The sequence below is a fragment of the Diadema antillarum genome, unplaced genomic scaffold, assembly GCF_040938485.1.
Source record: "Diadema antillarum isolate AM-2024a unplaced genomic scaffold, OU_Dant_1.0 seq00000467_RagTag, whole genome shotgun sequence".
Classification (NCBI taxonomy): domain Eukaryota; kingdom Metazoa; phylum Echinodermata; class Echinoidea; order Diadematoida; family Diadematidae; genus Diadema; species Diadema antillarum.
In genome coordinates this window covers 1,086,114-1,188,609 of record NW_027271437.1, presented here as the reverse complement: position 1 = coordinate 1,188,609, position 102,496 = coordinate 1,086,114, and the positions used below count along the sequence as shown (strand labels likewise).

General features: G+C 40.6%; 3 protein-coding genes and 1 pseudogene across 3 annotated transcripts; 3 read left to right on the top strand and 1 right to left on the bottom strand.

The window, feature by feature from the left end:
• The first annotated feature begins 23,900 nt into the window (after nucleotides 1–23,900).
• On the top strand, nucleotides 23,901–47,030 carry LOC139733304 (low-density lipoprotein receptor-related protein 6-like). The gene is made up of 14 exons (XM_071644141.1): nucleotides 23,901–23,958; nucleotides 25,390–25,473; nucleotides 26,389–26,556; nucleotides 27,352–27,505; nucleotides 29,450–29,584; nucleotides 30,540–30,657; nucleotides 31,152–31,320; nucleotides 32,405–32,521; nucleotides 33,103–33,387; nucleotides 34,700–34,862; nucleotides 43,400–43,527; nucleotides 44,224–44,502; nucleotides 45,522–45,684; nucleotides 46,565–47,030. Exons 1-14 carry the CDS (start codon nucleotides 23,901–23,903, stop codon nucleotides 47,028–47,030), a joined length of 2,487 nt encoding a protein of 828 aa, XP_071500242.1.
• On the top strand, nucleotides 37,037–38,314 carry LOC139733308 (E3 ubiquitin-protein ligase TRIM71-like). Its single transcript, XM_071644144.1, has one exon. The coding sequence runs from the start codon at nucleotides 37,037–37,039 to the stop codon at nucleotides 38,312–38,314; it is 1,278 nt and encodes a 425-aa protein (XP_071500245.1).
• Nucleotides 47,031–52,960: 5,930 nt separating the features above from the next.
• LOC139733303 (uncharacterized) lies at nucleotides 52,961–74,569 on the bottom strand. The gene is made up of 16 exons (XM_071644140.1): nucleotides 74,564–74,569; nucleotides 73,875–73,937; nucleotides 72,007–72,123; nucleotides 71,030–71,204; nucleotides 66,407–66,540; nucleotides 65,471–65,654; nucleotides 64,381–64,461; nucleotides 63,566–63,832; nucleotides 59,775–63,451; nucleotides 58,967–59,122; nucleotides 57,241–57,330; nucleotides 56,427–56,535; nucleotides 55,833–55,958; nucleotides 55,018–55,095; nucleotides 54,450–54,527; nucleotides 52,961–53,466 (listed from the first exon to the last, which is right to left on the bottom strand). The coding sequence occupies exons 1-16, from the start codon at nucleotides 74,567–74,569 to the stop codon at nucleotides 52,961–52,963; spliced, it is 5,847 nt and encodes a 1,948-aa protein (XP_071500241.1).
• A 259-nt stretch (nucleotides 74,570–74,828) lies between these two features.
• Nucleotides 74,829–91,579, top strand: LOC139733302 (uncharacterized; annotated as a pseudogene).
• Nucleotides 91,580–102,496: the final 10,917 nt, after the last annotated feature.

Sequence of the window (102,496 nt, the reverse complement as noted above, 5' to 3'; positions counted from 1 at the left end):
GATATTAAAGAGTAATTCCAGTCCAGTTAAATACAAAGTTAGACTGATAAGAAAGACTAAAATCTCATTAAGTATACAGTGTAACACTAAAAATCTAATCAACTTAATCAAAACTTAGGGATAGTTATAAAATTGTGAAGCTTTGATAATTTCTGCAGAACAGTTCTTGTACAGTTGAATGAGTGAGCTGACATTATCACCTCACAATTTTTCATTGTGTAAAAAAAGACAAATATTCAATGTTTTTGTTATCAATGTATTTATAAAACATGTTATTTTGTGTGACATAACTTCAGAATAATTATCAATTCTATATCAGGATTTAAAGGGATGGTACATGTACAGTATTGGTAGAGATGAGAATTGGGCTTTTAACGTTTTGCGAGATACCAAGAAAACACTTATTAAACAGTACAGAGCATACCATTTTAAGAGGAATTCAAAGTTTATTTGATGGAAATCGGGTTTGAAATGACTGAAACATCCAAAAACAAAGTAAAACAAAGCAATCATAATAAAGTGTGGGTCCCACACTTATTAGAATTGCTCTGTTTTGGATATCTCAGCCATTTCAAAACCAGTTTTCATCAAATAAAAGTTTACACATGTAATTCCTCAGGGAATTACATGCTTTTTCATATTTCATAAGAGGTTTCTCATTATCTCACAAAAAAATTTTAGAAACCTGAAATTAGGTCTCAACCAAAACTATACGATCCCTTTAAGACTGAATGGATGAATACAAATTGTAATATTTTAAGTTCAAACTAGATCTACTGTATACTACACTGTACACATGTATGGTATGTTGTGAGAGGATGACATTCACTTCTCTATTTGGATACAATTCATATTGACTGTGCAAGAGCTGTTTCAAAACAAATTTAGCAAAATTATACAAAGTCAAAACTTCCTTATTTTTCATCAGATTTGATCAAATTTTTGTTGTGCTATTAAAGAAAATTTTATTACTTCTTTTCAGATTAACTTTCAACTGTGTAATAGAATTCCCCTTTGAATGAATTTGCTAAAACTGTGGACAAGAAAAGAACATATAGCCTCCAATCCTGCATACAATGGTTGCCTACAAATTGTACAGTAGCTGTAATCCTAATTTTACATCTATGGTTGAGCAGAAGGAGTTTCCATCCATGGATCAGTATGAAAAAGAACAGCCAGCACAGCCATGTCATAAAAAGGCAATCTTTCATGCAAAGTCTTTACAGGGCTACAACCTTGCTTTGTGACAGACAACAATGATGACAGAACTACAGTAGTATGAAAGACTCTGCATAGACTTTCATCATCAAACAATCAGGCTCCACATGAGCCTACACATCGAGTTCCCTCTCCGTTGAAACCGAGAACTACAAAACTGAAGTTAGTCAAAACCTCAACACCTACGCGCTCTAAAATTTAAGGAAATAGCTGCCCAATGATACTACAGTGTATGCACAATGCTTCCTTTTTCAAACTGCAAGCATACAAGTTGAAAAGAGAAATTATATTATAAATGTGGATTGAGCATTAGGCAACAAAATGGCACTTTGACCTTCATTTTTATAATGATATTCTTTCTTTGATGCTGACAAATTTCAATTACAGCAGACCCATACATGTACAAATATTTTGTATTTCTATGGGTACGTACAAAGTGTACATACAACTGTAATGCTCTTTGTTTTCGAGAGTATATAATCATATTACAATTTACATACAATGTAAAAATATGGAATTTGTATCTATAACAAAAGAAAAAGTTTTTCTCAATGAATACTAAATGTGTAAATGTTCAGCACAAGCAAGTACTTTCAAAAAATTAAACTCAATATTGAAATTGTAGACTACAATGTGCTGAAATGTGGAAAAAGTTTGACATTTCACTCCGACTGCTACAATCTACACAGGGGCGGATCCAGGAATTCTGGCGCAAACAATATTTCTGGTGCTACAATTGTACTTCCGGGTTTCATCTCATTTTTTTCTTTTTATTTCTTTTGTTTTTATCACAAATAAGGAGGGGGCGTGTGCCTGGTGCACCCCCTCTGGATCCGCCACTGCTACTATGTACAATGTACCTTCTAAACATTTGCACTTGTATGTCCAGTTTGCATCCTGTGAACACTCCTATGGGCGATCATACACATTGCCACTGTTCTATGTGTGCAAAATGTATCTTTGTAATAATGCATTGTAGGTAGTCAGTTTGCTCTGTCAACACACCGCTGAGAGAGGTTGGTTGATATGTAATCCGGTCCAACAGAAAACACTGAAGCAAGCCGCAACGTACACTTCGTATTAAACAGCAGCATTCAATTCGATTGATGAGCAATAACTTAAATGTCTTTCAGTTTCAGGTCCCTCAGGGGGGCAAATATTTGCTCTGGTCACATAAGTCATTAATCCCTCTTCTGTATGAAGCAGCAATTTTCAAACACTTCTCACAAGGCACATAATCAGTGCCTGGTGTTCAAATCTAAGTTAAAACTTCAAAATGAGGGTGGAGTTTGACAATTCCAAAGTCAAACAAGTGTGCCGATCACCAACAATATTAAAATGTGCATGTGTTGATAGAATGTCTTCAAGTTTGACAGAACAGGCCCCTGACTATTGGCAAAGAGACTTTTTCTTTGTGCAAACACATTAAATGTGACAGAAGAAAAAAAAACCCATGATGGTTTTAAAAAAGACTCAAATGCAGTCAAACCACTCACATTGGCAGGCTTGCTTTGAACAATGCAAAAGTTGCATTACTCTGGAAGAGTGGAAGTTATGGTCACAAATTCCTGGTCTCACTTTAATATTAAGTAGTGCCAAATTAAGAAATTTGAACAAATATATGGACAATATTCTACTATTCAGATGTACATTGTACATACAGAAGACAACAAGATCATAAACAAGTGATGTTCATTAAAATTGGCCACATGTGTAATTTTAATTAATTACGTATACAGTATGAATGCCATAATTTCAAATATGAATGACATTAGTCCACTACGATACACATGGAGTACAGATTGTATACATGTGCACATCATCTCACATCAAATCTACACAGATTGCAGATACCATACTGCACATTTTGTATTTATAACAATAGCTGTAGACTTTTAAAAAAAAAAAATTATTTAGAACTAAGAATCAATTTTTTTTTTTTCACGGTATGAAAATTACCTGAAATTTGAGGTGAAACAGAATTTTTCATACACATAAAGCCACACAATTGTACATTCCATAATCACGTACATATTGTATCCTGTTTACAAGTCAGTCAAGGGACACTCTTTGTTCTGGTTTTGTTTTGTTTTGTTTTTCCATAATTTCAAATGATATTTAAGTTTGAGTTTTTAGTTGGTCTGTTTCATAAATGATTATATTTTAATAATAACCTGTATACTCAGCAGAAAGCCGATTGTAATCAAGACCCTTAAAAATATTAATCACAGCTACTGTACGCATACACACACACACACATTGTAAGTGCACAAAAAATAATAATTGAAAAAAATACACTATAACATAAAAAAGTAGTACAAGTTAGAAAAATTAGCAAAGCAACCAGATTTTAGAGATCAATGATACAACACCTGTACATGTGTACTTCCCGATGCAAAAGAAAACCATTTGATAGTATCATCACTTCCTTGATTATTTGCGTTAGTTTATATACAAACCTTTTTCTTGTTGGTTTTGATTCCTCAGATATCATAAACAAGGGCTCTTTTGAACGTCCCATGATACAAGACTGTCAATGATACAACCTATATATCTACTGTACGTGTATAATATTGTATACTGGGTGAGAATTGAGAGAATTTTCAATACAGGGTGGATGATTAAATTGATCTATGCAATTCTGGTAAAAATGCATGGATATAAACCTATTTCAATACCGCATTCAGTCTCTCTACATTCTGGCTTCAGATAATCAGCAAGTTGGGAGCTAGAGGGCATAAAATTACAGCAGAGTTTTGAGATCTACAATGTAGCATAGTCACAAAATAAATGACTTTCAATTGGAGAATTTTAGATTACGGTATATGTGTACTGGCTAGATCTACTAGATGGGCACTGGAATATATTGACTTGCCACCACAGCTAACAAGCAGAGTTTGACATTAGCAGTGGCCCAGTGGCCCGGGACCACTAAAAATTGATGTCCGGCCACCAGATTTCCCAAAGGGCCATCCCTTGGTGGCTCAATCTGTCACTTACAATGGTTCAGACTGGATTGTTGCATTTCCACTTACTGTATTTCCAGCCACCAAAATTGGTGGTCCCTCTGGTGGTCCCTCTAGTGATCTGGTGGCCCAAAACAGCCACCAGAGGGAGTGTTGAGACATAGAAAGAGAGGGACTTGACCCTTAGGCCCGAATTCACGAAGGTGGTAAAAATGAAACCATGGTTTAGACCATCTGGACAAAAACCATGGAGCGCCAAGTGTCGCATGGAATATTTCATTACGAAATCAGTCATTTCGTCGATGAAATGATTACTTTGTAACAAAATGACAACAGTTTGTAATTAAATGAACATTTCGTCCACGAAATGTTCAACGAAACGGTCATTTTGTCAATGAAATGATCAATTTTGAAACATCGAAATATTCCGCGCGACACTTGGCGTTCCATGGTTTTTGTCCATGGTTTAAACCATGGTTTAAACCATGGTTTCATTTGTACCACCTTCGTGAATTCAGGCCTTAGAGTACAGTGTAGGCCCTACATAAATTCAGCTATTTCTATGATTTTGATCAAGATACCACAGAGTATAATTTATAATACTTGCTCTGTTATTTTCGCAAGGGTTTAATTTTCGCGAATTTTGCGAATCACAGTTGGATCGCGAATTTAACAACACAAGAAATTGTCTCCATGCGCTTTGTTAATAGAGCATTAATGTAAGCACCGGCGTCGATTCGCGAAAACAACATCTTGCGAAAATGTCTAGGACCTCATCAATCGCGAAAATATCTGTACTGGTACACGAAAATAACAGCGTACCATGTATATACAGTACCGGTACATGGTTGTATAGACCCATGAATGTCAATTCAAATCCTATTGTACATCTAGTGTGTACAACATTCAGCAAAATAGATGAGTAGCTTATAAGTGGTGGTATTATCAGGGCTGCCAACTCTCACGCATTGAACGTGAGTCTCACTCATTTTGGTCCTTTCTCACTCTAAAACTCTATTTCATTTGCATGCATAAACCTTCTATTGATCTCACTCATTTTGACTCCTAAATTATAGCATTGGCCTATGGCCCACCTAGTATGGGAGTCTCACTCTCAACTTCAAATTGTAGTTTCCAGTGTTGGCAGCCCTGTATTATTGTTGTTGAATAGGGTGTACATTTGTACATATAGACACTTTTTTAAGGCAAGGTAAATGAGTATCGACATGAGCATCTTGATTGCCTCAACACAGTGCACATGAGAATCAATGGCTGTACACACACACACACACATACACACACACACAAACAGATGAACCACTATAACTATAAGCAGGCTGCAGTGATAAAAGAGATGCATCCCATGGCAATTTTAACACCGCTATTCATTGGTAGACGCACACATCTCAACTACATTGCCAGTTACTATCTAGAATCTTTTAGCACTTTCAGACAGGTGTTTCTCGTGTTATTTTGTAGTCTGCTGGGCAAAGTAGTAAGTATAGACTCTAGATTTGCTTGCTATAACAAAACAACAGTCTCAAATTTTTGACAAGTTGTATCCATTCCCATATGATCTAACATGGCAATTGTAACAAGACGCTTAGACCCCTCAAGACAAATGTGACTATTGTGAGGATTGTCTGGTTAAATGGTAGTGTGTATTGATATTATTAGCACTAACCGTTAGATATACAACATATGACTTACACCACCTGTCTAACTTAGACCTCTCCTATAATTAGTTACATAGAAGTATATGCTCTGTCTGAGTGTTGAAGTCTTGCAATAGAAAGGCGGCTGTAAACCCAAAATCCGTCGCCGACTGTATCATTATCAATTCAAGGATCACAGCTGCAGGTGTCCCGACTTTGTGTCTAAAAAAAATATCAACGTCAACAGAAGAATACAAGCTGCGCTACTAACGCTACTACGAATAGTTTATATGATCAAAATCGCCTGATAGACAGATGAATGCCGTCTACGGTTTACTTACGTTCAGATATCATCATTCATACCGAGGGATGCGTCTCCATTCATTGATTTGATTGCCATTTAAACGCCCTAACGCCCAGATAATGATTTTTCCTCCGTGTAGCAGTGACAACAAAAACGCGTGCAGTGATGTGTGACTTCCAAAAATAAAATCCATCCATCCTCCCTCGCCTCATCCTCTCGGCTCGCTTCTAGGCGCTTGTATTATACCTCGCTCTATTTTGTCGTTATATTTGACATAGTAACGTACACAGCGAGTCGGAGTCGATCATCTGCGGCCTATGGAGAAAACACGTTGTTGAGGTACAGACTTCCGACTTCTACGATTCCCTGAGCGCTTCGGTGACGTACGTACACAGTTTGCCCATCCATGACAACTGTACACTCACCACAGGAAAAGATCGGGGAGAGACGGAGAGAGAGGGAAAATCGCTACGGATTTGTTGTCATTCCTTATACGTTGGTTGTACAATACCAACAGAAGCGATATGTGGGTCAGCAAAATGAAATGCTACCTTGGATTCTTAAATCCTTCGGTGCATTGGGAGTTTTGTGCGGGCGAGTGTAGTAGTGCAACAAGGTATGGGTACGCTTGTAAGGAGTCTATCTCGGGGCTTACTACAATAATAATAATTGAAGAGTTTGTTTGCAGAAACCGATAAGTCCATTGAAGATTTTGAAGTACGGTGTCTGTCATAAAGTATTATATAATGCCTTTTAGATGATATATTAGTCACCACATATAAAGGCACATTTTTGAAGTTATGGTCAAATGAAGCAAAAATTTTCTTATTATTCTCTTTATTTTTCTTGACCTTTAATCGCAAATATCATATTCTCCATTTGGCAAATATGGACATATCGGTTTTTGTGAACAAACTCTTCAATTATACTTTAGTTATGATCTATACACAGTTTACCTTTCAGAGATTTTTTTTTTTTTTTTGGAAAATGGAAGAACTGTTGGAATGTATAGCGTGAAAGGTACCAAATACAATCATAATGTTTATTTTATCTTCCCATAAGTTTTCGAACTCAAGTGATTCGTTATTAGGCACCTATATTACAGCTTCTTCAAAAATTGCAGGAGTCTTTTGAACAAACTTTTCTGTGGTTGTATGTATGTGTGTGTGTGTGTGTGTGTTCGAGTGTTTTAGAAATGATATCCACCATCTTTATATTTAAAGACAATCAAAACCTTGAATGGCCCTCATTACATTGCTTTGTTTTTTAATTGTGAATTTTTTTTAAAGGTATTGAACATGTAAGATTCCTTGAGCCAAAACCGACTGAAGCTAATTTTTTAGGTATTAAAGGACAAGTCCACCTTCATAGACAGAAGGATTGACAGAATGCAGCAATATTAGTAGAACACATCAGTGAAAGTTTGAGGAAAATTGGACAATCCGTTCAAAAGTTACGAATATTTTAAGTATCTGCGCAGTCACTGCTGGAAGAGAAGACTACTACAGTGTATGATGTCACATGCGTACAACTATATAAGGAAAATAAAAAGAGAATTTCACAAAACTTTACTTTTTAAATAAAGTGCACATTTCTTCGACTTGCTACTGACGTATATCAAGGGTAACATAATTCCCCCTGCCTTCTGAAAGAGAGAAGTCGAGTGTTCTTTTGTTATGGGAGAAAAATGGAAATATGTTGAATTTTCTTTACTCTTTCTTTATATCGTTGTACTCATGTGACATCACAAGCTACAGTAGTCTTTTCATCCAGCCGTGACTGAGCAGAAAAATTCAAAAATTCATAACTTTTTAACGGTTTGTCCGATTTTGCCTAAACTCTCACTGATGTGTTCTACTAATATTGCTGCATTCACTCAACCCACATGTCTATGAAGGTGAACTTGTCCTTTAAACATGAAAGATTCCTTGAGCCAAAACCCACTGAAGCTAACTTCAGTGGGTTTTGGCTCAAGGAAGAGGTCAGTCTCGCGGCCCAGCAGTTTCTAGAGAGTGTAGCCAAAAAAAAAAAGTTGCTAAAAACAGTTACTGCTTATCTAATAATGGCGACGGTCAATGGAGTGAAATGAAGTCAAGGGGCCTGAGCTTTCGATGATCTTAGCAGAATCTTCGTCAGAGACAAAATGACAAACAGGCAGGGATCACTCGAAGATTTTGGAGTGATCCCTGACGTCACTCTAAAACGAGTGAAAATGAACATTTTCACTCAAAATTCACTCCAATTTCACTCTAAATTCACTCTTTTTTGTATTCACTCCTTTAAGAGTGAATATTTTTACTCGATTTTTTTAGAGAGTAGTATACTAGTAGCCTAAACAAAAAGAAAAAGTAGACCACCCTTGGCGACGCACCTCCAGCTAGAACTCCATCAGAAGTATACTTTCAAAGGGAAGCTACCACCGTGTACCAAGTAGGCCCTACAGCTAAAAACCATCCAATGTTGGAGATTTAGGTGCTTTTAATTATAGTTGTTGTTGTTGTTGTTTTTGTGCAGCAAATAATATGTGCAGCAATATGTGCAGCAAAATGGATATGATAGACAATACCTCGATGATCAAGTTAGATTGTGTATTTTTTTAATCATGAGCAGCGCTAATGGAAATAATAAGTCCATCTACGAGGCATAAATTGAATTTCTTTAACTTTTATATAGCAAAAGAGTTGTTTTTTTTAAACTATATTTAAAGCCCTGATCTTGTTGAAAATAAATACACCTAGTTTCAGTGCCATTAGTTTACTTAATCAGTGTCTGATGTGCAATAAGATTGCCAAGGGCAACTCTCATATATAACCCCTCCCCCAAGAAATAAAGTAAACTTTACGAAGATTATTATATTATAACATAATACCCATCTGCGTCACACGAAAACGGTTCAACGAACTTGAAGAACAAGTCGCTCTTCCATAATCAGATTCAATTTTGGTTTAACGAATACTTAACGACATTCATATTATTAACTCTTCTAGGGGCATTCTGTAATAAGAAGCGTTGATGATATGAAAATCGATTTAGGCTTTCAATAAGTTTGTAGAACGTGATGTAATTGAAAGAGTAGACGTGTGTACGCGATAGCAGCCTGTGGCATATCCATGCTTTGGGCCAGAGGCAATAATTTCTCCAGCACCATGCCGTTTTAGTTCTAATTTCATAATACACATACAACTTTTTTCGTTGTTGTTTTGACAGTAGACAGCAAATTAGTTCAAATTTCCAACTGTAAAAGAAAAAAAAAAGCAAAACAAAATAGAAACCCCACAAAAAAGGTAGAGTCAGGTAGGGCACACTTCAGGAGTAAGGACGGTATGCTGCGTTCGAATGGAGCCGACGATTTCCACAATATACATTTTCAGAGGCAGAGAAAGATAAATGACTTTTTGTTTTCGGAAAATGAAGATGAAAATAATGAATTGAAATGAAATGAAATACGATTGAATGGAAATAAATGAAATGAAATGAAATTAAGAGGATGGTGAGGAAAATAGGCTAATGGTACAAAATGATGACTGCTTATAATGGAAGCGATGGGGAGGCGGGCAAGTTTTGCTTGCAGGTAGGCCTACACAGTGTATATGATGATGATGATGATGAAACAGCATTTGTATGGCGCCATTTATCTGTTAGAAACATTCAAAGGCGCCCAGCTCCCAAAAAGTGTCACACATCATTCACAAAGTTGCCGGAAAAGATGAGTCTTCAGTGCAGACTTGAATGTATTGAGGCTGCTGCAATTCCGAAGCTGAACTGGCAGGGGCGGATCCAGGAATTCTGTAAAGGGGGGGGGGGGGGGGGGGGTGCGCCCCCCTCTGGATCCGACACCGTATATGTACGTATTATGAATATGCAACAAGAAATAGATGGGGCGTGGGTGATGAGCATAGTGTTTGTGTAAATTGTACTGCCTTAAGATATCATGTAACGCAACTGAGACCAAACCTAAACAAAAATATGGTCGCCATGTAAATAGGTTCGGTGTGACAAACACGCTGTTATAAATCTGCTGAAAGAAGCAATTATCTATAACAATAATGGCAGAACACACTGCAAACAATATTTCATTCTGACCGGATAATTACACTCCATAAAGTTTTGTATTATGGATAGGAGAAGGCTATGATCTCACCAAATTTTATCAGGTCCCACTATTGTATCATTCTGGTTGAATTTCATCACCAAAAATCTTCAGGCCTATACCTATCAAAATCAGTTTCAATTTCACAGAGGATACGTAGGTATGATTATGTTTTCACATACAGCAACATGGGAGACACTATGCTAGACTTGCGGGCAGCATAGAACAACATGCCGGCGGGGCTTCCAACAGTCAGCAATAAGAATAAAACAACCAAAAGCAAAAATCGCACTGATACATAAACAAAACAAAACAGATTTGATTTTGTAAAATAGCGGCATGAGAGTTCATTGACTTTCTTCTTCTCCTGCTTTTTATTTCATCATGCACGTCGATCGGACTGGGACGAGAATTTGAAACAAAACAAAACAAAACAAAACAAATAGAACCTAACCGAATCAGCAGAAATTGTACCAAACAACACCAAACTAAATTACAACAAACCAAGTCATAACCTGGCACAATTGCATCAATTTCAACTATTCAAATGTAGGTTGGCTTGCACAACATACGATTTCATCAACAGCTCTGTACAGACTTTCCTCTCCATTTGTCATATGCTATTAGATGCATTAAACTTTTTTTTCATAAGAGTATAGTGATAACTTAGATAGGTTGTATCATCACCATTTCAATAGGTAGCAGGGTCTGCTGTAGCACTTGATTGAGTTTAATAGTGACAAATAAAAGGTTCCATATATAATCACAATGTTTCTAACATTTTGGGAAACTATATCATCATCCATAAACATTCTATTTGTGTTTTTTACACGATACTTCTTCTTCGTAAAAACACGTAAACTTCTTTAACAACACAAAAACAAGTACGAGGAAAAAAATACAAGTTGAATGAAACGTGAAATTTCAAACTATTTTAATTCTTTAAAAATAAATTGATGTAAAGTGTATTTTCAATAGGTAACGGGGTGGAGGAGGGGTGTGCATTACTTGGTAGTTTCTGATAGCAACCTGTTAAAAACGTGGAGCATTGGTGTAATGTGTGGGGTATAAAGACATAAATTTGATTGCATCTGAAAACGATGAGTATCATCTGGTGTGCTATCAATTGTAGGTGCTTATAATCCAATACGGATTGCCGTATCAGCAATATCAAACTCCTTTGCTTGGCAAAGTTGACTGATTCCTTTATAGCCTGATGTTTTAAGAGTGTAGGATTTGCGGAAATAATTGTATCATAATAGGGTATTTGATATTTTGCAATGAAAAAAAAAAAAACATCAGAAGGTATAGATGGACCCGGAAGGATATCTATCAGTTCTAGGAGATAACAGTTACGTCGTGTTATTTGGATCCTATGTGGTGTGTTTATAGGCAAAATATACGAAAATTTACCTATCAATGGACCTCACATGGTTTTGTTTTATCAATCATCCACTCACCGCTTTATTGAAACTTGGTCACTTTCATCCCCTGTGGATGTCAATTATGTGTGAATATACATACACACACACACACACACACATATATATATATATATATATATATATATATATATATATATATTTATTTATTTATTTAATTCATTTTCATTTCAACAAAGAATATGAGAGTACAAAACATACTCATGTATAGAAAAAAGCAATGTAGGCCTACATATTTTACATGTTATAATTATAGAAATACAATATAAACATACAATAAATTGTGAAGCCAAGATGTATTATATTTACTATGTAACAAAATTCTATTCTGAGTATGATGGCTTTCTTCCCCCCCCCCCCCCTTTCTCTCTCTCTCTCTCACTAACATACACATAATAAATGATATGTGGAGAGATGTACAGATCTTGAGATGGACGAATGAAGGGGGAAAAGTATGGACCTAAACTGATGTGTGAAACCATAAAGTGGCTGAGAAATCTCAGAAGTTGGGAACGGAGCCGACGGTCAGTTGGCGACAAGAAAACTTTTCTTGAAGTCTTTTTTATCTAAAGAAAACACTTGAGAAATATCTGTATAATATTTCAGTGCAATCACCGCAGCAGACATAATAGAAAGCCTCTGTAGCGAAAGATTTATTAAAGAATATTAGGCAGGCTTGCGCAATAAAATAACCGCCATTTGACTAGACGATAGTCGATCGTTGGCAAAAACAAAAAAACCCGTGTGTTTGTTTTTTAAAGTCACATTCGTGTTGGGCGAATGCAGCTTATCGATGGTGGCTTCAAAATGTAAACTACAGGAGACTAAAAGGTTAGCTCTTTACCAGTAATAAACCCAGCTAATACATGTAATTCAATATACATAGCAACAGCTTCAGGAGCTAACCGACTGGAGCTCGCCGAAGCTTCAATAACAAACTGTAATACTTGTCACATTGTAATAAATTGACGCCACTCACTATTCACATTTACCATTGTCAGGCCTCAGTTAATTCTTATTTTTCCTTGTCTCATTCTTGTTTTTCTTTTTCTTCCTCGTTTCTTTCTTCCGTTTTCGTTTTCTTTTCCTTTTCTTTTTTACTTCTATTCTTTTCTTTTCATTTTCTTCTTGTTAGGACGATGATCTGGTAAGGGATGGCATAGTTTGGTGGAGATGGAAATTTTGGGAGATACCAAAAAAAATACGAGTTATGAAATAGTACAGAGCATACCATTCTAAGAGGAATTCAAAGTGTATTTGATGAAAATCGCTTTTGGAATAGCTGAGACATCAAAAAAAAAAAAATACTAGGTGGTCCCACCTTTTATTAGGTCACTCTGTTTGGGATATCTCAGCCATTTTAAAACCAATTTTCATCAAATAACCGTTGAAATCCTCTTGGAATTACATGCTCTTTCCCATTACATAAGAGGTCTCTCATTATCTCATCAAAACTGTTAGAAACCTGAAGTTAGGTCTCAACCAAAACTATACGATCCATTTAAGGTCTAACTCCTCGCACGCTGGCCATTACATGGACCATTTGTGAAGGTTTTAGCAAAAGAAAACAAACGAGACAATGATTTATTGTTTAATTGGAATCTGAAAAAAAAAGAAAATCATGAGATTTGAAATTTAGCATGCCATGTTTCGTTTGTTTTCGTTTTTGTGTTTGTTGTCGTTTTGCTTTCTTTCTTTTCATATGTGTCCATCAGTAATCACCTCATCTAATCTATATTTCATGACTGTCATAAACAGGAATAGTGACATAGGCCTACTTTTAATAATACATACCAGCTGTTTCATTTTTTGTTTTCAGTCCGATTATATCATAAAACATTGATCATTTCGTTGCGGTTGATTTCACTCTTTATCACAGTCTGTAATATTGGAGTTAAGCCGACACACACACACACACACACACACACACACACACACACATACACACACACACACACACACACACATACACACACACACATACACACACACACACACACACATACACACACACACACACACATATATATATATATATATATATATATATATGTATATGTATTATTGTAAATATACTTTATTGTATCTGTTTATTGTATTGTATATATGATTCAGTGCTTGTATTTTATAAGAAAATACATTATATAGACATACACAGGATATGTTGTTCACCTTAACGCTTGTGAGCACCAGACATAATGGACCCTATAATGGGGACATAAAGGTAGTATTGGAAGTTTGCTGGAACTCAGATAGGTCTATACCATGAGGACTACAAAATAGATCCATCATAACAGTCTCAAGTTGATTTTGTTTCTCCCTAAGTGTGCATTTTCGCTCGTATTTCATTGATATTCCCATGCTTGTTTTCGTATTAACAGTCAGGGCAAAGGCCATTTAAAATGGCAGGATCTCAACTCCCTGATATTATACGCATTTCGAAAGACATTTAGGAAATAATCGGGAGATTGTGTTAGATCTTAATGATTAGAGGGGTGGTACATTTTTGGTTGAGATGGGGCTTCAGACTTCGAACTTTTGAGCTTTTAAACTTTTTTTTTGTGTGTGAAATAATGAGAAACCACTTTCTATGAAATAGAGAGCATATCATGCTAAGAAGAATTTAAAGTTTATTCGCTGAAAATCGACTTGAAACGGCTGAGATATGCAGAAAATAGAAGTCCTCATAAAAAGTGGGACTCACTCTTTATGAGGACCGCTTTGATTTACTTTGTTTTTGGATACTTCAAAACCAATTTTTATCAAAATAAACTATGAAGACATCTTAAATTGTATGCTCTTTAATATTGCATTATTATTATTATTATTATTATTATTACTATTATTTATAGTGCGCTTTTCCCACAAGGCCCAAAGCGCTTACAATCAATTCAAAACATGTACGACAGTATATGTATAATTGGATAAATGTTATATATACAGCTACGAACTAGTTGCTACTGAAAAGATGTGTTTTCAAGGCTTTTTTGAACACACTGACTGATGGAGACTGTCTAACGGTAAGTGGTAAATTGTTCCAGTGCTTTGAAGCAGACACAGTAAATGTCCTATCACCGGCTAAGGTGCGAGTAACAGAGTATGTGAGACGAAGCGGATCACTAGATGACCTCAAATTTCTAGTAGGTGTATATAAAGTCAAACAGGCGTCTAAATATTTCGGAGCTTGATCGTTAAGGATTTTATAAACAAACAAAACTAATTTGAAAATTATCCGTTGCTTCAATTGCATAAGTGGTTTCAGACGACTTTCTCATTATCTCACAAAAGGGAAAAATCTGAATCCCCCATCTCAACCAAAATCATACCAACCCTTTAAACATATTGTTATAATGTATAGAATATATCATATCTCAACACCTCGGCTACATCTGCTGACTGCTCCCTCAATACTCTCACTCACCCGTCTCTCTCTTCCTTTATCTCGCTGTCTCTAGCCCCCCCCCCCCCCTCTGAACCCTTCTATTTTCGCTCCGCATCACCTCTCTCCTCCTACCAGTCCTGTACGCCTCACATCTCTCCACCCCGTTGCAGCTCTTAAAAGAGTCGTGAGATGCGTGCATGGTGAGTTTTAATGCCTAAGTGAGAATGGCTAGTCATCAAGGTGTCAGCAATGACAGTATGGGACTACACACCCCATCGATCACACATTGCACGCCTCACACCTCCGCGTACAAAGGACTCAGAGGCACGTGAGCGCGAAGTGCATGCTTGTGGAGCTGATGTGCTGTCTCGACTTGACTATATGCAAGTACATGTATTGTAAACCCATTTTGTGAGTGGGTGAATTCTACTCAGGACATCAGCATCCGCCGGGCGTGTTTAGAATCTTGCAGCAGGAAGGCTGATCTTCAAGAGTGCAATTCAACACCATGCCGATTGACTTCTATGAAATGATTGAGGAGAAGTACTGGCAGAAATTTCATCAAAATCCGACCGAAAGTGCAATTCTGTATCTAACACGATCCAGTTGACTTTCATTATGATACAATGTGATATCTCATGAACAGAATGGAAATATTTTCGTCAACTCGCGTGACGTAATAAATCGAATGAAAGACCTTTGACGTCGATGGCATCAACTACGCTCATAATCATGCATCATAATGTAACCGTTTTGGGAAACGTGAAACTATAATCATGATTAGCTTTAAAACTTGTTCTATTTTACGCGCAAATTTGATAAAACTGACATCATTCTGTAGGTCGGATTTCACTATTACAAGTCAGCTTTAACATGGCATAAAGATATCATTTTACAGTCAAAGAACAACGTCACATGATCTTCTTCTTCCAACACCTCCATTGCAACATATCAAACTATATACTGCTTTTAACCGTCAAGTGTCCCCATAATGTTTCCACCATCTGTGCCTGTGGTACTAGGTGACTCCACCATGGATAATACCCCTGTGGTATCAGGTGCCCCCCCCCCCCCCCCCACACACACACACACCATCTACCCTGGTATCAGGTGACCCCACCATTTACCCCTGTGGTATCAGGTGCCCTCCCCACCATCTACACCTGTAGTATCAGGTAACCCACCATTTACCCCCTGTATTGTCAGTCACCTCCACCATCTCTCCCTGTGGTATCAGGTGCCTCCACCATCTCCCCCCCCCCCCTGCGGCATTAGGTGCCCCCACCATTTCACCCCGGTGGTATCAGCTGTATCAATCATCTTCCCCTGTGGTATCAGGTGCCCCCACCATCTACCCGTGTGGTATCAAGGTGCCCACACCAATTACCCCTGTATAGCATCATGTGCCTTCACCAACTACCCCTGTGGTATCAGGTGTCCACCACCAATTACCCCTGCATCAGGGGCCTTCACCAACTACCCCTGTTATATCAGGTACCCCTGCCATCTACCCCTGTGGTATCAGTTGCCACCACAGTCTGCTCCTGTATCATGTTATGTCACCATTATCTACCAGGGTGGTACTACTGGAATCATCCTATAGATCTCGACACCCACGAGTCATACAGCCCATCAGCTCGATACTAGGCAAATCAGGCCCACCAGAGAGTTGCTCGACACTTTGCAAATGAGGCTCACCAGCTCGACACTTGTATGGGCACATAAGACCCACGAGACCTACATTACATCACGTAGATTCATGTAAGCAGTGTCTGTTCACTTTATAGTGACTAGCTCGTGGACTCTATTACTCGTGGGCTATATAACTCGTAGGTGTCGAGCTTGTGACACGCAACCGTCTTGTTGCGCCCTTCTATGTATCATCTTGGCACACTGCATGCTCTGATCTTCGCTCACCAATGGACAGGGCCCTCTCCAGGTTTTCAGAACATCTGTAGTAACATACAGTGCAACTTACTGTACTTCCCCAAATACTAAACATCCGGAATAAGTTGACATGACACATCTATGTACCTCGACATCTCTAGAAATGTTCATGATACACATGAGGATCTCTTAATCTTACTGAGTCTCTCATCACTTCTCTTTGTTAAGATCTGTAAAACACCTCTTTTTTCATTTGCATAAATAAAAGTACCGGGTAATCATAATCTTTACCAGCCTTTAAGTAACAAACCTCGAATCAGACACTTGATGTAAAGAATGCAGCGCACTCTGAGAGTAGTGATGTGGTCCGGCAATACTGTTCTCATCTTCAATCATTCCAATTAATGTGATGTAACTTCCACGTTCTCCAACCACATTATAGTTATCAATACGATAGAATCAAATCAAGAACTCTACCTTATCATTCCTATTGCTTTCATGGTTAATACTGTCATTCCTATCATTATTGTTGCCACTGCAATAATGCAGTCGTCAAGCTGTTCACTTTTCAGTGCAGATGTGAAGAGAAATCTTCGTAACATTTCCACAGGGGGCGCTATTGTAACGTCACACGTCCTTCATGTCTACAATAATTACTATGAATGCATGTAGCCTACCTAGTAATCGGGCGGGGTTTCATGTCAAAGACGTTGTACCTGTGATCATAACGATAACAGTGGCAACTTTCTAAGATACTTTCTAAAATACTTACTAAAAGTAAAACAACATCATCACCGTCTCTGGGCAACAACTTACGAAGTATTTCAACGCAACACTGCCTCTTATTCCCTCGTATCATAATCATAATGTATCCAGTTAGCACATGTACAATTGGAGTTCAAGAATTGACTCTGACGGCATAGGCCTTCACCAGTCTAGTGTACACAAAGAAGCGAAACTGTTCATCAGTGAATGCATTACAGTTTTACGGTGTCAGAATCTAACAGATTATGAGCACTAGTTTATGCAACCGGCGCAGTACAAGGTGAAAATTTACCTTAACAATACCACGCTCTTTTAGTTGGTGCAATAATGTCATGCATGGTATTGCAACTAAATCAGAACCTCAAACGTTGTCAAAAAAGACCACATATCCAAAAGGATCACAATAGCACATTTCGTTCCGTAAGTTCAACAATGTTCAAGCTAGAGAGATATAAGTGCAATTAAAACTTCTGGAAGAGGATGTCTTAAATGATTATATTTTCAGAACGGAAAGATATGATTTGACTGCAATTGACTCCATTCTTCTTAATTTTAGATATTTGTGGTTAGAGCTCCTGTAAAAAGTAAAGTAATAAGAAAATAAGGGCAATTCTAAATCGGAAGTTCAAGATTATCCCCTTGTTACGTAACAAGTGAGGTCTCACTTAAAAGGTTTTACTTTGCCCTATGATGAACTTAGTTTAAAATGTTTTAAACTATATACGCTTTATACGTTTTGCAACCAAACTCTTCAGTAATTGTTATTTTTCCATGCCTTTTTTTTTTAACTTTTCACCCATAGGTGACGTCATAATAAAAACGCTTAATCTGAGATGCTCTATTGAAATCTACGCTCTCTAAACTGTTGCTAGTCATGAAGTTTTTGGCTTTTTCTAATATAAACAAAGTAATGCATTTCTCTAATAAATCTACTTGCAGTGGGGGGAAAATCAACATTTTTGTATGCGGGTTTTGATTCAAATCATTGGGTATCTCAAAGAAAAGGTCAAATCTAAAACTTAACTCTGTCATCACGAAAATAATACACAGTAAAATCATGTTTCTAAGTTAAAAACGTCAGCCTGAAATAAATGTGTTAGCATACAACTTTAGGCTCGATAACTGGATTCTGTAGAGGGTGTACGTGAAATTCAGATGAACTTCATTTACTGTACGCCGATATCATATCCACAAGCTTAATTTACCATTTCCTTATTAGTATGCGTTAATCTATTTTGCTGTTCCAATTAATTATCCAACATGGATTAGCGTAATCTAATGAAGTCAAACGAACGTGAGAAAATTGTGCATATTTAACTCAGCACCCCTAACGTTATAATTTCTTATTGTACATGCTCACTTAGTTTCACATTAGGGTTTATTTATAGCAATCATTAAGCGCGCTCCAGCAATTTGTAATTAAATGATTATGCGACACGGAGTACACCTTTTATCGAACTCACGGGTAAGTGGATATTTAAGCTCTTTTTTGTTTACATGCGTGGGGGTGAGGTAGGAAAAATTAAGGCGATAATTCAGAATGCACTTCTTTTAGCATGATAAATAAAGGTTTGATATCATGTTGCTCGATTGCCTTTTCTTTTTTGCCCTTCTGCTTCCAATCCCGCGTCTTGCATTGATTATTTTTTCAAATTCCTGTTCGTCTTGTTCTATCCAATCTCTCTCTGTCTCTTTCTCTCTGTGTACTACATGTGTGTGTCTCTCTCATACTCTCTCAGTTCTACTTATATCTATAAAACAAAAATTAATACGTCTTAAAAAACTCTTCTAGCCATCCAGCTATCGATAAACCAATCTAGTCAATCATACACCTACCAATTTATCTATATCTACCTATTTATTTATACATTTATCAATTTTATCTATCTATCCATCTATCTATCTATCTTTCTATCTATCTATATCTATCTATCTATTTATCTATCTATCTATCTACCTATCTATATATCTATCTATTTATCTCTATCTATCTATCTATCTATCTATCTATCTATCTATCTGTCTGTCTATCTATCTGTCACATAATCCAACTAAAAAGCAACTTTTCTCCAAAGCGTGAACAAATTAACTCTCTCGTTACTACCATGTCAAAGTAACACCGACTTTAGGCACTAGTATTTGGGACAGTTGACAGTTAAAGGAAAATGAAGCCTTTAATGTACATAATAGATTGAGCAAATGCAGCAATATTAGTACAACGCATCAGTAAGTAAATTAAATTAGGAATTACCATCGAAAAGCACAGGACTGAAGAGCAAAGTCGCGCTGCTTTGCTGAGCAAACATTCATCAAATGATGGCGCTATTCACTTCACCTCGCATTGGATTGAGTGATCTCGTCTCGCCTCGTTGCACCAAGGTACATGTCTGCTATTAATACTGCGATCTGTACTTTTAATATTGTTCCCCTGTTTGTTCTCTTACACGTTTGCTCTGCTTATTATTTTCAAACTGTATGGAATCAAACTCGTTGTCATAACGATTTCTGAAAGCAATATCTAATATTTGAATGAACGTCTAGGGAACATGGAAAAGCAACCACCATTTCTCTCCTGTCTCTCTATTTTTTTGTTCTCTTGAAATTTCACTGTATATTTTTGTGTGATGCGTTTGTGCATGTTGTGAATTTCGTGTCACCGCAAAGTATTGTTTATTTGTTTTGCGTTTTTTTTTAGAAATATGCAAATGAACTATGTTGAAAACTGAAAACCATTGCTGTAGACATATCCATTACAATTTTGATATTTGTCTGCCGTAAATCCACTGGCATCAATTGTGCGTCCTCATCTACAAGAAGACTACTACATTTCGAAAACAGTTCTTTTTTTTATGAAACCGATTATCATAGTTTTTGGCACATTCTGCAGTAGCCCCCCCCCTTAAACAAGTTTGTATTGTTCGATCTGTTTTGAAAGTAAACCATAATTAAACCAGAACTAGACGATAACAAAGTTAATGGAGTTAGTTTGAGATTTGACTCCGTCAAATTTCGCCCATTTCGATACTATGTTTGTTATGACTGTAGCAAGCCCGTGTGCATGCATAGACATTTGAGGGAATGGAAGCTGAATAGTAATACACATAGATTGAGTAAATGAGATATTACCAGCAGGTCACATCAAGGAAGTTTGAGGAAAAGTGGACATTCAGTTCAAAAGCGATGAATTTTTAAGGTTTCGGTGTCGCCATCGCTGGATGACGGAGGGCACGACAGTTCGGGACGTCACACATGGACAGCGATATAAAGGAAATGCAAACAGAATTTCACAAGTGTTCTTTTTGATGAAGAGTGAACATTTCTCCATCTTGATAGTGACATGTTAACTTAGGGAAAGATAATAAAATTCCCCCTGATTACTGAAAGAGGTAAATCAAAATCAATGCTTGTCCATTATGCCAAAAAATATTACGAATCCAGCAAAGGCGGAACTGGAACTTTAAAGCCTCATAACTTTGAACGGATTGTCCGATTTTCCTCAAATTCACCGACATGTTCTACCGGCATTTTATTGTTTCATGCACTCAACCCACGTGTACATTTGGGCATTCATTCTCATTAAAATACGTGAGGTGATGGTATTGACAGGGGTGCTAGAAGTGGCGAATATATTCAAAATTTAATACTGCAGTTAATTCAACCATCTGCAGTATACCGTCAAAAGGTCCGTCGTAATTTATGTCGATGTCTTTGAGATAACTGTGGTGAACACTCCGTATCCACATTATTCCTCAACAAACATGACTATTTTGACTATGACGTTCTACCCATCTACAATGAGGCAAGAAAGCATATCTAAATTGAAATCATCTGCATCAAAAATACAAACAGGTATAATGTAAAACAACAAACAAACAAACAAGCAAACATTCGACTGACATCTTCACCGGTAGCATCGACATAATCGAATGAAAATACCACTCAGTAATGTAATCGTCACTGACACTTTAACTGGTCTTGAAGGTCCTGAAGTGGTCTTTGCATGTCTTTCCGTGCCTCTTATAGAGTGAATCTTGCCCACTTTGCTACCGTAATGTGACGATATTTTCCTTCATACATTTTATTTTAGATATCAGAACAATGTGAAGTTAAAATGTTTTTGTTAAGGCTAAAATGAAAGGCTTACAATTATACAAACATTTCTTTTTCGTCAATGACAAACCTGAAACAAATTGGAAACAACAATAAAATGCGATTCTAACATCTTATTCTGATGGGCGAAACTGGATGGTACACATGTATATCTCTTACATATTGCAGCAACATTCGATTTAGGACGGCACTTAGGACAGCATTCCGAAATTCCATTGTTCGGACGAATCATGTGGGCGAGTGACACGCTCAAGATAAGTTTGAGAATTCTCGCCCTACCCCCATCGAGTTCTTCCTTCTCCTGCCCGCCGGAGCGTTCACTGTAAGCGACTCGGCCTTTTGTCATTGTAGCCCAAGAATTACGTCTTAACACGCATCATCACTAATCCCTTTCTACTGACTTTAAAAAGCGAGGATCGTACTTACCAATTTCTATGAAAGCCAGTCTTATGTCGTGGATGAGCGTCAAACGAGTCTGACCTGATTTTGTCCTGTCAAAGAAAAGTCACGGACGTGGGGTATGAAGGATGAAGTTGTCTTCTTTGCTTTGCTATACGGGCCCGTTGTGGTTTGTTCATTCAGGCCTGGTACAGTGATTCAGTGGGCAAAGAAGCCACAAAGTAATTTTGCACTTGCTTAATGTGACGTAGCCTTTGTTACGTAATGATGACAGACGTCTCACTGTGTTTTGTGTATGCTCTCCTTTGAAAAGACGATCTTATTTCCGGGTTTGGGCATCGAGACTCGTCAACTCAGACAATCATGAAAGCAGACAAAATACAAACGAAAGCATACGTAATCAGACGGACGTTGTTAACCAGTTGTTTGTGAAACTAGCGGGCCTTTGGTGAGAGGTTAGCTTGCAGTGAAAGAATGCCACGAAGCCAGCGTTAAGAAGGAGGAAATAAAATCATCTTAGACTTGTTGCTGTGTGTCATCGGGGAGGAGGAATCGGCAAATCAGTACCATTCGCTTTTTCGAACTCCGCTAGATGTGAGAACGTCTTCTATACGCGACAGAAATCGATTGAGCTGGAGCACTGGTATTCTTTCTTCGGAAAACTTTGGCTTCGCGGAAAAAAAAGAAGGATAACGCTGCTATTCCCGCCAGATCGGAACTGTCTATTAGCATCCAAACTTGAATACCAAGCAGGGAAACTAGGTTGCATACCTGCTGGTGTCGACGATGAGCCTTAACGATGTCGCCTGCAGGAAGTTAATTTAAGACGTGACATTTCGTGGATAATCAGCTAATGAAGCTATACGTGGCATGCTGAAAGTGGAATAACTTTCCGCCGTTAAACCATCATTAACACTCCAAAGTGATAATGCGATTGTGTGAGCCACTCTGCAATATATACTGAGGTCTTTGACTGGGTCAAAGATATATCATCGAAACGACCGATTGAGCAAGATTTTCCATTCCCAAATAAATCGTCTTTAATCAGCTGACAGCCACCGCTCGAAATTGCACAGGAGCTCATACACCATCAGAAGCAGCACTTCACATGATTGCTAAAAGCCGTTTCAAAGACAGGTGCGCAGACTACACAGGTGTTATTGAAATGCAATCATTAACGCTTGATTGCGGTAATATCTATGTCAGGCTGCTACTAAAAGTCATTACGCGCCATTACCAAGTTATGAAGGAGGAAGCGATTGGTGTGTAGACCATCAATATCTAAGATCGATTGTGCGACAGGGTCAGGAATATCAAGGTGGATAAACCCATAGGCAGGGAGAATGACAAAACAAATATTAAAGCAACTTTAGATATATCACTTGGAATTGTCTCAGCTTGTGAAAACTTCATTTCTTACTTCAAGATAGAAACAGTCAATTGACTGACATTGCTGGGAACAGAAAGGAAGGTTCATGTTAACCCATCTCCCACGGGTAGCGAGTGTGCCATATAGCAAATACTTTGGAAGCCATACCGCATATCGGAAATAACGGGTTAAAGATATAATTCGGCGAATTTACACGAATTCTTTGAGGATCCGCCGGACGATATCTGACAAAATGTCGCAATCGCATTCCGACACATCGACCATGATATGGGAAAAGGGCGGACGCGGTAAGATGACGACACTCTTCTTACTCCTCACCATCAACGTCCTGCTCATCGCCAAGAAGTCGGGTGAGTCCACTGTGGCGCAATGATAGCTTCCTCTCAGAAGTTCATTGCCTTATAGTGCGTCATGACAAGTATCATTCACGCTGCTCAAAGGCAATCGTCATATTCTGATGCACGCAATGTCTTCTCATTCATGTCATTTGCCATCTCGTGCTTTTAACACTATTCCAGATTTTTAACCAACATGCCATGCCCCTCGAGAGAGTTCTTACAAAACACCCTATGATATAACCACGCATTCCGACGCTAGCATCACAAGTCATCGGACTTTTAGCCATACTGTTGTTGTTGATTTAGTTTCTGTGGCGTGTGTCATTCTGTTGTGAATATTTACGCCTTATTTCCAGGATAATTTTCAACAAGCGTTAAAAGTCCCCAACGTGTGTGTGTGACGTTGTAAAATAAAGGACAATACCCGCGAGACATGTTATTAACGTCTAAATGTATACTTTAAGTTGATTCAAAGAACTCGAATTCATGAATTCCCTTTTTTTTTCTGTAAGGTGTGTATATGTGTGTGTGTGTGTGTGTGTTGTAGCATTGCTGTAGCATTGTTGTTTAGTTATTCAAGATTGTGTTGTGCCCCCTTTTGTGTCCCTGTGTCCAAAAGAAACGCTTATTTGGAGTTGATTCAAGAGCAAAAATATTTTGAAACGAACCAGAGAGTTAGTAAATAGATGAATCAATGAATGAATGAATGAATGAATGAATGAATGAATGAATGAATGAATGAATGAATGAATGAATGCAGGGAGGAAGGAAGGAAAGAAGGGATGAATGAATGAATGCATGAATGAATGAACGAACGAATGAAGGCATGAATGGATGATGAATTTCGTGTTACGATTTTTGCCTTACCGTGTTTCAGGTATAGTTTTAGGTTTGAACGTGAACTCGTCTAGGAAATATGAGTTCATCGTAGATACATGTACCCAATTTTACACATTTAGGGATCCAACATTCGAATTCGAACATTCGAACATCTATTCTTAATGAGAAAAACGTTTAACAATGAGTAACTATTCCATTCGAGTGTTTCATTTTCCTTCTGTAGGCCCTAAAAGTAGGTACTGTTCGAGAAATCACGGCAAGTCAATTTGTAGCCATATCCCCACCTTCTACTTTCCCATGGTCTTCCTCCTTCTTCTCCTCTTACTTCTCCTCCTTCTCTTTATCATAAGCATTATTATTATCATCATCAACGTCATCGTCATCGTCGTCGTCATCACCATCATCATCAACATCATCATCACAATAACTGTGCTTAGCCTCATCTTGCCATATACGGTCATAGGGCGGGGGGGGGGGTGTCCATAAAATTTGTTTGTTTTTCGTATAGGGCTCGAAACGAATGTTGTATCAGTGTATGTGATTCATCCAAACCTGCGAAAAAGTCCCGTTTAAGGATTGACTGTCGCTGATTCATGCCAACAGATGGTCTAGTTTACGAGTCAAGGGTCGACCGGATATGTGCTTATGACGTCAATAGGACCCTTGATGTTGGACTCGTATTGTCAGGTAAGCTGTGGAAGTCAACCACGAATACTGAAGATCGTGTTACACTGTGATGTATATGCTCCCCTTTCCTTATTAATTCTTTTTTTTTATCTACAACGAGTAATTTATTCATGCATGTCACGCTTAGGATATCATTATCAATATGATTATGATACCTGCATGTTAGCAATTAACCCACGTATTGACACAATCCAAATACATACGTGATTAAGAATTTAATAGAAAGTGCCTCTTGTTTTGTGTATGATAACGCCCAAATCAAAAAGACAGAAAAAGTGAAGTTTGAGAAGTTACTGCAACATGAAATATTAATGTAAGTGAGCATGCTCACAAGATGTTCTATCAATAATGGGAACCTCCTAAAAAGAACAACAAAGAATCTACGAAACAAACAAACAAGCGAACAAACAAACAAACAAACAAAAATGAAAGTCACTTAATCGTGACGTACCTTGTGTGAATTTGTACTAATTTTGTACACAACCATGCCCCATTAGTTGTTCTTTTACACAATGGATAAAAACAATCTAGCAGTTATTCTAGATAAAAATGATTATGATTATCCTTAGACTCGAAGTTCGAACTGTTCAGTCATTATCGTCTAAATCATCGTCATGGTAATCTTATTCAAATACGGATGTGATGAGAGATTTGAAACGATGACGTCAATCACTCATCTAATATGTACACGTTATGTGATCGATGACCCTAATAGTTCAGTGGAAACGCTTCAAACCAAGGAATTCAATTTTCCTGCCATCATTGACCACTTTCAAATGGAACATTCATTCTTCTGTTTACCTACTGATTAATATTTTAGTCAATGTGAGGATAGTCTGTAGTGACCCTTTAAATGTTTAAAATCAAAAGCGCACACCATGTTAAAACGTTTGTTTCGACTCTCACGTTGCGTAGGGTGCTTCCTCACCGATGTCAGTTATGCCGTCGCGGTGGCGGTCGATCAGGAAGACGATCTCATGTTCTACTCCGACATCGGCACCCTAGAGATTCGATCCTACAACCCCGCGACGCGCCCCGCCGGTCTCGGCGACAGGATACTGTACGGATTTGGCAGCGTGGAAGGTAAGTTGCTGGAAATGCTATGACAAACAATATAGGGTGATTTAGATTCGCGACGCGGACGTTTAGACAACGATTGCATTGGCCATTTTCCTTTCTCCCTGAGTCGTGTTGCAAGGTAGCTTTAGATTACGCCAGGACGCAACCTGTAAGAAGTAAAATGATCAGTCCATGATCAGTGAATCAAGTAGCTCTCTGCGTCCTGATTTGAGCGGACGCAAAATGACCCCAAACGCGTAGTGGAAACTCAGACGACGCGAAATCGATTTTGATAAGCGATTTTGCGCACTTGCAAAACATGTTTCCCCTGAACGTCCGTGTCGCGAAAATCTAAAGTCTCTTAGCCCTATTGATAGGATAATGACAAACAGTTGAACAAAAATGCAATGAAGAATGCATGAACAACGGCCTACATTACCTGTTTGCTAGACAATAACTCATAACGGCATATAATTATCATGCAATCATTTCCTTATTGATCAATGTATAGATGCAAACAGAAGGACCTATATTGGTAGATAACAATATTTGATCTGGGAGGGGCGAATTTAATGATTGCGAGATAGGTAATGATAGATTATGACATAGTTTGCGATGGTTCGCAAAACAAAATCACAAAAAAGAAGTAATTTTCCACTACGATTTCCTCTTTGAAGCTATTTCATTCACAGAAAAAAAAAACAATCTCCTTTTGGGGAACTTATGTCTGCGAAGAGACTGGAAGGCGCAATGACAAGTTCCTCAAATAAGAATTACAGAAATAATTCATATCACAACGTTTTCTGCTCACTCATCCAGACATGGCCGTTGACTGGGTGGCCAAAAACCTGTACACGGCCGACCAGTCGTTCCGACAGATTGCAGTCTCTCGCTACGACGGATCGAATCGGGCTGTACTCGTACAAGAAGAGGTTGGGAAACCACGCAGCATCGCTCTCCATCCAGAAGAAGGGTGAGTTCAGGATGGATGGACAGATAGTGTGAATGGATGAATGGGTGACTGGATAGATTGATTGGTGCAAGAATAAATGGATGGACTTGGCTTGGTGATTGAAGGCATGAATGGATGAATACAATGAAAGAATAAACGCAGTTACACTGTATTACCTTACAGACATCATTAATCCTTCTTTTATCTTCCATCTACATAGTCTTTGTATTCTCTCGCCGTCAGTCGAAATGGGGTCAACTCACGAGACCGGTGCCCACGAGTCATAATGACTTCGACATTGAATAAACAAAGGTCCACTGGTTTAACACCCACGAGTCATACAGCCCATGAGCTCGACACCAGGCAAATATTAAGTCTACTGAGTTCTTCGCTAGACAAATGAGGCCCACGAGTTCGATACTAGGCAAAAAATGCCCACGAGACTGTCACTGCGTACATTGAGCCCCGTGATGTCGGCCTAATGAGTGTCTTACTCGTGGGTGTCGTGGGCCTCGTTTGCCTAGTGTCGAGCTTCTTCTTCTTGCTTATGAGGTAGCAACAGCTAAATAATGTCCCTCAATTTTTGTAGCCAAGTTACAGTCTCTGGAGTAGGGTGCGTTAGGTCCATGTTGTCAGGAGGGCGGAGATCAGGGCACTCACTCATAATGTCTTGAGCAGTCTGTTCTGGTGCACCACACTGGCAGGCTGCTGACGGGCGTAGCCCCCAACGATGCATGGCTGCATTGAAACGCCCAACTCCCGTTCGAATCCGATTTAGAGACACCCACTCACTCCTTAGGAGGTTTGCTCCTGGGGAACAGATGTATTGGGCGTGACAACGAGTTGGGCAGGTCGTTGGGTGTCTTCCCAGCTTGTTCTCCATGTCTGGCAGATGTTGAAGTCTGATCCTCTCAGCGTTGCTGCATGGCGGGAGAAAGGGCGGCGAGACTTCAGTCGCTGATGCCGCTGACCCAGAGTTACAGAGCCCTCAACTACGTCGTGGAGGAGGTCGTCCGGGTTGCTGGAGGCCTTGGTGACCAGCCTATGTGTGTGATGTTCTCGGCGCATGGGGTGGGAGCGATGCCTGAGAGAACAGGTAGGAATTCTGTTGGTGTAGGCCGGAGACATCCTGTAATTAATCTCATGGTGTCATTCAGGAGTGAGTCAAGTTTCTTGGTGTGAGAGCTCCTACACCACGCAGGGGAGGCGTATTCCGCGGCACTGTATACCAGTGCTAGCGCACTAGTGCGGAGAGTGGTTGCACTGGCACCCCATTTTGAGCCTGCAAGTCGGCGAAGGAGGTTGTTCCTTGAAGACACTTTTGCACTTATGGTCTTGAGTTGTTCCTTGTAGGTCAGCTGCCTATCCAACTTCACTCCAAGGTAGGTTGGTGTGGCATTGTATGGAAGAGGTGTTCCATCAAGAATGACACTGAGATGCCGATTAGCCTCCTTGGTGTTCAGGTGGAAGGCTGTTATCGTTGTCTTGGACATGCTAATCTTGAGTCTCCAGATCCTGAAATACTTCGCGATTTGCGACATATTTGCAGTGAGGGTATTCTCTACATTTGACCAGGCTCTGTCAGAGTGAAGAAGGGCAAGGTCATCTGCATAGCCATACTGTCGTGAGGTTGTGAAGGGGATGTCACTGATGTATATGTTGATGTATGTGTCGAGCTCATGCATGGGCTATATGTCTCGTTGTTGTATGATTCGTGGGCTGTGTGACTCGTGAGCTGTATGACTCGTGAGTTGTATGACTCGTAAGCTGTATGACTCGTGGGTTTCGAACTCATGGTGTGTACCCATCAAAAGTCCCCATTTTTAAATTAGATTACTTTGCATTGTCTTATTTTGGGGTTTTTTCTGACTCTCAATTTCACGGTCTCCTCGTTTACTTTTTTTTTTTTGCCTTCTGACCCATTTGGTTTTCCTTTACTGCCGTGGATGCTTGGATGGTCACCAGGCTTATGTTCTGGGCTGATTACGGTGGGTTGCCGAGCATCGAACGAGCTGGGCTGGACGGATCTTCCAGGACTGCCATTGTTGACGTCAACATTCAATTCCCGAATGGTCTTGCGGTCGACTTCCGCAGGAACAGGTGTGTATGATTGCTTCATTGTAACACTTCATTTTATCTCATTTTATTCATCTTCGTATCTTCATGTTGTTTTCCAAATACGAGATGAACGCTCAAACTGAAACCGTACACAAGATGCACTGAATAAGAATAATGGCTTATACGTGTATAAAGCGTCAGCTCTTGGATGCGAACGAAGTAGGGATACATTTGTGTGTGTGTGTGTGTGTGTGTGTGTGTGTGTGTGTGTGTTTATACAACTAGTTTTTGGATTATGTAAACTGTTGGAAACGGATTATGCCGGCTGAGTACGACAGGGATGTACAGGCAGGGAGGTGCTACGCAATCCGCACAGTTGAAACAGTCAATAAGGAATAAAACGTCATTAATTTGGCAAAGGAAAACAAACAACACACATGAGGAAGATTACAAGAAGAGGACTAAAAGAAGAATGAATAGGGAAATAAAGAGAGAGGACATGTTGAGGTTGGGGAGGGTAAAACGACGAAAAGGAGGACATTAAAGACGAGGAAATAAAACAGAAGAGAAAGAGAGGTGGAAAAGTGAGAAGGAGAAGGAGGAAACAAGAAGATAGAAGGGAAAGGAGAAAAAATGTGCAGAAGGATAGAATATGTAGTCGTGGCTGGACAGGAAGAGAAAAAAAAAGTACAGTGTACTCCCGTCAGAACGAAGTCGTCGGGATCGGCGGTTTTCTTTCGTTGTATCGAAATTTCGTTATAACACAACAGTATGTTGATGATTACTTTGGGACCTGAACTTTTACTTGGTTGTAACGGGAATTTCGCTACAACCGTGGTCGTTGTAACTAGAGCACACTGTATGAGAGTTATAAAGAACAGCTTATTGTTCCAAGAAACACGCATTACGCCATTACAATGATTAGAAAACATCAGATGTTAAAACCGTATATTAGACGGATATTTACTGGAAATTCACCACTTTTCATAATCTCCAGACTATTCTTCGCAGACCGTGGAAGTGACAACATCGCCTCCGTCAATCTTGACGGGAGTGACCGCCAGCTGGTCCACTACGAGTTCGGCGGCGACTTCTTCGACATGGTGCTCGTAGAGGTAAAGTTGGAATGTCGCAAAAGGCCATGGTAGTAAATTCAAGTCCCCCCACGCCCCTCCGACTGGGATGGTTAGAATTACTGTATAAATTATCAACATTATGATTTTCCTAGAAGACTCAACGTAATTGCGTGGAGATATTGTGCCTTACCCAGAACACAATCATTTTTGTAATACGTAAATTAGAAACACAACTAGTTCAGTAATCCCAGTTAAACATTCATAATTGCGTACACTTCCCAATAGTTGTGTTGCAATGTAAAACATAAAAAAGGATATGACATCGAATTGTATTTGATACCACAAAGTAACATGCGTTTACATTGATACGTGTAAACTTCGAATGCATGTTAAGTCATTTCAAGCACAGACGGGACTTTTGAACTGTTATGGGTGGTTCATGAAGTGAATGATTCGGTGCAGTAAAAGAAGGAAGGAAAGAAAATAGTTCCTTAATAAAGATATCACGAACTCAGTCGATGCTTGGTTCTCAGGAGTATCTCTTCGTGACGAGCTGGACGTCGAGCTCGACTAAGGGATACATCACCACAATCCGTGACGTCGGCGAATATAACCAGACGGTGGAGTACAGGGCCATCGAACACGACCGTTACGCACTCGGCATCACGTCGGACGATGCTGACACTCAACCAACTATCAGCAGTAAGTAGAGATTCTTGCTTGGGAGCTTCGTTTCTTCTCCCCCCCCCCCTCCCGCACCTCCTCTAGGAAGCATTTCATCGGCAGGTTACATTGAGGTGTGCGTAAAGCATCTGGGGCCAACTTGCATGGGGAGTAAGTTTAATTGCACAAGCTTCCTCGTGGCCTGTCGTCAGACTGAGATTTGATTCCACCAGTTATGTTGCTGCTTCATCTAGCTCAAATTGATGCAGTTTTGACGTCCGGTAGTTTGCTAGAACACGTCAATATACGTAGATTCAAAAAAAGAACAAAGCAAAACACACATACACACACACACACATACATATACACATACACACACAAAACAACAATAACAACAAACAACAACAACAAAAACCAAACCAACAACAACATACATTATTTCTTGATGTGGTTGATATAGGATGTGTGGATGGTCAAGTACCAGTTTTGTGCTTTTAGGATACCACTTCAAGAAGGAGCTCTGAGTTTAAGTGTGGATTTAGTATTTTATGTGATCAATATGGAAGCAACTTCAAGTTCATTAGACAGCATTCATGTGAGGCAGACAACTTAAGTGTCCTTTTAAGGTCTTGACCGTGAACATCAGGGACCCATTTCATCTTCAAGGCTGATATGACAATAACTCTTACTGGAATGTCATTGTCATGGTAACAACAAGAATCCAGCTTCCTGATTGGCTGTGTTGCTATTGGAAGTTGGCATTCCAGAAAGAGTTGCTATCCCAACATCCTTCCTGAAATGGGGCCCGGTGTCGTATGTCGGGGCACTACCACCGTTGCTAACCGTTACGGACTCGTCATGTTCGTACGGACTCATAAGGGTCTCAAGAATTTGAATCCATAGTTTTTAACCACTGGACTAAATCAAGATGATAGGCAATCTAGGACCTAGCTGGCAAACAGATTCCTTGTTAACTGCCATGTCTCTTTAGAGCATCATTTCGATTGTCACGATACGTTTTACAGTTGTTATTTCACCACATGTTGTTTTCCACCTCCGTAACTTCAAAAGCTACAACTTAAAATTTGACGTTGTCATCAAACTTTCGTTTGCCGTGATACAGGTCCGTGCTCCACGAATAATGGCGGGTGCGCCCAGCTGTGTTTCCCCACAGCGTACAGCGAGCGGACGTGTGGCTGCTCGTCCGGCTACACGGCCAGCGACACGAGTTGCGAGTCGAGTAAGCTATAGCTTCGCCAATCCTTTCTCTTGGATACCAGGTTCCGTCAATGACAACTAAGAATTTTTGTTAGCTTCTGCATTTACTCTTTCGTTACTGGTCAATCTGGGTGATTGCAATCTTCTTCTTCTTCTTTTATAAGGATACGGAGCCGAACAGAAAAGGTTGAAGTAGCTGTGTTTTTGTCGTTTCTTTATAAACGTTCAGCCGAGAAACCTTGTTAAAAAGATGTAGTAATCACGAAACACTATCTATTTTCCAGTACGCAACAAGGAAAACGTTTCTGTTTGTTGTTGTTGTTTTTAAATAGAATAGATGTCATTCCATTTTGAAACGTCGAACACCATACATAACACGCACGTTCCACTAAGTAAAGAAATTACCGGAAAGTTTGATCACAAAGTTGATGCATTATACCGTCACTATGCATAGGTGATAAAGATCTCTTTTTCAAATGCAAATAATGGTATGAGGCGCCATCCGAGGGCACTTATCAAGTATAGCTATTCCCGATATTTCTAAAAAAAGGAAAGTTTCTTTCACAATGCACCATGTGCTACCATCTTATGTCATGCTCTCAGCTCCTTACGAGGACGACTTTGTACTCGTGGTCGACAGCGCCCAACGGAAGATTTTCCAGGTACCCATCGTTACCGACACGGGAGACGGTGACACCGGCCTCGGGAGCGACAGTGCCGACAACGAACGCGTGAGGGCGCTTCCACTGGACAATTTGCAGTATCCGATTGCCGTGACCTATGACCCCGTTGATAAGCACGTATACTGGACTGATCTGACAACGGGCAGCATCAGCAAAGCTGCTCTGGACGGAAGCTTCATACAGACTATCGTCTTTGACAACAATGGTAAAACCAGCTACGAGAGATAGAGAGAGAGATAGAAATATAAAGTTAGATAGACTGCCGTACAGACAGACAGATAGATAGATAGAAAGATGGATAGATCAATAGATAGATGGATATATATATAGATAGATAGATGGATAGATAGATAGATAGATAGATAGACAGATAGACAGACAAACAGATAGATAGATAGGTAGAAAGATAGATAGATGGATAGATAGATGGATAGATAGATGGATAGATGGATAGATTGATAGATAGATAGATAGATAGATAGACAGAGAGATAGATAGATAGATAGATAGATAGATAAATGGATAGATAGATAGATAGATAGAAAGATAGATAAATGGATAGATAGATAGATAGAAAGATAGATAGATAGATGGATAGATAGAAGGGAGTTGGGGCAAGAGGGAAGAATATAAGCTAAGGAAGGAATAGTCACTCGTCAGGTGAAGTTTAATCATCTTTGATTTTCAGGGAAAAAAAGAACTCAATTTGCCTCTAATTACCTGTCAATTCACTAGAATTGGAACTAGATATGACTTTCGCATCTGATGAATCAACCATATGACTGAAGTAACGGGATTGAAACGTACAATGGGGAAGGGTTGGTTGTAATGGTAGATGTCCTGAGCAGAAATGGTGTTTTTCTTATTGCTGCTCGTTATTCCGGAAGGTCGTCATTTCGATGGTTCATTATTCTGAAGGTTCGTTTCACCTAAAATGAATAGGTTAATAGGGCTCGTTATTCCGACGGTTCGTTTCTCTAGCGGTAGTAGTAGTAGGCCTATGCAGTAGTAGTATTACTACTACTACTAGTAGTAGTAGTACTAGTGGTAGTAGTAGTACTAGCAGCAGCAGCAGCAGCAGTAGTAGTAGTAGTTGCAGCAGCAGCAGCATTAGTAGGTAGTTAGGTATATAGGTAGGTAGGTAGTAGCAGCAGTAGCAGCAGCAGTAGTAGTAGAAGTAGTACTAGTAGGACTACTACTACTACTACTACTACTACTACTACTACTAGTAGTAGTAGTAGTAGTAGCAGCAGCAGCAGTAGCATTAGTAGTAGGTAGGTAGTAGCAGTAGTAGTAGTAGTAGAAAGTAGTAGTAGTAGTAGTAGTAGTAGTAGTAGTAGTAGAAGAAGAAGCAGTAGCAGGTAATCATAGTAGTATAGTAGTAGTAGTAGTAGTAGTAGTAGTAGTAGTAGTAGTGGTAGAAGTAGCAGTAGTAGTACATTGTAGTAGTAGTAGTTACAGTTACAAGTACAATTCCATGTACCGCAATGCTTTTTTTTGGGGGTTGCTTTCTCTAGTTCACGTTGGCATGGCGATTGACCCAGAAAGACGACGCATCTATTGGACAGACGAAGATCGTGACGTCATCGAAGTTGCCAATTTGGATGGCAGTGGGAGGCAAGTGATCATTCAGAGCAGCCTGAACGAACCTAGGGGTATTGTGGTCGACATTCAAACCGGGTAAGCTCGACAAAATAATACAGAAATCATGTATCATTAGCATCTATAGACTCATCTAATTTTGTTGTGTGGTTGCCGTTGCTTGGTGTGATTATTGCCATTTGATTGCAGAGGCGTGTAAATCAATCTTATTTGGCAAGCAGAAACGTGATTGGAATAGGTGCACATCACAGACATCAAATTAATTTTAATAAGACAGTTATCATAAAGCGCGCCTAGCTTGTAGGCTACTCAGCTCAATGAAACTGGGTCGGTCTGAATGATCATGCCACTTGTGGGGGTGTGCGTTGATTGTATTTACTTTTAAAAAGTTTGGAAAATAGGAGGCTCAGTGGTTGATCTGAAATTGTGCACATAGGTATACATGTACATAATATACAAGAATGAACACGAAAAAGCAGTACTACTATTTTAAAGTGTTGTAAGAAAAGTCAGCCCACAATTTGGCGCAGACTTGTCGCAAGAGGTGTTATTGATCACCTATCAAAGCCCTTCGGGAAGCTTACAGTTACTTTCTATTTTTTTAAAACTTATTGATAAAAAAAATTATGTAGATTAATTTCATGTGATGCAACAAAGACAAATCAGGTCTAATTCAGCAATGAGAAAAATTTGAGAAATGTACGATGAAAGAAACTTATACATTCTGAAAAAAAAACCTCAACAACTAGAACGAACATAAAATATGGGTGCAAGAATTGAAACAGTCAAACCCATAGAATATGTACATGGTAAATCTAACTACGAACAAACACGTTTACCCTGTATGCCCAGCCTACCTCTGCAAGCCACCGTTGTCCTAAGTTCAAATAGAACCATTTAAACCGAATCGAGCAATATGGGAGGAAAATGATAGACTGCCTATTCTGTGATGGACAGTTATAATATGTAGGGCGATTAACTGCTTCCAAAGAATTATTTCTGAAAAGATAGCGATACACGTGTCAAACACTGATGTATAACGCGAGCTCGGTGAAGCGAAACCAAGCATATCCACCCTCTCATTGGCCTGCATGGTATGCCGTTGAACGTGGATTCCGTCCCCATAATTCATTGTTTATTTTGCCTCTCTTCAAGGAGTTGTTCGCGATTTAAAGTAGTAGAAGGCTCCACGGTGCACCACATTTCTTTCTTGGGTATTTAAAAGAGCCACATACATACCCAAATAAAGAATGTTTTATGTGGTGCACCGAGAAGCCTTCCATTACTAAGCGTTCTACCGCCACGGAAACCTTCAAAGATTTTATGAGCTGTAATCGAGCAGCGATATCCATAAACGTTGACATCCGCAGGATAATTGGTGATTGTAAAAAAAAAAATGGATTGTGCTTACTAATGAGGGCTTAGATAGTGAATCCGGAAAACTGGAAATTCTGGAAAATTAAATGCTATTCTTCTGAGGTTATATCATTGCACTGCCAGTGGCAGTAAAAAGTAGATTTGTGTGAAAAAAACCCCAACCCAAAACAAAATGCCGCACTGCGAACATTTGTGACGTTTGCTTATAATTAGAAACATTTTATTGTCATTAATAGAAATTGTGAAGTGTGAGTGGAACAAAGGCAATCACAAAATAGTAAACAAAATGACCTTGGTCGTGGTATCCATTGCATATGTGGTGGGCGACCGCGTGTCTGTAAACTTCAGCGCTTTTTGTCTGACATATTATAGGCAGAAAATTACGATGATTATTGATTTTTGTATTGTTCTTCTGCTGGGTGTGTGAGGCTGGTTAACAGCAACCGAGTTTGCGGAAGACTGCGTACTGAAAAATTCTTGTGATTTATTTCGACGTGTCACGTGTTGTGCGTGACAGATAGAGAATAGGGATAAGCGTGTCAGTGTTACGATGAAAAACACTACATGGGCTTGGCGTTGGAGGATCTAGACAGAATGTTTCTGTAAGCTAATCAGGGAATTAGATATCTTGACTGGTTGAACATCCTCATCGCAACATCCAGAGTTGTAAGACGTCTTTAAAAAGTTGTGAAAGCAAGCCTTTGGATCGGTAGAAAGCGCACAGGATATATACAATAACTGCCCAAAATGATTGTCAGTTCGTTTTACGCACTTGATTGTTGACTGAAGCGATACACCAACTTGGAAAAGTGCTATCACATATTTGCAACGAGTCTATCTAGATCCTGGTGACTGGACTGAAATAAGCGATAGAAATGGCGGAAGCCACTGACAGAGAAAGCGCGGAGAAGGAGGATGTTACGTGTGCCGTATGCATGGACAAACTGACGGACGCCAAGTTCCTGCGATGCTTTCACTCCTTCTGCACACGATGCCTCGAGCACTGCACGCGAAACCTCAAGGTATCCTGCCCGCTGTGCCGAGAGGTGACCAGCGTCTCCAAGGGCATCGATTCGCTGCTTCCAAACTTGACCTCCATGCGGAGGGCGAGGGAAGCACGGGCTCGGGAAAAGATAGAGGCGAAAATTCACGATGGCGGCTGCCAGTGTGAGTCTTGCAAGGAACTGGGCGCAGTGTGTCTAGCCAAGTCGTACTGCGTGGACTGCCAGCTACTGATCTGCGATAAATGCGTCGGCGCGCATAATCTTCTGAAGCTCACCCGGGGTCATCGAATTATAGGTGTCCTGGAGTTTCAGAATAATGAGATTCTGAAAGAACAAGAGGTACTTGGGTGTGATGAAGGGTTAGGCGAGAGACAATGCAATAAGCATGACGACTCGCTTTCTATGTATTGCAGGACATGTCGTCAACCAGTGTGTCCACAATGCGCCGATCTGTATCACCACGAACTCGATGATCACGACTGCGTGAGCATCAATGACATGACGGAAGAATTCAGCAAGGAGGTCCAGCAGCTACGAGGCAAGATCGAGCCTAGAAACTTCGATCAACTGTCCGGACTGTATGAACAACGCCTCAAACAAGTCCGGGATAGAGCCCGAGAACTGATGTCAAAGGTCAACGAGTCCGCACAGAACGAGATCGCCTCCGTCTACGCAAAGATTGAGGCGAAGCGCGCAGGTCTGAATACGCGCATTCTTGATATGGAGAAGACAAGTTGTCGTAAAGTGACCACAGCACTGACCACTGTTCGGCGATTACGCGCCCGAGCAGCTAAAATCGACGGCTACGCAGATGAATTCCTGGCGACCGGCAACTCAGCCGACATCCTGGCAGCGAAGGGCACGCTCGTCGACCAGCTGAAAGACATTCGCACCGAAATGCGAAAACTGTCGGTCATCGACTCCGACGCGGGGCAACTCGAGAGGTACTCGTTCACCCCGCTGGACTGGACATCGTCAAACTACGAGGCGGGAGTCGGCAGGCTCGATCCGTGCAAGGCGGCCGATGTTTCCCCGCTGGACAGTGACAGGATCAAGAGGCGAACCCCGCCCAGATTGTCGGGCCGTGTCCACCGGCAAACCACATCCATGTTTCCGCCACTCTCCACAAGACGCTCTGTGGTACGCTAGGGTGTTTTTACGTCAGTAATGTACAGAACAGGCGGAATGGAGAAGTGAAATCGTTCACGTAGTCGATGACTATATCATAATACCTATTATATGTCGCGATGTGGCATACCAACATGCGGACCAATCTGAAAAGCAGCCTTTGGTTGACGAGGGTGTTCCACCTAATGAGAGAAAAAATAAAACTTAAATAGCATTGACTCGTACATGGAAGCTTTTTAGAATATGTCCAGATATATTGAAAGTTTAGAATACGTCCTGATATTAATCACCATTATGTCTTTATCATCTTATTAACATGACGGTTAACTCTTTGCCTGGAAACGTGATACATGGGATCATTTTGGATAAGTGACAGCTGATTGTGGATAGAATTAAGCCTTCACTGTTTTTATCTCTTGTCATGTATTTATCACCCCAAGTGGCGAAAATTTCAGAGTTTTATTAAAGGACAAGTTTACCTTCATAAACATAAGGATTGAGAGAATGTAGCAATATTAGTAGAACACATCATTGAAAGTTTGAGGAAAATCAGACAATCCGTTCAAAAGTTATGATTTTTTGAAGTTTTTGTGCGGTACCCGCTGGATGAGAAGACTACTGCAGTGTATGAATAACTTAGATGTCATATTATTCCCCCTGCCCTTAGAAAGAGGCAAGTCAATTGCTCTTTTATTATGCGAAAAAAGTGAAAATATGTTGAATTTTCTTTTATATGTTCTTTATACTGTTGTACGCATATGACTCACAAGCTGTAGTAGTCTCCTCATCCAGCGGTTCCAACACAAAAATTTAAAAAATTCATAACTTTTGCATCGATTGTCCAATTTTCCTCAAACTTTCACTGATGTGTTCTACTAATATTGTTGCATTTTCTCAATCCTTATGTTTATGAAGGTGAACTTGTCCTTTAAGTAGTATTTGGACTTAGATATGAAGTTATGGTTTGTGAATGGTATGGAATACATTTCAGTTTGGTACGTTGACAAGTGATTGCACGGACTATAATTTCCTGTGGACTCTTCATCTAAAATCACCTCTAGATATCGTTTTCGACTGACTCGACGAGAAATGTTACATGAGGTCATCTCACCATGATTCATGAAAATAAGTCTTTATTTATTCATATTTCTATTCTTTGATGAATGTCAAAGCTTAACTTTTTCATCTCAAGTAAAGGGAAGATTGGAAGTGTGGCAATCATTGTTCGTTGAACATTCTTTTCCCGATCATTGTGTGGTTGTGTTATCTGATGGATCGTATTTCATTATGGTATCGACTCTGTCTGTGACTGACAACTGAAGAGTCTCCATTATTGCAAAAATAATCATTATGGAGTCCATCAATGTCATATCATTTCCTGGATGTTTACAATTTTGTGATTGTTTTCTTGATTATGATAAATCTTGATCAAAAGTTTTAGCCTCTTCTCTAAACCCAGAAGAATTGTTCAAAATGTTTTCCTAGACAAGCGTCTTTCAAAGCACAGTGTATTACGACAAAATATCTAAAACTGAGCGACCAGAATGTTTATTTAAACGGGCAGGAATTAGGAAATTAGCGAGTGTACTTGCCACGTGTACGTTTTATACTCAATATGCTATAAACTATAAACATTAAAGACCACTCTTATTGAAAATAGCAGATCCTAATTCTTTGTACACTGTATGTGCTTTATCTTTTTGATGATGAGGTTGAATAATTATGAAATGTCTATAGATAACTTTTGATGTAAATAATAGGTACAAATATAGGCTGGGTTTTGTATTTAGAGCTATCGAAAAGACTGTTCTGTTTTGATCTCACTGCAGATATCTGCCAAAACGTGGCATTATCATAGTCATGCTATCGATTTGCATATAACCGAACCGGGAACAATAGGCCCATACACCGTGTCATTCACAACACGGCGAAAATGTGCCATGCATGAATAAGCTCCACTATCATTGATTGTGCACAATTGGCCCGGAATTCATGGCGCTTGCGTGGGCCCACACTGGGTGATAGATCAACCCATATGTTTACACAATGAAATATAAATGTGATACAAGTTTGTATACGCTGAGGGAGTGTCCAACCGTTGTACATAATAGAAGAGGCCGTTGAAAAACGGTTTACCAAATGTTTACTAACATATTCATTCCAATGTATAGACGTTTCTTCCCTCCTGACGTAGTAACGATCTTTTGTATCAACCTTTACTTCAAAAACACTTTTCAAGACTTGGAATAAAGTTTGCACACGTTAGTTGCAATTAAACCTCAGGCAAACTTTTAGATTGTTAAAAAGGACCATTGTCAGCAAGGCATGCATAAAGTTTGAGTATGTTAGTAAACCGGTCTATTATAACAAAAACAAAACTCACTTACACACATACACCTATTGCTATTACAACTGTCAAGATTGCGGTGGTTCTTGCACTCTTGTATGCAGAGTTCTAGATCCCTTATATTCAATCCGCCGTGGAACGTTAGGTCATTAATTAACGTCATGCGTTAGGTTGTCAGATTATGGCATAGACCCACTTCAAATATTCCAACGACGTCAGGGCATCGAAGCTTACGTCAAAGTGTTCTTCATTCTCTTCATGAAATAACATATTGAAATCCCGACAAACCGTCGTAATTTCGATACAATGATGATCATCTTCAATAAAATCACAAGGAAACCCTTAACGAAACGAAAACGAAATCCGCGAAAAGCGCTCATTTCTTTGGCTCTGCCCGAAAATTCTTCAGCACACTCTACAACAAGACATATGTTTATTGATTCATGAAGGAAGGTCACTACGTTTATATACATGCATTTGATTCTTCAATGCATTCATTCTTCGTGTCTCTAAGCGCTTTGTCACGATATCTTAACGGATCACTGTAACTGCATGTGTGAGGTATTTCGTCCACACATCAAGGTATTAGACACTGATAATCCGTTTCATGTAGGACATTGAGCCGTAAAGCACAAAGTTACACGAATAAAAGCACAATACTGGTAAGAGCAACAACAAAAAACCGTTGAAATAGGCTCGTCAGAAGAAAAAAAAAACACTCGTCGCTTTCAGCTGCTACAGAATATAACGCGAGCCACATCATTTTTGCACATTTGGGAGCCATATTTCCTCACAATCCCGCCAAAAACACTGACCGAAAATGCTACATTGCTGTCTGCTATGATAGTCTTGCCTTTTGGTGTGATAGGGTTAACAGAGTGCGCGAAGTCACGTCTCGAAAACTCTCAGGAAGATGGTCAGGACCATAACTACACAGAAATAAGTGGCAACATGTAACAAAATAAGATATTTATCGTGTTTTGGTAAGGCATTACATACAAAGAGACCCTTTAGTGATTCAAAAAAGAAATCACCATTTTTTTTTCGGCGATGACACATCGCCTTTGACACTCCAATGCGTGAGTTCAACTGGGAGCGGATAGTGCTATGTCTGTTTACTTGTGAAGAGATTCCCTAGCCTATACTGTATAACATAATGCTCTCTCCATGAAGGCAACCATTTTTAGACAGTCTAATGCGACTCGACCCGTCATCCTGCAACACATCTCACACGCGGGATGAACGCTCCACAGAAACCTTCTGAGAGTGATACCCAATGACTGTAATCAGCTTCAACAAAGTCAAGGATCTATGATAGATCTGAAATTAGTTGCCATTTTTTTTTTGCACGCATTATAGAGACAGAGAAGCTTTAAAGGACACATATAGTTTGTACGTTTTATCAGCTTGCGATTTTAACTTAAATGCGACAGGAGACGCCTCTCTATTAAAGCTTATCAGAGTGGAATTAACGAGACCAAACAAAATTTCACAAGATTTAAAAATGCTTCAAAAGTGCATTATGCCGTGAAGAAAATGGAAAGGTTGGGCCTACTATTCTTCAAATTGGTAAATATACTTCTCAACTATTCTGTGACTTGAATTAGTTGCATATTCGTTGTAGCACAATCACTTCACGAATATACCATTTCCTTTTGAACACAATCCGAGCATGCATGCAGAAGTCACAATTAATATTAGTACAAATGATCCCCTATGAAAATATGTAAATATGTACATACAATAATCTTCTGTGAATATTGTAAATACGCTATATCATAATCTATATCATTGAAAGGACTGGTCTCGACTAGCCTGCACGCTGTTGCCATTTTTTTTTTTTTTTTGCGAAATTATATTTCAACTATTCATTGCTGTGACTTTGTTGACAATGTTTGTTTGATAAATAAATTTCATTTCATTTCATTTTCATTTCGATATTGATGTCTTTGCAATGAATGTTCGCGTTCTCTGCATGTGCTCGCAAATTTCCCGTATAAAAGTGTATCCAAGCAAAGACTTGAGACGCGGCAAGCAATTCAAGACTTCAGTCTCGTTGACCGAATTTCTGGTGATTTGTTACAGATGATCACAAATTTTCATACTTGTGCAATTACATACTTTTTGTAGCGTGCGCTGTCCTTAGCAGGACGGGTCATATTATGATATTGCCTTTAATATAGATATCGACGGGATGCACTACGCATATTACATGTATTACATGACAGAAAAGTCAAGTCAAATTAATGTTCATTAGATTGCAAGTTCATCATCAAACCTAACTCAGACTGGCGTTTTAAGACCCATGTATGTATGTATGTATGTATGTATGTATGAATGTATATGCATCTGTCTGTCTATCTGTCTATCTAATACATAATTATACATATTTAAACATACGTTTGAAGAGAGAGAGAGAGAGAGAGAGAGATAGAGAGAGAGAGGAGGGTAGGAATAGCATCTGCGTGTCTGGACGCTCGTTTGTTTGCACTCGTGAATAGATACATGAATCAACAGCAGTGATGTTATGTCGGTAAGAATGATATATTGTAAAAGCATGAGTAACTACGTCCTGGTTTTTAAACACATTTTCATAATTCTGTTAAGAGTGCATTTGCTTTTGCACACATAGTGCGAAAACAGACAGACAGACAGACAGACAGACAGACAGACACACACACACACACGCATACATGCACGTTAATACAATTATGGTGATTTACCGCTCAGAAGAATGCATGTGCGTTTGTTTATCGCAGAGACATTTATTGGACTGACTGGGGTAATTCACCGAAGATAGAAAAGGCTTCAAGTTCGGGAACCAGACGGGAAATTTTGGTGACGGAAAACCTCGTGTTCCCGAACGGGATTACAATCGACCCCGAAGGTGAGTTCCAATCTCATATACTGCAAATATTCGTTTGGGACTAGACTCTACTCCTTGGTGTAACATTTCGAGGTCACGAGTACTCTCAATACTATATTGAAAGAGATAATCACGAAGACATGTCCCGATGATATCAGCGGGGAAAAAAATCAAAATCAATTTTCTTAATATCGCTCTGGAGGGAGAGTTATATCCGCCGCAAGGATTTAGTCAATTCAACGCCACAGTCACCCTTGAAACTCATAAACATGAGACTAAACATATTTCTATCCGACTTGCGAACTGGTAGGATCTTACGTCACGGTAGTTCGTAGTTTTGTGAGTGCGTCACGCCTCTCCCTTTGGGCACAGATGTCTACATTGAGAACAGCGGGAGAAGAATTCTCTCGCACTATTTCTTTATCGGTATAGAGATGACGAGGTACATGGGCACGGCTTGTGACATAATTTCATGTCATTGCTCGTGACAATGGGAGGTTTGTTGGTAAGAGAGCGGGTGGGGTGGGGGTGAGGTGGGGGGGGGGGGGGGGCAAGGATGTCGAATCTCTATCAGGAGTGGAAATGACTCAAGAATGGATCATTTTCATGTTGGGCAGCATCAGTTTCCCATGTTTACTCTCCACCATGTCCACCGTTTAAATCAAAGAGAGTTGATTCGAATTAAAAGTGACTCGCATCTTCCGTCTCGTCTTCCAGCTCGTATCCTGTACTGGTGCGACTCGAACTTCCCCGACGACAGCAAGATAGAGATGTACGACCTCCGGACCAACGAGCGGACCCTCCTCTCGACGCTCCCGTCGCCCTCCCAGCCGTACGGGATCGCGGTCCACGGAGACTACGTCTACTGGTCGGACTGGGCCAAGAGCGCCGTCTACCGCATTGACCGCTTCGCCGACGACGCGCTGGCCGAAGCCATGGGCGATTCCGTCATGCTCGGCATGCAGGGAATTGCGACCTCGCAGGTCTTCCAAATAGGTAAAGAAACGCACACGTTATTATGGTGAATATTATTTTTACAGTGATGCTGTAGCTGTTTTAATCATATTTTGGTTTCCTTAAAGGGATAGTACAGTATTGGTGGAGATGAAAATTGGGCTTTAACTTTTTTGCGAGATACCAAGAAAACACTTATGAAATAGTGCAGATCATACCATTTTAAGAGGAATTCAAAGTTTATTTCATGAAAATCGGGTTTGGAATAGCTGCAACATCCAAAAACAAAGTAAAACAAAATGATCGTAATGAAATGTGGGTCCCACACTTTATCAGGATCACTCTGTTTTGGATATCTCAGCCATTTCAAAATCAATTTTCATCAAATAAACGTTGAAATCTTCATGGAATTACATGCCCTTTCATATTTCATAAGAGGTTTCTCACTATCTCACCAAAAAAATGATAAAAACCTGAAGTTAAGTCTCAACCAAAACTGTACGATTCCTATAAACTACAAACTTTCAATTTTTATAAGGCAGGAAAACCACTGCAAAGATTACGCAAAAGCCTAAGGTATGTAAGATATAACATATATAGCAAACAAAATACAAGTTTTAAAAGAGACAAGGCTCTTTGAAAAGCAAAAGTGTGGGTGACTTTGTTATGTAATTCGGTTTGTTCATTTGGACCTCTTACGTTAAAGACGATGGTTCGTTGCTAGTGTCCCTAATACCAGATTTGGGTAGTGGAGACAGAATTGATACTGAACAACCAAGGTCATGAAGGTACTAAGCTTTCAGTCAAAGGAATACAAAATACTGGATCCCTCTGAGTGCGTTGACCTGGAAATGGCAGTCTTGCTAGACCATCACATATCTTGAGAGATGCTGAAAAAAAAAGTCGTCCATGAAATAACGTCGAATCGCAATCGAATCGACAGAGTGCAAGAAAATATCACTGGCATCTCTGACATGTCTGAAGCCTATTTAGCTGTGATTGTGTATGACATCTTGAGCGAGTCAGTTAACGCAACAGTGCTGTTCTAATCCCCATTACAGTTACGACTCTACCACCGGCTGTCACAGCAGTGGATGGCGGGCAGTCTGGCAACTACGCCATCCCCGCTGCCTTCGGGGCGGGGGCTTGCGTGGTCGTTGTCATCATCGCTATCGTCGTGGGTGTTCTCTGTGCAAAACGAGCTCGAGAGCTGAAAGAAAACAGGCAAGTGATTATCGTTCTTATTTTTATTTTTTGAAATGAGCAATATACTGTAGCATAATAGTGTCAACAACAAATGCCCGCGTCGGCATGGAAAGAGCTATTGTGGTTCAGTGTATGTCGGAGACAACGGATTTTCAAGCGCGAGGTCCCTGGTTCAATCCCCTGGTTGCAGCTGTCGTGCCTGTATGCAAGGCACTCTATCCTCATAGCCAAGTTTTTCTGGAGGGGACCTAAAATCTCTCCCGTTGTTAACTATGGGGATGGCTAGTAACTGATCAGTGGGAATCGGTGGGAATTTTGGCATGCCTGTACAGTGACGGGGCAATCTTAACGGGCCGTTAACGATTGCCCCGTCACTGTACAGATATGCTAACCTGGAAACATTAAACTGAACATTACTTGAATATGAGACCATTCTGAATAGATATAATGTACTCTTAAATGAATCCCACAAGGATTGGAACAATCATCCCCCGTAATTCCCACTGATTCCCACTGATCAGTTACTAGCCATCCCCTTTAAGCCGTTACCATGGTTACGTATGACGAATCAAATCAGCCACAGCTGATGTGCTTATTGAGAAAACGAGACATGTTGCGTGATATGCGAAGAAATCAAGCTGACGTGTGGCGCTTACATTTGGAATCATCGAATAATTGTCACTTTCACAAATAAATAAAAACTAAATTATCGAGATCTTTTTACATTTTGTGTGTGTAGAGAGAGAGTTTGAAAAAAGTACGCCTACTTTGGAACATTTGATCAGATTTAGAATTCCTGATTACTACACATAAACAGATGTTTAGAAATTGAAGGACAATTACTTAATGACACGACGTTTTACAATTAAGTTTCTTTTCTTTGTCTCAATTTGTGCAGACGGTTAGCAGGCGGTGGACAGGGGCAGCGATCGAACGACTATCGCTCCCGACCTCTCCCCGAAAAATGCGCTGACCCGCCGCCTCTTCCCGACGGACATCCCAGCGGGGATCCCCTGTACATGGACCTGGACGCATTCCAGAGGGAACCGCCTCCCCCTTACACGACGCTCAATCTCCAAACCGCGAACGGCGCAGGTCCGTCGTCATCGTCGCAATCGCATCAAAACCCAGCCTTCGAGTCCGGCGAGAACGCGGCCGGCCCTTCAACGATATACGACATGCCGGACGGTGTGGCCCCCTTGCCGCCCGGGGTGAACAAAGCGCAGGTCGATGCGGCGGGTGGATACATGCCTTACTTGAAAAACAACGCTGAGCAGGAAGGTTTATACATGACACCAGATAATCCGTCTGGGACCAGGGAAGCAGAAAACGCGGATTCGTTTTATGAAGTGGCTAATGCATAGTTAATGTTTTTGTTTAATTCTTTTTTAGTCCCTTTTAGATCCAACCGTTAGTGATTTACACGGGTTTAGTGAACCGCCTATTGTGCCACGCAAAAGTTAAAAAAAAAATTGGAATGTTCAAGTGTTTCAAAGTGCACCCCATCAGCTTCAATGGGAAACGGTTCATATCTATAATAAATGTATTAATACCTGCAAGTAGCTGGTGCGTTACCAATCATGGGACTCGGTCATCCAGCTTTACCGTGTAATGTCTCGTCTGTACAAAATGACGTCATCAAGGACAGCACCGCTATCTATAGGCGCCACAGGAATGAAATATAATGCAGAGTATCACATGCGATATACCCACAGACTATTGCTGCGAGTGAGAATATCATGATGTCATCGTTGCGTTGAGATGAACGAATAGGAAAATGTGACAGTACTACGAGATTCGTGCTAGTTTTAAAGACCGGTTCAGCCGCCGTGGGTGATTCCAAGTTAGATCATTACTTTCGAATTGTATTTATTTAAAATCACCGATATGCAAAATATTTTATGTATTTTAAATCGCGTGAATTTGTGAAATTGACATTACTAATGTTGTTGTTCTTTTTGATATGCTTCAGAATAAAGGGTGTTATGTGATTAGATATCATGAACGGTTGGGCACGAACATTCACATTGCGACACATACGTACACTATACGGCAACTACAACTACTTTTACTCCTCCGTCTATCTATGCTGCCAATGCTGTTACAAGTATGTTGACCACTTCTACGGATAGTACTATATGGCTACACTACTTCTACTACTACTACTACTACTACTACTACTACTACTACTACTACTCCTACTACTACTACTACTACTACTTCTTCTTCTACTACTACTACTACTACTACTACTACTACTACTACTACCACTACTACTACTATTACTACTATGTTACCATGCATTACTATTGCTGCTATGTAGAGTAGACGTACTTTTACTACCACAACTGCTGCTATTACTGCTGCACTGCTATCATTGCTTCAAGATCTTCTTCAGCAACATAAACGCAACAACAACAACAACTACTTTACGTTCGTTTAGGTCCTATGTGAAATGGTAAGGGGCCGCATGAACTTGACTGAATAAAATTATGTACAATGTTGCGGTCTTTTTAAGAATGGAAAAAAAAAATATGTATAGAACTGTCTGTGCTGTTCGTTTAGATGCGAACTTTTCATTAATTAAGACTCTAAGCCGGTCGTCGAATCGACCCTATAATGTTGATCAATTGCGGATAAATTTGGATGCTTGAAATGGGGTCCAACGCAAATAGTCAACTCGTACGTCGATATTTGCAAAGTAGAATCATATGGAGCAGTACAGTTGTATATAAACATAAACTATGATCAGCACAGGGCACATTGACGCAAATTTCTTGATTTCTATGTGTTCATTTAGAACATGCCTTTCTTTGCACTGTCGTACAGATTGATGATAACATACAAAATATGAATATATAAAGATAAAGATAGGCTATATATAGATATATCAATACGAAGAGTTGAATTATGATTTATTTTGTTTGCCCAGTTTGCCTTATGAGTCTTAAGTTGCTATCGTACGGCATTATGTATTAAGGAGATGGGATTGCTACTTTGTTGTTTGTATTTCGTCATTCCAGGGGGGCATTTCATGAAGCAGGTTGGTCGGATATTTTTCTGACAAACTGTTACAAGCTGCTGAAATCCTTCCATCTGATTGGCTGAGAGCAAATTTGTCAGACAACTTTGTCGGACAAAATGCTTCATGAAATGTCCCCCTGGTGTCACAGTGAGAAAGCGTTGGGCACAAGCATGAGAAATAACCGTATTGCGATAAGACTGATTATACCGGCGGCAATCCTACTTCATTACTTGATTCATTGTAATATCAATTGTCTTCATTCCACGACCCTCTACTTCACAAAGCCAAATAATGTCTGCTACCGCTGTGCTTTCTTAGAAATGTAATGAAAAACACCGCTTTTTTTCAACTGTGCGCGTGGATCGCAGTTTCCCCAACATACAATGTGGCTTGTAGAATCATTGAGAAACACTGTGTGACCCACAGATTTGATTGACTAAAATTTCGTTTGGTAATTGATATTGATCTTGGAACCCTTTACACTGTATTTTACTTCATGGATTTACTGTTGTTCATGCTCTCTATAAGTGTTGTTCTTTTTATTGCTGATATGACTTATTATATCTTAGCATTATAGTACGTTCTCATGAAGGGGAATTAACATCGTTCACATCGATGGAAGGTTTTAGTAGCATCTAATCACGTATGCCGATCCAGTACCTTCTCTGTGGAAATGATTCAGTTTTCTGCTGACCTGGATGTTATTTTTTTGTTATTGCATTTTTGTGTCGAAATATTCGCACAAGAATCTCATCCTTCCGTTTCGGAAATGACACAAGTAGCAAATACACATGTAATGTTAAAACTGATTAATTCGTTGTTTTTGTCGTAATTGCTTTCTCAATCACCAAAACGTACACCCATTATATATATGTATGTATACATACACATAATTTTAAAAAAAATATTGTTGCGCTTGATGCTCCACGATTCTGTATAGCAGAAGGCTTATAGAATCATCATTGCTGTAATGGCTTGCAAGACTATTGCATCCGGACTTAACATGACTCTGCTAAAAATACAACACAAAATAAACAAAGATAAATACCTGACATCTGATTAACAACACATAGTAACACTCAGCCACAAAAACAAAAAAAACAAACAAAAATCTAACATTTTCTTGCCCATTCATGTGCAGTTTATGACCACCAACTTGTACACCGCGGTTTTGTCTCCCTGTCCGAATACTAGTTTGTGTTAAATTTTTTGATCACCAATTAATCGAATATTCGTTCGGAGAGTTACGAATTATTTGTTCTACATTCCGTTTCATTACAATGATGTTCTCGTATTCTACACTTCCTCCACATGACACATCGATGGCAACAATAAAGTTGCCCAAAGTTTGCTTGGTCCCAGCCAGGTTGATTCTTTTCCAGTTATCGAAATCAGAATTCTCACATGAGAAATGCATGGCTTTTCATCAGACACTTATTTGAGCCATAGATTAAATTACGCAAAATGTCGGTCTCGATCGGTCAAAATCAATGTCTCCTTTGTACTAATCAGAAAATGAAGTTGAGAAACGGAGGGAAATCTTCGTTGGATATCGACTTAAGCATTCTGAATCAGGCTACAAACTGTGGCCATCACACATTCAAACATGCGGATATACTTGGCTCTGCTCCGACTAGTTTTCACGTTTACTGGTAAGGCGTCCGGCTATAATTTTCTTCGTGAAAATCAACAGGAGGCGAGAAAAGAAATATAGCAATTTGCGATTTCGTAACATATTCAAATTTTATGCATACCTTTTAAACAAAGGTTGTTCTTGACAACCTGAAAGCTTGTCCGAGGCTTGTCCGACATAGAAACAAGTAATACATGCGAAATGGGTTCCAGCATTTAAATTTCATTTAAGAGCGGGTTAATCAAATAAATATTTGAACACATTATGAAAACGGTCTATTTACATTACAGAAATGACCTTGATGTTGATGATTCCAGAGATGGAATAGGGGAATAACAACAATGACAAAAAAGAAGGGTAGGAAACGAAAAAAAGTAAAAGGAATGAGCAGAAGAAGAACATATTAACGACTACTACGTCTACGACTGTGTTTACGATAACGAAGATGGAGACGAAGGAGAGGGGGATAGGAGAAGTAGATATAAGAAGGGGATTACTTATGAAAGAAAGAAGTGAAAGAAATGAGAAAGTAAAAAGGGGGAGCATTTTCGAGGACAAATTTGCAAGAACCTGATTGTTGAGGGCTGATGAATCAGACTCGTCCGGTCTCCCCAGACTGCTCCCAAAATTGCCTGCAACTTGTTGAACTTCCGCAACATGCTACTATGAATTTCCCGCGGATCGGATCAAACATGAGTAATAACTATAATACGAAGTTGCATAAAGGCGCAGCAGCTAGAGAGTGACTAAGGACATCCGCGCAGACGCCACGATCGCAACACAACCTTTATTCTTTCTTTCTTTCTCCTAACCTCGTATCTCTTCCCCCTCCCCCTCTCCCTCCCCCCTGTCAAAATGTCTCTCTCTCCATATAAGAGAGCAAGACTTGATTTCTTTTTACCTCCTTTCTATCTCTCAATTTGATATTCGTATTTCTGCCTCCCCACTCTCTCCTCTTACCTGCTCTCCCTTATCTCTTTCCCTCTTTTTTCTTCTCATTCTCAAACTTACAGCATCTTTGTATTTCTGTCTCATTCACTCTCTGCTCTCACGTACTCTCTGTCACATGGTACTCATATGTAAGTTTAGTGATACACAGGGAACAACAAGCCCACACTAACCCTGTGTCTTCTTTAAGATACAATTTGCGGAGGCGTCGTTTATTAAAGGGAGAAGCTTCTTCCAAGCTAAGTACATTTGGAAGAGACAATCATATAAGCAATATGCAGCAACACTTCTTTTGATGTTGTGAGTGATTCTATAAAAATACTCGAATGCTAGAAATCAGGGCTCTGTTCTTATGTAGAGTTGTAATTGATTATATAGTTGATTTCTATCATAAGTATATGACAGCCTGTGTGGTGAGGGAATTTACAATCGATTATATCTTTTGATAAAACGGGGAACAGAACTGAGAAAAAATATGTATCCATAACTATTCCACTGTTTAGGCCATTGAACGCGATTGTCTAAGAGTGCTCTTGACTTTTCATATAGACGCGTTCCCTCGTGGTTGTGATGGCATTGAGCTCTTGTTCTCCAGGACAGAAATCAGACTGCGAAAATGTTGAAACAGAACATTTTTTTTTTTAGTTCTTGCATTCATGTTTAAGTAACAGCGATGAGAAGACAGCGGAAGTGATGTCACATTCATCAGCTCATGTTCGTGATGTTACTTAGATTAGTGTCTTTTGCGCTCGAAAGACGACATGTTAGCTGGTGTGAACTCTGAAAAAAATAGTCGCATTTCTGTTATCCAAAAGTTTAGACCGAAATTCTTTTAATCACATTCGCTCTACACAACAAGGACAGAATTATTTTTCAAACGTCAAGTAACATTAATCAACGTCCTAATTTCATGATACAGTGTGCAGTTTTTGCCCCTCAGAATTCATTCACATTCATGGAACAAGCAGCCAAATAGTACTGCCATTATTCGTTCACGGTCAATTTAATAACTGAAATGAATTTGTGAACTTCTTCGACAAACAATACTTATTATACAAAATGGCCAAAAGCACATGCATTTGACCAAAGCATTAACATTACCATTTCCTAAACCAGCACGGGTAAAGGCAATTGACTCACTACTTAATTGAAGTCCTGCATTTTACTTTTCACAAGTAAATGACAGAAGATTCATAAAACAAGTCATAAAAGGCACTAAAATCAGTAATAAAACAATTCGTATAACATTACCTAGGACATACAAATGACTTTCGTTTTTAAGAATAGAAGACAATCATGTTAGAATGCAGTTCAACATGATGATGACGTGATTCCTTACTTTATAAAGTAAGAGAGAGGTGAGTACTTTGAAAAAAAAAAACCAAAACGATTTTTTTTTTCAGAGGATATGTGCTTTGCCCCCAATTACGCTGCTTTATGGCAGACTTTTTTTGTTTCTTGAGTATTGGATGTAATAGAAACGCTAATTATTATATGAATCATTACGTTTACCCTGCTTGCTGAATTCAACTTCGGCATTTGTTGTTGATTAAACATTACCGTTAAAGATCTGATTACTTGGTATCGACGAACTTGTTAGAAACAACGACAAACAAGAGAAAATAATGACAGGAGCAAAGCTGGCTATCAATAGCACTCAACAAAATCTGCACAGTCGGACAACGATACTATCGCTCTCTCAGCGATCTTCTTTCCCTATTCATCATGGAATGTTCCAACACTATTATTCGCTGCAGTAATCCATAGGACGGGGGCATGGACTGGTCCATTGTGACGTCATCCCTATCTTCCACATCTTTGGATTTCGGGATACCGTTGATACTCTCGTTCTCACGTCGGGCTAACTTTCGTGACAGCGCTCCTGCCAAGTTCGCCAGCCGATCTAACTCGCGTCGGGCGTCTTTCGACGGGTTGACGACCCTCGTAAGGGAAGGGAACGTATCGGTTTCCATGACTTCTCGAGCGCCTGAAGCCTCGGCGGCGTCGTACGACCGCCATGTAGCAGACTTTTCATTCCCTCCCGTCCGGGCGGGAAACTTGACGCTGGTTTCGATGCTTTTGGCAGGGACGTCAGCCTCGCCTTTCTTCACCAAATCGTTATCTTCCGAGCCAACCGGATCCAAAGCAGGCGAAATAATGTTTTCACTTCGCCGGTCGGGAGTTACGTATTCTTCTGCAGAAAGGTATGAAAAAAAAAATGCATAAAATTTAATGGAAAAGGAGTGGCATTGCAGATGAGACGGTGATGGTGAGACTACCCCCCCCCCCCCCCCCCCCCGTTGAAAAACTTGATTTTATCTATTGGCAAGAGATAAGTTGTACGATATTGGCTTCTTTGCGACGTACATCCTTATCAAAGCAATTCTTTAATAAATTTGGCAAGAAGGTCAAAAGTTCTTGCGCCTTTGCTTTGGGATAAAAGGAGCAAATTGGGAAAGAATACTATCGATCGATATTCCAAAGTGCGATGTGGTTTTCAGGTTTACGAGAACAATATAAACTCTAAGTTTAGTTCTTTTCCACGACCTTGAACCAAACTGAATTTGAGATGCAAATAGCTGAGGAGAACCGTAGTATTGGCCAAGATATGGCAATGCAGAGATACGCCGTACAATGTATATTTATCAGTGTAGGGATGAATTATGATGTAGAATGTGCATCTTACCTTCAACCTGTACTTGTCATTTTCAACTCAACGCCCTCTACTGTTCAGATTTTATCAACAAACGCTCCGTTTTGGGGGTTGTGTTTTGTTCGAATGTTACAAAGGAAACTAACCGTGCAAACAAGGCGCATAAAGGTTAAACGCATGTTTCTTACCTCGATCACTTAAACGACTCTTATCTTTGTAAATTAGAGATAAATATTCTTTCTGGTTGTTTGAAATTTGAAGTGATTACTTGATTTGATGAGCTGAGAATGTTGTAATTGGTTTGTGAATGTTCTGTGACGGGTTTGATGAATCGGCGGAAAAATGCCTTGGTCGATATAAATCTAAAATTTATGACTGCAACTAAAATAAGTTATATCACAGTTACTCTTACGTTTGATTTGACCACAAAATCCTTCCCGAGGTAAAGGTCTGAGATGAACGATTTTCTCTATTTCGTTTTAATATATCTTAGAAAGATTATTGCTGTTGTACCATATATTTACCTGCACGATTTAGCGCCTCCTCAATGTCGTACAAGGTGCTCGCTAGTCCACTCGCACTGTATGCCGCTCCCTGGCCATCTATAATTATCATTGAAGAGCGGTAAAGGGAAATTACTCGTCACTGGTAACTGATATGTGTTTTCGCACTCCTCAGAGTATCTATGACACTAAGATATGTTTAATCAAAGTGTTTTTGCAAAGCTGTAACTCTTGCCATTTCATCTGCTCTCGGATGTCTATGCTTTTGTGTATACCCTGTAGGTCCATCATGACGGTTACTAACTACGTGGCAATTACGCTGTATGGTTACATATATGTAGGCCCTATACATATTAACATTTCTACATGCATATATATATATATATATATATATATATACAAACACACACACGCACATACACACATACTGATACGCACAAAGCATTAAAGGGTAGACAAAATAAACAAGAGAAAACAGCATTGCACTTGGCTTAATATTACGGTATTCTTGAACACAATTTTAAAATTCCGACAGTGAATGCATCTTTAAAATGACTTATAAACAAGCAGACCGTTTGAACACACCCACCTTTCCCCAACATGTCGACCAGATCCTCCAAGTCTTCATTTAGCTGAGACAGCATGTATGAGAGTCCGTCGCTGGTGTCTAGGGAAAAAGAGGAATTATTGAAATAGATTCACAATGCGTTTGTTTTTTTTAATCACACAACACTCGTGACATGTTAATCCGAGCAAACGAAAAAAAAATACATTTGGTGATTCTGTCTTTTGACATTTTTTGGGGGGAATAAGATTGCCTAAGTTCATTTCTTTGAGATAATTATATATATATATATATATATATATATATATATATATATATATCGAGATAATTATATATATATATATATTTATATATATATATATATATATATATATATATATATATTATATATATACATATTACAGACGTGCTGGCACCTTAGGAGTGGATATTTGAAAGATTATACCGTGTAGTAATGAAATCAACGTTACAACTTAGATAAACAAAAATGATCATTCAAGGATATCATTACGCTCTATCAATGGCATTTGAAAAGATGTGTTTATTTTTTTGAAACAAAAGATGATAGAAGCTCAGCTACTGCTATATTCTGAAGTGATATGTCATTGTCTTGTTGTAGGACATTGATATTCCCTTTTTAATGCCCAAAATATGTTTGTCTCGTCAGCTTTAGTTCCGCAATGTTTCATGGGATTTGCCATTTAACTGCAATACGCCGAAAGACGAACAACAAACAGACAAAGATGCGAATTTCGCACCCGGAAATGCTTCTATACCCATACAATTTGTGAGAAGACAACGATTTCGTAAAGATACGCGGATTTGAACCCCGAACTTACCCTGCGGCGAGGGACAAAGGCTCTCGTCCTCTCCTCCTATGCAGTCATTTCGTCCGTCACAAACCGCCTCCCTCGGGATGCACTGCCCAGCATAGCAACGGAATTCGTAATGGGGATCGCACTCCTCTGAAAGAGCAAAATTTGAATTCACGATATCTTGTCGTTTTCATTAGACTGATGGTTAAACATTTAGTGCTATGGCCAAACAACTGAAAAACAAAACCGAACATCACCAATGTCCGTATTAACTTCATGAAAAGGAAACGGAGCGTTCGTGGTATCCGGGTATGAGAGATGGTATTGGTTTGAAGATGAAGAACAGATAGACATATATTCATATCAAGTGTTTACTGTAGAAACCTGAGAGCTTTTATACAGTTCATAAGATATTTTATCATTACCTCACAAAAAACCCCACCAAATGTTGGCAACCTGAAGCCCCATCTCAACCAAAACTTATTATCATCCCTTTAAAGTCGTTTGCGCTGAGTGCACTCCATACGTCAATCCTGAGAAGCAGTGCCGAAAAGTTACATCTACGCCTCACTTGTTTAATACCCAACTCTTGAATTTCACGTGAAGAGTTGGACCTACCGAGATTAAGGAAATCGTTGCAGTTCAGCGCGATCTCGTCACCCCCGTACGGGCAGTCTTGCCGACCGTCGCACATGCGGTGGGCAGCTAAACAGGTCTTGTCCTCACACTGTCAAGATAAATTTTCATATCACCTCTTGTTACTACTGTAGTAACTGGCAGAAAACCAGGCAACTGATCAACGTTTCAACGGAGATCCACGAATGGGCTCATTAAAAAGTGCAACTTCATGAAGAAAACATGTCATAACAATGATGATGATAATGACACTTTATATCTTTTAGATGAAGATGATTATTTCTATATGAATAAAAATGGTGATAATGATGATGATATGATAATGTTCATTTGGGATAATTTACAACGTTAGATATAATAATGACTACTGTTCCCTAAAGTTTACGCAACTTCAATCAAAGACCTCAAAGAAGTAATGACGTTTTTCCTTGCGTAACATCTTCCTTTAATCCACCTCGACAGTTCTCGGCGGTTGGTAATCAAGTAAACAAAAACACTATCCAGCTATCATCCAAAGAATAGATTTAGTACAGTTTGCTTGTAAGAGATAAGTCTTGACTATGAGATGAGAATCGTATATCACGCCGGTAATAAGTGTGATGCCTGCATTGACATGTATTGAGTGAACATAAAGGGCTATTTATTATGTTTCTTTGCTTAGAAGAAATTATACATTATGACCTTAATTGTGGCGAAGGATTTTTTTTAAATACAGGTACACTGCGATTTTGTTACCATCATTCTTACCCATCTTTGTTATTACTGATATCTGAAACTAATTCTCATGAGTATCTACCTCGAACTCGAAGGCACCGCAGGAGCTGGGGCAGGCTAATTCATCATCCCCTCCACTGCAGTCCTCGTATTGTCCGTCACACACATAGTCCTTGAAAACAAGATGGATATAAAAAATATATGAGATAAAACGGCTTATTCTTGTTGGAGTCATGCAGGGTTATGTGAATGTTAAACATGATTTATACAAAAAAAATCTATCAATTAAAAGACAACAACAATGAGGGAATATATGTCTGTATTAAACATTAGAAAACAATAATTGAAATACCTGTAGAATTTGGGTTTTACATAGCAAAGTGATTAGAAATGATATAAGATAATGTCTTCACGATTGCACTATATCAAAAGATTATCATTCTGCATCAAATGTATCGGGAAAGTTTTTATTTATCTATTTATCTATTTTTTAACTAGGCCACCACAAGTAAGATGTCACATTCCTTCACATTTATGGCTTGTAGTGATAATCAATAATGAATACTTTCTTATATGTTCGTACCTCTAAATAGGAGTGCTTATAAGAATTTAACATAGAAAATTTGAAAAACTGCCATCAGATCAAGGAGGTTCTAGAGAATGGAGTCACAACCGTCTTTTTTCCTTTGCTAGATATTCGAAGCCGCCGCTCAAAGATATTTGAAGCATGTGCCAAACAGGGTCTGCCGCGCAGATAGGAAGACAATTGACTCGAGTCTCATTGCATAATCACTAGCCACTTTCAAAGGAAGATATTTCTTTGTGATGGTAATTACTTTTCGCTATCCCTTCTTATAAAAGGTAGTTGGTACAGACATGAGGATGCGCGAATAGAAATTGAGAAAAAAAATGCTGAAATAAAGATGAAAAATACTCCACTGGTCATACCCGGTCACTAATCTGATACATCTATCAATAAAGAATTATACTTGAAGATTATTCCATATTAGTTTCATTTGCGGAAACTAAGCGGAAAAGTGATAAAACCAGCTTTCTAGGATGGTACAGTTTTAAACATTTTCACATGATACAGCTCTGATTTACACTTTTGCGCAAATTTATGGACCGAATTGTCTTTTGTTTTACATGCTTAATCATTAATTGAAATTTCATTTCATTTGATAAATAGATAAGCAAAATATGGCCAACATTATGATAACGTTCAAAATTAATCTTCAGAATGCTCAGCAAGACGGCGGCAAGGAACATCGATCATCAAAGGCACAAGTGCACCTGTGGAATTCCTTTGTACATCAATAGAAATCTGACAACTGTTTGAATAATTACAGCCAGTTGGAACTCCATGTATAAAACCTCCTTGATCAGATTAAAAAAAAAAAAGATATTCGTGTACACACGGTCACTAACAGGAATGATTTGCTCCATTCTGTACCCTTCCATAACAGTAAATGATAATTCAAACCTAATATCTAAGGGGAAAAAAAATAGCAAGTCAGATAGTTGGATCTAAATTTTTCAGTGCTATTGGCAAGTTGTTTGCGTCCAATGTCAATAGCATTTTGAATTCGTGATAACAAGAGGGCTAAAACCAAGATATGTCATATACTGCCATAATCCTCTTTAATCTATTCTCTGCCTTCCTATTGTGTCATTTCATTTTCCCTTGCGTTCCTCGTGGAAATCATGGCTGGAATATCATGTACAGTCCATTCATATCGATGGTCTAACAAGGATCTTACAAATCCTAATGTCGCAAGGATGTTGATAAACTACTTTATAGGACATACCCTTTGGATGCATGACCCATCGTTACACCTGAATTCCGTCTTGCCACAGTCCACTAAGTTCGTTGACCCGCAGCCTTCTTCATCCTCGCCCTTCATACAGTCTCGGTAGAACCCGTCACACCGCCAGTTTGACGAAATGCAAACTCCATTTTCACACTGGATGTATGTGTGTGTTTGTGTGTGTGTGTGTGTGAGAGAGAGAGAGAGAGAGAGAGAGGGGGGGGGGTGGGTGGAAGTAAAGATTAAAGAAGAAACATTCGCCACACTGTTTTTCTGTCAGTTTCTCTGCTTATGTCTGTTTGGTATAGCGGACTGCAAATATGGCGTAAAGTCCTTTTTTTTCGACTCGATTAAACTAAGATGTGACATTCTTTCTCCTTCAATGCTACGTCATTATGTATATAGATATAATACATATAAACATTTACTCGGCAAAACCAAACTAAATATTGACATTATTCAATCGAAGGACTTGTTTTTTCTTGGAAATTGGCTATTCACAAGTATCAATCGGCAAATTCGGAAGGAAAATTCTTGCAGTACTTGCGCTAGGATTTTGACCGGATCATCTACATCAAGGAGGTGGGAATGGGATTTCCCTGGTTACATGTCAAAAGTATTTCAAGTTTGTTTGCACTGATGTATATTTCATACTAAACTTACCATGTTTGTCATAAGCATTCGTCGTCCATGTGAATTTGAAGGGTCACACAAACCTTTTCTAGAAAAGGCATTGCACGTTAGGATCTTAAACAATTCACTGAATTAAAAAAAAAGAAGAAATCACTAGTTGACTAATCCTTCATACCTGGAACTGATCTCTGCCACAAAGGTTCTCCAGTCCACAGTTCTCCTCATCTTCCCCTCCGGAGCAGTCCTCGTAGAAACCATCGCAGGCATATGACAGAGGGAGGCAGGTACCATCTGAGCACTGGAACTCCTCGCTCCCACATCCAACTAAAGGGCAGCCCAGCTCGTCTTCACCCCCGCGACAATCCTCGTAGGAGTCGCAGATTGCTGCCTCGGGGACACAATATCCATTGCCGCATCGAAATCCGTTCGGACACCCGATGTTTTCTTCCGGGCAGTCTTCCTCATCTTCGTTGCCGTAGCAATCTGGCACCCCGTCGCAGATGGCTGTTTCCGGTATGCAGTACCCGTTCTGACAGGTGAATTCACCAGGACACTGCTCACCGCCGACGAAAGGACAGTTGTGTTCGTCTTCAGCTTGCGAACAATCAGGAGTGCCATCGCACACCTGTTCGTTGACGATGCAAACACCGTCGTCACACTCAAAGCCGCATTCTACGCAGCCCTTTTCATCCTCCCCTTCCGGGCAGTCGGATCTACCATTGCAAACATATGTGCGAGGAATGCAATTTCCTCGATTGCATTCGAACTGGTCGCCACAGCCTTGCTGGCACCCGTCCTCATCCTCCCCTGAAGCGCAGTCCGGTATTTCATCGCACACCAGGCTAGCGCTGATGCAAATGCCATTGTAGCATTCAAACTCCGCAGAGGTACAGCTGTTTCCAGCACCACAGCCGCTTTCATCCTTCTTGTTGGCACAATTACCACGCCCATCACACCTGAGTCGTAGATCGATGCAGATGCCTTCGCCACAGTGAAACTGACCGGGACAAGGGTCGCGTAGTTCACAGTTGGCTTCGTCCTCTCGCCTAGAGCAGTCCTTGAAGCCATCGCAGACTCGGTCTTCATCAATACACGAATTGTCATCGCAGCGGAACTGACCGCCTGAACATGGCGACGTAATTGCACAGACACCGGGCTTTTCATCCTCACCTCCATAACAATCCCGGATGCCATTGCACACGGATGTGATGGGGATGCAAGAACCTGTGCTGCAGAGGAACCCGTCAGTGCAAACATCTGGCCGTGCCTGATCCTGCTGGGGCATTTCACACCTGTCTTCATCTTCTCGTCCAGGGCAGTCACTGTAGCCATCGCAGACTCTCGACACCGAAATGCAAGATCCATCGCTGCACTGAAACTCCCCTGAGCACCTTCCGGTAATATCACAACTATCTCGTCGTTCATCCTCTCCCCGAAGACAGTCCCTATAACCATCGCACAGAGAGGATCTCGCAATGCAAGTTCCGTCATCACAAGCGAATTCTCCTGAACATTCGTCGGTGATAGGACAATTTGCTTCGTCTTCACCTTCGGCACAGTTTCCAATCCCATCACACACCTGAGCCCGCATCAGGCAAAAGCCGCTGTTGCATTCAAATTCGCAAGGCTCACGAGTCGGACAATGTAACTCGTCTTCGTTATTTTCACAGTCCTGCCTCCCGTTGCATACGTACGAAGCCGAGATGCAGTTCCCTCGGTCGCACCGAAACTGTCCGACACACGTTGTCTCCGGACAATCAGATTCTTCTTCACCGCTTGAACAGTCGGGCAGTCCGTCGCAAACGAGGGCCAGAGAGATACATAGTCCATTATAGCATTCGAATTCAGAGGCTTCGCATCCTTGTAAATTACACCCCAGTTCGTCCAGACCATTTGAGCAATCCTCTCGTCCATTGCAAACATACCGGGTGTCTATGCAGAAGCCAGTTTGGCAGTTGAATTGTCCTGGACACTGCTGTATGTTACACGCGCTCTCATCTTCCCTATCTGGACAATCTTTGTAGTTGTCGCACACCCGGTTGTCCGGGATACATGTGCCATCGCCGCACAGGAAGCCATCACAGGGGCTGGTCACTGGACACTCGATCCGAGCTTCGTCTTCGCCGTGATAGCAGTCTCGCTTACCGTCGCATAGATATCCCCGAGGTATGCAGTTCCCAGTACTACATCGGAACTCACAAATGTTGTTGGCACACCTCGCTGCGTCTTCATCTTCCCCGTCATAGCAATCTCTATGGCCATCACAGACAGCTTCGTTGGGGATGCAATGACCATTGTCACATCGGAAACTATCGTGGCATGGGCTCGTGAAGTCGCAATTTCCGCTCTCATCTTCTCCGTCATAGCAGTCGACAATGCCATCGCAAACTGCTACTGAATGAATGCATGTGCCGTCGTCACAGGCAAATTCTCCAGGACAGTCATTTTGGATATCAAAATCACAATTTTCCTCGTCCTCCCTACCAAGGCAATCGAAGTAGCCATCACACACATTTTCTGTAGAGATGCATCGTCCATCCTCACACTGGAACTCATTGTAGCAGTCTGGTACCTGATAAACTGGCTCTTGATGGTAGCTCTCGCGATAGCTAGACTCTGATTCGTAACCATCATGTCCCTCATCATACCCTTGTGTGTATCCCTGGTTATATCCGTGATCGTAACCTCCATCATATACACACGTAGCAACGTCTTCGTCGGATCTATCCTCACAATCGAAGTAACCATCACAGAGTTGTTCAGACTGGATGCACGTTCCATCCCTGCAACGGAAACCGTTGAAGCAGCTGACACCCGCGCAGCCGCGCTCATCGTCTCCTCCCGGGCAGTCAGCGCGTCCGTCGCACTGTCGCAAAGAGTCGATACACGTGACCCCATCACTGCACAAGAAATCTGAACAGCTTGTAGGGCAGTTGTCTTCGTCTTCTCTTCCCAGGCAGTCAAACCTGTTATTGCATACGTCTGCAGTATCGATGCAACTGCCGTCGGAGCATTCAAACCCGAGGCATTCTTCCGGACAATTTGCCTCGTCCTCGCCACCACGGCAATTTCGTCGCCGATCACACACCATTGACAGGGGAATGCATGAACCATCATTACATTCAAAATCTTCACATTCCGCAGGACAATTGTTCTCGTCCTCACCACCTGGACAGTCTGTGCGTCGATTACAAACCCGTGAAACATCAATACACGAACCGTCATTGCAGGTAAATTCCTGACATTCCTCAATCTCCGGACAGTTCTCTTCGTCCTCCCTCTGAGAACAGTCGTTTCTCCCATTGCAGACTTGCGCCACGTCAATGCACTGACCGTCGTTGCACTCAAATCCGTCGAGGCAGGTTGCACCGACAGCGCAAAGAACTGTGGTTTCATCTCTCTCGTCGGCGCAGTCTGTTACTCCGTCGCATATCCTCTCCGATTCAATACAGTAGTCGAGGCTACACATGAAGAACCCATCACACGTCGGGATGTCCGGACATTCAGCCTCGTCAACGGCCCCGTAGCAATCAACCCACCCGTCGCAGAAGGCGCTGCTGGTCACACACTGTCCAGTGCTGCACATCTTTAGGTTAACATTTGTGTCACAAGGCGGAAGATCCCTGCAAGACTCCTCATCTTCTCCTCCTAGACAATCTTCACGCCCATCACACATCATCTCGGCTGAGATACAGGCGCCATCTTTACACTGAAACTCGTCTCCACACTTTGTCATCACACAGTCGTCCTCATCCTCCCCGCCCACGCAGTCAAAGAATCTATCACAGACACTGTCCGTCGACACGCACGCACCATCTTTACAGCGGAACTGACCGGAGCAGCCATCATCATCTGTTCCAACAACTGGACAGTTTTCTTCGTCGTTGCCACGTGGACAGTCCGTACGCCCGTCGCAGACACGCAGCGCAGACACACATTCCCCCGCGCCGCAGTCGAATTGGTCGCCCCTGCACGGACAGTCTCGCTCATCCTCGCCTGACACACATTGGCGCTCACCATCGCAGACATTTGAATGATGAACGCATGAGCCGTCGATGCACTGCAAGTCATCGTTCCTGCAGGTGGGCGATCCCGGACAGTTTATCTCGTCTTCCCCCAGGGGGCATTCCTCTCGCCCGTTACAGATGTATCGGTGCCCGAGGCATCGACCATTTGAGCATTCAAATTGACCCGGACATCTTGGGCGAGTCAGACAATTATTCTCGTCCTCCCCTGAAACAAGGTGAACAAGAAAATTCCACCAGATGCGTGAAAATACTAAAGATATTTAAGCGAATCACAAATGTTATTACTTAACATATATACATATACATATATATATATATATAATACATAATAGTTATATGTTATACATATATATATATATATATATATAATACATAATAGTTATATGTTATAGCGCATGTCTCTTTTTCTCTATATATACATGTATATGTATATATATATATATATTTGTTTGTGTGTGTGTGTGTGTGTGTGAGAGAGAGAGAGAGAGAGAGAGTCGGTAGTGCATAGCTATTAAAACCTAGATGCTGTTGACACCAGTTCTTACGTAACGGTGTCTCACACATTTAAAACATTGTCCCCGCAGTTGAGACTAAACTCTCGGATTCAAATGAAATGAAGTACAGTCTGATTCCCTGACCAACTTGATTCGGTGTAGTCAAAGGGATATTCAGCTTACGCTGACAACTTAAGAGTACTTTTCTTTAGTGGGATGTATTTTTCCTGAGAAAAAAAAGAACATTTCTAAATCAAACCTTCACTGCAGTCGATTTCTCCGTCGCACACAGCCAATATGGGAATGCATACTCCTTCTTGACACTGAAAGTCATCGGTTCCTGGAAAGACAAAGTGTAATCATCGTTTCCAAACACTAGCCATGCACAAAGAATTCTAATTTTGTAAAATTCGTAAATAGGGTTACAGTAAACAAAGACATTGCAAACGACAGATAATGGTCTTCCACATGGAAAGTCTGGAATATCAAGAACTGCTTGCGAGTCATGTTGTGTGTGCGCCAGATTAAGTGCGTTGTCCGAATTTTAACTCCCATTTGATTAGTCCATGTAGAATGGATATCTGTAGTTCATCTTCCAATAAAAATATGTGCATGTTATATCAAACAATTGTCAAATGTAATATATCTCTACATTAATTTGTTGGATATTGTGTAATGCTTGAAGGTCTTGGTTATAACAGGTGTGGCAAACATTCAAAAACGTAAAAGTAATTTCTAAACAACCTAGCACAGTGCGAGGATCATAATATCTAGCTTCTCTACAGATTTTGCTACAGAGCATGGGGAAAAGGAATAATTTATGTTGGCTGTGTCGCTGGATTTTAGTCACACAAAAAGACTTCATCTCGCCACCGACGCCGAATTCACACTCTCACAATGGAGAGCCATCAAAAAGCTACCCATCATTGATTTCATGGGGAAGCGGTAGCGTGGATAGTCGTTCACAAGACCATTATGCTCTAATGAGTGAGGGTAATATCTGAAATCTTTACCGGCTAATTATTTCAATGACAGCCATTGAAATAGATACACCATAATTATTACACAACTATCGTAACTACTGCTGCTACTAATGCCATATGATTAGTACACAATAATTGAAGAGCTTGCTTCCAAAAGGCGTTAAATCCGTCATTTCTCAGTGGATTTAGCGCCTTTCGGAAGCAAGCTCTTCAATTATAGCTACTGCTGCTACTAATGCCATATAATTATTACACAACTATTATAACTACTTCTGCTACCAATGCTATGCACAACTATTATAACTACTGCTGCTATTATTGCCGTATCATGTCAATGGTGATATTGCAGATTATAACAAAGCTCACGGCATTCATAGCACCCATGCTCGTCTTCGCCGTAGTTGCAGTCATAGCGGCCGTCACAGACCTGGGATAACGTGACACACTCGTTGTTGTCACATCGAAAGCGACCCTGGCAGGGCTCGTTGAGGGCGCAATTTTCTTCATCCTCGCCGTAGTAACAATCATGTATGCCGTCACAAACGTGTGCCTGCAAAGTGAAACGATTTAAGAATGAATTTATATTAATTTCTGTTTTTCTTGAACAGGACATTGTATCAAGCTGTTCAAGTGTGGTGTTTCCATTTTCGTATATAATATATTATGTCGATACATGAAAAAAAAAACTTATTTAGCCTGTACTAATTTTGTTGTTGTGGTGTCAGACAAGGCTCGAGTTAGGAACTCTTATCTTTCTTTTTGTAGAGATATGAATAGAAAATGATATAGAATATGTTACTCTACAATATAGTCTGGAAAGATCTTCCACCAGAGTCTGCAGACATTAGGATTAAACCTTTCTGTGTCGGCGACTGTGGATAGTGTGTTCAATGCCTTGGGGTTTTCCGTGCAAATTTGCACTCAGTGCTCAAAGGATTGATTCATACCCCCGCCACTTCCCACTTTTTTGTTTCGAAGAGCGATTAGAAGGCTAAACATGGGCCTCCAAAGCGTCCTGTCCCGGCGCGCGGCAAAGGTTAAAATACGCATCTCTGTATCTTTCCCTGTCAAAAAAGGCATCATTCACAACAGGTTTATCAAATTTTCTCACAATGAAGTTACAAAAATCACATCGCTATACTGTATAGGCATGAAATATACATCTCGATAGGGATGTTGTAGCTACGCCAAACGAATTTTCAAAACATATATATAGGCCTATAGATCTTGGCCTTTAAGCAATTGAAAGATGCTGTCAGGAAAGAACGTTTTGCTCTGTCCAATCTTCGCTAATTTTTTCACCTCGACAACGCAGGCGCCGTTGTTGCATCTGAACCCTCTGTCAGGGCAGCCACTCTCCAGACAGGCTTGCTCATCATCCCCATCATGACAGTCAACCTGCCCATCACACACCCACTCACCGGGCAGACATGATCCTAGAGGGAGAATTAAGAGACTATGAACATCAATATGAATAGAGAACGAATGAAAAGGTTAGATGATAAAAACTTTTAAACAAAACGCATGTGAAGACAACAACCTATAAAATTTTCAGGTTAACTGGCTTGATGGCGTTTTGAGCATTCTACGTTATCAAGTTTATACTATACCTGAGAAACAGCCAATAACGCCCTCAGCGAGGAGGATTGCATGAATGGAGATGTGTACAGCTCAGAATGATAAGAAGGAAAGATAATAATAATAATAATGGAAGTCTGTCGGGTTCGACAATGACGTCAGTGACGCCGGAGGTGGGAGCGGAGCCCAAAGGCGGACGCACAGACGCGGCCACATGTTGGGCATGCCACAGCAGAAGTAGGGTCCGGGATCCTCTCTTTGCGGGCTTTTCGCTTCTGGTCCAGGCTCCTGAGGCGCTTCTCCTCAAACAGTCTTGCACCCCTTTGGACAGCTGAGCGCCAAACGGTGCGGTCAGAGGCAAGCGACTGCCAGTCATGGGCTGAGATGCCACAGGCAACAAGGGAAGTTTTCAGACTGTCTTTGTACCGCTTCAGGGGCCTTCCAATGCTCCTTGCTCCAGAAGCCAGCTCGGAGAAGAAGATCATCTTTGGTAGACGAGTATCATCCATTCGGACGATATGTCCGACCCATCGGAGCTGGGCCTTCATGATGAGGGCCTCGATCCCAGACATTTTGGCTCTGCGAAGCACCTCAGTGTTTGAGACTCTATCCTGCCAGGAAATTCCCATGATTCGTCGCAGGCAGCGGAGGTGGAACTGGTCAAGTGCACGGTTTTGCCTCCTATACAGCGTCCATGTCTCACAGCCATAGAGCAGGGATGTGACGACGACTGCCTTGTAGACTGCCAGCTTGGTAGAAAGCCTGATGCCTCGTTCACCCCACACACGTGTCCAAAGTCTGCCAAACGAAGTTCCTGCTTTTGCGAGCCTCTTGGAGACTTCCTTGTCCATGCTGCAGTTTGAAGACAGGCAACTTCCCAGGTATGTGAAGCTCTCCACGTTGTTCAGTTTTGTGCCCTCGATCTCGATCTGAGGCTCAGGAGGTGACAGGCCAGGTGCAGGCTGGAGCATCACTTCTGTTTTTTGCAGGCTGATGGTCAGTCCAAAGGCTTTTGCTGCTTCTGCAAAACAAGTGGCAAGTTCTGACAGGTCTGGTTCATTCAGTGCTGCAAGCGCACAATCGTCTGCAAACAGGAAGTCTCTGACAAGGGCCTTCAGGACTTTGGTCTTTGCCTTCAGACGTCTAAGGTCAAAGAATCGGCCATCACATCTGTACCGAATACTGACACCAGCATCACACTTGGAGAGGGCACAGAAGAGCATGGTAGCAAACATGAGGCTGAAGAGTGTAGGAGCCATCACACAGCCTTGCTTTACACCATTGGAGACTGGGAATGGGTCAGAAATATCTCCGTTTGCCACAATGCGAGCCATCATGCCATCATGAAAGGACTGGATGATCCTGACAAACTTAGGTGGGCAGCCCAGCTTGGTCAAGATAGCCCACAGACCCTCACGGCTGACAGTGTCAAAAGCCTTCGTCAGATCTATGAAGAGGATGTATAAGTTCTGGTTTTGTTCTCGGCACTTCTCTTGTAGCTGCCGTAATGCGAAGATCATGTCTATTGTCCCCCTGTTGCTCCTAAATCCACACTGGCTCTCAGAGACCACGTCGTCCAGCAGATGGTGTGAGATGCGGTTCAGAACAACACGGGCCATAATCTTTCCTGCGATGCTCAATAGTGATATGCCCCGGTGGTTGTCACATGAAGCTCTGTCCCCTTTGTTCTTGTACAGATGCACAATGTTGGCATCCTTGAAGTCCTGCGGCACCGATCCTTCTTCCCAGAATTGCTGTATCAGCTCGGTCAGCTTGATGGCAATGGCGGCACCTCCCTCTCTAAAGATCTCTGGGGGTATTCCGTCAGGACCAGGTGCTTTCCCCGCATGTAGTTGCTTGATTGCCTTCAGGGTTTCTGCCAACAATGGGGGGTCATCAAGGAAGGCCAGGACTGGGCGCTGTGGCATATCTTGAATGGCCTGCTGGTCGATCTGAGAAGGTCTGTTTAGTAGCTGGCTGAAGTGTTCGCTCCAACGCTGTATGATGTTGCTTTTCTCAGTAAGCAGGGTTCCATTGGCAGAGCGCACAGGTGCCATTGCATTTGGCGTGGAGCTATACACATCCTTCAAGCTGGCAAAGAATTTCTTTGAGTTGTGCTCGTCTGCATACTGCTGTAGTTCTGCAGCCTTGTTCTCCCACCACTTGTCTTTCATCTGTCGCAGCTCGGTCTGCACCTTTCCTCTGATGTTCTTGAGGCGGTCACGCTTCGCTTGGGAGTCTTTGTCATTGAGCCAGACTGTAAAGGCTTCTTTCTTCTCCTGGAGGAGGGTGGTGATCTCCTTGTTGTTGTTGTCGAACCAGTCTTGGTGTTTCCTTGTCATATATCCAAGAGTCAGACTGGCAGAGTCATACACCACATCCCGGAAGTTGGCCCAGGCCTTCTCGTAGTCTTCCTCTGCTGGTAGATGTTCAAGCTGGTTTGCAAGGTTGGTGATGAGGGCTTCTCTTGTGTTTGGTTCATTTAGCTTCTGGACATCCATTTTCTTTTTAACGTCAGATTTCTGACGTCTATGCCTGCTGACAATGGAAAAGGACAGTTTACACCTCAGCAGCAGGTGGTCTGTCCAGCAGTCAGCTCCCCTCATTGCTCTTGTGATGCGAACATCCTGGATGTCACGGCGCCTGGTGATCACATAATCAATCAAGTGCCAGTGCTTGGATCTTGGGTGCATCCAGGTAGTTTTGTGGATGTCTGGCAGTTGGAACAGGGTATTGGTGATGGTGAGTCCATGTTCAGCACAGAGGGTGAGTAGCAGTTGGCCGTTGGTGTTCTCATGGCCAATGCCATGTGGCCCAATGACATCTGGCCAAGACTGGGCATCTCTACCCACCCGGGCATTGAAGTCCCCTAGTATCAGCAGCTTGTCGTCTTTAGGAACTGACCGAAGCACTTTGGAGAGGTTCTGGTAGAACAGCTCTTTCTCCTCCAGAGTATAGGTCATGGTGGGGGCGTACACACTGATGAGTGACAAGTGCGTCTTGCCATGGAGAGGGATTCTCATCACCATCAGGCGGTCGCTGATACCCCTTGGGAGGGACCCCAGGTTCTTGACAAGGGTGGTGCGAATGGCAAAACCAACTCCTGCCTCCCTGCGTTCATTTAGTGCCTTTCCCGACCAGAAGAAAGTGTATCCAGCTCCAGCCTCGGTGATCTCCCCAGTGTCTGCAAGGCGTGTCTCGCTGAGGGCAGCAATATCGATGCTGTATCTCAGCAGTTCTCGACCCACAAGTGCTGTTCGACGTTCTGGTCTGTCACAGTTTTGGTTATCCATGAGTGTCCTGATGTTCCAGGCTCCAACACATAAGGTGCTTTTCCGGCGGGATGATTTTGAGTTCGTCTTTCGTGTTTCTCTTGTATTTCGACCGCGTGGTAGATGTCCAGTCAGCTGCGGTATGCTGACAGGATGGAGATGAGGCAAGCTTTTTTTAGGTCACCTTTTCTAGACCCTTCCCCATGAGGGGGGAGCAGTGCTGTCCCTGAAGAGGGCTGCTCCGTCGTCAGAGTGGCTGCCGAACTATGCCCTTGCCCCGGTAGGCTGTAGAACGACCATCCTTGCCCTGACCGCCTGAGTGTAGGTCCATGGCTAGCAGCTCCCAGCGCCATCTTGCACCTGCTACCGTTGCCACTCGCCCATCGCCTCAGGACTTGAGAGAAGAAGAGAAGAGATGGAGGGTGGAATCACTGAATCCTGGGCGAGAAGAACTGTGGAGGCCTTGGGTTGCCCAAGCCCAGGACCCCCCTCTCGGTCCAGCTGATCTAGCCAGGAGGGACGCAGGGCGACACATCCTAGCCACAACTGGACTGCAGGAGCTGCCGGAGAGATGATGAAGCTGCAACACCTAACCGCCTTAGGGGCTCCGCTCCGGATTTGGATAAGGTTTACTCCCTAGCCTTTGATTAACCAAAAAACTGCCCGCAAGGCAGCGGGAGACTCGTGGAGGGCGGGGACGTCTCACTACCCGTACAGGACCCGTACAGGACCAGAAGGACCTGCCCACTGCCCAAGCAATTGAAAAAAAGGAAAGAAAATGAGTCCAAGGCCCTATTGCATAAAAGTTGAGGTCAACCATAAGTAAGAATATCAAACATAAGTCAACCAATTAACATGGAATATCCAGAGACTTATGTTTGATATTCTGAGTTATGTTTGGTCTCAACTTTTGTGCAAGCATGGCAAGAGGACCAAGGAAAGAGGAAGCCATTGATGGCTCTCCCACCTTCCTGGAACATTACCAAGGTTACCGAGAACTGTATCCACGTACATTATTAAGGAGTTGCAGGGCGTTTGAAGGCGGACACGCCTCTCCGCCTCAACATCGACTCACCAGTTCGGCACCGGAACTCGTCGTCGCCACATCGCCTCTGCGCGCAGGCCACCTCGTCTCGACCATCGGGGCAGTCTTCCACGAGGTCGCACAGCCAGTAGGGCGGGATGCACTTGCCGCCTTGGCATTGCAGCATGTCAGCTGGGCAAGCCGTCTGGGGGCAACTCTGTTCGTCCTTTTCAAAGAAACGTCATAGCTGCACTCTTATTAAGATCCCACAAATTAAACATTACGATGCCAATGACTAATTGCTCTGATCTGTTTCAATTCCATGTCCCTCTTTATCGAGGAAATCCAACTAGCTTAATTCCTATCACTACAAGTGGAATACCCTGTCATTTATGAAGTCTATTTATGTCTGTTTTATCTATCTATCTATGGAGATAACTAGAGATGCTTTGGACTAGACGTACGAGGTGTTGGCGAATTTGAAAGAGTGATTTAAAAGTCCTTTAGCCCTGGTCTCACATTTGTTTTGGTGAGCTGAAGTGTTTGAAATTGCTTTTCAAACTACGTTGGGAAGGAAATCTTCTCAGCCCTTCTCAACAGTTGACAGAGTATACGTCTTTTCAAAGTAGGTTGATATGAGTTGATTGAAATACAGCTGATAATAACTTTTAATACTGTATGAACTGCTTTAACAATTTGATATAATCATTGAACTCAACCATAAACATAAACACTCGGCATGGTGTCATCTGGAATGCCTATTGTATGTGAGACAGTATTCAGTATCCATGATCCAGTACGAGTGAGGTGACGATATCGTCGCCACTGCTAACTCATTGTGTATTTGCAACCGTTATCGCTGTTCGGTGAAAACATGAAACTTCAGAATTCTTTGACTTTCTTTTTGTCAGTTTAAGATGAAACTTCTGCCGTGGAGTGGAATTATATCTCAAAAGGATGTCACATCCTCGCCTTGATTTAATAGGTAGCAACGTTTGGAAACACGAGATCAACGGATGCTTATATACCTCTCCACCTGGGCAGTCGTACAACCGTCCATCGCAGACCTGGTTGGCGGGAATGCACTGACCATTGCTGCATCGGAACGAATTCGGAGGACATGGGCGTGGTTGTAAATTTCCCGGCTACAAGATGGTGATGAAAAATACGGCGCGAAAAAGAAAATGAGAAGAGAAACACAAGTCTAGTAAGAAAATGGGGTGAAAAGGAATGACTCTAATCATTATCAGTTGACAATAATATCACAAAGAGCTTTATCAAAAAGTACATTGCATATGACCTTCTGTTTCAGGCCTACGTTATAGGACATGTTTTGATAGACACAAACGGACAGACAGACAAACAGACAGACAGACAGACACACACACACACAGCCACACAGCGACAACCGAGTATTTATTACCCAGGAGCAGCTAGATGAAACAAACCACCAAATCTAGTCAGCGATGCTGCAACTATTCCAAAGGAAGCATTTACTTTGTAAATATATGGGAAAGGTACGTATACTACCCATCACAATACTTTGATTTAGTACTTAATGGATATGAACAGTGCAGAGTTTTTCTTTTTCATTGCCTAAGTTTCCTCTTTGCATAACTTATATTCTGGTGTTTTACAGTTTTTGTCAATGGGAGTACTTATAACATCTGATACCGATGGTGAAAAATGACCTAAAGTATTCATTGGTATTGTTCTCACAATATAATTCTGTGGTCTCAGTCGTTTCTTTTCTTTCTCTCTCTCTCTCCCTGACGACACTTACTCTTGCAGATCGCCTCTTTAGGTTATATTCCGTAGAGTTTGGTGGCAACGCTGCAAGCAAAATGACATGAAAGCAGAGTTATAAAACATTAGCAAATCGGACGAAGTATAGCGCTGAAAAAAAAAAACAAACAAACACACAAACCCAAAAGAAAAACATCATTATGATTTAAAATGAAATAGCAAAGCGAAACGGCAAATGATCTTAAAACGTTTGCAACTAACAAAACTAACAGCATTCATCGATTATTTCGCTAATGCAAGCAAGCCTTGCTGAGGATGACATAAAAGATTAAGATGTTTGCACTCTAGAGACCCGACGATTCTTAATCATGTTTTAAATGAACGTTATGAATCATGCCAAATGAGCGGTTTTGTCAAAATCCTCATGGAAATTATGTCAATGTCTTAATCATAATACTTACCGTTCCCAAGGTGACGTAGAACACGCAATTTTATGGATCTGTCATTGGTTAGCTGCAAATGTAGAAGGATAATCGTGATTATGTCCAACCAAATTAAATAGAGCTAGTCGATCATTTGGTTTAAAATGTACTCTGTTAACTTAAAAATACAGAAATGCTAACAGAATACCTGCGTAAATGAAAGTCAAGAAAACATTTTTATTTGTAATGTGTGGCACCAGCTATTCTCTCAACTCTTGTATAGAATGTTAATCTTACCTTTTTGTACTACCTAATCGTTTTGCGTGCAAAAAGTTGGAGCAAATCTTAATGTACTGATCACATACATTTCTAGTTTGATTGTGGCATAAAGAAATATGTTAAGGTTGATGATTTTAAGACAAATTCTCATTGTTCTAAAGATCTTAATCCGAAAGCATGCAAATTTCCTTACCATCTATCTGCATAAAATACACATCAAGCATGTCATGATTCCATCCACTCTCCATAACCATGGTATGGGAATAGAAAAGAACATCAAATTTCAGAACACAGAGTTTCAAGACTTTCACAAGGTGACAACATATTGAATATAAAAAAGAACACACACACAAACAGAAGTCCTGCTTCACGCGGGATACCTGTCTGACGAACTATGTAAGCCACCAGCAGTAAACTTATATTAACTGACTCTGGAACTGTAAACTTACCGGTACACCTGGCTTCAAGAACCGCCGAGTTCTCGGGAGGCCATTTCTACTCGTGGCATCCACCTGAATCACAGAAATTACCACGGACAACCATAAAAGCAGAATGCCGCTTGAAGTTTTCATTTTTGAAAAGAAGCTCCAGCAACCACGAGCTGTATATTTTAGGCAGTTTTTCTGGAAGATTGTTAGTAACTTCTTGCAAAGCGTGAAAAAGAACTGGGAAGATCGGGTGTGGTCTATCCTGGTAGAACATTTCTTCCTAGCACCGATTTGCATAATGTTCGTAACACTGTTCATACTTGCCCGTTCATACAAACGTGGGGTATCGTATTATCATGCGCACACAGAGACTCAAAGTATGCGCCCATTACAATAGAATATGTATCGAACAGGTGTTTCCTCAGCAATTCACAAATAGGACATGATCATTTTAAATAGGGGTGCGTCTTAGTTTTTGTATTTGAAAGTGGTTACAGATTGAGGTGAAATGAATTTTGTCGCCTACGAAAGAGGTAATGTCATATTCTTCCAAACTGAAAATTATAGCAGTTCATGTAATCAATCTATTTATGCTACTTTCTTTTTAGTGTCCATTGACAACTAAAATTTTAGCAGTCTAGTTGTTTGGTAATTGACATTTCCTCCCCTTTCGAAAGATGAAATGTGACGACCCCTAATGTTAATCAAACATCCATATTTTTAAGACACTAATGAGAAGGCATCGCCAAAAAAGGTCGGGGCGATTCCCATGTGGATGCGTACCTTCGTACACAACGTTATATCTGTAATTACATGTCATCTTTTCAGAACACAGCAACAGTGCATTGGGTCTTCGGAGATTTTAGCGACTTTTCGAGGCCCAGTAGGACATCTTATCAAGTGTTGTGTGATCAGAATTCAGCAAGTATTAATTGACCAACTTCAAAACTGTGTATTTATAAGACTGAGCAAACCATGAGTCGCCTATTGAGGATATTAGTGCTACTGATACTTGGTTCTTCTTCACAAGGGAAACCGGTTGAAAGGACTACGAGGTGGGAAGGGTCACCTAAGAAAACTGCGGTATGTTGATAGTCACTAGATGTTCCAATGCCCTTTGTTTGCGTTTTTATGCCTTTTATGTTACCCTGTAGCCATTTTATATGATACTTTCTTTCGCTGATGAATGGCACATTTCTCCACGATGTAAATTTACAGGAAAAACGAATTAACTTGCGCTGTCTATTGTGTCATTGAAATGTATTTCTAATAAAGGTTCTACAGCACATTTTCTGCGTTATCTTGACGAAAATTGCATTTGCGATGCATGATCCAAGAACAAAATATGGCTTCATCAAGGCACGCATGGTACACTATAATTATTGGGAATTAGATCTATTGACCCCTTTACAATGTCTTTAGCACAAATATTCAATCAGAACTCGTGCTAACATGACCAGATGATAGATTTTGACCTATAAATTTACATGCTTCCTGCGTCTGTTAACGTCAATTTGGATTTGCTAAGGGTGTGTCTATTTGTCAGTGAAAACAGTGGAAAAAACAACAACAAATCACCAAATAATTTTAGACCTAATTTTGTCAAGCTCTAAAGGTTACAGCGTATCATGTCTTCATGCATGACCAACTTTCTTTCAAAACCTTGATATCAGCCAGCTACAGCGAGCGATGGTCTTTATTTGTTATTTCTCAATATTTTCTCGATATCTTTGGTATCAGGTTCTAAATACTCGACCCAACTCCGACGAAGACAACTTAGACCTGGGGAAAAGAGACGCCTTTGGCAGTAAGTATTTGTTTGTTTAGTAAATTCAACAAGAGGCAGCGTTAGAAAAATCGTGTAAATTCCGTCTAAATTCATTAGATTTTGCTACTTAGAAAATACTAATGCGTGCCAACGTACACGGTGATGCACGGGGATTGAAAAAAAAAATGAAGAGAAATGCAAAATTACAGTATATTACAATATCAATGTCGACGCATGGGCATGAGAAGAATTTACTGATTTAGAAGTGATTTTGAAGAACATCTCAGCTGATAAAAGACTGTCATTTACTCGCCTTGGATCTATGCCTTATTTTTGTTCCTCGATTGAAAAAGAAAAACACATTCCTATTGCTACTTCAAGTAGGGTATACAAGACATAGCTCAACTAAACCAGCAGGACTATAAGAGTAGGTACAGACAGTGTACAACGAAGTTGCATTTAAAGAACTAATAGTATGTCATCGAATTAAAATGATAAGTTGCAATTGCAATGGACAAACGCCATTCACCTACATCACGTGACATGATGACGTAATGATGTAAAGAACGACTGATATGCCGATTTTTTCTTTCCATATTTCTATCCGTGAAATCATTGTGATAAAGCCTTCGCAATTTCGATTTTCAATCATGTAGGGGCAGATCCAGGAATTCTGGAAAGGGGAGGGGGAGGGGGAGGGGGAGAGGCGCAACTTAAATTTCTGGTGCCACTTCCGGGTTTCATTTCATTTTCTCTGTTTATTTCTTTTGTTTTTAACGGAAAATAAGGGGGGCCTTGCGCCAGTTGCGCCCCCCTCTGGATCCGCCAATGATCATGTGTGACATGCAATTAATGTATGGATAGCACTACCTGTCTATCCGTTCCTGCACATGTCTGTTCATTTTTGTTTGTCTGTCTTGAATGCCTAGCTACACCAAGCACAGGAACGGCAACGGTCCGGGTTTTTGTTATTGGTTATGGTGCGCTAAAATGAACCATGTCTAGTTCTGTTTAAAAAAGTCAGTAATTCGGTACAAAATCACCCAAAATTTCATTTTTATGTAGAAATCAAGAGCAATAAAATCACCAGTTGAAGATATATTTCACAACAAAATATTATTAGCGGGGAAGTGATAATGTAACAGAACCAGACATGGTTCCTTTGGCGCACCATACCAAAAATAATGGACCGCTGCCATTGCCGTGCTCGGTGTGCCGAGGCACTTTACTCTACCGCATCTTCTGACCACCTACACAGATTGCATCCCTCCCGGACACGACGCCCACGGGTTCCGCTGCCACACCAGCCAGGCTTGCATCCCGCTCAACCTGGTCTGCGACGGCGTCAGCCACTGCGCGTTCGACGCGTACGACGAGACGCCGGAAGCGTGCGCGGCCGTGGCGTGCGAGGGCTTCCTGTGCCCCGAAGGGTCGTGCCTGCTCACGGAGTTCGTGTGCGACGGAACGTACGATTGCAGGGACGGAAGGGTGAGCAAGTCGAAGTTTAGTGTTATCCTCATTTCAAATTCAAATTCGTTACGTGCTAGGCTTTTTTTACACGAATGTATTCACATGTGACCTTCTACTATTCTACTACTACTACTACTACTTCTACTACTACTACTACTACTATCTCCACTATAACAACAACATGAACAACAACAACAACAACAACAACAACAACTACTACTACTACTACTACTACTACTATTACCCCACACAAAAGTGATATGACATTATGATATAGATAACAATCACATTCATCATACTGTCGTTAGCTAGTAAAATTACTTTTACACACACCACCAAAATAAGTGACAATAATATAAAAACTATATTTTGTATATTATTTAAACAATACAATGAAATAATTCCATTGCGATACTAACAGTGACTAATAATGTCATGTCAGTGCTGCTACCGCTGTTTTGCTACTGCTGCTGCTGCTGCTACTACTACTATGCCCTACTATTACTACCACTACTTCTACTTCTACAACTCCTTCGTTTTCTCCTCCTCGTTTTACCCGTCCATCAAAATTGTTGGCAATGCACTGAATTCAACCTGCGACATGTTGGCATTTCTACCCGGACCTTCCCAACCAGGACGAAGAAGACTGCCTGGCGAACCAGTGCGAGAGCGGTCGCTTCATGTGTCCCGGCGGCCGCTGCATACCGGCGTACTGGAAGTGCGACATGATCGAAGACTGTGCGTCCGGCGCCGACGAGAGCGGCTGCGCGAACAATGTGTGCGCCGCCGACGAGTTCCGGTGCGACACGGGGGCGTGTATCATTCGACCGTGGGTCTGCGACGGGCAGGTAAGCCTATGGTTTGCTTTCTCTCCTTTTGAGTCCATGACATTCAAATTCCACTGGCATAAAACGATATTTCGCTACTAACGACAATGGCAGAAAAGCTGTGTGTTAATGAAATTAACGTTATTACAGAATCATGAAAGCAATAGCGTATAACGCAGGTAGTTTCATGTTCATTAAGCTTATATTTAACCTAACTGATCATTGGCAGGATACATCCACAACGTCTGTGGCGACTGAAATGTGTTATATATCTGGTATGAACACGACACCGTGTGTACAACAGTTTCTCGACACAAAGCGACAGAAACTGCAGGGTAGTAATGATGGCTCTTCTTGCAAGATGATGTTTTTTTTTTTGACTATCAGAGATAGTAACGAGGGCATAAGAGTTGTGTCGACAAGCGTTCAGAAGAAGCGCCACATTCGAACTTAACTTTTGCTCTCTTTTTTTTCATTGACAGTAAGCTGGATAACAGCAAACAGCAAAACAATAACGAGTGGAACTCGATTTTTACCAATACCTTTTGATTTGCGCAAATAAATAATTTGTAGCTTATTGTAGAATAAAACTACACCTTTCTATCTACCTCCGCCCTACTTTCCAATGGGGGTTGGGTTGGGATGACAAATATCGTGGAAGTATTTTCTTCACTCTTCTTCCATACAATTTACAGGCCGACTGTCCGCATGAGGAAGACGAGAGTAAAGGTTGCCAGGAACCGATCACCGGGTGTGATGTGGGGTACTTTCAGTGCGACGATCTCTCGTGCGTGCCTCCATATCGCGTGTGCGACGGGATCGCAGACTGCCCAGGAGGTTTGTATCATCCATTTAACACACGAACCCAGTCTGCCAGTGCGATTTGATTTCGGCTTGACCTCCTGTTCTGTGAAAACTCTTATCTACCAGTTAATGTATTTTTCTGATGTGAAACATCTTTTGATACAGAAGGAAAGCGCATAATGATGATGGTGATGATGATGATGATGATAATAATAATAATAGTAATAATGATAATAGCAATAACAATAACAATAATGATAGTGATAATAATGATAATAATGATAATGATAATTATAATAATGATAATAATAATAATGATAATATTGATAATAATAACAGCAACAACATAGGCATTTATAACGCGCAACATACACTCAAAAAGGCGCTTACAATATTAATGTTTATAGCCAAATACAAAAATAATGATATGAAGACAAACACACTGATGCTGTAAAACTCACCTTATTTGCACGACATCGCTGAAAAGGTACCAGGGTTTGCATGTCCGAGACAATTCTGCACGATGGTATATAACGTTGACCGCTATTATTGCTTCCAGTAATGCTTCAGAAGACCCTATTGACCAGTGGCAAAAATTTCACGTACAATTTGAATTTGTCGACAGAACTTAGCAAACTAAACTTTGTGTCGGTTTACAGCCTCCCTTGTGTTTACCAACAAATTACACATCTGCCTTGCCTCACCACGATTAATGAAATGACCTAGGTGAGGGAAATTGAATGCAAAAATGATTCATTTCCGATATTATTAATCTTTAAAAATCCATTTTAACACTAGATTGTTGCGTAACTGAACTGGAGCAGATTAACAATGTTTCATGTTGACACGGTCGACATCAATGTCTTGTCCATAGGCGAGGATGAAGGGCAGAACTGCTGTGACGATGATGAATTCAGGTGCGACGACGGGAATTGCATCCCGGACTTCTGGCGCTGCGACGGACAGGTGGCGGACTGTCCTGACGGCGAGGACGAGGAGGGATGTCCAGCTAACATCTTGTGCCCGCCTGGGTCTTACCAGTGCCTCGAATCGGGCATCTGCATCGCCGGCGAACTTCGCTGCAACGACTACCCTAACTGCGTCCTCGGCGACGACGAGGAAGGATGCGGCTGCGGCGACGACGAATTCGAGTGCGATGACGGGAAGTGTATTCCAGAGGCGTATGAATGCAACAATTTGGTAAGAGGCCGGTTCATTTGCATAATTATTAGAATTTTATGCATATTTCTATCACGTCGGTCCGTTCACGACAGCCAATCCGCTTGCAAGACCCTTTACACTCCTAGCAGCGAGTGTTGCATATTTATAATTGGATTCCACGTAATAAAATAATCAAAATTATATGGGAACAGATTACTTAATTATTTCGTTACTAGTTATGAAGGAATAAACGTCAGTTGTAATGAACACATTGAATCGAAAACTGGCATTTTCATCTGCACGCTTTACTATATCGGTGTCATTTTCCTGCTTTTCAGTTACAATTCTTAGAATCAATCTTCAATGTTCCGACACAGCTCAAATTTGGATTTAGTCTACTCAAAATGTACGTCCATCTAAACTTGTATTCAAATAATTATATACGTGGTTGTGTACCAGTGATGGGCTATTCGTATCACTTACATAGTGTTATGATTATTTCAAAATCTTGATTTCGTCTGTTACAAGGTAGAGTAAAAAACCAAAACATCTTTCTGAATTTCACTGTAATCAGGCAATTGTCAGGACTTCCATTCTGTGTAGTATTTTATTATATTTCACAAGAATCTCCTCATCAATTCATATCATGTCACGTGACTCTTCCATACCAGGCAAGAAAGTTGTAAGAAAAACTTTTCTAAACAACAACATGTTTAAATGTAAGCAATTAAAGGTACACTAAAGTGTACTTGTAAGGTACATCATGATGTAACACCAATGCTGACTGCCACGAGTAGTTTTAGCGTGGTCAAAATCAGCTCATTTGGCACAATTTTCAGGTGGACTGCATGGACAAGTCAGACGAGTCGAAATGTCCCGGCACGCCCTCACCACAGTGTGACGCCACGAATTCGGTTGTATGCCGCTATGGAGGAGTCTGTGGTGTCCTCTGCGACGGCGAAATTGACTGTCCAGTGCTAGGTAACTCTGCCCTCGTAGAGCCTCGTTTGTTGTGAAATATTACCATTAAAGTGAAATCCAGGCGGGGGGGGGGGGGGGGGATTGACCCTTCATGCAATCAACCTCAAACACTACCCCCTCCCCCCCCCCCCCCCACACACACACATACACAACCGCACACATCAAATAACGCTCATCGGCGTCTGGTGGGGGTGAGGAGGAGGATTATCAATTCATTCACGCTTGTTAAAATGGCCCATTCACTTTCACAGCTGCTTTACAATGGCGCCCTCTATTATATACAGATAAAATGACAGACAGAGCTAAAATAAAACAAATACAAAAGAAGTATACGGGTGATTTAAAAAAAAACGTGGCTACGTACGTACCTACATCAAAGCTTAAAGAGAAAAAAAGTACAAAAGAGGGAAAGTGGAGGGTGATTTAGGAGTGAGACAGACTCAAGAACACATGAACAGACAGAAAGTGTTGGATTCATGAAGTAATCTTAAGCATGTGGATAAATTTTAAACAACTCGTTGAAAACATATTCAGTCACAAAGTCAACTTTATTATAACGAGGAGTTTATAGTATTATATTGTATCTAATTTTCTGCCAAGAAATCCACTAAAAGGAATAATATACCTTTTGCGTAGAATGATAAAAGGCTGGATAATCCTGCCAGCAACGATATTGCTGTTTTCAGAGGGGTCTGGATTGAGAATAGAATACCGTATATAAATAGCTGAAAAGAGTATCATAACATCATACACACTAAACCTCGTAGAGTACTATAGGTTTTCCCGGCCAATTTCGCACTTTTGTCAGTCCATTTCCTAATTGCTGCATTCAATTTAGCGAAATTTAGCGTAGATGACATGTTCGGTAGTTCAATTTTATGATATCTTCATTCAAATTCATTTTGGAGCATTCAAATTACCTTTAGCCTCATTCTAATTAACACTTTTTCAATTGAAATTCGTAAAACAAGCACCATTTCGTTATTCGTTCATTAAATTTAGAATGATATGGTCACGTGATCACGGACATGCCGCACTCGTTCATTCAAATTCATTTTTGGGCATCCAATTTAACATCTTTTGCAGTCAATTTAGCACGCATGTTTATGCTTTGGTTCTTTTTTTCTTTTTCTTTTTTGTCAACGTAGTTATTGTTTTGCAAGCGTCATTACATTTCATATTTTCGTACTTATTTTAGAGATTTTGGCAACTGTTTTTTTTTTCTTCAATGTGCTTAGTGATTCTTCCAGTCCGAAGATATAGTGCATCGTGTGGCCACAACTTATCTGGCCGTTGAGTGCTTTATTCCGAGTGTGTCGGCCAGTTCTAGGAAGTCAAGGTTATGATCATCAAATGTTCCGATAATTCTTTTTCTGTCTTCTTGAGAAATACGTCTGTATCTAACTTGTGCTGTCATGACTGTAAGAAGATGAAGTTAATCTGTAGTATTGGTACATGTAGGCCTAAAATGACATGTATGAAAGAAAAGGGGCGTTACAGAACAACAAACTCGAGTTATATATGGTAAAAAATATGATACTTTTACTGCTTAACAGTGCGTGGATGAAACAAAAAGTCACATAGAAATACGCGTTTAAATGTTATCACCTTTTCAAAAGAGAAATAACATGACGTTAATTTGAATGAACATGTTAGGAATTTGACTGCCCATACGCGAAATTGAATGACTGAAATACCCCTTTCGGCCAGTGTTGGCGAATTTGAATGACTGAAGAGCACGTGCCAATTTGAATGCTCGTTTTACGAATTCGAAAGGCACATGTGCAAATTTCATTGATCGAAATGCTAAATTGAACGACCAACTTGCAATTTCGAATGACAGGATGTGCAGTGACGACGATTTTCGCTAAATTGAATGAACCTTTTATCAAATGGACTGACAAAAGTGCGAAATTGGCCGGGAAAACCTATATTTAAAAATGGGAAATCAAGTAGTGCTCAGTCAGTATTTTTGCTGGACAGCTCTCTGAACCAGACTTAAACAGGCCTTGTTTTGTTTACATGTCTAAGAAACACACGGAACAGCTGTCGACATCTCTGTTTCTCATCCATTCCGCCAGGTGAAGACGAGATCAGCTGCCCACTAATCAAGTGCTTACCCTGGCAGTTTGAATGCGAGGACGGCGAGTGCATTCCTGCCTGGGACAAGTGCGACGGCTATGCAGATTGCAGTGGGGGCGAAGACGAGACGCTGGCCGAGTGTCCAGTGGTAGAGCCGACCACTCCTGCTCCCATCCGACCTCCAACGTACCCGTCTTACCCGGTTTACCCGACCACCTATCCCACCGAAGTTCCTGTTCCACCCACAACGCCACAACCTATCGAGTCCGAACCGCCGTATCCAGTGCCAACCGCAGTCTTTCCAGTGGAGGAGACGCCAAACTACCCTACCGAGCCTCTGAGCATTGTGTGCGATCCACCACAGTCATTTGAGTGTCCTGATGGTACCTGCTTATCGTCCACGCTGTTGTGCGATGGAAAGGCAAGTTGCCACTGTCGTTTTGTAAATAGATATTTAATAGTACAATGGGAACCCATCAATTATTGGGAATATAAAAATGACCTCACAGTAGAGAATCACGATTATGAACAAACCGCTTTTCATTGCCTTTCAGATAACAAAAAACAACTAACAAAGTTTGCTTATAAGATCAATTCTCCTTGACTCCTTTTTAGCTAGTCTATATTAAAGCATTTCAGGATCCGTTTTTGTCTATTCAAATGTGAAAAGTGGGATAGATGATGAACATGATTGTTCCATTCGAGGAAAACTGGTGCAAAATAAAGACTTTAATATAGCTGCAGTCACACTGGCAAAACTTCTCGATGTTGAACTTCGAAAGCTTCTTGGGAAGTTTGTTTGCCCGTTTTACACTGGCGACCAAACTGGAAGTTTGAATCAGGTGTGCGCATGGGTATCAAAAAAGCAAGCATGCAAACGCCGCCACTGGCATGACTGGACAATGCTGGAGGTCGGGCAAACAGGAACTGGAGTTTCGGCAGTATTTGCAGGGGTTTGGGAAATTTCCCTAGTAGTTTTAGTGGGAACTGGCAAAACTTCGAGAAGTCTTGCCAGTGGCGACTATGTTAAGACATCTACATTTTACAGGATTTCATCCCAACCAATGTGAATAGCTATTTATCTCGGATCGATTCTCAACAGGCCGACTGTCCGTACAGCAACGCCGACGAGCTTCCGGGCAGCTGCGTCACAGTTAACGTGTGCAATTATGGCCAGTTTCAGGTGAGGTCGCGGATTTTTTAAAGTCCTTTTAGACGAAATTTGTATTCCCCTTTCAAATATCTGTGTGGTCTAATGAGACGTACAATGCAAGCCATATTCAATTTTCATATCAACGAAGATTACAAGTTTCGAACCAAAAACTTATCAACCTTGATTAATTGTGTGCTATGATGGTTTATAGCCAAAAGTAGTAAATTGTATTTTTTTAAAAATCTCTATCAAAACTCCAAGGGGTTTTTTTTTTCTGTTTCGGATTATACGCGTACTATCAGCATAATGATGTTAACTATGACTTGTTGCTATAATGTCGACATTGGCTATTCTAAATCAAAGACAATTTAACATTTGATTTATCAAAGTTGTGTTGAGTATTTGCTGCCAAAAAAACGAACACAAGGCCTTTCAATTGCGTGAAAACGCAAAATTCCGTGCGTTATGGCAGTGCATGGGGGGGGGGGGACTTGCAGTTGATTTTTCGAGTTGTCTTTACATTTCTAGCAACGGGAACTCGGACCTTAAACGTAAACATGCTTGGCAAAGAGGAAATTGTACGTCTGAATTCTGTCCAGCGCGTATTCATTTTGCACTAATTTTATCTGCTTTGTCCCTCTTGACCCACATACGTAAATTGGTCCCTAAAAATCTAGTGTTGATAGTCCTCAGAGGAAACAGTGTTAATGCTGAAGAGGATATATTGGGTACATAGGAATATGTTTTTACTTTTATTTTTTTAAACCTTTCATTATTATAGTAAAAATGAGCTCTTGCGCACCGTGTGGGCACATTGAACTTTTACGCCGAATTCATTCTTTGATGTCTCTATCCCACCACCTGGTAACAGCTGTTTAAGCTATCAAGGGAATTATATTGATACGTATTTTTGGATGTATCCTACTTGTGTTGCCAGTGTGACGACGGAGGCTGCCTCAGTACCAGTCTGGTGTGCAACCGATATCTGGACTGTCCCGACGGGTCAGATGAGTCGGTTGACCAGTGCGGATTCAGTAAGTTATCAGGATTCTGCCGTTGTAACAATATTTAAGTCGTAGACCTTTAATTTTATTTTGATATTAAACGACACACAGCACATTTCCTATTATTCCTATATTGCCTGCATGCGATTACAGAATTTTCCCCAAAAGCAAGGCTAGGTGTTGGCTATGCAAATTTGCGAAATTGTTTCTTGAACATTTCATTTGATAATTATGCAGATAAATTAGAATTACGATCCAATGATAAGCTTGTCTTTAATTTGTAGTGCGCATTCTTTCCGAAAAGTTTTGAAGGCTGTAGATTTGTGAGCAAAAAGATTTACACTCGGTCTACATACTGCGGAAATTGACTTTTAGTTCGATTTTGTGTTACTTCACGGCTGACATAGTTTGTGGAAAGGTATCTGTGGGGCAATTAATAAAGTCTTGAATTATGTGTTACTTCAATGTAGGTGCATGTTGTGGAAAGATAAAAGTAGGTGTTTTTTAATCAAAACTTACGCGGTTAAAACAATTAAGAAGACATGTTTGATCTTCAGCTTTTCCTTATTCCAGCGTTAGTTATCAAAGCAATGCTAATGCTGACGTCACGACGTATGCTAGAGAACAAGTACTTTTAGCCCCACAGAATGAATCGTTTAAAACTTTCTGTACAAATGATTCAAATATGCACGGATCTCACACATAAACCTGTAGACAGGAAATAAATGTGGTGCAATGAGTATTAAAACAGATGATTGATATTCCAAGAAGATGCGATACCGCCAGTTTGTTGGGAAAGTTGTACCCCATCAACGGCGATCTGTGGCTAGTTATAAACGGCCCACAGAATGACAGGTTATTACTCTCGATTGACCTGCTAATAAAACTGTTCTGTTTGTACACTCAGATCTATGCAACTCTGCAGATGGCTTTGCCTGCCTGAGTGGAGAATGCCTGTCGGTCTACCATCGATGCAACGACGTTATCGACTGCGGCAGCGGGGAGGACGAAGACGACTGCGTGTCGCCTGTCGAAAGTGAGTCGGAAAGGACTCCTGTCATCACCACTGAAATCGATTCCGATCACGTCTTGTAATGACTCAACGATGAATATAGAGATTTATACTAGAACACAGTGTGTGTCACGCTGCCACACACACACACACACACACACACACAAACGTTTCGTGCGCCATATCAAGTGAGATGAGCAAAACTTCTAAGAATTCCCGTATGTCCCTGAAAAATATGCATACCCTCCATTAAAGGGGTTGTCCAGACAGTTCACGTCAGGTATTATATAAATCGATAGGGTCATGTACATATTTGTGGAATTTATTGTGGTACTTGAGCGGGTAAAATAATGCTCTGGAAAACACAAAACATAATATACTGAACAATAATGGTGACACTGAGATGCTAACGCATGCCAATTTGGGTTTAATAAGCAATATGATTCCTCACAATACCACTTGCCTACCGAATCAACTCGGATAAAATTTAAGCATACCTTTCTTCTTCCGTGCTGCTTTATTGAACACCAAATCATGAATTCTTATACGTGAAGCTGCTATGTTATCATCCCCCTTTACTGTGAATTTTTGAAACATTCTAATTGGAATGATAAAGAATAATGATTTCAAAATTCCCAATAGATTCTGAAATTCTTTACCAAGCATAACTAATTTAGAGATGTTTAAATACAAAGGACAAAAAAAGACAATCTGGAGGTCTTCTTTAGTGACTCTCCATCTATGGCGTATAAGGATAAACATTAGATCGTAGATAAGTAGAATACGGCTTGTAGCATTCTATCTAGGTAGAAATAGCATGTGAGAAGAAATAGCATGGCCATTCTCTTTCCGTTTTTGTCGTGGAAAACAGGTCAAGTAAAGCCCGGGATCTGTCCTTCGCATCCGGGTACTTATGAGCGCAACGACAACGACATCGATCTCTGCATCGATGCCTGTTTCCACGATGGCGACTGTCCAGGTGAAATGAAATGTTGTCCACTTCCTCGGGGGTGTGGCCTTGACTGCAGGCTGCCGCTAGGGTTCGTCCAGCTCCCATTTACAGGTTAGTTTGTCTTTTCTTCTCAGCCGCTAGTTGACCTCCTCAACACCAGACTAGTGAAAATCAACTTCATGTGATACAAGAAGAACATGAGAAGTAGTAGTACGAGGGTTATCCATCATACTGTCGAAAACATCTTGTTCCATTAGACTCGGTAAAAGTCTTCTATCTTCGCTGTTTTCCAGCTAGGGAAGAAAGGGTGTCCGTTAAATATGACTGAGATAATGTGCACAGTTAATGAATTGTATCATACATCCAATACATTTTAAAACATAAATCTCTCTGCCTTTTTGAGGGGGCGGAGGAGCTGGCTTAATAGACATGAGACTAGCCTTCGCAAATTGTGATAAACATAATCACGTACAACATCTTTAGAAGACAAGAAACATAAAGGTCGTTGCACAAAATCTGTAAAGTGGTCTGTATTGCCATGGTATTGAAATATACGTATGTTATTTTCCCCAAGGGCGTATATTGTTAGTCATTTTAAACACATGATCCTACTTTTTAAACATCAATACAAATGAATTGGACGCAATCGTGAGGTTGTCAAGAACAATATTTGTAATTGAGGAATGCGTAGATTTTATACCAGCGCCCTGTTGAATTAACGTTGAGATGACATATAAGTTAGAAAATCAGAAATAAGTGTCTGAATACTCAATTCTGATTGGCTGATACCTGACATATGTTTGATTTTCTGATTTATGTTTGATTGCGTCTCTTTATGCAACAGGGCCCTTTTATTTGCAAAGTGGTGCATTATGAAAGTTAATTCACTGTTTATCAAAACGCGCAAATTTCCTTGTATCAGGCCTCGAGGACGTCGAAAAGAACTTGGCGAATCTCAGGACAGAAGTGGACATCATTGCCGATGAAGGTTAGTCTTTGTCTTTGTGAAGTTCCCTGAGACTTTTAATGCGATCCAAGCAAAAGGTAAACCGGTCAATCCATTTCCAAATTCATAAATACAGTCTGACCGCTCCTATCTGGCCTCCCCTATCCGGATCTCTCTATCATCCGTATGCCATCTCTGCGTATTTGGGTCTTGTTGTGTTTTTTTTTCAGCTAATAACTACGCGGAAAAGGGGGATGTGAAACTGAAACAAAATTCCTACACAAAACTCACTTGAATCACGTATTATTCCCAACATAATTAACATACATTCACATCAAAATTTTCATGTAAATAACATGCAGTCAGACATTCACTACTCCCAAATCACCGCCACAACATGGACAGAAAACTTTTCATTATGCCAGGGTACGGTACAGGCGATCGTTCTTTGGCAGCTGCGTGTATTTAACATTGATCTCACATCAATGTGAGGCCAAATCCCTTATCCGAGTGAGCGCCGGTCCCAACATGTCCGGATAGGAGAGGTCGGACTGAACAATATCATTCACTCATGTAGCACCCCAATCATGCAACATTATGGGGTTGACTGAATGGTTTCCAATAGTGATTTACTTGTGATACACTCGGTGACATGAAGCCGTTTCTCTTTTGCTGAACTCATTGCCTATTTATAGCCGACAACATGACGGTGGCATTCGCTGTCTGTCCATGACTGCAGAAAAGGCGCTTGAAGGACCTGTGTCCTGTGCAAAGTAAATGCATGTTTGCTTGTGTTGATTTATGATACCCTGATCATCACGTATGTGGCCAAAAGAATATATCTATATACGTGTCATATATCTTATATTAAGAGTTTTTTTTCCATCTTTCTTCAAATCATTTCGACAGGCTCACAAAGAAAAAGCTAGCCACCTAAGATTCTGTCAATGACATCGTCTCATCTGTCAGTTACTGCTAAATAACTTATATGACGAACAAAAGCCACTGGGATGCACATTTCCATGTAAACTGAGCAGAACTTCAGCGTTTTCCCATACAATGTCTTCTATCAATCATATTATAGACGTAATTTGTATGAAGAAGAAAGAACTACATAGCAGAGACACGATAAGAAACACCCAGCATTTGCATTTGGTGGAGTTTGAAACAAAATACGACATTTCATTTCTTGACAGTAACCCATTGTTACATGATTGTATTATTTGGTTTTAGTTGCTCTTTTGGTGGGAAACATCGTCAGCTTAGAAGGAAGAGCAACCAATCTAGAAACTGACGTTGAGGACCTAAAGGAGGATCTAATGGAAGTCAAACAAGAACTAGCAGAGTCGTACAGGCCTCAAGAAACCACCCCTTACCGACCTCAAATCCCCGAGGAGAATAGACCTTATGTATCACCATCTAATCCATACGAACCTGAAAAAACAGAACCTCCGCTGTATGAACCTGAAGAGTCAAGACCGCAGCCATACGAACCAGAAGAAACGAAACCTGAAACTTACATACCTGAAGAGACAGTACCACAACCTTACGAACCCGAAGAGACAAGACCACAACCATACGAATCCGAGGAGGCAAGACCACAACCATACAAACCCGAAGAGACTGGAGCGTATCCCTACGAGGGCGAAGAGACGGCACAGCAGCCATATAGACCAGAGGAGACAAGACCACAACCATACGAACAGGCAGAGACAACAACTCGTCCATATGAAGCCGAGAGGACAAAACCACAGCCATACGAATCAGAAGAGACAAGACCACAGCCATACGAACCCGAAAAAACAAGACCACAGCCATACGAACCCGAAGAGACAAGACCACAGCCATATGAACCAGAGGAGATAAGACCAGAGCCATACGAACCCGAAGAGACAAGACCGCAACCATACGAACCCGAAGAAAAAAGACCACAGCCATATGAACCAGAGGAGACAAGGCCACAACCATACGAACCCGAAGAGACAAGACCACAGCCATATGAACCAGAGGAGATAAGACCAGAGCCATACGAACCCGAAGAGACAAGACCACAGCCATACGAACCCGAAGAGACAAGACCACAGCCATATGAACCAGAGGAGACAAGACCACAACCATACGAACCCGAAGAGACAAGGCCGCAACCATACGAGCCTGAAGAGACAAGACCACAGCCATACGAACCAGAGGAGACAAGACCATCACCATACGAGCCTGAAGAGACAATTCAAGAGCCATACCGCCCTGAAGAGACAAGGCCTCAGCCGTACAGGCCTGATGGAACGAGACCGCAGCCGTACCGACCTGAAGAAACAAGACCACAGCCATATGAACCCGCAGAGACAAGACCTCGACCGTACGAGCCCGAACAAACAAGACCACAACCATACGAGCCTGAAGAGACAAGACCTCAAACGTACGAGCCTGAAGAGACAAGGCCAGAGCCATACCGCCCTGAAGAAACACGACCTCTTCCATATGAACCTGAAGAGACGAGGCCTCAACCGTATAGGCCTGAGGAAACAAGACCGCAGCCATACCGACCTGAAGAAACACGACCACAGCCATATAAACCCGAAGAGACAAAACCGCAGCCGTACGAGCCTGAAGAGACAAGGCCAGAGCCATACCGCCCTGAAGAAACACGACCTCGTCCATATGAACCTGAAGAGACGAGGCCTCAGCCGTACCGGCCTGAGGAGACAAGACCGCAGCCATACCGACCTGAAGAAACAATACCACAGCAATACGAGCCTGAAGAGACAAGACCAGAGCCATACCGCCCCGAAGAAACAAGACCTCGTCCATACGAAACTGAGGAGACAAGGCCTCAACCATACTCTCCTGAAGAGACAAGGCCTCAACCATACTCTCCTGAAGAGACAAGACCGCAGCCATACCGACCTGAAGATACCAGGCCACAGCCATATGAACCCGAAGAGACAAGACCTCGACCATACGAACCCGAAGAAACAAGACCTCAACCGTACGAGCCTGAAGAAACAAGGCCACAGCCATACAGCCCTGAAGAAACAAGACCAAATCCATACGAAACTGAAGAGATAAGGCCTCAAGCTTACAGGCCTGACGAGACAAGGCCGCAGCCATATGAACCCGAAGAGACAAGACCTCGACCATATGAACCTGGAGAGACAAGACCTCGACCTTATGAGCCTGAAGAGACCAGGCCACAGTCATACGAAACCGAACAGGTACGACCACCGCCATACGAGCCTACAAATGTTAAACCAAGACCGTATGAGCCTGAAGAGGCTAGACCGCAGCCATATGGGTCTGTTGAAAATAGACCAATACCATATAATCCGGAATACGAGAGACCCAGACCATATGAACCCGAACAGACGAGGCCGCAACCATACATACCTGAAGAAACCAGGCCACAGCTGTACGAACAAGTACGGCCACAACCATACGAGCCTTCAGAAGTTAGACCAAGGCCGTATGAACCTGCAAGATCAGGACAGTATTTGCCTCAAGATAATAGACCAAATTACGAGCCTCAAAATGTTGTACCAATACATGATCCTTACGGCACAAGACCCTAACTTAATTTGCTCAATTTGCTTAATTCCGTGTCTGTCGAAGAGACCACAATTTAAAAAGGGGGAAAAATCACGTTTCTGTATCCACCTTACATAATGTCAAGTCTGTTTTTCTGAAACCGCATTACCTTTGATCTCGAAAATCTAACGCCATTCGATAGAGGCCAGAAAAGGGAAATGATCTTGGAAATCATTCAAAGTGGTATGTGCCCAACATGTGAAAAGATCTACGGAGATCTACGTGGATGTGAATAATTACCAAGCAGTATAAAGGGTATAATGAAAAACGAACCGTACATCGACCAAATGGTGATCATGAATGGATAACCACATCAGTAACAGCGTGTACTCCAGAGTGGGGGGGGGGGGGGGGGGAATGCAGAAGATTTCACAGAGTTAAAGACACTTAAGAATACTGAAGACACTGAAGAATACTGCGAAACAAGGACCGTTTTAATGCAGCTAGAAAGAAACTTACACGACAGAGGGTAAATCATGAGAGTGCTCAGTTATGACCCTCCCCAACAAAAACAAACAAACAAACAACAACAACAACGCCCAAAACTGCTAACGTGTTATTCTTACTAACATGTCAATTTGTGACGCAGTTTTAACACTTGCTTTATTTGCTATATTCTATTTCACTTTCATTCACCGTCTCAGTGAGACGATGGACGCTGAGTAATAGGGAAATTTGATAAGATAATGTTAGACCATGCGCGTCGATTATTTATTATCTATCTAGAAACAATGTTTGCATTTAAAACATTTGAATTTTGCCTCTGCGCTCTCATGACTTGATCATGATAAAGAAACTTAAAAAGGAAGTTATTTTACTTGAATTTCTCAAAACAAATCAATAGCCTTTCCTTCTAAAGAGTGAGAGAATTCCATTCCGATTATAAAACCTTTTTACACGACGATTGTCGATGTAGGAGTATATACAACAGTGGCTATTTCTGGAGTGTAGAATATGTTAGATTTTGATTTGATCTGATTTGATTTATTCTCTGTATGCCTTTTTTTTCAAATACATCAACTTTCTGCAATTTCATTAACAAAGTGCAAAATAATGGTAGTATACTTTCAACAATTTTGAAATGAAGCCTCCGAGAAGGGGAACAGTCTTCAAATATGTGTGTCAATATTCGTCGTGTTGTGTATAATGTCGTATTTTATGTATAAAGAACAACAAAATCATTGCCGGAATGAACACTTTATTTCATTACCTGTTCTGTGGCAGTTTCAGAATTTGATATCCTTGTGATGACGAACATTTCTGTGGCAGTTTAGATGAGATGTTTTGAGTCCAATTCTGTTTTCCTGTTATGAACTTATCATAAAATCAAGTATATCAACAGAATAAAGTTGCGATCATGTGATTACCCACACATGATCTTTGTGTTATTCGAAAGAAAGTGTCCTAGTTTTTCTCAAGCATCTGACAAACAGGGATGTTTCTTGTTTCTGTCCAATGCTCGTAGTTGCCGTGTTTGGGAGTGTGTCTGCGTGTGAAGGTAAGACAAAACTGCATAGGGCCTAATCACTTAAAGAAGACCTCTGGATGATTTTCAGACTTTTACATTTGAAGAACTATAAATTAGTTATACTGAGTAGAGAGTTTCAGAACTTATAGCGATTGGGACGAGGAATAACAGTGTTTTCAAAATTTATAACAAATTGCAATGAACAAGGATGATGACATGGCACCCTCACCATAAGAATGCATGAGTGGGGGCTCAAAGAAGCAGAACAAAAGAACGTAATTCGTTTAAGATTTTTCAGCGGTTTGTATTTGTTTCTCTGCTCAAGGACCACAATAAAATCCACAAATCTATCCATGGGGCTGTCTTTTTATGTACTACAGGATGTGAAATTCTGAAAATCGTCTTGAATGCCCCTTTAGTGCGTGCATGCTCCTTTGATCAATGTGTGAGGGCGTATTGCAAAGAGCAAAGCGATTCATTGCCACCAACACTCCTACGGGAGCCTAGAGGTTTATGTACGGCGTCTATGGGGATATCCGGATCTCTTCTAAGCGGGTTAATTTGATTGTGTGTGTCTCTGTCTGTGTAAAGGGAAGGATATACATTATGGTCTCTCTCACTGCTAAAGCGGCTGCTATGTACACCGACTCCATTAAGAAACGCAAAGCGTACAGGATCACGTCAAAACAATTTGAAATAAAGGAATCTGCTCACATTTCTTTTTCTTTGTGCGAGTGAATGTGCCTGTATCCACGTTTTACATGCGTAGTACCAAATACCCAAGTATTGGCACATTCCTGAAAAGCACACCTCACAATTAAAGAAAGTTAATAATTGGACCAAAAAGGAAATCCCTTTTTATATTGCCTGCCTCGTCCATTGTGTCTTTGTCTTTATTTTTCCTTGCATGTTAACCCTTGCGTGCTGTGAGTGTTGATAAGCACAGAAAACCCAATCCATGCCCATAGCCATGTAAACACGCTGTCCAAAGTCTACCCAGAGAAGCAACTATCCACGTCGTACTAACCTCGTACATTTGCTTCCATTTCACATTCCATTTCGTTATTCGTATAGATAATTAGATAAAGACTAATGTACAGTGTACATTCGACTCTTGTGCATTTCCTTTCATTTCACCGCATGACTTTTTGATGTAGATCTATTTTAATTTATGAGGAAAATATTGAAAACTTGAATGCAGATTTTCTAAACTGAAAGTTCTGGTATCCTTAAATATCTTGTAGCAAGACGCATTTGAGTGTGCGTTCGTGTGTGTGTGTGTGTGTGTGTGTGTGTGTGTGTGTGTGTGTGTGTTTACGGCAAGACGAGTTCATTTAAAGGAGAATTTAGCCCAAATGCATGTGGATTCAGTGAAGTGCAGCAATATTAAGAAAACATCTGTCACAAAGTTATAAGAAAAATCGGACAATCTATGCAAAATTTGTAAATTTGTAAACTTATCATTTTGTAACAAATAAGACAAACAGAGAATTTAACAAAATCTGTTTTCCTAAAAATCTAATGTTATCACTCAATCAACCTGTGACATCACGAATTGTCTTTTATCCAACAATAACGGCTCATAGATTAACCAAGTATTAAACATATTACTTTCGAACGATAGTCTGATTTTACTCTGACTTCGCTGATCCGCATTCATTGAATTCTTATCAATATATACGTATATAGTATAAAGGCAATAAGTGAAATACAGCAACGTCCGCTATCTCTTCCTTCGTCACGACTACTTGTATACAATGCAGCACCTAACATGTATGTGGCCAAACCAACTTCACTATATATATGTATAATATATATATATATGTATATATATATATATATATATATATATATATTTACATATATATACACACATATACATTATTATATAGATGATGACTGACATATACCAAACGTTCCACCCTCAGGGTTTGAAATGCTATTTCGGGAGGCTATAAGACCCTCGACTTCGTCTCGGGACTTACAACCTCCCTCAATAGCATTTCAAACCCTTCGGGTGGAACATTCGGTATGTTCCCGACAACAGAAGTCATCATCTGTTATATTATATGGGTTAGTCAAATACGTCAAATACGTCAACGTCAACCACCAGCACAACACACTCGATCGCTCGTTCGCGTATTGCAGAGCCAAATTCACTGTGCGCGCGCGGTCCTAGGCCTTCGGTCATTTGTTACGTGAAAATGTTTTCCCATGGGAGAACATTGCAAGAATGGTCGCCCATGGGCGAACATAACGAATGTACCTCCATCACGTGATTGTGTCTAGCCAATCACTAAACGGTATTATGACTAACCCATTAATATTACATTATATAACATTTTGTACCATAAATCTACTATTTATCTCTCTATCCATACATACATACATATATACATACATACATTTAGGGATAATTTACCTTTTCAGATGAAACAAAAACCCCGCATTAGTGCTTTAAAATAGCTCTCAAATGTGAGTTAGGTATAGAAACAACCACTGTAAAAATTTGAATCAATAAAATCGATGGTAAGTGTTGTTGAGTATACAAGATGTGAACAAATGTTATAATGAAAATGCTTCCACACTAAGCCGTCTACTTAAGGTTTATTCAGAAAAACACTTATATCTCCTTGTATTTAATCTTTATTGCGAAAGAAAATTTTATATGGTAGGATGTTTTGTGGTACAACAGACCTGCTCATATGCGTCAAATGTGATATCTTGAACATCCCAAAGGTAAACTAGACCTTTAATAACCCGTTAACCTATTCATCACACTTTCACACCTCACTCAGTGTGCAGTGCAATTATAAGTATCATCTCTGGTAGCTTCACCTTGCAATTACCCAACTCATTGCACACGAAGCTGCTCTCGCGAATGTAATTACGAGAGAACGTTATTCCGACACCGTGTGCTGGTAACAGGTGTGTTATGCGTTACATGCAAATAGACGCATTAGACCCACACGGGAAAAGGTAAATACAAATTGATTGAAAGTAAATGAGTCTCTCTCCATCTCATCCTCTCTCTCTCTCTCTCTCTCTCTCTCTCTCTCTCTTAAATGCTCGCTGAGCTCTCAGCTAGGTATTTAAAATTGATATTGAATTATGGACTGCGACATGAATTTTACGAACGATGTTGATATAAATTCAAAAAGCACCTAGCACTATTTTAAAGGGGGGGGGGAGGGGTTGATTCTTCTAATTTCATAAACACCCTCTGATCCTGTTATCCTAATATTTGCTGAAGCATAGAGGTGGTGCTACTTGCCATAAAACTTACTATCGTTGTCATGTGCTTCCTTTCGATTTCTCATATTAATGCCATTTCTGATACCACAGGCACTTTCGAGGATGTAAGTTTTTCTCTTTGTTGCACTGTGACCGTTTGGGTTTAATTTACTGTTGCAAGTCATTACTATACCGACATTGTTTCCGGCGCAACTAACAGATCTCTGTATTAAAGGAATGATACAATTTCAGTTGAGATGGGGATAAAGGTTTCCAACTTTTTTTTTTATGATGATTTCAAAAAAGGATTAGAAACCTCATATTGAATAGAAAGAGCGTATAATTCTAGGAGGAATTCAGAGGTTATTTGATGGAAATTGGTTCTGAAATAGCTGAGATATCAAAAACGAAGCGATCCTAGCAGCTGCCTAATAAAAAGTGGGTCCCACCTTTTAATAGGATCGCTTTGTTTTATTTTGCTTTTAGATATCTCAGCCATTTTAAAACGGATTTTCATCAAATAAAGTTTGAAGTTCTCTCAGAATTGTATACGTTTTAACATTTCATAGAGTGGTTTCTAAGTGTCTGTCAAAAAGTAAAAAGCTTAATCCCCACCTCAACCGATACTTTACCATCCCTTTAACATCTATCGTCTGTGATGAACAGCGTGGAAACGCAATGTGAGTACAATTGTACGAATACACCTCAAGGGTGGTTTGAGTTATCATTTTAAATCTTTACCCCACTGTACCCATCAGAGCCAATATATGTTCTTGAGGACATTTCTACAAGCTTCCCATCAGACGCCTCACATGACTAAGCCCATTGACTGTCTGGTAAGCCATGTTACAGAATGGCACTACTTTGGTATAGCGTATCCCTTCCCCTCCTAGATAATGTAGTTCCTCAAAGGGATAGTACACGACAAGCCCGATAACCATGTGCAACGAGTTTATCGATGCTGGCTAAGACAACGAAAAGAATTAGGCTCACTATGTGCAAGTAGTCATTGTGTGACACTGCATCTCAATGGCCTAGACGAAAGAAAAGCGGGTATGGAGGCAGATATTTTCTTGTAGAAAGTTAGAACATCAGTTTCATTTTGCCAGCGTATGATACACATGTACATGTATTATTATGGCTCTTGAAATCCACTGTGTGAAACACACAGAATACAACATCTGGTACTGAAAATGGTACCAGCTGTGTTAAAGTACAACATTGTCAATTTATATAACCACTGGAAAAAAATGGGAAAAGGGAGGGGGGGGGGGGTGTGGGGCAAGATTCAGACGGAGTGCGTCAGCTGCTTGTCTATATGATTTGAATGAATAAAAACAAAAACTTTGGCGTTGCATTTGGATGATGATCTCACATCCTAGCAGATAATCGATGATTTTGTGAGCAGAGAAAGTGCGTGACATAAACAGAAAGAGAGAGAGAGAGAGAGAGGGGGGGGGAGGAGGCGAGAGAAAGGGTGGGAAAGGAGACAGAGAGGGAAAGAAAGGGAGAGAGTGAAAGAAAGGGAGGCAAATCGAAGCGTCATGAGCGTTGATCGTCTGCACAACGGATGAAATTTAAAAAGGAAAAAAAAGTGTAATTTGTACATCCACCGTAGATTCGATCAGCTATATACTCCGCACACTCCGCGCGTGTTTAACCAGGCGGTAGTTTCCCTTTGTGGTCTCAGCTCTTCTGCCACTGTTGCGTGATATCTCCATTTTCTGTAAGTACAAGAGTGCACTTTTCTTCATCATAATACGTTAAAATTGAAGAGGACCTTGCATTTACTTTGCCTCTGTCTTTTTGAATACGGATTCTTTGAATGCTGTGATTATTAGAAATAGTAAATTTGTGAAACCAATTTCGACTTATTTCTTCCCCTATTACTGGTGCGACATGTCTCTCCTTGTTTTTTCACCCATGTATATACTTTCATTCATGTATGTAGTTATGCAAGTATAGTGCGTAACACCTCCTATCACGATATCATGCTATGCGCTATCATTCTATAGACATACCGTGGTATTCCTCCACTTACATTATTTCTTTCTTGTAATAAACGTATGGTTTTGCTTCCAAGACCACGTTGAAAATATGATAATTTTATGCTTATTCTTTTGTTATTAAGAACAATTATAATATCAGATGAACACTAGCATGTCGATTTTGGGGTTCTCCTGTATGAATTGAGGAATACCACAAAAGCATAACATGATTAGTCATGCTACCTACAAATATTTGTACAGTAATATATATTGTGACCGTAAGAACTATACCTATTAAAAATGAAACGGATGCAGTAATTATCTTTTTACAAGGGATATTGCATCATAATTATGTCTTAACCCAGTACTTGGTACATGGTTTGTCACGTGCTAACTCAGTGTTTCAGTATAATTCTATATAAAGTGGTCCAAAAGAGCACAATCGTATTTATTCCATTGATGATTGTCCTTGCGAGCAGAGACAATGTGTAGAGAGCACAGAATAAACGTATCTATCTGGATGCAGATATAACCATTAATACCAGAAAGAAAGAGACCGGCGAAATGCGACTGAAAGCTGAAAAAAAATTGAGCATCAGCATTCTCCTTGAGTCACCTACTTTCGATGTCACCCTGTAATTGAACTATAATTCCGCTTTATATTCTTTAGGAAGTTTTACTGCACAGTGCAAATTTTTTAGTCAAGGTTGTTGGAGCGTTATCTGAAAGAACGCACAGAATCTCGAATTATGTTTTCACTGTACATATTCCGGTAATTTGGAAATGGGCGGCGTCACTTTTCCCGAAAACGCATCCTTCTCCCTAAAAAGGAAGGTTTGTTGAGAGTGAAAAAAAAACCCACAATATAGTGTGGTACACACTACGGATTTGAAGGATACTGTTAAAGGCAGACTACAGTTTATGTAATACTGCACTCTGTTAGAAGGTAGCTCTGTGACGTGTGGGATGGGGGGTGGGTTATTGGGAATCGGTAAAAATATATCTCCATCTGTTCCACTTAGGATTTGAATGCTCAATATATTTCCATCTAGACAAGGAAAACGTAGGATTTCGATGATGGCAATTTCTTCTGGCCATCATCTACACCCTATCATTTCACCATATACCTGTCATTTTTTATCGTACATTCGTACTGTAAAAAGTTCATGTTGTGCATCCAGACATCTATAGTATTTTTAGTAAGGTCAAAGGCCAACCATGTAAGCAGGAAGTCCACAATGTTTACACTCAGCAGGGAATGATGGGAAATTGCCATCACCTCGGGACGCACTGTTTAACCGCAACTAATTGGCGCCCATCCCCGCCTCTTTCATACGTCTAAAAATATCATTTTTTGCCTCGCAGAAAGACAGATACATAACCGCATTTCTGCGGTATTCTGTTGACCCATAATCGCTTACGTGAACCGGATAAGCCACCCCTATGCAACCCCTATTGGAAATTACAGTATCTCGGATCTTAAGGGTTAAACGCACCAAGTCATTATATATATCATTATTCTAAACCACACCTTTGTGCCATACAACTAATTTGTCCTGACAGAAAATTTGAAGGAGAATTGCAAATGTCGCAATTTCTGGGAGAGGAGGAGGATGAGGATGAGGAGAAGGGGGAGGAGGAAGGGGAAGGGGAGGATGAGGAGGAGGAGGTGGGGGAGGGGGAGGGGAAGAGGAGGAGGAGTAGGAGGAGGGGAGGAGGGGGAGGGGATCAGGAGGAGGAGGAGGAGGAAAAGAATAAGAAGAGCAAAAGCAGGTGGAGCAGGAATAAGTAGAGAAAGAGTAAGGAGATGACGAAGTGAAGACGATGACGTAGAATAAAAGGAAGAAGAAGAGTTCGAAGACGAGGAGAAAGAAAAAGATAGGAGGAAGGATTGGACCTTTTGCTAGAAACTGTCTTAAAATGTATAGATACGGGACAAAATCAGAGGGTTTTTGTTTGCTTTTGGATGTTGTTTGCCTTGTAAGCGTTCTACGGTCATGAAGAAATGCAATTGCTTGAACGTTGCCTCCTTTTGCTTATCTGTATAATAGAAGATGTGCACCTCCACTCCATCATGTCTTCTGTCGAGGTATCATTATGACAGAAAATTAACTATTATTAAAGGCTTACAACATATATTTGAAAAGAATCTTTTGATTTTTACTACGTGTCATTGGATTCTAAACTCTTGATTTTCAATGCGCATTTTACCTGTCTGTTGTTGGTTCAATTTATGTACTTCATGATTTTACATTTTGATATCGTCTGGTTTTTAGTTGTCACGCACCACTAGTGTTTCAAATGGTAGAGTAAAAAGATTCCTCCATTTGAGCCCCCCTGTTCAAGAGCCACATAAAATAGTTGCTTGATTTATGTCTGATTCTCAAATTGGCAACACATTTCAGAAAAATACAATTCTGTCAGCTTTTGTGCAGCTTTTATTATTTCGATAACTTTTTGTTAATTCTGTAGAATTATTCAGTGCAATTGAGAGGTGCCAACTTGATGATGAGGATAAGATGATACTTTTCTGCAGTTAAATCCTCCCGGTTTAATCAAATTGAATCTCCACGAGAATTGAATCGCGAGCGATGGAAATTGAGGGGGGGGGGGGGGTGAGGAGACGCAATGCATGCATAATGTTGTCTTAATGCAGGCATTAGGTGAATAATGAATAGGCTGCAAGTGAGTGAATTGTAAATCCCCTACTGCATCCCAAAAGTCATTATTCGTCTTTCCCCGCGTCCCGCATTATATGCCAACATTGTCTCGTTTAATCTGATAATTTGATTACTCCGAACAGTTGGGATATCCATCACTGGCTTTTAAGAACTACGCATGGTGCATAGACATTAGGAAACCCGTGCATCGTTGAGAATCTGTTCGTCAGAAAAAAAAGACAGATAATAGATTGAATACGGTGTTTAACCACGTTTGGTGTGTGCTATATTTTCGTCGTTAATTCTACACACTGCTCATTGCTGTCTCTTTCTGTTGAGTCGGTTTTGGCGCCTTTTTCGGCTGCTTCTGCTTATTCATATACAATCAAAATGATTATCAATTCTTTCGTCTTCTTCTTAATATTATTATTATTATTATTATTATTATTATTATTATTATTATTATTATTATTATCATCATTATTATTATTATTATTATTATTATTATTATTATTATTATTATTATTATTTCATTAGTAATGATAACAATAATAATATGAACACTTGTAATGCGCCGGTATCCATCATGAATAGATGCTCATGGCGCAAGAAAGAGAGGCAGAGAGAAATTACCAGTGAAAATACTAGTAGTAGTAATACTACCAACACTACTACTGCTACTAGTGCTACTACTACTACTACTACTACTACTACTCCTGCTACTACTGCTACTTTCACTATTGATACTACTACCACTTCAACTAGTTGTGTCATTTCTATTATCATTAACATCATTGTTTTTTCATATGTCTTCAATATCGCATATTCATTACTGATGGAAATGACTACACCTTCTACAGTCATTTGTGTTGTTTTGTGGGAAAAATATTACGAAGCATACGTTCCTGTAACGGGGACACTTTTTCCAAATAAGCAAACACTGTGAACCTCCTCGAATTTGCTTCGTTGATAAAAGGTTCCATGTTAAGTAAACATAATAGTGGTAAATTACAGAAATGAAAGGAAAAACACACCCGAACAATATCCCAATCGGAAAATCCATTTCCTTGACGGTATTCCGAACTGTGGGAGTCTGCGCTTGGTGATGCTACGGCCTTTTTAAAGTGTGAACTTTTCGACAAACTATTGTTTTTTTTTTATTTTTGTTAATCGCATGAGGTTGTTGGGATCGTACGATCACCGCGGAAAGAAAAGTACAGTGACCCGCGATAGCGCTGCCAACAGTTAATGTCTGTCTGCACGAGTTGTCATGGAAACGGAGTTCAGACAGAGTGGCAAATTCGGAAGCGGTCTACGCTAGATAAGATAGATGTAAACAGAAAGGAGCGTAAGTGCGTAAGTGCGTAAGTTTTGCCCACATCCGTCTCTGTTCCGCTTTAAAGCCACGATAGTTTTGGGGAAATTTATGAATTACACACTAATCATGATTAGGCATAATTATTACCAGTATCTCTTTTACAACGTTCGCATTGGTAACATTTGTCTGTACCATAGAAGTTTCATCTATACGACATATTGTCGCCCTTTGTG

Coding starts and splice junctions, on each gene's coding strand:
- LOC139733308 (XM_071644144.1), top strand. CDS start 37,037: ATGGCGGAAGCCACTGACAGAGAAAGCGCGGAGAAGGAGGATGTTACG.
- LOC139733303 (XM_071644140.1), bottom strand. Junction 66,541..71,029: donor CGAGTTCCGGTGCCGAACTG/GTGAGTCGATGT, acceptor TTCTCCCTCTAG/GATCATGTCTGCCCGGTGAG. Junction 56,536..57,240: donor GCGGTGCCTTCGAGTTCGAG/GTAGATACTCAT, acceptor TTATCTTGACAG/TGTGAGGACAAGACCTGTTT.
- LOC139733304 (XM_071644141.1), top strand. CDS start 23,901: ATGACGACACTCTTCTTACTCCTCACCATCAACGTCCTGCTCATCGCC. Junction 26,557..27,351: donor CGGATTTGGCAGCGTGGAAG/GTAAGTTGCTGG, acceptor TCACTCATCCAG/ACATGGCCGTTGACTGGGTG. Junction 32,522..33,102: donor CGACACGAGTTGCGAGTCGA/GTAAGCTATAGC, acceptor TCATGCTCTCAG/CTCCTTACGAGGACGACTTT.